General features: G+C 33.4%; 9 protein-coding genes across 11 annotated transcripts; 7 read left to right on the top strand and 2 right to left on the bottom strand.

Annotated features, from left to right (window-relative positions):
* Positions 1–5,544: 5,544 nt before the first annotated feature.
* LOC107932745 (zinc finger CCCH domain-containing protein 18) lies at positions 5,545–21,926 on the bottom strand. Of its 2 annotated transcripts, none has more exons than XM_041110685.1 (8): positions 21,663–21,926; positions 20,770–21,586; positions 20,506–20,673; positions 20,248–20,427; positions 6,400–6,470; positions 6,056–6,223; positions 5,867–5,981; positions 5,545–5,793 (listed from the first exon to the last, which is right to left on the bottom strand). In XM_041110685.1, the coding sequence occupies exons 2-8, from the start codon at positions 21,561–21,563 to the stop codon at positions 5,721–5,723; spliced, it is 1,569 nt and encodes a 522-aa protein (XP_040966619.1). In that variant the 5' UTR covers positions 21,564–21,586; positions 21,663–21,926; the 3' UTR covers positions 5,545–5,720. The 2 variants fall into 2 exon arrangements, with proteins under 2 accessions (XP_040966619.1, XP_040966620.1); XM_041110686.1 differs by having other exon boundaries at positions 5,545–5,788.
* A 14,343-nt stretch (positions 21,927–36,269) lies between these two features.
* LOC107932758 (protein transport protein Sec24-like At3g07100) lies at positions 36,270–43,560 on the top strand. 2 transcript variants are annotated; one of them, XM_041110683.1, is made up of 14 exons: positions 36,270–36,481; positions 37,290–38,397; positions 38,500–38,638; positions 39,139–39,329; positions 39,844–39,951; positions 40,052–40,255; positions 40,373–40,604; positions 40,706–40,855; positions 41,358–41,514; positions 41,643–41,770; positions 41,860–42,182; positions 42,267–42,455; positions 42,728–42,968; positions 43,223–43,560. In XM_041110683.1, the coding sequence occupies exons 2-13, from the start codon at positions 37,342–37,344 to the stop codon at positions 42,959–42,961; spliced, it is 3,111 nt and encodes a 1,036-aa protein (XP_040966617.1). In that variant the 5' UTR covers positions 36,270–36,481; positions 37,290–37,341; the 3' UTR covers positions 42,962–42,968; positions 43,223–43,560. The 2 variants fall into 2 exon arrangements, with proteins under 2 accessions (XP_040966617.1, XP_040966618.1); XM_041110684.1 differs by having other exon boundaries at positions 42,728–42,983.
* A 3,558-nt stretch (positions 43,561–47,118) lies between these two features.
* Positions 47,119–48,590, bottom strand: LOC107932752 (heavy metal-associated isoprenylated plant protein 47). The gene is made up of 3 exons (XM_016864840.2): positions 48,508–48,590; positions 47,816–47,894; positions 47,119–47,718 (listed from the first exon to the last, which is right to left on the bottom strand). Exons 1-3 carry the CDS (start codon positions 48,511–48,513, stop codon positions 47,435–47,437), a joined length of 369 nt encoding a protein of 122 aa, XP_016720329.1. The 5' UTR covers positions 48,514–48,590; the 3' UTR covers positions 47,119–47,434.
* A 17,404-nt stretch (positions 48,591–65,994) lies between these two features.
* On the top strand, positions 65,995–67,154 carry LOC121227989 (serine carboxypeptidase-like 44). The gene is made up of 3 exons (XM_041111010.1): positions 65,995–66,163; positions 66,679–66,783; positions 67,030–67,154. The coding sequence occupies exons 1-3, from the start codon at positions 65,995–65,997 to the stop codon at positions 67,152–67,154; spliced, it is 399 nt and encodes a 132-aa protein (XP_040966944.1).
* A 52-nt stretch (positions 67,155–67,206) lies between these two features.
* Positions 67,207–70,158, top strand: LOC121227838 (serine carboxypeptidase-like 42). Its single transcript, XM_041110682.1, has 6 exons — positions 67,207–67,304; positions 67,738–67,823; positions 68,237–68,539; positions 68,707–69,172; positions 69,329–69,443; positions 69,858–70,158. Exons 1-4 carry the CDS (start codon positions 67,232–67,234, stop codon positions 68,842–68,844), a joined length of 600 nt encoding a protein of 199 aa, XP_040966616.1. The 5' UTR covers positions 67,207–67,231; the 3' UTR covers positions 68,845–69,172; positions 69,329–69,443; positions 69,858–70,158.
* Positions 70,159–74,464: 4,306 nt separating this feature from the next.
* LOC107932746 (serine carboxypeptidase-like 44) lies at positions 74,465–78,748 on the top strand. Its single transcript, XM_041110681.1, has 10 exons — positions 74,465–74,750; positions 75,268–75,372; positions 75,619–75,711; positions 75,801–75,893; positions 76,326–76,411; positions 76,825–77,127; positions 77,295–77,428; positions 77,665–77,760; positions 77,914–78,028; positions 78,448–78,748. Exons 1-10 carry the CDS (start codon positions 74,510–74,512, stop codon positions 78,583–78,585), a joined length of 1,404 nt encoding a protein of 467 aa, XP_040966615.1. The 5' UTR covers positions 74,465–74,509; the 3' UTR covers positions 78,586–78,748.
* A 6,170-nt stretch (positions 78,749–84,918) lies between these two features.
* On the top strand, positions 84,919–86,353 carry LOC121227837 (serine carboxypeptidase-like 42). The gene is made up of 4 exons (XM_041110680.1): positions 84,919–85,031; positions 85,268–85,363; positions 85,520–85,634; positions 86,053–86,353. The coding sequence occupies exons 1-4, from the start codon at positions 84,925–84,927 to the stop codon at positions 86,188–86,190; spliced, it is 456 nt and encodes a 151-aa protein (XP_040966614.1). The 5' UTR covers positions 84,919–84,924; the 3' UTR covers positions 86,191–86,353.
* Positions 86,354–90,727: 4,374 nt separating this feature from the next.
* On the top strand, positions 90,728–91,949 carry LOC121227988 (serine carboxypeptidase-like 44). The gene is made up of 3 exons (XM_041111009.1): positions 90,728–90,960; positions 91,476–91,580; positions 91,825–91,949. Exons 1-3 carry the CDS (start codon positions 90,792–90,794, stop codon positions 91,947–91,949), a joined length of 399 nt encoding a protein of 132 aa, XP_040966943.1. The 5' UTR covers positions 90,728–90,791.
* A 68-nt stretch (positions 91,950–92,017) lies between these two features.
* Positions 92,018–94,970, top strand: LOC107932755 (serine carboxypeptidase-like 42). Its single transcript, XM_041110679.1, has 7 exons — positions 92,018–92,098; positions 92,530–92,615; positions 93,028–93,330; positions 93,497–93,630; positions 93,867–93,962; positions 94,116–94,230; positions 94,650–94,970. The coding sequence occupies exons 1-7, from the start codon at positions 92,026–92,028 to the stop codon at positions 94,785–94,787; spliced, it is 945 nt and encodes a 314-aa protein (XP_040966613.1). The 5' UTR covers positions 92,018–92,025; the 3' UTR covers positions 94,788–94,970.
* The last annotated feature ends 10,540 nt before the right edge of the window (positions 94,971–105,510 follow it).

The raw sequence follows: 105,510 nt of genomic DNA, 5'->3' as shown, positions 1-105,510 counted from the left end.
AAGAAGAAGAACTGGGAGGTTCCTCTCCTCCTTTTTCCAATTTAAAATTTGCCCAAGTGGGCCAAAGGCCCAAACCTAAAGTCCAAGTTCATGGGTTTTTTTTTATGATGGTGGCCTACTTTTAATATCTATGATCCAAAGGTTTTAAAATTTATATCATATATTAAATATATTATCCAAATAATATTTTTACTATAAGATTTTCGAGAAATGACCAAAATGCCCTGTATGACCAAATTATTATTTTGTCCCTTTTGAGTCTTTCCACAATTTCCTCACTACAATAAGCACTTATCAAATTCAAATCTCACAAATTTATATTTATCCCATAATATAGACCAACGGGTAGAGATAATTACACCATGAAGATCTAGTGCTCTTAGTCTAGTATTTTTGTCTATGTATACTTATTTTTTTCAAACAAATTAGTTTAATTAAAATATCCATTAATTATATTAATATCCTTTGTATATTGTTTTCAGTGATTTTTGCACACAAAGCAAAATGAAAGCGAATATTGACTAATTGATTATCTAATGTTTAACTAATATTAAGCGATATTACCTGTTCGGATCATAATATGGAAAAACAACTTATATTAGTAGATAATCTAAACATATTCTTAGTTTAATCTAAAACGAGAAAATTAATTGAAAAACTAATATGTTGTCTATGAAGTCCTATAAGGGAGATACCTTGTCTTGGGTATAGGAGCGGATGACTCCTAGAAGATAAAGACGTAGATGTGACTACCTGGATTGAAGTAAATCGGATAGGACCTAAGTAGCATAAATCTTAGACCTATTTATGGATTTATTCACTTGTTTCGTTCATAGTGTGATATACCTTAATCCTGAGTGGATGATGAACTATGTATGCGTGACTCGTACCCGTTGTTGTAAATGAAAGCTTGAGTTCAAATAGATAAGAATCCGAAAGCTGGTATGTTAGGTATACAACTTCTGCAGTATGTAGCATCATTCCACAATAATGGAATTCATAGTCCCTTGCATGTAAGCTTTTTAGTTGATAATGGTTTAGTTTGAAGCTCGATATTGAAATAAGACTATTTTGTAAAGTGATTTTGTATAGTTTTTAAATTTAAGGACTAAATTGAAAATATGTTAAATTTGGTATGGTTTCTTGTAAAAATTTAGTATCAAAGGGTCTGATTATAGATTCTTAAGAATTTGGAAATATAGGTTTATAATTTAATTATGAAAATAAGTTAACTTCAGTGTTAAGGACTAAATTGAATAAATATAAAAGTTTTGGGTAATTATGAAAAATTCCAATAAAACATTCATAAGCATTAAATGACTTGTTGAAAAGTATTTGGCACTGATAATTGAAATAAAATTTCTTTATAGATTAAGAATCGATAGATAATCGAGGAAAAAGAAAAAAATTATTGATTAGTCCCTGATATTACTATCCCTGCAGTTTAGCTCAAGTAAGTTCACATAGTATAGTTACATTTAAATTATTTTATATTTGATTTGTACACAAATTGATACAACGAGTGAGTTATAAATTAAAATTGTAACATCCCATACCCAGTGTAAGGCCCTAAAAATAGGTATAGTAGTTTTGGGTAAGTTTATTAGGTTCCGAGTGAAAATTAGGAGTTAATCGGGTTTATTAGTATTTTTTAAAATTTAGTTAGCTTAATTTCATTTAAAAATCAATAAATAATATTCCGGAAAATAAAAATATTTTTAGAAAAAATAATTTTATGGTTTTAAATAAGTTTTTGGTAAAATAAATATTTTGGGTCTAATTAGAATTGAAAAATAAATTAAAAATGGAGGTTTAATTTAGAGAATTTAAAATATTAACTAAATAGGACCATTTTGCAAAACAAGGGAAATGTAAGAGTGGTTTTATAGAAAATTATCCTTATTTTCGAAAATTTGGAGGGAATTGAGTATTTTGTAAAACAAGGGGAATGTGAGAGTGGCCTGATAGCAATTTCCCCAGTTTTTGAAAATCAGGTGGGAGTTTTCAGTTTTAAAAACACTGCAACTACCTCACTTCACACACCATTTTCACCTAAATTAAGAGCTTTTTCTCTCGTTGTTTTTGCTCAATTTCATAGACCACATATCAGAGAATAGATCTAAACTTTTACTCTCTCAAAATTCTCTCCAAAATCTCCATAATAGTTTTCCAAAGTTGAGCAAAAGTCATCCGAAATTTCTTCAAGGATCTTGATTCAATCTTCTAAATTGATGATTTGAGATCAATTGAAGGTAATTCTTGACTCTAAATTCATTTTTATGTTGTTTTCAATAATTATTTGCTATTTAAATGGATTAAAATAGATTTTCAAGTTTTGATTTCTTCTTTCTTGAATATAGAACTTAATGTTATAGGCCAATTTTGTCCGGGCCTAAACATAAAATAAACAAAAAAAATAAAGTTCAAATTAAAAAAAAAAAGACAGTCCATTTACAAATAGGGCCTGATATATTACAAGCCTAAATGACCCAAATTAAAAAACCCCAATGGCCCAAATTATAAGGGGAATTTTTTTTTGAACACAGAGAAATATAGAGATAAAAAGGCAATAAAAAATAAAAAAGAAAAAGTTAAAAGGTAATTTTTCGATTTATTTTATTTTATTTTTCGCCATAAATAAGATTAAAAATAAAAAAAGTGATATTTCTTACTTGTTTTCGGTCACTGGAGGGAAGAGAAGCCGAAAGATTTTGTGACCGTCTGCCTAATTTCTCTAGTGTTTCGACCTTGTTTTATATATATAAACGGGGGTTTTTAAGAAAATGGGGTTTAAAAAAAAGGGAAAAAATAACTTTTTTCATTTTTTCAGTCTCCGGGGACGGCGGTCGCTGTCGTAGGACAACACAGTGGCCTTGGCAGATCAGTGGTGGTTCCCTTGGCCGGGCATGGGCTGTTATTTTAGAGAAAAAGGGAGAGAGGAAAGGTTTTTTTTTTTAAGGCATGGAGGAAATGATTTTTTTGCCTAAAATTTTTAGTTTTTATAGGCTACCAAATGACGTCATTTTGGGAGTGATCTCAGAAGCCCAAAATGACGTCGTTTTGAGGTCAACCCGACCACCTGACCCGGATCCCCCTAGGATCCGTGTGTTTTTGAGGGGAGGGTCTAATTGCCTCTTCAGTCCTTCCGCTTTTTAATTATTTTTCAATCCAGTCCTATTTCGTTTTTTTATTTTTTAAAATTTACCATTTAATTTTGGTTTTGTTTCATTTTAGTCCCCCATAGAACGGTGTGTTTGCAGGTCTGAGAATAATTTCCTAGTTGGTCCCTCCTTTTTTCTGCGCTTTACAATTTAGTCCGTTATTTTTATTTTGTCCCGATTTGCCCCCAAAATTCCACTTAAGTTTCGATTTAGTTCTTCTTATATTTATGCATTTATTTTATTGTAATTTAGGCTCTTAATTTCATTTCAATTTCAATTTAATCCTTATTTATTTAATTTTGACCCTGTATAGATTTTTCTATATTTTATTTTATTTATTTATTTATTATTCATTTACTTTTTAATATTTAAAATTGGTTTTTTGTGTTTCCTTTTTATTGTGCAGTTTTTATTATTTTTCTTTTGTCTTTACTATCGTTATTATTATTCCATTATTTATTTATTACCTTTTTTATACTTTCAAAAATTATATTATTTACGTGCTTTTACTTGCACATTTATTGTTCTTGTTGTTATTATTATTATTATTACTACTTACTTTTCTTCGATTATTTCTATTATTATTAGAATAATAATTATAATACAATAATTGCCATCTTCATTACAAATTGGTGTGTCATCACTATCGTAGTTACATTATTGACATTCACTAGCACGATATTTTTTATTTTTCGTATATCCTTGATCCATTTTTATACACTACCATTTCATTTTATTTCTTTATAATCACGTCATGAATCGTGTTTAGATATATTTATCCATTGTTGTATATTATACAAAATAAGATAAATACACATTATTTTAAATGTTACATTTGTCATTACTCAAAAAAGAAATTTTAAAAATTAAGGCAATATTCTGCATTTAGAGATTTGAGAAGTCGTGCCCTAACTTATGGGGTTCGACTTTCTCTTTGAACCTAGATAACCGAACGTTCCTTTTAATACATGAGATTTAATTAAATAATCGAATAATGAGCAAGCTTATTTTTGAGGATTCCAGATGTCGTGTCCTAACTTACGGGATGTGACCTTTTTGTTTATCTCGAGATAAGAAGGCCTTTTACATCTATTTTAATTTACTTAAGTGATTTTAATTAAAAATATCATTATGCAAAAAAGGGATCATGTTTTAAACTCTCTTCAAATTTCAATTCTCGATACTAAGACATCAAGTAATAAACTAGGTATCAACTTTGGGCGTCATGAGGGTGCTAATCCTTCCTCGTGCGTAACTGACTCCCGAACCCATTTTATGAATTTTGTAGACAAAAAATCGTTGTTTTAGTAAATTAAACATTTTATTAAAACGATTAAATTACGAGGTGATCCGATTACACCTCATAAAAAGGATTGGTGGCGACTTCATTTTTATTTTTTTAAATAAAAAGTCGATTTAAAAAAAAAAAGGTTTCGACACTCAACAATGGTGAATCCATGATTTAAAAAGTTTTAAAGGATGTCTAAGCTCAAAATATGTTTATTAAGAGGTTTTTAATAATAAAATAAGAGATCAAACTCATTTAATTGATCAATTATGATAAATTCATTTTTAATTAAGAAATAAAATTATCACCAGTCTTTTTGGATTTGACTCTACTCATTGCTATCTACAAACTTATATTTTGAGTAGGAATTTATTTTTGGCGATCTCGACAGCCCTACATAGATCTTCCAGTGAGTGTTGAAGCATTTGGTTAATCATCTTTCTCACTTAACGCTTATGTTTTTCATACGCTTTTTAAACTCCATTCATATCTTATCTTTGAATTGAGCTATACTTGTTAGTTGATGCCTCTAAACGTTCAAATTCTTGTTGGAGATACCCAACTTCCATTTGCAACCATATAGAAATCTCATCCCTTATTTCCCAAAATAAAGCTCTGATACCATAATGACATCACTTGAATTTGTGGATGATAATTCTAAAAAAAACGATAAATGTGAAAATAGGAAAATAATTAACAAAGGATTGATAGGGTAGAAAAGAAAGAGAAATTAGAGAGATAATTGTTGCAACCATCTCCTCACCGGAAAGAAAACATGTCATGTATATTACCAGACCATCACTTAGTACAACATCATACAGGTCTTATTTAATTTTAATATTTTTGTCTATAGAACTAATATTCTCATTGTGAAGGGCATCGTTCTTTCCATAACCATTCTAAGGCGCCTTTTTGTTGAATTGTTTAACTTATTAAAATAATCGAACTATCTACTTTGTTTATAAAACTATAACAGAAACCTTTGCCTGTTTATTTTTTGAGTAATACAGTAATTAAAAATGATTTTTTTAAATATTTTTTTCGAAAAACTAAGTCAACAAAGCAAAATAAACTAAATATTTTAGATAAATTGTGTTGAGAATGTATATTTTAGCATTCTTAATTGAGTTTAAACATAAAATATTTGTTTAAAAAATATCTCAAAAGTAATCTACATAAAAAACTGGAAACATGATAGTTTGATAATAACGATAAAATGTGCAGGTGTCACTCTGGTATTCTAACTAAATCTAACATGTTTTTCGCTTGGCCTAGATGATTGTTGAAATGCCGCCACTTTCTATAGCAGAAGTGAAAGGGCTATCCGGCAGATTAAGTCCTTCGCTGCAGATACATGAAGTTTTCATTTGGAATAGATCATTAAAACATCAAATATGAAAAGAAAAAACTTTTATACCTTTCTTGGTCATTGTTGTTCTTCTCTACATGTTTGATTTTTCCATCAGATGTGGTGTTGATGTTGAGAGCTTCCAACAAATAATTGAACTCTGCCGACGGGAAGTCGAGTTGATCTGCTTGGTGGAAAAGAAAGCGTTGTAAGGGTGGCCAAGGTAACGAATATACATAAAATGGGAAAGTTCAATACCTCCCGTGACCTTTAACTCATCCATGAAGTAACCAAAGGATTGATCAGTTAGAGGCTTTTGTGACAAATGCATCTCTGACGAGTTCCTTCTTTGAAATTTAAAGATTTGATCTTGATCTTCGATAAATTGCTTACGGAACAACCTCGACGTCGCATATCCTTTTGGAACTGAGAAAATCATACATTAGATACTCGACAGTAAAAATTGCCTAATGCTTAAAACTATACAATATGAATTAACATCGTATTCAACAGAGCTAAATCGAGTAATAGCCCCAAAAATGGCGAGTGTTTATGTAGCTATGGACCATAATTTGGATAAACGATGAAATGGAGGTGCTTACTTGAGTGAAGCTCAGGTTCCATATAATATGAAGAATAATACATGGGAGACTCGATTCTCTCGGGGTACTTCCTACACAAAAATCAAATGTAGCCTAATGATATAGAAACCAAAAAAATATTAAAAAAAAGAAAAGAGAAATGATTATCATACCATGCATTCAATTCATGAAATTGGTGTAAAAATGAGAAACACTTATATTTACTTGTAACACCCTAAAATTTTCGATATAGTAGTTGGTACTATTCTGGAAATGCATATAGTAGATTTATGAAGAAAATGAGTTGAGATTTATTTGAATAAAGTATATGGGAGATGAATTAGATATTAGAAGAGAAAGAACGAATGGTGAAATTTTAGTAAGGATTAAATTGAGAATTCGTAAAAGTATAAGGACCTAAAGTGCAAATACACCATAAGATGAAAATGGGTGGTGCAAATAAACATTTTTTTTAAATATGACGTAGAAAAATATATTGATATGTGGAGTTGGAAAATCGAGGTATATATTAAATTGAGTAAAGTGGAAAAGTTTAAAGATTAAAGTATAATTTTACTATTTTGTATCAGGGGACCAATTAGCAATTTTTACCATAATTGGTTGATATTTCAAGACATAATAATGAAAATTTGATGGGATGTGATAGGTTGGTGGAATAAGTGGATTAAAATGAAAGAAAAGAAAAATGTAGAATTGTAATGCTTCGATTTTTGCTGAAGTCATAGAATTCGATTTTTAGTCGATTTATTAAATCGACCCACCCAAAAAGTTAAATTGCTAGGTTTTCGAGAATAGGCTTCGAGACAAATCAGACGAATTCAAATTTATTTAGATGTGTCAATTTTTTAGAATTGAGAATTTAAAATTTAAGGCTTATGGACTAAATTACAAGAATAATAAAATTGTTGGGGTCAAAAGCTAGGAAATATATTAGGGGATGTGAGAGAATTACAAAATAGGATTTTGCAGAGGTAAGGTCCTTAATTGGTAATTGTTCCAACCCCATTTTAGCAAATATTCCAGAATTGACCAAAAATATTCCAGGAGAGTTTTGATTTGTATTAATGTTTTTAAAATTTTAAAAATGAATTTATTTATTTGAGTAAAAATATTTGAAAATTTGAAAATTTGTGAGTAATTCTAACAATAGTTAAATTCTTTTTTAAAATTTTACTCGATAGTTTTTCAAAGTTGTTCATAATTTTATTTCATTTAATACAAGTAGTCCCACTATAAAAAAAAACTTAAATATCAAAATTAATTTTTATTTAATTAAAATATAATTTAAAATTTTATTTTATTAACAATATTTATAATTTTTTTTACAAATCTAATGATATTCATGTTGAATATTTTTATATTATTTATTTCTAATATATTTATTTTTCTTTTATAATTATTTTTGAATTTGTAAAATTCTATTAACCTAAATTTTCCTAAAACAATTATTTATCAAAAAAAAATCTCTAAAATTTAAAAATTCTTCATCCAAACACACTCTTAAAAGATTTTAGATTGGTGAGTTTATTTTTTTATTAAATCCTTTTATAAAACAAGATTTTGATTAAAATTAGATTAAAGTTTGGAGCTTATTCTTGTAAGATGCCATTATTAAAGCTAGAGAGAGAAAGTGAGTTTAGCTAGATTCTTGAGTTTTAAGAGTTAGAAAAGTTGGTGATTAAGTTGGAAACCAGCAAAGGAAACTTTAGATCACAAGTTTTGAGAGTTTAGAATAAGAATAAGATAAGTGATCTTAAGGTAGTGTAAGGAAGATAACTTGAGCATCTCATCATTAGATTTTGTAGGTTTTAATGTTTAACTATGTTTTCTTTCTAACCTTAGTTCATTTTTTCATTAGGGTTTGTGGCAAAGGAAGTGGTCAAATCATCTAAGGCCAAAGGAAAGAAGAAGATCGAGGAGGTTTAACGGTTTTTGGTTTGTGCTTGTTTAATTCAGTTTCGTGGTATAAACTTGATTGAGTAATTTAGCTTAGGAAATCTTGTTGATTTTATATTGTCGGTGATATGTTTTGGCAAAGACTTGATTTTTTCATATATGAAACCTATGCTTGATATGTTAATTGCGATGAAACAATGTAAATGAATATTACTGTCTCAAGTAAGATTTGTTGTGAAGAATATGGAATTGATTCTTGAGATACATGATGATGTTTAGGGACCATGATTTTATATGTTTTTGACTTGTTTTGGCATTTCAAATATGTTTTCTATTGTTTGGTTGCATGTTGCTTATGTTTAGGGACCTTTAGAGACACAATTGTATGGCTTGTATTGCCTGTTTTATGCTTTTTGGGCATGCGCCTCAAGATCACAAGAACATTTTCATGTGATTTATGCATTTTCAAATGCAGGCCTTGATACATAGACATCAAAGTCTTTATATATGGTTGCATTACTTGAGACATAAAACATTGAAGCTAAAATACAAAAAATTCAGTCCAAAGTCTTGAGACATTGTGCATTGTCTCAAGACAAAAAACTTCAAAGTTAAGATCTGAAAATAAGAGAAGTATGTCTCAAGACATAGAGTCTTGCATTTTTCTTGTTTGACTTACGATTCGTAACCTAGCTCCATGTTTAACTTTTTTTGGCCTTGGTTTATTGTATGTAGGTCTACTTGAGTATGTTTAACACTTTATATCTTCTTTTAATTGTTCATGCCATGCTTTAGTTGTTTTAGTTGAATTTTTTAGCTTCAATAATCGTTTTAATGTTTTTTTTAGTTGCTTCGATAACGAATTTGATATCTTGCATCTGATCGTCTTCTAGGTCTTGTGTAGGGTGTTATATTAGTTGGTATTAGAATGGGTTTGGGTTTAGCTGGTTCTAGGCCCAAAATGCATAATTTTTCCTGATTTTGTCTAGGGTACATGCCATTAGGTGAACCAACCAAGTTTTATTGATAGTTAAGACTTGTATGTCGAATTTTTCTCTAGTTGTTATATGTTTGTATAAATTCAATATGTTTGTCGAATCTCATAATGCATTAGATGAGGAGGTCGAGTTAGACCCCTCAAATTCTCCCCTTACCTTAAGCTACTCAAGCTGATGTGGGAGACAAGAATTATCCTCAGGAACTTGATGTTGGTGCACAAACTATAGTTGGTGATCGAAATGCTAAAAATGATGATGCTCTATTGTGTACTATCGCAGATGCACTCCGTAGATTTTAGGGGGACAACACCACAAGTTTGAATTGTTATGAGAGTTTGTAGGGTTGCTACTAGGAAGCTAAAAAAATACGAAATAGTGGACTTCAAGGGGTTGAAAGGTGTTGATCCTTTCGCAGCAGAATCTGAGCCTGCAATGAATCAACTAGAGTGTGTTCAAGTTGAGTGAGTTCAGTGCATAATTCCCTTGTTAAAGGAAGAAGCTTACCAATGGTGGTTAACAATGAGTCAGTCTATTCCAATTGAAAGTATAAATTGGGGTTTTCCAAGCGAAGTTCAAAAAGACGTATGCCGGAAAGTTGTATTTGGAGGATTAGAAATAAGAGTTTATTATGCTAATAAGGCAACTTGTTTGTGGCGAACTAGAAGCAAGAGTTTCTCTGATTTAGTTGGTATGCTCCTAAGATGGTACCAGTGAAAGTTGAGAGTTGCATCTAATTTCTTAGAGGATTGTGGAATGAGATATATGTACAACTAGTGGCCACCGAGTGAGAGTTTTCTGACAAAATTAAGAGAGCCAAGATGGTTGAGCAAGTTTTAGGGTTAGACAAGAAAGCCGATGATAACCAAACTCAAGGGAAGAGAGTTGGTGGTTCTAGTTCGTAGCCTGTTCCGAAGTGAGATAGAGATTTCAGAGGTTTTAAGTGATTTGTGCCTTCTAGGTTCCATTTTGAGGGAAGACGATCGCAGCAATATTTTGTTTCTATTGCTAGTTCAGGTGGATCTGTTTTGGTCTCTAGTACTTCGAAGTGTGACTACTATGGCCATAGACATGTGTGGGGAGTTTTGAAAGAAGATTGGTGCATGTGCCTTGTTGTTGTGGTACGACTACAGGGGGAGAGAGTGTTGTTTGGTGAGGCTAGAGGAGGTGTTAACATTAATGGAAGACAATTAATAATGGTTGCCATTAACATTAATGGGAGACAATCAATAATGACAACCACCAACTTTGGAAAAGTGGCAAGGGATAATTTTTTTTGGTCATTGAGATAATGGGCTATTTATTGTTTGGTCCTTGAACCTCAACTATAAATAGGCCTTCTCATTTCTCATTTCTATTCATCCCAACCAATCTTTCTCTCTTAGTTTTCTCTTTTCTCCCATTTGAGAATTCTTAAGGAATTCTATTTGTTTGTAATACTTTGGAGATAGTAAAGTTATCATCTGGTGTTAGTACCCGAGGACGTAGGTATAATTTACCGAACCTCGTTAAATCTCTTGTGTTCTTTCTTGTCCTATTTTTCTTTCAATATTTGAGGGTATAATAGTAGTATTTAATTGTGCTATTAAATTACTATAGAAGGGATATTCTGTCTAAGGAAAGACTTGGTATTTAAGAGATCCATGTGATCCACCTCTCTTCCTTGGGAATTGAACTTTGTGTGATTTCTTAGTACAATAATTTACACGCTTCCGACCCTATTGGAACAACAAGTGGTATCAGAGCCGAAGGTTAATCGTAGTATGCTCTGTGGTTGCAGTTTAAACTGATCTTCCACATCAGAAAAGATTTCCTTAGGTATATTGAAAGATTATGGAGAAAACGGTCGGTGTAGGAGCTTCAACATCGTCCATATGGACAAGACCGACAATTGCAAATGCAAGACTGGTCGTGGAGATCTTTGATGGCACGAGCCATTTTGGTATGTGGCAAAGTGAGGTTCTAAATGCCCTTTTTCAGCAGGGTCTAGACATTGCCATTGATGAAGAGAAACCAGATGATGTACAGGAGAAAGATTGGAAGGCGATCAATCGGTTGGCATGTGGCACAATTCGATCATGCCTTTCTCGAGAGCAGAGGTATGCTTTTTCAAAGGAGACTTCTGCAAATAAGTTGTGGGTGGCACTTGAAGAAATTTTTTTTGAAGAAAAACAGTCAAAATAAGCTCCACTTGAAGAAAAGATTGTTTCGCTTCACATACGTCCCAAGTACCACAATGAATGATCACATCACCAAATTTAATCAGTTAGTCACTGATTTGCTGAATATGGATGAGACATTCAAAGATGAAGATTTGGTTTTGATGCTGTCACTTCCTGAGGAGTTTGAGTTCCTAGAAACTGCTCTACTTCATGGCAGGAGTGATATATCTCTGAGCGAAGTCTGTGCGGCCTTATACAGTTATGAACAGAGAAAGAAGGACAAACAGAAAAACTCAATCAGAGATACAGAAGCTTTAGCAGTCCGAGGTCGTTCATACACTCCGAAGAAAACTCAAAAGGGGAGATCAAAGTCAAAGTCCAGACTCGGGAAAGATGAATGTGTTTTTTGTCATGAGAAAGGCCACTGGAAGAAAAATTGTCCAAAGCTGAAGAATAAAGGAAAAACTGCTGTAGATGCTTGTGTTGCAAAGCATGATACCAGTGACTCTGAACTATCACTGGTTGCATCATCATCGTCGTTCCATTCAGATGAGTGGATATTGGATTCGGGTTGTACCTATCATATGTCCCCTAACCGGGAGTGGTTCTCTGATTTAGTAGAACTAAATGGAGGAGTTGTTTATATGGGCAATGACAATGCCTGTAAAACTGTTGGGATAGGTTCAATCCAATTAAAGAATAAAGATGGATCAACCAGAGTTCTGACTGATGTTCGGTACGTGCCCAGTTTGAAGAAAAATCTAATCTCATTGGGAGCCTTGGAATCCAATGGTTCAGTTGTTACTATGAGAGATGGGGTTTTGAAAGTGACATCTGGCGCACTTGTGATATTGAAGGGCATCAGGAAAAATAACTTGTATTACTACCAAGGTAGTACAGTTATTGGAGCAGTCGCTGCAGCTTCTGGCAACAAAGAATTGGACTCAATACAGTTGTGGCATATGAAGTTGGGACATGCCAGCGAAAAATCCTTGCAACTTCTGGCAAAGCAAGGATTGTTGAAAGGTGCAAAGGCTTGCAAATTAAAATTTTGCGAGCATTGTGTTCTGGGAAAGCAAAAGAGAGTGAAATTCGGTACTGCTATCCATAATACAAAAGGTATTTTGGAATATGTTCACTCAGATGTGTGGGGGCCTTCCAAGACACCTTCATTGGGAGGAAAACACTACTTTGTTACTTTTGTTGATGACTTTTCCAGAAGAGTTTGGGTGTATACCATGAGAACTAAGGATGAAGTGCTTAGAGTTTTTCTTAAATGGAAAACTATGATCGAAAACCAGACTGGCAAGAAAATCAAGCGGCTTAGGACGGACAATGGAGGGGAATATAAAAGTGATCCGTTCTTCGATGTGTGCCAAGAGTATGGTATTGTTCGACACTTCACAGTTAGGGATACACCACAGCAGAATGGATTGGCAGAGCGTATGAATCAAACATTGCTGGAGAAATTTCGATGTATGTTGTCCAATGCTGGGTTGGGCAAGCAATTTTGGGCTGAGGCTGTGACATACGCTGGCCATCTTGTTAATCGTTTGCCATCATCTGCATTAGAAAGAAAAACTCCTATGGAGGTATGGTCTGGAAAACTAGCTACAGATTATGATTCCTTACATGTGTTTGGAACCACTGCATATTACCATGTGAAGGAGTCAAAGTTAGATCCGAGGGCAAAGAAAGCTCTCTTTATGGGAATCACTTCTGGAGTGAAGGGATTTCGTCTTTGGTGCTTAAGCACAAAGAAAATTATCTATAGCAGAGATGTTACCTTTGATGAATCTGCCACATTGAAAAAGGTAGCAGATAAAGATATTCAGACGAGCAATACTCCACAGCAGGTGGAGTGTACTCCAAAACAGGTGGAGTTTGAGCAGATGGGGATTTGCCCAGTTAATAAGTCTAATTCTCCAGCCACAATGGAGGAATTAGAGGTTGAAGAGGTTCTGACCCAAGAACCACTAAGTACACCAGAACCAGTTGCAGTTGCAAGGCCACGGAGAGAAATTCGTAAACCTGCTCGATTTACTGATATGGTGGCCTACGCCCTTCCCGTTGTTGATGATATTCCTATCACTTATCAAGAAGCAATGCAAAGCTTAGAAAGTGATAAATGGAAAAGTGCCATGGATGAAGAAATGCAGTCTCTCCGGAAGAACAGTACTTGGGAGTTGGCGCAATTACCGAAAGGTAAAAGGGCAATCGGATGCAAGTGGGTATTCGCAAAGAAAGATGGATCTCCTAGCAAGAAGGATATTCGCTACAAGGCAAGATTGGTAGCTAAAGGCTACGCTCAGAAGGAGTGAATTGACTACAATGATGTATTTTCCCCTGTTGTGAAGCATTCCTCCATTAGAATTTTGTTGGCCTTGGTAGCACAGTTGAATTTGGAGCTAGCTCAACTTGATGTTAAGACAGCTTTCTTGCATAGTGAGTTAGAAGAGGAGATCTATATGACTCAGCCCGAAGGATACACAGATGCTGGTGGTAGAAATTGGGTTTGTAAGCTAAACAAATCGCTATATGGATTGAAGCAATCCCCGAGGCAGTGGTACAAGCGATTTGATAGCTTTATGAGAAGGCAGAAGTACACAAGAAGCAAATATGACAATTATGTATATTTGCAGAAGCTGCATGACGGATCTTTCATTTATCTACTCTTGTATGTTGATGATATGTTAATCGCTTCGAAGAGCCAAAATGAGATAGATAAGCTGAAGGCTCAGTTGAATCAAGAGTTCGAGATGAAAGATCTAGGTGAGGCCAAGAAAATTCTCGGCATGAAGATAAGTAGAGATAGACCGAGAGGCAAGCTCTGTTTAAATCAGAAGCAATATCTGAAAAAGGTAGTACAATGTTTTGGTGTAAATGAAAACACAAAACATGTAAGTACCCCACTTGCTTCTCATTTGAAACTTAGTGCTCAATTATCTCTGAAGACTGAAGATGAAAGAGAATATATGGCGAAAGTCCCATATGCTAATGCAGTTGGGAGTTTGATGTATGCGATGGTGTGTACGAGGCCTGACATTTCACAAGCTGTTGGAGTTGTGAGCAGGTATGTGCATGATCCTGGAAAAGGACATTGGCAAGCTGTGAAATGTATTCTACGGTATCTTCGAAAAACCGTAGATGTTGGTTTAATTTTTGAACAGGATGAAGCACTTGGTCAGTTTGTAGTTGGATATGTTGATTCTGACTTTACTGGTGATTTAGATAAACGTCGTTCAACTACGGGGTATCTGTTTACTCTTGCGAAAGCCCCAGTGAGTTGGAAGTCTACCTTACAGTCTACAGTAGCTGTGTCTACTACAGAGGCAGAATATATGGCAAGTTACAGAAGCTGTTAAGGAGGCTATTTGGCTTAATGGATTGTTGAAAGACTTAGGAGTTGTTCAAAGTCACATAAGTTTATATTGTGACAGTCAGAGCGCTATTCATTTAGCGAAAAATCAAGTCTATCATTCAAGAACCAAGCATATCGACGTAAGATATCACTTTGTGCGGGAAGTCTTTGAAAAAGGAAAAATTCTACTTCAGAAGATTCCGACAGCAGATAATCCTGCAGATATGATGACCAAGGTGGTAACAACAATCAAGTTTAATCATTGTTTGAACTTGATTAACATCCTGAGAATTTGAGCACCTTCAGGTGTATGGCGCTCGAGAGCGCATTTGTAGGCACTACAAAAGATAGCTTTATCGAATTTGGGGAGTTGAAGGAAGTGTGTGAAGATGTGATTATCCTAATCAAATCTTCAAGGTGGAGATTGTTAACATTAATGGGAGACAATTAATAATGGTTGCCATTAACATTAATGGGAGACAATCAATAATGACAACCACCAACTTTGGAAAAGTGGCAAGGGATAATTTTTTTTGGTCATTGAGATAATGGGCTATTTATTGTTTGGTCCTTGAACCTCAACTATAAATAGGCCTTCTCATTTCTCATTTCTATTCATCCCAACCAATCTTTCTCTCTTAGTTTTCTCTCTTCTCCCATTTGAGAATTCTTAAGGAATTCTATTTGTTTGTAATACTTTGGAGATAGTAAAGTTATCATCTGGTGTTAGTGCCCGAGGACGTAGGTATAATTTACCGAACCTCGTTAAATCTCTTGTGTTCTTTCTTGTCCTATTTTTCTTTCAATATTTGAGGGTATAATAGTAGTATTTAATTGTGCTATTAAATTACTATAGAAGGGATATTCTGTCTAAGGAAAGACTTGGTATTTAAGAGATCCATGTGATCCACCTCTCTTCCTTGGGAATTGAACTTTGTGTGATTTCTTAGTACAATAATTTACACGCTTCCGACCCTATTGGAACAACAGGAGGACTATAGATATTACTGCTACTATTAGATTTGAGGCTAGAGCTTTGGCTTTGGCTTAAGTTGTTTGTGCTCGTTATGATGTGGACGCTATTGTTATGGTCTAAGGTATATATTTCTTTTTTTCCTATTCCAGTTGATGCATTGATTGATCCTTCTACACATTTTGATATATATAGTAGTGTGATCTGTGGGTGAAATGTTCCTATGGAATTGTCAGATATAAGGATTTCAATGTCTAGTCTCTTAGGGTAGGGTGTGATTGTTGATAAGGTTTGCAATCATTTTCATTCGATGATTTAGGGAATTATGTTCTTAGCAGATTTAATGGTGATGTCATTTTTTGAGTTAGATGTGATTTTGGGAATGTACTGGCTATCAAGCATAATGTTATATTGGATTGTTAGAAGAGGTTTGTTATTCAGTGTTTGGATGGTAGTGTGCTGGAAGTTGTTGGTATGAAGTTTGGATGCTTTACTAAAGTGATTTCTGTGGTGAAGGTTTGGAAAATGTTGAATAAGGGTTATAAGGTTTATTTAGCGTATATATTAGACTTGAAGGCTACATATCCTAAACTTGAGGAAACCCAAACTATTCAAGACTTTACGAATGTTTTTTTTTCCCTAAAAGTTAACAAGTTTATCTCTACCTCGTGAAGTCGAGTTCGATATTGAACTGTTACATGAAGTATCATCAGTTTCCATTTCTCCCAATCCCATGACACCTACAGAGTTGAAAGAATTGAAGATACATTTACAAGAAATTTTGGATCAAGGTTTATATGACCTAGTATATATCACCTTTGGGAGAACCGATATTGTTCATGAGAAAGACGACGGACAATACTTGGCAATTGTGTTCCAATTATCTTCAGTTGAGCCAGTTTTAAGAAGTTTAGCTAGATTCTTGAGTATGAAATTTTTTAAAAGGTGGTGATTAAATTAGAAACAAATAAAGGAAACTTTAACTTACAAGTTTTGATCAGGGTTTATAATAAGAATGAGATAAATGAACTTAAGGCAGTGTAAGGAAGTTTAGTTGAACTCTTGCTATATCAATTTTCATGTCATCATTAATTTAGGAGGTTTTAATTCTTAATTATGTTTCCTAAGCCTATTTTATTATTTTGATTATGGTTTGTAGCAAAGGAAATGGTCGAATCATCTAAGGCTAAAGGAAAAGAGAAGATCGCAAAGGGGTAATGGTTTTTAGTTTGCACTTGCTTAAATCAATTTCGTAGTATGAAATTGATTAAGTAATTTAGCTTAAGAAATCTTGTTGATGTTATATTTTTGAAAATTTGTGTTGGTGAATACTTGATCTTTACATATATGAAGCATATGCTTGATATGTAAATTGCAATGAAACTATGTAACTGAATATTTGATTTGTTATGAAAAATGTGGTATTGATTCTTGTGATACATGATGATAATTAATATTGCTTGATTCTAAGACATATATATTGATACACACCCTATTAAACGATGTTGGAAATGATTCGAGTATAGTTGACATGCCATAAGATTTATTTGTGACAAAGAGAATATTTAGCACTTGTGTGCATTATTGGTATCTTAGGGGAAGTCAAGTTTTCACACACATTGGTGCATTTTTCTCATGCATCCCTTGTGTGCAACTTTTGAGGTATGCTAAGGGTTTGATTCTTATATCCATTTATTGTTCCACAATTGGTTATTTGGGGAAAAACTTTAATTATAATTTAATATGGTAGTGATGGATATGAATTGAAAATGTTGTCGGTCGTGACACTTGGGAATATGATACGCAACGATTTGAGGCAAATGCTCAAGTATGGTTTGGATATATATCGAGCAACTTGAATTTTGTTATTGGAAATGTGTTGAACGAGGCTAATTAGATAACACATTGGATATATGAAACATGTATATTTGATACTCCCTTGATGTGTTAGCATGTTTTGATGCTTAATGGTTTTATATTATCAACTTGGTTGTGTTAGCACCCTTGAGCTTCGAGAAGCTCAGCGTGTAGATTGTTAGTTCCAATTGCAAGTAGCAAAAATGCGTACAAAGTTTTGATTTGGTTCTCCTAGCATCCAAGGCTTCAAATCTAAGCTCTATCTTTCAACTTTATAATGTTTCTTTTTGGACTTAGCGTTTTGGTCATGAACATAGGCCACTAGGTGAATTTTCATGTTTTATCAGTAGTTTTAAAACATTTGGAATATTTGGTATGTTTTGGTTCATTTTGAAACTTTTGAATACTTTTGGATTTAATTTGTGATGCAACTTTCTATGGTTTATGCATGCATTATAAGTGTTACAATTTAGTTACCTAATTAATTTTTTATCTATTGTGTTAATGATGATCATCTTATATGTTTTAGACTTGTTTTAGCATGTCAAAAATGTTTGCTATGGTTTGGTTTCATGTTGCCAGGGACATTTAGAGACACAATTGCATGACTTGGAATGCTTTTTTTTCTGGTTGCATTTCTAGGCATGTGTCTTGAGACATCAAGAACATGTCTTGAGACCAAAAGAACATTTTTCATGTGATTTAAGCATTTCCAAGTGCGCATGTCTCGAGACATAACATACCTATCTCAAGACATAGACACCAAAGTCTCGAGATATGGTTGCATTGTCTTGAAATATAAACATCAATGCCAAAATGTCAAAATGTCAAAAATTTAATCCAACGTCTCGAGATATGTTTCCATTTTAATGATAACTTAACATTTTTAACTTGGCTTCGTGTTTATCTTTGACCTCGATTTATTTTATGTGATCCCAATTTAGTATGTTTAACACTTATATCATCTTTTAATTGTTTGTGCCACTCTTGACTCATTTGGCTCATTTTAGTTTAAATTTTTAGCTTTGGTTATCATTTTAATGTTTGTTTTGTGTTGCTTTAGCAACATATGAGAAACTAAATTTGGTTTCAAGATAGTTTTTGAGATTGGCCATTTTATTCTTGATATCCATCATCTTTTTTATCGAGTTATTGAGTTGAAAAGGAGAAGGAGAAGAAGGTGACGAGAAAGCTTGTTTAGGTGTTGAGAAGTTAAAAGGAACAAGGTAAGGATTTCATGAAAGCATATTTGAATAAGTTGGAATCATGTGTCAGTTTTTTTGAATATTTAATATTGATTATGTTTATTGTATGAATAAATGAAGAGATAGAAGAAAAAGTGAAGCCAAAAAAGGACAGAGGAAAGCTTTGGGTTGAGGGAGAAAGTATACTGCTCAAATGGTGAAGTTTGTAAGTGCTCTCTCGGATTCTATTATTTACCATGAAAAAAAATAAAAAATAAACGTTTTTATGAAATAAGTTAATTAAATTAAGTATATTTGATATTTAAATCAGAAAAATAAAATAAAGAAGTTTTTAATATGAATATAAGATTAGTAAGTTGATTTATGAAAATATGAAAGTGAATTAATGGAAAAGTTAAATGAGATATTAGTATGGCCGAATGAGTTTTAGTTCGACTGACATTAGTATAGTTGTTAGTGCATTGAAGTGCATTATCCTCCTATTAAAGAGTTGGGGAGGAGCTATAAGTAGTTTTAGACATTGTATAAAAAAGGCAGATATGATAAGAACTTATAATGAGGTTAATGTTAAAAAAAAGTTATGAATACGAAATTTAAAATATTAATGACTATGTAAAATTAAAATATATGGATTAATGGTGTAATTAATTAATGTTATAAAAGATAAGAAATAATTTGAAATGAATAAGTTTTAAATATGACATAATTTGAAATAAAGAATTTATGTACAAGTGTTGAAATATGTATGTGATATGAAGAATATCTGTTTAGGATCTGAATGGTCATGTATATGATATGCTATGATTCAATAACTTGTTTTATTTATGTTAATGAAAATATGATCAAGGTGAAGATATTATATGTTTAATGTTTTAAATGAAAAATGTTGATTGAGTTTTAGCTTGATTGGTATAATCATTGTTGTCAATGCATGAGAATATGGGTTCGAGTGCGGTGAAGCGCATTCTTATTTATGGGTTGGGGAGGGGTTAGTAGTAGTACTAAGCATTATGTAAAAAAGAATAGATATGATTAAAACCTATATTTGAATTGGATTCTTAAAACTTAACCATTGATAGTAAAAATGTAATTTCACAATTTTAATAGTGTATATCTTTATAATTTTTTAAAAGATTAAATAAAAAATTTATCATTTTTAGAGGGCCAAAGTGTAATTTTACTATTACTAATTTAAAAAGTAAAAATTTTCATTTTAGGAGGTTTGTCAAAATGGTTTAAGAATCCGTAGCTAAATTACTATAGTAAAAAGATAAGGTATCGATACATGTTGTCTTGAAGGTTAAAATTCGAGTTTTTATGCCTTATTTTGGGCACGACTTGAGCCATAACATGAGTTTTAAACATCGATTATGAGATTAGATAAGAGGTGTTCTAGTACCTGTCAACCAGCTTGGATTTTTCCCTATAAGGTTTGACGAGAACACGAGCCCCACAAACGTAATGCGGATTTCCTTTGGCCAAAATCATCTTCACAGTATCGGAACTAACAAAGGTTACGAACCCAAACATTCGTTTTTGTTGGCTAGGAATCCGTACATCTTCAACTTGTCCATAATTGCTACACAAGTAAGAGAACTCTTTTAAGACAATGAATATGCAAATAAGCCTATAAAATGGATTTAAAACATCATGTAACCTGAAATAATTGGAGACATCATCTTCACTAAAACTACTCTCGGCCGGGAAGGTAAGGTATATCTGCCTCGATCCGTTAACGATCGGACCTGGATCGTTTCGATCATTTCGATTTTCCATATATTTGGGTACATCTTCAGCTAAAATGACTGCATGTTGTCCATGAGGCCTGTTATTCAATCCACATAAGATTTCATTTTCATTGGTTTTAAGTTCCAATCGAAAGGAAGAAACGTAAATGAACTAGATTCTTAATTTTCTGTACCTGTCGATCACTCGAATAGCATTTTTCAATCTTGCGAGAAGCTTAGTTAAACTATAGCCTGCTTTTCCATGTCTTTGGCTTTCAGTAAGATAACCATCTGCTTGTAGAACTTTGCCATACTTCTCGTAATATAACAACGGTAACGACGCGATCGAGACCGGATCGCCTCGTTTCGTTCTCAATAACTCGACTAATTCAACCTCTAATTTCTCTAGTGACATAACATGATCTTTATAACCAGTAGCACCATCCAAATGAACAAACATTTGAGGGAGATGATCCGAGACTTCACCATGAAAGTACCTACAATTACTCCCATGTTTGCAATACCCTTTGTTGAAATAATGACAAGTCTTAACCGGAAAATCGGGTACGTTGTTTTGATTCCGACGTAGTCCCGGTCTTACTCCGAAATTACAGTAACAATAATCATTGGAAAAACTATTATCACTTCTTAAGTTTAAAGATCCCATTTGATCATCTAAAGTGCTTGATGAGACTGGTGGTGTGAAAGAACTGAACTGTGAAGGTATTTCGGAATTGAGAGTCGTCGCCGAGTTCATCGACGGTGATATCGGAGGTGACCCGGATTTAAGAGCGAGTTGTTGGAGCTCAAGTTTGATTTTATAGATTACTTCTAGAATGACCTTATCAGGGCACAGTGCTAATTGAGCAGTTTCTTGCTCACCATGGTCTTGTAATAGAATGTATCCTATGATTTTCAATACATTTTCGGGCTCAAATTTCTTGATTTTGTTGAATAAAATTTGTGTATAGTCGGAAAATTCCATCATGCATTTAGTTGATCAACTTAAATCTGCAAATGACAAAAATATTAGGTCATAAATACAAAAAAAAAACCCAGAATTTTTTTTAAAAAAACAGGAACTTACCAAGGAGAAAATTTGTTGGAAATGTAAAAGCTGGTTGCTGGTAGCAGCAAGTAGAGTTGTTGTTGTTCTATGAAGATATTAAATTCTCTTTTATGCTTCACTTTTCAACTTTTCATGTGATTTTTTATGGTTTTTTCTTCAACTATATGGATAAAAAAAAAGAATTTTTAAAGATTGGGTTTTTAAAGTAAAAACAAAAACTTTGTTTACTTAGTGTTGGTAAATTTATACAGAAAAAAAATTCACATTAAATAGTTTTTTTTAAAAAATTATAAATGAATAAATTTATAATTTTTAGTGAGCTTAAAAAAAGAAATTAAAGCTTTAAAGCTAGATATTATATAAAAAAAAAAGAGTTAGAGAGAATTAAGGCGATATAATTTCTTACTTTTTCTTATTACTATACTCAAAAATCCTCCCCAAAATGTTATTTATTTTTTCCTATAGAAAAATGAGTTATTAAAATATTATTTTTAAAAAAAAAATCCCAATGTGCTAAATTTAGATTTGATTATGAATGATAATTTAATAATTTTGCGGTTTATTTAATTTTCATTTTATACAAAAAATAATAATGGGAAATTATCAAAATGATTAAATGTGAGGATAAAAATGGTAATTAGAGGAAATTATTTATGAAAGTGAAGACCAATTCTACAGCTGGATAAGTGGGGTGATAGGTAAAAATAAGAATAAATTATTAGAAAAAAATATATTATAGTTTTTGGAAAATAATAAATAAGTAATTTTAGATTAATTAAAAAGAAAGAAATTTTTGGAGAGCTAAAAAGGAAAAAAAAATTGATTAGGGAGAATGGGGCTTTTCTGTTCTAATTATAGATATTATATGGATCTATTTCCTTATGGTTTTTGACTTTGTCATTTAAAGTTTTTTAAATACAGGCTTATGTATATAAAAAGAGCATTAAAATTAATTAATTTCTGTAATAAATTTGTATTTAATTTTAAGTTTTTTTTCAATAATTAAAATAATTAATTAAGCTTCTTTGTTTATAATTTTCGTCATTGATCATTTATATTCTTAAGATAAATTAACAGATCAATCACACAGTAACATGTGGCAGTTTATTATTTAATCTAATATTTTTCTCACAAAAATTGTAACCTCTCCAGCTCCTCCAATTCGGGAGATTAAATTAGTCATTGAGATGACCTAGTACGATCGAGGTTTATAAAACAATCAGTTTAAAATATTTATTTATTTTAGAAGAACATTTAGTTTATTTTTAGAAAAGCTGACGAGTTATAAATAAACGTTTTAGTTAAACTTTTTTAAGTAACGGTGACTTCTTTAAAAAAAACTTAAGTTAATTTTCTATTTTTTTTATTATTCACATTTTTCAATTTTAATCTGGCAGGGGAAAAGTGATTTTTACTTGGATTTAATAAAACTATATTTCATGCCTTCATTAAATAAAAATCATATTTTAAAATTAAGTTAAATGTTATGCATGCTAAATAAATCCTAAATACAAGTCTCATGTCACAAAATAAAACAGTACAGTTCCAAAATAACAAAAAATTATAAAAATAAGTCTAATAATACTTTCATAAAAATAAAACATTTTCGAGCCCTCCGTATGTCGCGTCTGCATTCTAACCTGATGGGTTATCTATAAAGATGGAAATAAAAGGGGGAGTGCCATCACAAGAAAACCATGCAACAATAGACAAAACATTCAGAAAATTAACTTATAGGATAAATGACAATTAATTAGAAATACAGAATATCAATAATTCAGAACAATTAATCAACATAATATTTCAATGTTCATAGCCATTTAATTGCTTATGAATGCAATGTAAGTTTGGTTTAACAGTAGAAAGGTCCTACCCCACCGCTACACACCACAGTAGGAGTTCCTCAAAACTCCTTTACCTTTACATCACACTGTGGATAAACCACTGATCATTGCAAATGACCTGCTAATGATAAAATATATTGGTGGATGAACCATCTGTTTGTGCAGATAAAAGCTGTTAATACATTGTGGATGAACCACTAGTCGAGCAAATGACTGCTGACTAAAATATTTCATGGATAAACCACTAATCAAACAGATGGTTGCTGACTAAAATTAATTGTGGATAAACCACTGGTCAAGCAGAAAAACTGTTGACTACTTCATTCGTTCAAAACGTCCCACCCCATGCAATATGCAATATAACATGGCAATACATACACATTTGTCAATAATAGTTTATCCGGTACTTTATCATGCTTATCAAGTAATTCGGTAAAACAGTTCGGTTGTGTGCTTTGCATACATTTGGTTAACGGTATCAGTGGCATGTTCACTTGCTTTTGGAATGCTTACGATCATGCATAATCAACTTAATATTACATAATACAATTCTAATCATAGCATGTCTCATATGCACATCATAGTATACCTACCAGTCAATCACGATATAAACCAACCATAATAATGTTAGAACATATAACAATTTTGCATATTGTGATCTCAAATCAAGCATATCATCACTAAAGAGTTTACTCATCAAGTTTCATGCAAACAAGCACAAAACACATAGACTTAGTTTAGATTCCACATAGGCTCGTAGATAAGGTTGGCATGAATGTTCACATTGAAGGTTCACATGAGTGTTCAGAATGAGGGTTCGTATGAATGTTTGCAGTACATTATACATAAGGGTTCGCATAACAGTTTTACAAAAGGGTTCACATAATAGTTAAAAGGATCAAATATCAGCTTTAAAAGGAATCACATAACAATTCATTAAAAGGTTTGCCTAACATTCATTAAGGGGTTTGTTGGGATATGTACCCATGTTCTAGTAAACATGTAATTATGTTCTATGTATTTGAACAATGAATAAATTAATTTCACAATTCACAATTATATCTTTTGTATTTTTGTCTTTCATATTTTGCATGCATATTGAAATTTTGACAAGTAAATATTAGCTTATTAGTTGTCTAAGTTCAAACTGATGATAAGTGGCATTGTAAGAACATTTACATTTTGAGAAAGACAACTTACTTCAGTAGATAATCTAAATGAGTCTGTAATCTTATAAAAGAATCAAAGTGAGCATTTGATTCAAATACTAAGAAGGATTATTATGTTATCTATAATTCCAATTAAGGAAATGACTAGTCTTAACTATCAGAGCAATTGACTTCACATGTAGAGATATAGATGTATTCATTGACAGTATGATACATTGAACTGGACCCAAGATAAATTAATTTTGAATCTGTTTGTGAATTAATTAACTTGTGACATTTATGGTGTGATTTACCTAAATCCTAAGTTAGTAACTGACCATGCGTATGTAACTCGTATGCTTTGATATAAGTGGAGGCTTATGCTCTAAAGATGATCGAGCTGATAGCCGGTATGTTGGGTACATGACTTGTATATGGCATGACTTTACAAGCAATAGTGGAATTCAAAGCTCAATTAAAGAGTTAACGATATCCTCTAATTGGCATTGTGTGGATTGATAAATATGGAATGTGACCACGACTTGTTTGTTCTCGAATGAGCAATTTATCACAGTCATTTGTTGGCAGTGATTATATTAATCATTAAGATGACACAATGGCAACAATGAGATAAAATAGGATTGTATTGAGTGCATGGATTTAACTCAAAGGAATCAAAGATATCATATGAGGGTAACACACACAAGACAAGGTCATTGGACAAAGTAGTTGGATGAATTACTTTCGTAAATATATACAATAAGGAGTTTTCAATCATGGTACTTCTTGTGAGCTAACTTCATGATTAAGTAATTTTGAATTATTGGAATGATGCTTTTGGATATAATTTCAATTACTAGAGCCTAATTGTATATGTCTAATAGGTCTCTCCGCTAACTCAACAAAAGCTCGATCGGACTGCTTTTGAATTAGTAAAAAACTTTGGAAATATTTAATTGAGTCAATTTATTTGATGTGGAATTAAATTGGGTGATCGTACGAATTGTTAAACTAGAAAATTTTATTAAAGAATTTTCTTGAAAAATTAATTGAAAAATCTAAATGATTTTTGGCAAAATTAATTTTGATCAAGTAAAATTAAATTAATCAAATTAATTAAAATTAAAATGATATTTTTAGAAATTAATTTTCAAGCCAGAAAATTGGCCCAATGGGTAATTGAACTTGAAAATTGGACCTAAGATCGTAAATTGGGCCTGGGAGCCCAAAATCGAGACCAAGACCCCAAAACTGGTTGAATTGAGTATGGTATATGAAATTGGACCGACAATCCAATCGGTGGCTGGACAAGACCGATCGGGTCATCATTGACTCGGACCAAACCGGCAAAAATCTGACCAGCTTGGGGTGTCGCAGCTATGGTGGCAGCATTCCATTGGCTGGAAAATGGTCGACGACGGTGAGTCTTCGATGGTTGAGCATTGGAAAAATTACACTCCTATTGGGACTCTACTAGAGAATTTGATTTCAGATTAACTATTCCAAAAATGATATTATTTTAATAAATTTAATATTAAATTAAATTTAATACTTATCTTAATAGTATTTATTAATTTAATATTAAAATGATTATCTTAATATTAAATTTAATTTAAATACATAAATATTTTATTAATTTAATAGGATTTAATATTAAATTTAATCTAATATTGTTCTTGATAATTATTATATTAATTTAATATTAAAGTGATTAAGTTTAATCATAGTTGAAATATTTAAACTCTCTCTATATAAAGAGAGCCTTGGTAATTATTTTTCACACACTTGAATTCAAGAGAAAGTTGTATAGATCAAATTTTCTGAAATAATCAAATTTTCTGAAGAAATTATTTTAGAAAATTTCTAAAGATATTTTTCTTATTACAGCTTGGCCCAAAAGTTTAGAAAATTGCGATATTACTTGACTGGTAATTTTTATGAAAGTTTTTCTGATTTGAAGCGAGTCCACACTCGGCAAACGTGAGCTTGAGGATAGCAGAGAAGAGTACTTGATTGAAGCGTTCATCTTAAACGAATTGAAAATGTACAATTTTGATTAAATGTTTATTACTTTAGATATCACAACTAAGTTCTTATTTTGAAAATCTTTTTTAAAACTCTGGTTGTTCTTTAAATTTATTTTTCGCTGCGTTTTTCAAACCTGATTTTCCAACAAGATTTGCATAACATTCATCAAGGGGTTCACATAATATTTACTAAGGGGTTCGCATAACATTCACTGAAGGGTTCACATAACATTCACTAAGATGTTCGCATAACATTTAGTAAGGGGTTCGCACAACATTCATTAAGGGGTTCGCATAACATTCACTAAGGGGTTTGCATAACATTTATTAAAGGGGTCGTGCGGTACACATGGGTGACCCACACCCCATGTGGTAGGCTATGTAGTCTGGGCTAGGTTCAATTTTGCCTCGATTTTCTTATAAAAGAACACATACATGACTTTCAAGGTTTCGAACGATGATCCTCACGTCTAAGTTTGGGTCGGGATACCTACAACGAGTCTTACGATCGAAAAATACATAAGAGTTAATGTCGGATGGCTCACTTTTGGCCTTGCAGACTAGAGGAATGGGTGGATTGGTAAGAAAATGGAAATTTGTGTTAATTTCGCAATTCGATTTTGATGGGTGCAAACTGAGATGTGCGAAGCTCTAGGCCATGCAGAGGGGACACAGTAGTGCCCGAGCATTAAGGTTAGATGTGAGATGGAATGATATCGACTGGCTTACTAGAATAGAACCATGACGACAGTTATCAACTGGTTCTTCGGGACGACACCGTGACGATGATTTATAGGTTCCATAGAACAACATTGTGACGACTGTAACACCCCCTTAACCCCAAACCGTCGTCGGAATAGGGTTACGAGGCATTACTAGACATATCAGACAACTTACAAAATAATTCACAAATAAATAATAATATTCATAGTATAATATAATAGTTAAGTCCTAATAATAGACGCTCGAAGCCAAAACATAAATTTAAAAGTGAAACGGAACTTGTTCAAATTCTCCAAATTTTTTTAAAAAAATTTCGACAGCATTTCTACTTATTTTTACATAAAACCCCCTGCAAACTTTAAACCCAAAAACAAACCAATATCAATACTCCAACTGATGATTAAGTATACTAAATTACATTCAATTTATATCAAAATAATAATTTAATACCTTAGTTTAAACAATATAACATGTTAGTATATATGTATAATTAATAATATTTATTTCATTTCAATTATTTAATACCAAATCTACCATTTCATAACTTTATATCATATTCATAATCCAAAACATTATAATCATTTATATACAACCAAAATCATTTAACTTAATGTATACACATAATTTATATGCAACTACCTAGTACATGCCACTTAACAAAGGAAGAAATACATCACCAAAATCTTTTTGTTGGAGTCGGGTTTGTTTTGGATGCTAGACCGGATCCGAAACTCTAATGACCTGCGCACGGAAACAACCGTACGCTGAGTATTTCAAACTCAGTGGTATTACTATAAATCAAGACTATTTAACATTAATAAATTACAAACATCAACCATAAATTTATTATTTATTTAAACTAATTATATATATAATTATATTACTTCATAAATCTTAAATTCATAATTCATTTTTTTTCATACCAACTCAATTCATAATTTAGTTCATACATTCTTTCTCATACTTTTCAATAGTACCAAAACAAATAATCTCATTTTCAAAATTTCATTTCAATTATTTGCCCTATTAACAAGGCTCGGACTTTGACAGATACGCGGATTCCACCCAAACACACCAGAATATCTAACCCAAACACACCCGGAATATTATAAATCCTCCATAACACACCAGTAAGGCATGCCATTTGTATCAAATCACAAATCTCCTTATCACATCACAAATCTAATGGCATGCCATTTGTATCAAATCTAGTCCGGCAAGTTAATAGGGTATTATTTTCCTTTTCTAATTTCAATTTCATTTACACTAAAATTTTCAATACTCAATCAATTCAAATATCTATTATCTTAATTCATATACAATTTAATTTTCACACATACTTATATTTAAATTTAAATATAATACTTACCTTATCTTAATTATTCCATATCTATAAATTCAATATACATTTAATAAATAGTTTGAGTTATAGTAATACAAACCCGGAATACGAGTTTACTCCTCAACGATCTTTTCTTTTCCTTTGGATGCCGATACCTCGTTTTCCTTGTTAGCTACGAAAAAAATAATAATAACAATTTACATTATTAATTACAGCATTAATTTAATAATTAATTAAATTTTTATTCAATTTATTCCCTAATTCTCATTTAATCCTAATTAACTCTTTTATTTGTTTAACTTAATTTATACTTCATTTCTACTCAATTTCCTTCCATGTTCACCTTAACAATCTAATGTTCATTATAAAACCCTAATTTAAAATTTCTTTCAATTTAATTTCCTAAAACACAAAACTTATAGCTTCTTTTATAATTTAATCCCTTTTTCAATTTCTAACTTAAAATTCATTCAGTTAAATCCCTAATTCTTCTTTTTCTTCAACATGAACTTTGTTTAGAAGCTTTTAAACTTCCAAACTATCAAATTAATTTCATCAAAACCTTGTTTTAAGACTTCTAAAACATCAAAATTAAATAGAAAGGACTTAAATGACTTACCAATCAAAGCTTTAAACCTTAGACTCGTAGTTTTTCCTTTTTCTTTTCTTTCCCCTTTTCTTCCTGCTCTGTTTGGAATGTCTCTGTTCTTTCTTTTCTTCGTTTCTTTTTATTTCATTCTTTTATTCTTTTATTTACTTAATTTGTAATACCCCTACCCGTATTCATTGCCGGAATAGGGTACGAGGCATTACCGAAGTTTACGAATTAAATTTTTTTATATTCAATATAGCCCCTTTATAAATATCTAACCTTCCCTGCAATATTACATCGAGACCAATCCACATCAACCAAATCAATTCAACATATTTTCAAGATAAATTCATGCATATTTATAAGATAACGTCATCACATATCTAAAACCAGGTTTGTTAACCATACTAATGGCTAACTTTACATTCATTTCACGTTAACATTTACTTTGTTAGCTTATACATGCCATTGATTTCCAAAATAAAGTTTCTTTATATACCGAAATCCTGAGGTTGACAGTGTGATGTGTCTCCGACCAAATCCGACCTCCGAGCTCTTAACACTACAAAACAGGGAAAAAGGAAATGGGGTAAGCACTTTGTGCTTAGTAAGCTCATGTAACAAGAATTATACTTACCTAATATTTTCAATACAATATAATAAACATTCATATATCCATTCAATGCATTATTACCCTAACATGCACAAACTCAACATTCAAATTAGTACAATAATTTCCATGTATCAATAATATATATACCATGATTGATGAGCTCGTCAATACCATGATTTCCATTTCCTTGTTATTTTTCCAAATTTATCCCGTTGAATTTATCGGAATTTCGATGGATTTTCAGAGGTACACTTTTAGTGTACAATTCCGGGTCTGTCAATTCATATTCATGTGCGCACATTTCCGTTTCAGAGAGCACACTCCCGCGAACCTCAACCTTGCAGCGGGATTACCAGTCCAAGCTAAATCCCCTGCAATATAAACTCATAGAGTATTGTCGGAATTACCAGTCCAGGCTAAATCCCCTGCAACGACAATTACTCTAATGAGCTTGGATCTGAATTACCAGTCTAGGCTAAATTCAGACCCTAATTCGGATTACCCATCCGGGCTAAATCTATTTTACACATATTCTTCGGGAGGGCTATATCAGGATAGGATCACCCGTCCGGGTTAAATCCTTTTTACCGTCAATTCCTTTTCAGAGATCCATCGAATTTTCCTTTCATTCAAACGAGATTTCTTCCCATTTTATCAAATATATCAATGTTTCATAAATTTTCATACAATGAACATTCAAATCATTTTCACATAAATAACATACAATCTCAAGCATTTAAGAATATAATTCAAGTTACATGAACTTACCTTGATACTTGTTTGTAAACAATAAAAATCTACTAATACCGAACTTTTTCCTTTCCTCGATCTAGCTTCGTATTTGAATCTTCCGGATCTAAATAAATAAATTTAATTATCAATTTAATACATTTCATGTTCATATGCAACATTCTCTATAATTCAACTATTATTTATAGTTCATTCAAAGTTGTCTACTTGAGTCATAGTCACTAAATTATTTATAACTTGAGCTACGGAACTCAAAATTAAGATCCGTTAATTTTCCATAAAACTAGACTCATATATATTTTTACCATAAAATTTTCAGAATTTTTGGTTTAGCCAATAAGTACAATTTATTCTTTAAAGTCACCCCTGTTCTGCTATCGACAGTTCTGACCCTTATTCACTAAAAATTAATTATCTCTTCATACAGAATTCAAATAATGTTCTCGTTTGTTTCTCTTAAAAATAGACTCATTAAGGATTCTAGATATATAAATTTAAGCCCATAATTGTTTTTCTTAAATTTTTTTATGATTTTTCAAAGTCAGAACAGGGGAACCCGAATTCATTCTGACCTTGTGTCACAAAATTCATTATATCTCAAAATTTATAAATCCATTGCTTACACTATTTCTTCTATGAGAAACTAGACTCAATAAGCTTTAATTTCATATTTTTTTCATCTTCTAATTCGATTTATACAATTTATGGTGATTTTTCAAAGTTAGTCTACTGCTGCTGTCCAAACTGTTTTTGTGCAAGCTGTTTATTACCATTTTTCCCCTAAGCTTTTAATAAATGATAGTTTCATCCCTACTCAATTAGCCTCTCAATTGAGCTGATTTTTCTCAATTAACATTTTATTCTATCACCTTAAACTAGTTTACAACCTTTAGGAATCAAAATTTTAGCAATAGACTTTAATTCCAAGCATTTTTACAATTAGGTCCTAAAAAATCAATTTCTATTGAAATTACCTAATAAAATCATCTCATAAACAAATTAAAGATTTAATTTCATTCTATTTCATCATAATCTTACAACACTCAACCATGGTGACCTTCAATTTCATCCATGAAATCAAAAACTAATGAATTTAATAGTAGGACCTAGTTTAAAAGTCTTAGAAACACAAAAATTACAAGAAAAAGGCAAGGATTAACTCAATTGGTGTAAAAAGTATGGAATACCAGATTAGAGAACCCTCCTATGGCATTTTTAGCTGCTGGAATTGAAGAGAAATGAAGAGAAATCTAGATATTTCCTATTTAGTCCTAGCTTTATTTAGTTAATTTTGTAATATTCCAAATTTACCCTTAATTTATCAATTTTTCTGCTGATTTCATACCCTTGCAGTCCAGCCCAAATAACTTTTGGGTCTAATTCCTTTTAAATCCTTTCTCATTAGACTCTTAAGCTATTTAATCATTCTAGCAACTTTTACACCTATTACAATTTAGTCCTTTTCATTTAATTGACTACCCAAACATTAAAATTTCCTAACGAAATTTTAATACCACATTAATAACATTTCATAAATATTTATAAAATTATTTTTGACTCTGTTTTATGAGATAGAGGTCTCGATACCTTGTTTTTACCCAATTTCTTCAATAATTTTTTTTCTATCTAATCACTAAATTGGTAAAATTTTTCTATCAATATTTTCATACGATTTTCCTATCATATCAATTTTCAAGAAAAAATATTGAAATAAATTTCTCTTTAAATCGGATCTATGGTTACGAAACTATTGTTCCGATAACCTTGAATTTAGGCCATTACATAATTAACATATATTATAATATATTTATTTTAAATATCTATTAAGCATTTAATTATATACAAACAAGTGTACACCATCAATACCATACATTTGTCACCATTTATTTATTATTATTATTTTTTCACACAAGTATTTAATAATTTAATTATTTAATTAACAAATATCTTTTACTTTAATATTAAGTAACTTAATTATTTTATTACAAGTGTACATGTATCTATTTATTACAAATGTACCAATATTTTTATTACAATTGTCATTATTCAATTTGTTTGTCAAATAAAAATCTCATAAATTAATTGTTTAATTAATAAATATCTTTAACTTAATATTATAATAATAATAATAATAATAATAATAATTTAATATAAAACCATACTAATAATTAATAATAATAAAATCTTAGATTTTTTTTAATCGCTCCTAATCTTTTATAAATGGTTTAATTACCATTTAATCCTTTTATTTTCTATTACTTTAGAATTAAACTTTTACCTCTTATTCAATTTAGTTCTTTTTACTAATTTCTCTAAATTAAGCTAAATTCACTTAATTAAAGCCTAATTAGACACGCTACTAAACTCATAAATATTTCTAATAAGTATTTTTGAACTTATTTCACTAAGACGGAAGCCCTATAACTCACTTTTCCGGTGCCCGTGAATTTTGGGTCATTACAACGACGGTCTGCAGGCTCTATGAAACGACACCGCAATAGTGGTAAGGTCTTTAAGGGTGACACCTCAAAAGTAGTTTAAAGGTGTATAACCATAGCTCGGCTATGGCAACCAATAGAGTCCACTGGAACAATAAAAATGCGGTAGTTCACCAGGACAATAAATATGGGGTAGTCTGTCAGGACAATAAAAATGGGGTAGTCCACTTGGACAATAAACACAGGGTAGTCCGCCGGGACAATAAACATTAAGTAATCCGCTAAGACGTTAAACATGAGGTTACATGTATTAGACCATAGCTCGACTATGTCAGCATGTGCTGTCCAGAGATCAGTAAACCGAAAAACTCGCCAAAGTATAAAGAAGAAGTTGCATTGTGACTTGAGCAACCAGTCATCAGACATAATAGGCCTGGCGCATTTAGGGACACATGCTAATGGACAACTAGTGGGATTTGTCAAAGGCAATGAGGATTAGAACCTAAGAAGCGTATTAACTTAGTTATGCAAAAAAGAGGGAAAGATTCCTTAAACAAGATGGTAAATGTAATGTTTGCCTAGGAAAGTCCGCCCAAAAAGTCACGGATTCTATAATGTTTAAGCAGATATAGGCTTAAATTCGAATCAACAAAAGGTAGCTAAATGAGTAGGCACCAAGAGTATTCATGGGAGGAAATGCCAACTCAAGGCTGAATGACTAATAAAGTTTGCTAGAAAATAGTAAGAAGCACTAGAAAGATTTTGAAGGTTTACCTGTGGTGGAAATTGTCAAAAAGATACCTGGGTAAGAGATAGTTCGTTGGGAACTGCTAGTCAATTGAAGTATCTAAAAGTAATAGACTGAAAGAACAGGTACCATGGGGTTACATTGAGGTCTTGAGTCCACTAAAGAAAAGTGGGTATCAAGAAGAGACATTATTTAGGATAAAGGTTTAGGCTAAAGAACTGCGGTCAGGGCGATTATTTGTATAACCATAATTAGGGCGAGATTTAGTCCCTAAACACGGTTGTTATATGTACATTAGATTTTACGGAGGTCAGGGCCATTTAAGTTCACAGAATTTCCTCATGAATCCTAGGGAGTTTTACTTTACGCACAAAATCTCTTAGAATTTTAAAAAATCTTTTTAAAGTTGAATGAACAGGCTCACTAGGTTTCTTTGAACTTATAAAAATTCCTACTAACATGGTAGGAAAACCTCCCAGCTAGGCGAGCTTTCTCTAACAAAGTTACTATTTCTGGGGTCGAAAAGCTTGACGCTTCAAATAATTCAGACACTTTAAACATTTCTTCAACACGTTTAGAATATGTTTCAGTGCTCTTTGAAGGTTTTCCTTAGCAAACAGACCCTTCTATGTGGCTATAAAATGGGTCTCACATGCCAAGCTTCATCATTCCTCACTCATATAATTTCTATCCAATCATTTCTATTTCTCTACTTTAAACTATTTTTCGGTCTTAAAAATTTTGATCGCTAAAAATATTTGGTTTACATTCGAGGTATTCTTGAGTCGTCGGTGATGCGATATCGCTCAGAGTCGCACATATTTCATATATCATGCCGAGAAAGGATCATTGCTTCTAAATCCTATCCTAGAGAAGTCGATTATTAGGTGATTTTGCTTTCTACGGTCAAGGGTGGAAGTCGACGTGGAGGCCTCAATCGATGACCGCTATGCGGTAATGGATCAAGATATAATGGGGGAGCAAGCTGACGGTTGTTACGCGGCCACGAGCACAATCTTTTCGAATGCCCGAAAATGATGCCCTATAAATACCATACATAAGTTTGAGGGCATATTCATACAGAAAAACTCTGGGGCTTCCAGCTATAATCGGTGTAAATTTTTTCTCCATTTCCAAGCAACCGATATCTTTAACCTTCTTTCTTATTCGAAGGCCGGCACCTTCGTGGACGCAAGTGGACTCTTAGATGGGGAGCAATTGTTGCGGTGTAGTAAAAGTGATGCTCCTTTCTGAGCGACGACAGTTGTCGTTATTACACAACCCATTAATAACTACAACTGCTGCTGTGCTGACTTAAGTTTGACCTCTATTGTGCCGGAATATCTGCTCTCCTCTTGAAAGCCCTTTTGTGTCCACATCGGTGTCAATCTTCAGACAAGAATGAACAGTTAAAGATACCGGCTGCTTGGAAATAGAAAAAAATTATGTTGATTACATCGAAAGTTCTTAGAGTTATTTTGTATGGTTATGACCTCAATATTATGTATGGTATATATAAGGCATTGTTTGCGAGTATCCAAAAAAGCTTGAACTCTTGATCGTGTAACAACTGTTACCTGGCCCCCCGATTATTCTCGAACCCATGACCACATCACGGCCACCAGTTGGGACCTTCACATTGACTTTGACCCCTAATTGTATCAAGCATTATTACCCCGAAACCGGATTTCCCCACGATGGGTTTCTAAAGTCATGGTCCTATCTTGCCATGGCATATGAAATGTATACGTGCTGAGGCACGTTATCACATCCTCGACCCTTCAAAATTACCTAAGAACTTCTTTCATTTCAGTTGAAAACCTAAAACACTTTCAAAATACCCTAAACCCTAACCTTAAAATAAAAACTCTAACTCTAAAATAAGTCCTAACCTTATAGAGGAAAAGGGAAAATGCATCCAATTAGGTGCACTATTTTGACACCTGCATAGAAAGCTCGCCCAACTGGACACGTTTTCTATTGAAATTAGTTTTTTTCCTAATTAATTTTAAAACTAACCTAAAACCCTAATTAATTAAAAAAACGACCTATTGACCTTATTGACAATTTGATATAATTTCATTTGTTTCTATTAAGCTACTTATGAATTGGTCCAAATTCAAATTAGTTCCAACAATGTAACAATTTGACCCAAATTCAGTTGTAGTTGGTTTTAAATTTTACCTTTGTCTAGCCCTAATTAAATTCTAATTATTTATTTTTTAGAAAAAATGCAAAAATAGAAGAAACTCCTGCCCCAGCAGGCCAGCCAAGCCATGACAAAAAAAAAAATAAAAAATAAAATAAATACAAAAAAGGAAACTCCAGATCTTCCAAAACGACTTCATACAAGCAAGAAAAACGAATAAAACGACGTACGTTTACGTTCCTTTTTGTTTATTTATTTATTTTTAACCTTCCTTTTCCTTTCATCGATCTGCAATTTCTTAAGCAAGTTTTCTTTTTTTCTTTCTCTCTTTAGATCTCCCTTTCCACAAATTCCTTTTACAACGCCGTCGTTTTTCTATTTGATCTACAGTTTCTTGAAAAATCATTGTGTGGATCCTTCCATGGCCTGTCACTGAAGCTGTTCGCCGCTGAATACGACACCGGTTAGTCGTTCTTTTTTAAGCTTTTGATTGTTTTGGCGAAGATAGTTTTTTGGGTTTTGAAAAAAGTAATTTTTTTACTCAAAACTCAAGTTAAGTTAGTGTAAAGGGAAATTGAATTTTGGATTAGTTTATTGGAATTTCAGTTTTATGAATGATTTGTAAAATTTGAATCTCAACTGTTTTTGTTTGAATTTAGATTAGTATTGAATTAAAGGAACTGGATTTTAGGGAAATTAATTGGAATTGAGTTGAATTTTGATCGTTTTAGAGTGTTCTGGAAGTTTCTTTTGATTGTTAAACTGTTTATTATAGTTAAGATGCAAATTTTAAGTGCTTAAAACTGAATAAATTTTTATTTAAATAAAGAAATCAAACACTTTTCGAGTTCAATTATGTTTATATGTGTTCTTCAAATAATCATATTTTAACTATTTGGAAGTTAATTTATCAACTCAAGATTATGCTTTTATATAAGACTTTTGCCTTAGATTCATGGATGTGGTTGATTGTGGCTGGCATGGAAGTTAGCATTTGGGTGGGGAGGAGTTGGGGGGGTGGAGGGGAGGTTGAATCAGTAATATTTCCTTTCAGTTGTGGGATGCATGGAATTATTGAGCATGATAATTTTGAAGGAAAGGTGAAATTTTGAAATATTTAGTTTTTCTTGGTGCATTTGGTGCTGCATGATTCTTGGTGATGTCTGTGGAAAATTTTTGCCTTTTGTGGGTGATTTGGCTCTGAAGTTTACTGGTGTTTCATTTATTACCTTTGTGAATGCTCACTATTGTGATATTACTTCTCCTGGCAGGGTTAGTTGCGAGAGATTGCCTATTCATAACATAGTCATAATATTGAACACCATGGGGACTGAAAATCCTGGTCGTCCGAATTTCCCCATGCGACCTTCTGCTACCCCTTTTGCTTCTGCTCCGCCAACTGTGAGACCTTTTTCATCATCTGGTCCTGTGGTGGGATCAGAAAGCGGCAATGTTAGACCTGCTCCACCAGGTGCACCCCCGACTATGACGCCTTTCTCGTCAAGTGGACCTAGACCACCTGCTCGTTTTAGTGATCCATCAGTTCCATCTCCGCCCTTAACATCTGTTCCACCTTCTGGGGGACCTTATCAGCGATTTCCAACTCCACCATTTCCTTCAGCTGTTCAAATACCCCCTGCTCGTGCCCCACCTGTGGGGCAGCCACCATTTCAACCTCCTGGGAGTCAAGTATCAGTGCCTCCACCTTCTTTCCGACCACAGACACAAGTTCCGCCAGTGCCAATGGGATCTCCACCACAACATGTAAATTTTCCTCCATCCAGTGCGAATGTTCCTCAACCTCCATCTGATTCATCGTTTTCAGGGCCCAGATCCAATTTTCAGATGGCTTCCCCCCTTGCAGATCATTCTGCTACCAAGTCCAGCTTCCAGCCACCTTTTCCTGGATATCCAGGCAAGCAGCCTGCAGTTTCACAAGCACCGTCACCTTTTCCTGCTGAGCAAGGAAGTTTTATGCCTCCTCCTGCACCGCCTTCTCCTTTTGCTAGTCAGCAAGGAAGTTATGCTCCTCCTCCACCAGTAGCACCTAACTTGGGCTACCAATCAAGGGACCAAATGCAGCATCCTGGCTCTGCACCTCCTACTGGCAGCATCCAAAGCTTGACAGAAGATTTTAGTTCACTCTCCATTTCATCTATGCCTGGATCAATTGAGCCAGGACTTGATTATAGAACACTTCCTAGGCCATTGGATGGTGATTTGGAGCCAAGTTCTTTTCTTGAGATGTATCCTATGAATTGTGATCCTAGATACCTACGGCTTACTACAAGTGCTATACCAAATTCTCAGTCTTTAGTTTCAAGATGGCATTTGCCTCTTGGAGCAGTTGTTTGTCCTCTTGCAGAGGCTCCTGAAGGGGTAAGTGCCTCAAGAATCATAATATTTCTTTTAGTTGTTTAATAACTGTATTTTCATGAAGGCTTAAGTTTTTCCTGTCAATTACTGTTGCTTCATGTTCAGGAAGAAGTGCCTGTAATTAATTTCGCTTCGACTGGTATCATTCGTTGCAGAAGATGTCGCACATATGTGAATCCCTATGTCACATTTACTGATGCTGGAAGAAAGTGGCGTTGCAACATCTGTTCTTTACTAAATGATGGTAAACTCAACCTAGGAAGCAAAGATATAATTCAATGTTGCAAGTGCAATGAGTCACATCAAGTTTTCTAGTTGTGACTGATGTTTATGGCATCATATTTGATGCCATACATTCTTTTATATTTTATCTGCATTTTTTTCTTTGGAATATCAAATATTATTGGAGGGCAATGAGCTCATTACTCACATAGACTTGCAATAAAATATAACAGTTTTCTCCAAGGTTGCTTGTCATGGGCATCTTGCCTAACTTTTAACTATCTCAATACACTGGTAAACTGCAAACTGCAAAATGTAATTTTCAATTTACTAATAGGTGCAGTATGGAGTATCACATAACATGTCAACTAACTTCTCTTTATTGGCAATGTAATTTTTTTTATTTTTCTGTTGTATCCAATTGTTTATACTGTGTGGCAGACTGGCTTTCTGTCCTGGGTAGATCTCTTTAATAGTTATTACAAAGCATATATGCTTATTTGATTCAACTTCCATGTTCAGTTCCTGGTGAGTATTTTGCGAACTTGGATGCCACTGGAAGAAGAATTGATTTGGACCAGCGGCCTGAGCTTCTAAAAGGCAGTGTGGAATTTGTTGCACCAACTGAATACATGGTGCGGCCTCCAATGCCGCCACTATATTTCTTTCTCATTGATGTTTCAATATCTGCAGTAAGAAGTGGTATGATTGAGGTAAGCACTTCCTTTAAGGCAGTTGATTATTTACTAGAGTGTGTTTAATAAAGGATCGTGTTATTCTAATAGGGATTTATAAAGGTGGAGTTTTCTAATTGTAATGTGAATTAAGAACACGTGAATTACAGTTGAGGATGCTGGCTTGGGTTATCTAGTGTTTGTCTGATGTACTATTTGAAAGTGATATATGGGCTGGCTTTGCCACAATTTGGTCTCAAATATGTTTATCAAGTAAGATTTGCGAGACTCTTTTCCCTTGCCATGGAATCTGTTGGGAGAACAGAAATATGGGTTAGCCTGGCTGCAATTATTACAGTGTTTGTTTAGCATAGTAGAATTTGTTTAGCTGATTGTTCATCCAGGTTGTTATAGGCATTGTCCGGTCATACTTGATTAAACTATGGCCGTAATGTGTACCTTTATAAGTCTTGCTGCTCTTCTCTCCATTTTTTTTCTCCTTATATTGCTTATGCATGTAATAGTTTCTGCTAACTTGCAACATATTTCTTAGGTTGTTGCTCAAACTATTAGTTCATGTTTGGATGAGCTGCCTGGTTTCCCCAGGACACAGATTGGCTTCATTACTTTTGATAGCACCATTCATTTTTACAATATGAAGGTAAGTGACATCTGGGATCAGTGGAAAAGTTTTCTGAGATGCCTCGATTTTCTCCATTCCAGTGAAGTACTTAATAACTATGCGGTTTTTGTCTTTGCAGTCATCTCTTACACAGCCTCAAATGATGGTAGTTTCAGATCTGGATGATGTATTTGTGCCATTGCCTGATGATCTCCTTGTCAACTTGTCTGAATCTAGAAATGTGGTTGAGACATTCCTGGATAGTTTGCCCTCTATGTTTCAGGATAATGTGAATGTGGAATCTGCTTTTGGTCCTGCACTTAAGGCTGCATTCATGGTTATGGTATGTTATTTTCTCCACCATTTCTTCCGTGAGCCTTCATCAATGATAAGATTCCTTCTAGTTTCTTGCTGATGTTTGCGTTATATATTTGGTTGTTTGGCAACCTGTTTATTGCAGAGTCAACTTGGGGGAAAGTTGCTAATTTTCCAGAACACATTGCCTTCCCTAGGATATGGACGCTTGAAGTTGCGCGGAGATGATCTTCGTGTGTATGGAACTGATAAGGAACATACATTGAGATTGCCCGAAGATCCTTTCTACAAGCAAATGGCTGCTGATCTTACAAAGTACCAGATAGGGGTTAATATTTATGCCTTTAGTGACAAATACACTGACATAGCTTCCTTAGGTACAAAGATCAGTGCCCTTTTTTTCATGTTAAAAATGATTTAGATTTTTACAAGAGCTTTTAATGATACTTGATGTCTCTTTTATGAATTTTCAATGTAGGAACCCTGGCAAAATATACTGGGGGTCAAGTGTATTATTATCCAAGCTTCCAATCAAACATTCATGGAGAGAAGCTGAGGCGTGAGTTAGCCAGAGATCTTACTAGGGAAACAGCCTGGGAAGCAGTTATGCGTATAAGATGTGGAAAAGGTATGTAAATTCTTTTTTATTTATTGTTGTAGCTATTTGTAACTTATGCTAAGTTTGGTTAGAGAATTATTTTTTCCACATGTTTTAGTCATTGGTTAACTATAAACTAATAATCACAATTGGTAATTTTTAGCCACTCACATGACTTGTTTGTAGCAAAGAGAAGGAAATTTTTTCGCTTATTTTAAAGAAGTCTTAATTTTTACTAGAGTTTTTACTCATCTTTCTAGTTGCATGTTTAAATTTGTGTTAACTATTCTTTATTTTATATCTAACTATTTTAAAGCATGTGTTAAATATGCTTTTTACTCATGTTATTACACTGGTAACCAAATGTTGCATTAATGCCACGTAGCCATAATTCCAATGTAGTTGGGTTAGCTAGATTTTTTCCCCTTCCATCTGTATGCTGGCATGGGGTAATGCTCATAAAATGCTATTACGCCCCATGTTTTTTTGATAACAAAGCAACTTATTCATGTTATCTGTTACTTTGCACCAGGGATTCGATTTACATCTTACCACGGCAACTTTATGCTGAGGTCCACAGATTTACTAGCACTTCCAGCTGTAGACTGTGATAAAGCATATGCAATGCAGTTATCCCTTGAGGAGACACTTCTTTCAACTCCAACAGTATATTTCCAAGTTGCTTTACTGTATCCTTCAAATGGCTTGCTTATTATATCAGTTTTAATTTATTCGATTATTCCCTTGTCAGCTGAAACTGATTGTTTTATAAGTGGAAAACGATATGGATTACTGATGTTCTTTTAACAGTTTAAAGATATACTGCATCTTGTGGAGAGAGGCGTATCAGAGTACATACCGCAGCTGCCCCTGTTGTTACAGATTTGGGGGAGATGTACCGCCAGGCTGACACTGGTGCCATTGTTTCTTTGTTTTGTAGATTAGGTGAAGTTAATCAAAAGTCCCTCTGCAAGATTGCTATTTGTTTTGGTTGTTGTTATTCTTATGTTTTCTAATTGACTTATGTTTTGCAGCAATCGAGAAAACATTGACCAGTAAACTTGAAGAAGCTAGAAATTCTTTGCAACAAAGGATTGTAAAAGCGCTCAGAGAATACCGCAATCTTTATGCTGTGCAGCATCGGTTGGGAGCTAGGATGATCTATCCGGAGTCTCTAAAGTTCTTGTGTTTGTACGGATTAGCACTCTCTAAATCAGTACCTCTAAAAGGAGGATATGCAGACGCTCAGCTTGATGAACGCTGCGCAGCAGGTTTCACCATGATGGCATTACCCGTTAAAAAGTTGTTGAAGCTTTTATATCCTAGCTTGATTCGAATCGATGAATATCTTTTGAAGGTGAAATATTTGAAACCTTTAAATATATTTCAATAAAGATGTAGATTTTGCAAACTGAACATAACTTATGTTTCATATTTGCAGCCATCCGCTCAAGCCGATGATTTCAAAAACATCATGAAGAGATTGCCTTTGCTCGCAGAAAGCCTAGATTCAAGAGGCCTTTATTTGTATGATGATGGCTTACGCTTTGTTATTTGGTTCGGTAGAATGCTTTCACCCGATATAGCAAGGAATTTACTTGGACCAGAGTTTGCAGCAGAATTATCGAGGGTATGATCTCTTGTTGATGAAACTATTCTTATATGTTTAATCTGTTTTAGTGACCATTTTATGGATTAATGAAATTGATATCATTGTCGGTAAATATATAAGATTTGCTTCAAATGCTAGCCTTTATTGTTATATGAACTCGTCTTTAATAGACCGCTGGATTGTAATCTTGCTCGTATTTTTCTGCAGGATAATGTTAGTATTTTGAAGTTGAATGCCTCGTTATGAGGTTTGTACTTAACTGGTTCTTCATGTTGTCTCTTTAATATCAGGTTACGCTTACCGAGCATGATAATGAAATGTCAAGAAGGCTGATGAAGATGTTAAAGAGACTAAGAGAGAGTGACCCTTCGTATTATCAACTTCCTTATCTTGTAAGACAAGGTGAACAGCCTAGGGAAGGTTTCCTGCTGCTTGTAAATCTTCTTGAGGACCAGATGGGCGGTACTGTTGGTTACGTGGATTGGATAATGCAAATACATCGACAAGTCCAACAAAATGCATGATATACGGGTAATTGTTCAAGAGGTTGCTAAACTTTCATAGTCTTCTTGAACTTAAGAACAACTATTGTTCCTTCATTTGGGATAACTTCTAGTCTAGTTTTCGGTAGAGACAAGCAAGTTTTTCTAGTCAAGTTCTTTAGTCAGTCTTAGTCTCGGAGTTAATGGTGTTTGAGTTAGGGGCTTCTTTTTATGGAATTACATTGTAATGAATCATCATTTGCTTTTGATTCTGATTACTTCAAATTACTTCAAATTCCACAGGAGTTCATCATCTTACGTCATAAAACTCATCTGTATTGTCCGGTTTCCTCTGGAGCTTGTGTGTTGAACCGATGGAACCGATCGGTCTGAAGATTTGCAGGAAAGAATTTTTTGTTCATTACGAAATTCAATAACTAGGAAAAGAGAGAAAACAGCTGTGCTTCTAGCTATTCGTTATTGCAGTGCTTGAGAATTTAAGTTGAAAACAAATGATTGTATGTGACATTTAAATTATTGCCTTGCAATTTTTTGGGTTTAGAAAAAAGGAGGTATGAACATTTGCCAAAACGCTGTCATGTTTTCGCATGCTTTAGAAATTGGAGTCCTAAATTTTGTGTCATTTTCTCACTTCCCGAAGACATAATCACGATAAACGTCTTTGTTACTGTAATTCCTATCCCTGCCTACTAACCCATAAATACCATAAATACTAAATACTAAAGACAACTCGAGAACTCTTTAGTTTAAGATATTTAAGGTTTTGAAATGTAGTCCAACAGGCACTTCAAGTTGAACCATACTAGTATGATGTATACTTCATAACTTTATTCATACATGGAACTGTGATGAGCCATATTTTGAAGAACACATATAAGAAGGGAATCTTAATCATCTTAATGACATAGATTCGGATGATGATGAATTCGATCAAGGACAAATAGATGATGATAAAGAGTATATGTTAAATTTTAAAGAGGGAATAACCCAATAAATCTAAAATACTAGAATAATTAGATAAAATCACATATGATATTTATTTTTCTTATTATTTTTATTAGCATCGTATTACTTAGTTTTTAATACTAAAATAATACATATGATCATTTGATTTTAATTTTTTTTACCTGTTTAAATTTTTTATTACAATAATAATTTTCTATAGTAAATAGTATTTTTTAAAAATATAAATCATGTAACTATGTAATTACAATCTGTACTATTAAATATGATATAGAAAATTATGATGTAATTACACTTTGTCAGTCAAATACGTCTATAGAATTACAATTTTTTGTAACTATAAGAGAATGCAATTATTACCCTAATAATTACACTTTCATTCAATTATTTCGTAATGTCCAACAGACCCTAAAGAATAATTTTCATAATTATAAATTTCAACTAAAATATAATTAAAAAAATCTCAAAGAAAAAAAAATTAATAAGATTTAATTATTAAAAAAATGGGTAAGATTACAAATTTACCTTAATATATTTATCTTTTAATTTTGAATCATGTTATTAAATGATACAAGAATTTCTTTTAAAAATTTTTAAAAATAAGTAAACATAATTTAATTAATACATACAATTAATTTGTCTATCGCATGCATGGATACGAAAATTAGCTTATTAATAAGTGACATTACATAATTAAATAATAGATAATTATTTAATATAATAATAGTGAAAATTTTTAATTCCACAAATAAAATTAAGGTTTGATCATGTATTTTAAAAAAATAAAATATATAATAAAATCTCAACCCACTTATAAAATTAAAAATCTCCACTATTTAGACACCAAATAATTACCCATAATATTTTAGATATAAAGGAATAATTAAAAAGAATGGTGCTGGAACATGCATATATTACCTTCCCATAATACTATCATAATAAGTTGACTATGGTGCTGGAACATGTATATTTTACCTTCCCATAATACTATTATAATAAGTTGACTTCCTTAACCATACATATATTTTATAAGTAAATTTCTGGATTCGATTAATCGGTAAATATAAATATAGGGAGAGTTAGGGTGAGCAAAACTCGATTCGATTCAAAAAAATTAAAAAAAAATTAAATTTCGAGTTAATCAAATTGAATTATTCAAGTTATTTGAGTCCACTTAAATAAGTAATTCGAGTTTCGATTTCGAGTTGAGTTGAATTTTATAATTCAAATAACTCGACTAATTTGAATAATAGATTGGTGTACATACCCCTTTGGTCCTTGTCAATTTTGAAAATGAACAAATTGAACAAAAAATAGAAAAAATTCCAAATATTTTTCAAAAATTCAAAATATTTATAAAAATTCCAAAATTTATATTTTAAATAATTATATATTTTTTTAAAAAATAATTCTAAAGAATATATAAATAAAGTTAAAATTTTAAAAAATTTTCTAAAACAATAACTTTGTGCGACCTAAATAAATTAATTAATGATTCAAGTTTACCATACTAAAGTATATTATTATTATTATTTAAATATATATGATTTCAAATATATGTATTCTAACATGAGATTAGTTATACTATAATAATATTTTAATTTAACATGTTTAATTTTTTAATTTAAACAATTTCACTCAAATCAACCTTCACAAACTGCTTTTCTTGACACAATGCTTAGAATTATCAATAGTCCCTCCCCAATCCATAGATAGGGAGATAATGCGATTCAAACACACTTGACCTCACGTCTTCTTGTATTGACAACAATGTCCATGTAATCGAGTTAAGACTCAATCGGCAACATTAATGAGTTTTTTTTATTTACTATTCATATATGGGTGATTATTTGGTACATTGACAATATATTTTTTTATTCTACAAACAATATTAAAAAATTAACATGTATCTTCTCACTAATTTTTTTGACAAGTGTCTCTTTTTTTAAAATATTTATTTTTTAAAATATTTTATTATACTATTATAGGACACTTGTCAACCCCTTGACTGTGTTTGTAGAGTCTAAAAACTTCAAATGACAGTGTATGAAATAATTTCTCTTTATATATTTTAAAATTTATCAAAATATACTTCAAGTTTTTGTATTTTTTATGTTGAAATTTAGTCTTGTTTTTAATTTAATACTTTTAAATTTTTTTATTAAATTCAGATTTATTATTTCTTTGTTTTGGTTACAAAATTACCAACTGAATATTTTTATTATAAAATATTATAGCAATAAATTAAAAAAATTTATTAATTAAATCGGAATTTGAAAATTGAAAAGATAAAAAGAAATTAAAATATTGAAAATAAAAGTACTAAATTTGAAATATAAAACTTGGAGCGTGGTGGTGAGCTGGACAATGCATACGTGTCCATTATACCCCCCTTACTATTATATTACTTTTGACTTTCTTAACGGTGAAAGTTTTTGTTGAGTTGGATTGGATACATTAATAATTTTATTATTAAATATATTAATTTAAATTTTATATTATTAATAAAATAAAATAAAATAAAATAGAAATAATGTTAATATTTATTGTTAAAAAATTGATATAGAAATATCCATATCATGGAGGAAAGGTTATCGATAGTTGGAAGTAGAATGTAATAGTGCTCTCTTAGTTGAATTGATTTTAGTTTGCGGAGCTGTAGATAGTCATTTGACTGAAATGCGTATTATCTATAATTTATTTAGTCGAAATTGGAAGGTCTTTGTTCATCATATTCCGAGGTTGCAAAATATAGCTGATCATATGGTCAAGAGTATGGTGACTAATTCCACATCAATTCATTGGTTTGAAGAACTCCGCAATCAGTTAGAAGTTTAATTGAGACGAATTATGTTATTGTTTTGAGTCACTAGTGTAATTTTTTGAGTTTTTCACTTTAAACTGTCCTTTTTTTTACCAAAAAGAAAATAAAAATTGATATTGAAATTCTTTTTTCACAATCTAACTTTAAATAAAATTTCATTTATAGAATTATAAAAAGCTTTTAAAATATTTATTTTGATTAACCGTAAATGTTATTTTTTAAGCCATAAATATTTACTCTGTTGTAATTTAAATTTATTTAAAATTTTTAATAATATAAAAATAAAATTAATGTATTTAATAATAGAAAAATTAATATATATATATATTCTTATCTCCAATTTCCACTTGCTGTGCGCTGAATTAAACTAATGAAATTAAACAAAAAAAACTAAAGATTGAATGAATCATCAATGATTCACATGCACATGCACATGCACTTGCACTTCCTTATAGTCTGGAAATATTGTATACATATAGAGGAATTTCATCTCTTCAACATTATACTAAACACATAACATATATGAGTATAGACATATAATTTTTTTTGAAAAAAATTGAATTTACTCAAACCCACACAATACATAGAGACAAACCCATTGGTAACATAAAACAGAGCTAAGAATAAGGGAAAAAAACCAGGCCTATAATTGGAGTTACATTGCTAATCAACATGACCTTATTGCTGATAGTAGTGTGCTTTTAGTTTCACATAATAGTACAAGGAGCTGGAGTAGGATCAGGAACCACTCTATAATATTCAAACGGCTGTGGTTGACAGATTATAATTTGAGGAGACTTGGGCTTTGGTGGATCTTCTTTTTTGGGTTTATCTTCTGTTTTGGGTGTATCTTTCACTTCTTCAACTATTTCAATGCTTGCATGACAAAGCTTCTTCCTTAATGCCTCGGTCAAACATGCTGCATCCATCCCTTCACCTAATATCATTAGCTTGTCCTTTTCTGGTCCATGTAATGCCACCGATGTCACCCCTGCCAATCCATTACATGAACTTAGAAAAACAAATCAATGGTTTCATTAATTATGTTTTTATTTGGTTGAGTCAATAGATTCATTGTTAAAACATACCATATGCAACAGCAGCTACTTTTAAAGCTTTTTTTCGGCATTTGCTGCAATGCATTGACACTTTAAGAATTATCTTTTGCTGCACATTTGAAACACAACTTAAACATCACAATTTTGAAGACCCTAAAATGTTATTTTTCATTTGAAGAAAGTTTAATGTATATAAAAATGTTGATATAGAGGAATTGGAGAGGAGTTGGCGGAGCAAAAAGACTGTTCACCCTAAGAGGAATTGAAGAAGGGTGGTTAGGGAGATGGATAGAGAGAAAAAGTGTCCTCTCTTCCTTTCTAATGAGGCGAGAGGGTTTTTCTACGAGTTGTCTAGGATTGGTTCACATCCTTGTCTCATAGTGGTGGCGGGGGTATAACCTCTTGGTGATGTGACAATTTAGAGTGGTTTCACTTCAGCCATGTAGTCCAAGTGATACTATGGCTGTAAGTAAGAGTGTTATAAGCCTGGTGGTTTTACTCACACGTAACTACCTTATATTCGAGTCTTGCAGGTTCACTAATTGAAGCACTTTCGACTCTATAAATTTAATTTTTCAGAAAGTATATTAACTCTCTCAACAGGAGAAATAATTTCTACCAAAAAATCAACCGACTATTAGATAGACATCACTTCGAAAATTTCTTCACATGTAATCATCTCCATCAACAAAGAACATAAATTGCTATGTACTATACTATACCTTCATATTCTCGAGCACCGAAAAGAATGCAGCTTCTAGATAATTAAGCTTTTCCAGTAGCTGATCACTTGAAAATTAAAGTAGCCATTGGTAGCTCTTTATACAAGGTCATGACATCTAAGGTTTAAACTCATACATAATATATTATATATATAAAATATAATTTAATGAAAGTTTAAGAATTAAGTTAGTAGATGATCCACAATTTATGGGTTCAACGCCAAGAGCTAACATATTCAAAAAAAAAAAATCTTTTGTAGTGTTAACTCAATCTTGAGTTAAACACATTACTTAATTAAATATGTTTACAAAAGTCAACTATTATTGTAGTGATTAGTTGTTAACAATGTGAAACGAATATTTTTTAAGAGTTATAAAGGACGTGATTGAAGCAATATTGGAATTCAAATTAGAAAGTCAAATAGTTTAAAAATTATTTGGAATTTAGTCCCTTTGGTTTTTCAAATTTTAAAAATCTAAGTCTAATTGTTGACGTTGTTAAAAATGTTCTATTAAATTCAAGTTTATTACAATGTCATTTTTTTGTTACGTGGCTATTAAGTGAGTATTTTTTTATTTTAAAATATCACACCATCAAATTTAACGAAAGAATTTTAATAGTATTAACAATTCGCCCTGAATTTTTAAATGTGAAAAGTAGATGAATAGAGGGACTAAGTTCCAACTGTTGGAAGAGTATAGGAACTTGTATCATATTTTAACCAAAATTTCTCAACATATAAGTAGAGGATTAAATTTTTTAAGGTTGGCTTTGACGTATTGATCTTAAGTGATGGCTGATCTAATCAAAGATCCAACTTTTCCTACATCTTTGCAATCATGAAAAAGGGTTCCAAGTATCATGAATAATAATATAAACAAGTTAAATGCACATAATGCTTCCATGTTTAGGATATTTTATGCATGCTTAGGAATTTTTTAAAGTAGGATTAAGGTATTCTTAATATCATTCTACAATGAATCTGATTCATTGTGTCATAAATTAGTAATATCATGATTCAAGACCATTAAGTGTACACATGATCAGATTATCTATAATTATCCCCATAAAAATTACAATCCCCAATTTGAAAAAAAGGAAACATGGTGAGTTAATTTATTTATATATATATATAGTAAAAATACAGCTAGTTTTACACACTTTTGTAATTATTTATATAATTAATATTTTAATGCTTTAACTATTATATTTCATGGTTTATTTATGTAGATTATGTAAGTCAAATTTGATCTAACTTTAAAATTTTTAACCATTTATTTTATGTAAAAAATTCAACTGTTAAATATATAATATATAGAGTATTTTAGATGGAGATGATAGAGATATTAGATTGAATCTAAAATTTACATGCATGATAAGTAAAATTATATATATAAATTCAACAGTTGGATCATTAAAATATTAATCATATAAATAGTTATGAAACTATGTAAAACAATCTTTAGGTTTTACGTTTTTACACTAAGTGGATTTGATGTGAGTCTCAAATGTGATGGGCTTACACTACCTCAAGGTCCAATAATGAGGTCAAATGCCAAACAAATCAAACTAAGATTTGATCAAAGACAATATGTGAGGATGAATCTTTTCAAGGAAAGGGGGAAATGATATATGCACGAAATGAGTGAAATTTATTGAAGTTGTAACACCCCAAAACCCAGCCTAGGAGTTTGGACCGAATCTTGGAGGTTTCATTGATCACCGAAGTGATCGTAGGAAAATTTTAGTTGCGTAAAAATTCTCAGTTATCAAATTCTTGTTATTGCTAAAAATTCTATCCAAATAACGTTTATGTGTGTAAAACCCAAAATTTATACCACAGTGTTTAAAACAGAACTTACAGTCCAAAACCGTTTATTAAGAATTCAAATTTATAGAAAACACCTTAATAGCCTGTTTAAAAAAAAAGTGATGCTTCCGAGACCTCCGCATGCTATGTCCAGCTATAGAAAAACGAGCGTACCTGAAAAGGGAAAAAACTAAGGGGTGAGCTACACGAGCTCAGTGTGAGTCTTGTAATGCTCCAAAATTCATATTTCTGATTTTGTGAGAATGTGACAATTGTGTATCAGTGGTTAAGTGTTTTGGGTGTGTGTGAGAGGTCCCAAGTTCAAGCCTTGACTTGGGCAGATTTTGGTATCTTTATGATTAAAGCTCTATCTCTTTTCAGTAGGTTTTTATTTGATTGATTGTAAAAACATACTGGAATAGGCCTACTGGTCTGGTGGTTAAGTTGAGTGTGGGTGTGATGGAGGTTCTATGTTCGAATCCCTGCTTGGGCATTATTTTTTCGCGATCGTCAGGTAAGAGTTTGAGTTTTGATAAGACTTTGAGTAGTGGGTGGTTAGGATGTGGATTAGTGGGGAGTTAGCAGAATCTAGCAAAACTGTTGTTCCCATCCAGAGGGAAAGAATTTGACGTCAGTTTCTTTGTGTCTCCTCTCTGCCAAAAAAATCCTTTTTCCTTCCTTCACTTTTTCGAAAACCTGCTCCCTTCCCTTGCCGAAATCTCCTTGAATTTTTTCCTCCCCTTTGGTTTCTTCTTTTATTTCGTATTCTTTTCGGTACAAGGTTGGATTGTGCGCGCTTGGTAAGTTTTCGTTTTAGTAAACTTTAATGTTACTCTGGCTAAGTGTTTAATATGGGTTTTACTTGTAGTTTAGAAGTTAATCGATAGGTTAGAGATCGCCCATTGACATTTTAAGGGGGTGTTTTCGATCGAAGGTAAGAGTTCGAAGGCTTGGGGTTGAATATCTCGTTATTATATCGATTGAGTTCAGTTAATATTACTGAAATTGGGTGTTGGAATGTCGATTTTTAGGTTTTGGAGTGCACGAGAGTTGTTTTAGCTTTAATTGAAACCAGATGTGTACCCGAAAATACAGAAAACGAGGCTTCGGTGAAAGTTGAAAACCATTCTGTAGATGCCACACGGCCATATGGTAGGCTGTGTGGTAGGTCGTGTGCCATAACACGGGTGTGTGATCGACGAGGCCAGGCCGTATGTACTAGACGCAGCCGTGTGAGGGCCAAGTAGGCCGTGTGTGACACACGAGTGGTCCACATGAGCATGTGGGATTCTGGGCCGAGCCGTGTGATCCACATGGCCAAGGCCAATTTGGGCCGTGTGGGCCACACGGGCATGTGGGTCCAAACGGGCAGGTCACATGGGTGTGTGAGCTCATTTTTTCGAAAAGTTCTCTAAGGTTGCATGAGTTACCCAAGTCAACTGTGGACCTACTGTAGGGTCGGTAAGCATTACTTAGACCCTTATACGTGTAATCTGTCTGTCTGATTTTTTTACTGAGCATGAGTATTGATTTGAATGTATGGACTGTTAATTGCATAATTGCATGACATTTGTTGCATGTTGTATTGCATCGGGGTGGGTTGATGATATTTGGAGGAAGTGTTCAGAAAGGCTCTTAAGCCTGTTATCTGGCAGCTCAGCTGTAATATTCTGATTATGTGCTGCATTTCGATACAGCATGGTGTCTAGGGATGGTGGGTGTTTTTAAACCCCACATGGTGTGTAGGGATGGACGAAGATGGTGTGTAGAGGCTGGTGGGTAGGATTTTGATTTCTGTTACTGCATACTGTATTTGAGATGGGCCAAGGCCCTAAATTATATCTGAAACTGTATCTGATTGGGCTAAGGCCCAAGCTGAATACTCAGGCTCAGATTGTATTGGATTGTATTCTGATGTATATCTGTATGCATGTTTTCTGTGGGGATTACACACTGAGTTTGCAAAAACTCACCCTTTTTCTTCTGTTAATCTGTGCAGGTAATCCCCAGTCTTAGATGAACCGATGCAGTGGAGGACACGATAGTGACCGCCACTGTTTCATACTGCTCTGATTGAGTTTGAATTTGCATTATTTTGGTTTTTTGTTGTGTAATTTTGGGACTTTGGATTGTTTGGTTTTGAATTTTGGATTTTTAACTGCTTTACGGTTTTAGTCTGACTAGACGGTAAAAACTCAATTTTTGCTAAAAATAAATGGTTTTCCAAAAATAAACGTTTTCAAAGCTTCTGATAAAAAGATACGCTTTTAGACATAACAAAGAACACTCGTTTTACTTCGAATTAAGATAAGAGCTAATTAACTGGAACTATTTTAACTTGAACAAACTCATTTTCGAATCCCATTCCATGTGACATCGCTAGATTCGGTCATAATGTCTAGGCAAGGTTTGGGGTGTTACAAGTCTAACCGAAGAAAAAAAAGGAATTAAAGATCCAATCTATATACGGTCAGATATATACACATGAATCATACCTCAGATTATATAGACCGCACTTACTAAATTTCAAGCACATAAAATACTTAACCACAAAAATAGAGTAATATTGCTAATACCCAACAGTACTAGAACCTCCAACAATTAGACAAACAATATGTACACAGATTCAAATGATATGTCACATGTCAGAAAACAATCCCACCCATCCAGCCAAACACCTCTTCGTCCCCGGTTCTGTAACACCCCTAACATGTCTCCGTCTCTAGATTAGGGTTACGAGGTATTACCGATTGAATCACAACACAAACCATACATTTCTCACACATAAATCCATTATCACATAAACGTCAATCAAACATAATCACATTCTCCCTTATAAGGCTCTACGAGACCTTAAAACATGTTTTAAAGAGGTTCAGGACTAAACCGATAACATTTGAAAAATTAGGGAAACTTATAAAATTTTCATGCATATAGAGATCGCATGCTCATGTGAAAAAAATTATATAGATATCAGATGGAGGTGATAGAGATATCATATTGAATCTAAAATTTACATGTATGATAAGTAAAATTATATAGATAAATTCAACAGTTAGATCATTAAAATATTAATCATATAAATAGTTATGAAAGTATGTAAAACAATCTTTAGGTTTTACTTTTTTTACACTAAGTGGATTTGATGCGAGTCTCAAGGCCTAATTTCAGGCCCATGGATGTGATGGGCTTACACTACCTCAAGGCCCAATAATAAGGTCAAATGCTAAACAAATCAAACCACGATTTGATCAAAGACAATATGTGAGGATAAATCTTTTCGAGGAAAGGGAGAAATGATACATGCACGAAATAAGTGAAATTTATTGAAGTCAATTCAACCAAATTGTCAATTTTCAAGCTAAAAAGATTAGTCAACTTGCAATGAATTTTTGGATGTGATCTAGGCATTTATGGGCTTAGATTTTGAATAGCGGTTCAAGAACTATCTCTTATCTTCGAAACACATTTTGAATCAGTCGATTTTGAGTTCAGGAACTCAAGTTATGATTATTTTAGTGAAGATTGCACGAACAAAGTATTTGGACGAGGATATTATGGAAAATACGAGTTTTGGACTTTTTATTCGAGTTTAAATCATATTGGGTTCGAATTTTAAGCTTAATTTTTATTATACATGAGCCCAATATTGTATTTATTTAGTTTTATTATTTATTGATTCCAAATTTTGAATAAATTTTAAGTATTTTTAGTTATTTAGGAGTTTTAATAAGAAACTTTAGTTTAAAATTACTTCTTGTTTAGGTTAAGTGAGTCTTAATAGAATAAACAGTAGTCTTGCATATATTCAAACAATCACAATAGAGCACATAGTCAACAATAACAATGTCTATATTAGATCATGGCAGTTCAGTAAAGAGTATATATGCATGGGCATGTTCGAATGTAAAACAGTAAGAGCTAAAGCTCGATGTGGATAAACCATCAGTAACAGTATGCAGTTAAACTACCAGTAGTTTGCAGACAAGCTACGAGTAAGTTGAGATAAATTGCCGGTACTTCAACAATACTCCAGGGCGCAAATATAGTGCTAAACAATAATGTGGATAAACTGTCAGTACTCATGGAACTCCTCCGTCACCCATCAAATCCTAAAATCCATGTAATGCAATATGACATCTAACAATGTAGCACATCATGCTTTATCAAACAATTTCAGTATGATGGCATTCTTTACATGCATTCAGTGAAACAGTGACAGTGGTATGCTTGCATACATCCAATAAACAGTATCGGCAACATGCTTTTGATACATCCAATGAAAATAGTAACATTTAATGGCATGCGTACATGCACTCAATATACATTTCAGTGGACATATGTACATGTAGTCAATATCAATGACATATAGCATACTTAACGACACTAGTCACAAAACGGCATGCATTTAGCCAACCAATTTCTCAAAAACACATTCAGCCTATATGTAAAGTAATTACAAAATCTGTTACCTCATTTTAAAGCCCTTTAACATTTGGCCAATTGGCAAACAATCAAACAACTTACAATAAACACCACATCAAACAAACAATAGTTAGGACCCACACTTGATTTTTGCAAATCCAGTACACTGACGTAAACCCGCAACTTCTACGACTTCAATTTAGACTACAATCAATTAGATCTAAACACAAAACACACAATCATGATTTAGAATCGGTCTTTGACACCCCTATAGGGTTGGGCCAAAATAGAGAGCGATCAGCTTTATAGATATGGAGTCTGAAGTTCAATACTTACTCTATTTTAGCTTAAGATATTGCGAACAATTTATGGTACTATTGCTGATCCGAATGATTTGGATCTGAACTTCAATCAACAAACACACATAAAAGAAAGGAACATGAGAGATTCGACCATGACACAAGCATTAATCAACCATTACAGAAAATAGAAGAGAAGAAAAATGACATAGATTTGATTAAGAAAAATTGCACTTACACTACCCAATTATATCTATAACAAAAGAAGTGCAAAACTGGAAGCAAAAAAAAAAAAGGAAAGAAAAGAAGGGCGACAGAGGAGTTTCAAAGAGCAGCAATGGTGAGAAAAAAAATGGCAAACCACAAAATGAAAGGAAGAAAACAGAGGAAGTGATGGCAAGAGAGGAATGAAGAGGAAGGAATAGTAGAAACAATTTTTCTTATCAGCCCAAAGTTCACAGAAAACAAAAGAAAGAGGGAAGATTGTGACGGTTTACAGAAAAAAAAGAAAGAAAAAAGAATGTGGAGAAAGTGGGAAACATTGGATGGCAAAAATGGGGAGTATTTTTAGGGATATTTCCCTTATTTAAAAAAACAAATAAAATAATATTCTAACCAAATCCCCTTAATATCCAATTTGTTATTCACTTATATGATCATTAAAAATTTGAATTTTACCCACTTGCTATTGTTTTGGGCAGATAAGTTGAAGCCTTACGATTGAACCAACAAGTTCATTCTTACTACATCTGAATAGCCAATTGAAGGAACAAAAATTAACAACACTCAAGAGAAGAGAATCAAATACAAGACCTCAAGCACACAACCAAGGCACTTAACCACAAAATCAAATCAAATTTCTTGACATAGCCTACATAGAAAATTTGTAGCTATGCATGCTGCTAGAATAGGTATAACGGGTATACCGCTAGAATTGCAGTAAAACTGCTAGAGCACACTTCCTCCATCACATATCATATCCCACCCCAATGCACAAAAACATACCAACATCTCATGCTACATATGATCATAGTGAAATGGATTTATGACATGCGTGCAATAGATTTATGAGATGCTTACACAAGTTTCATTAAAATAGATTATGTCACATAGCCTACATAGAGTTTTACTAATCAAAGTTATGCTTAACTAACATGCAAACGTTTAGATTACGTATTTTGCAATCTTACTAGATTACTAAATATCTACCTACTTGATTTCAAAAATCTCACTTTTAGCCCAAACGGGGCCAACAAATTGCCAACCGGGGCCAACAAATTGCCCAAAATGGGCCCACACACCTGTGTGGCCCACACACCTTACTTGACCAGGCTGTGTGGCCACACGATCTACCACATGGCCTACCACACGCCGTGTGACCTATACTATTTCCCACAGGGCTTACCACACGGCTGTGTGACCTACATGGTCTGCCACAAGGCTTAACACATAGTCGTGTGACCTACGCGGTCTGCCACAAGGCCTACCATACGACCGTGTGATGTACATAGTCTACCACACGATCAACTACACGACCGTGTGACGTAGTCTACCAGCCTCAAAATTTTAATGAAATTCCAAACTTTTCGTGATTGTTTTTAGTGTTTTTGGGTTAGAAAGACACACTGAACACTTCTAATATGTTGTCTCAATAGCAACAATTTTGGAATCTACACACAAAATCCAAATTGAACCAATTAACTAATACACATACTAATACGACCTAAATAATCGATTCCTCTAAACTAAATGAAACCAACCTGTAGTTTGAACATTCAAACACTTACCCTTGGAGAAGAACAACAACCTTTAGCAACACTTAACTCGCTAGAGGATCATTGTGCGTCTTACGATATTCCCTTATCAATACATGAATGTTTAAACTTAGCATTAAAACCAATTAAAAGTCCACTTAACTTTATGTGAACTGAAGAAGAAAACTACGTTACTATAACAGAATAATAACTAACACTTGCCAAGAGACGACCTAAAGGCTGACAAAGCAGAAATATGGCAAACCACAAACCAAAAGGAAGAAAACAGAAGAAGTGGTGGCAAGAGAGGAATGAAGAGGAAGGAACAGTAGAAGCAATTACAAGGGAATCAAACACAAGACCTCTAGCACACAACCAACACTTAACAATTGAACCAAATCAAATTTCTTGACATAATTAAAACCATAAATTAAAAAATTTTAGGCGTTACAACTCTTGATTCACTAACCCAATTTCTACTAACCCAATTTTGGGGTGTGACAGTATTTATTTCCCTAAAAGAAATTATAAGCACAAAAAAAAGGGAATATAAAATGAAAAAAGTCCTAATAAAATAAATACACCTCTCTGACGGCCGTGTGGATTTGGGAACTAAAGGTTCCGGCCAATTTTGGATGTTACACGGCCTGCGCACACGGCTGTGTGATTGATTTGGGAAATTAGGGCTTCCACAAGGGTGTGTGTTACGGGACACACGGCTGTGACTGATGGCCACACGGGCATGCGACACCTTTACACGGTCGTGTCTGCCCTGTACCTAATATAAGTGAAATGGAATAGTGAGTTACACGGCCAGCTCACACGGCCATGTCTCTACTTCACACGGGTGTGTGCCCCCATCACACGGCCGTGTGCTACCCTATACATGGGCGTTTAGACCCCCACACGGCCTGGAGTGTCCCACACGGCTGGAGCATACAGTCGTGTGTCCCTATCTCGCTAAAAATTATTTTTAGGTCAAAGTTACTTGTAATTGCTGCTCTGTATGATCTAACCCTTGTTTAAGCTCTAGTGAAGGCATTTACGACTCTGATATGAGTTTGAATAATATGTAATTTGTGACTAGGTATGTGACGTGTTTGATTCTAAACCAGATTAACTGTGTAGCGCCCCAAACCCAGCCCAGACGTTATGGCCGGATCCGACATGCCACATCGAAGCGTTAAAAACATTTTATATTGTTGATCCAGAAAAACCTACTTAGTGTTTTAAAAGATAATTTCATTATAGGTTAAAGTGAATGGAAGCTGTGCACCAGGTAGGAAACCAGAAAAGAGGAGGTGAGTCTATCGGACTACTTAAGTACCAAGCTCCCTTTGGATCCAATCCTAGACATGCACACCGCCATTGCCACACCTTAACGTCATGTATATTTCTAGGAAACCGATTTGATTAAGTCATTTTTAGGAAAAGTGATTAATTTTGGAAAATACTTTCATTGCGGAAGCTTTGCTTGTTGTCGTGTTATTTTGAAATCAATTGTTGTTTTTTTTTTGAAAACGCGCCCTAAAGCTATCCAATTTCAACAGTTAAAATAAGTAATACCTATCTTAGTAATACAAATTAAAACCATCAAAAATAATTAAGCGGCCTTATTACATTTAAAAACCCAAACCTCAACGTAAATAATAGGATGTCCAGTTCACCAGAAGAAAACCAAACTTTCAGAACGGGTGGCCACTCCGAATTCCCTCACAGCTTCACGCCCACTATGGTTGGGGATTTCCTGCGTGGATGAAAATAAAAGGGGTGAGTTTGGGGAAACTAAGTGTGTAAGGAAAACCCATTCAAAGCCCAAGTCAGCTCAAGCCTATTGGGCCTAAGCCCGTTCAGGTAACAGTGGTACTGGACCAGAGCCCTTTTCAGATTACAATAAACTAGGCCTTAGCCCCTTATTCAGTTAACAGTATGGCCCATAGGCCCATTTCAAAATACATGCAACATCAATAACATATGCAAGCCCATTTGGGGAGACTACTCAACCCACCAACCACTACACTCCACCCGTACCAGCCCTACACTCCATGTGGGGAATAGCTCAACCCACCCAGCCCAACACTCCATAGTTGCAGCCTTGCTGCTCAGTTAACAGTAAATTGAGGCAAAGCCTCCAGTACGTGGACAAGCCACTTTCAGTACTTCCTCCCTCAATATCCCAATCCCATGCATCAGATAATAACAACATGGCATGCAGTAAATAACAACAAGCAAACATGCATTTAGGTCAATTTAACCCTAGGGGTATTTCGGTAATTTATCTAATAGGGGTAAAACTATAAATTTTTCACTTTTAAAGGTATTTTAGTAATTTATCTATTTTAGGGTTTTTCATGCATATTCCTACTTTCCACGTACTAACAGAATCACGTACCGAGGGTTCTTACCGAATTGGGCCCGTTGGCCCATCATTCCAATTTTGGCCCATTAAGCCCAAAAATATCAAGGGCACAGAAATCATGCACTTTGCAGTCCAAATTTTGCAGCTTACCAAAAACATTAATCGATTTACCTCACGAGCATTCGCACACTCGCAAATCTACAAAATACCGGTTTTCGGCATTTCGGCTTTTTGACTTTTGCCAATCCAGACTAAGAAAGAGGGTGTTAGTTACACACCTGTTTGCGACGATATGCTGACGAGATCCACACACGAACCGCCTACAATTGGATTACTAACACGTTAATCTAACTATTCAAATACAAACTACGTATTAACCCCTTACAATATTTGGCCAACCACACCTACAGATCATAGTAAGCTTATAAGAAATCAATAAGCAACTCATTAACAAATTTTTGTCAATGTTTACCACATAATCATAATCTCACTGCAAGCTGTCTTCCTGAACAACAGTCACTAAATCATTTATAACTGGAGCTACGAAACTCCAAATCAAGTGCCGTTAATTTTACTTGAAAATAGACTCATATATCTTCTATCCATAAAATTTTCAGAATTTTTGGTTTCGCCAACCAATACCAGATTTTTCTTAAAGTTTCCCATGTTTCACTGTTTGACTAATCTGACCACTCTTCATTACGAATCAAATTTCTCATTGTACAGAATTCAAAATATGTTCTCATTTATTTCATTTGAAAATAGACTCATTAAGCTTTAATTAAATAATTTACTCAGCTTCTAACTCACCTCCCACAATTTATGGTGATTTTCCAAATTCACATTACTGCTGCTGTCCCAAGCAGATTTATTACCAAATCACTCTTTCACACATAACTTGCATGCATGTTTTTTTTAAACATGTATATCACCAATCAATCATCACATATCTATGATTTTATTTAAGTATAATCTCCATTTCATCATTTTAAAGCACAACATATTAGCCGATTTTCCCCCTTAGCATCTAAGCACATGCATGCTCATTTGTTTGGCTCAACTTCACATATCTTCCATTTTTCATCAAAAGAACATGAAACAACAACCATTTCCTTCATTTTAATTCATGACCAAATGATCACAACACAACCAAAAACCAAAATATGCTTCAAGAGTTAAGGTAGAATCAAGAAGAACTCATGAATATCAAGATAGAAGCAAACTACCATGAACTTACCTTCAATTTTCTTCCCCAAGTGACCGAACATTCAAGAGCTTTCTCCTCTCCTTTCTCTTCTCTAACTTTAGGCTATGATGAACAAAGATGGACAAAACTTTGTTCTTTTCACCCCTTTTTCTTTTAATAAAATTTCATATTTCATCCATTTAATTCTTTAATACAAAAGACATGAAATGCCCGTCATGGAACATTTACCTAAACCATTATCATGGAACATTTACCTAACCCATTATCATGGAATATTTACCTAATCCATTATCATGGAACATTTACCTAACCCATTATCAATTTGTACCATGAATTATGGATATTAAGTGCTCATATTGTCTACAACAACATGATGGCTGGCCACTTCATGTAAAATGGGAGGTTTGTCATGCAAATCCTCCTATTTTGCACTCCTATTTATTTGGCCACTTCAATTTAGCCTACAGCATTTTCAAACATTTTCACATAGGTTCTATTTCATAATTTCACCCCCGTTTTCTTATGGAAAAAATTAACTAAAATTGTCGGGTTCTATCTTAAGCTTGGGCCTTCTAGAGGCCCACTAACATAATTAAACCTATGCCAACATTTACAGAATTCCCGAAAATTGGGGCGATACAAACTGGGTGACTGTGTGTGTGCAACTGGTTCTGTCTGATTGGTTGGATGTGAATGTCTGCTTCGGATTAATTATGTGAGACTGGTATTCTGGTTGTGTACATCTAACTGCACACATACATACATATGCATAAACTATTTTGGGCGAGATTGTGAAGAGAAGGGAGTCTGATCTGATCTGGCAGCTGTTCTACTGGTTATTACTGATAGCCCCTATTACTCAGAGGGTTATGGGCGGTCCCAATACCCTGAGGGTCGTGGACATTACTAATAATGGCACAGCGGATTACCGCCTTGCACTGTACCGCATGTCTGATCTGGCAGTTTATACTACACGTCTGTACCGCGGTTTACCGCATTGCACAGTACAGCTTATACGTTAGCTTTGCCACGTAATATATCTGATCTGGCAGTTCATACTGCATGTCTGTACCGCGATCTTCTGTATGGCATTGTACAGCTTACTGATAGCCCCTAATACCCAGAGGGTCATGGGCAGTCCCAATTCCTTGAGGGTCGAGGACAATGTTGATGTCCATCGTTGCCGGGCAACCCGGGATGACATCATACGGAGTGTAGGGTTGGATGGATGGGTTGATTATATCACCACTTGGAGTGATTGGTTGGAAGAGCTTACAGCTCTATTGAGGTGCGATGGGGGACAGAGGTGGTGTGTTGGCTAGATGGGTGGGTTATTTTATAACTCATTTCCACTCATATGCATCTGATTGTATCTGTGTGACAAAATGTGACTGTACGGCTCGATAAAGATGTGCGAATGACATGATTGACTGAACGTGATACTGTATTTAGATGTGATTGACTTATTGGCTGTAAGGCACCGTGCCTAAAAGGATTCTGTAGATAAGATTGCTATTGTCCAATTGGATAGTTACTGAGGGGGACTAAGGCCCCAACTGAAAACTGATTCTTATTCTGGAAATGGGCTTATGCCCAGTTTGTGACTATTAAGAATTACCGTTATTGTGTAAAATCGATTGGTTTTGTAAAAAAATTTCCCACAATCACTTCGGTGAATAATGTAGCGTTTCAAATTCGGTCTAAACTCTTAGGTTGGGTTTCAGGGTGTCAGAAGTATCATACTAGTGGATACAAAGTTATTGTTTTACTTAAAGGAAACAACCTAAGGATAAGCTGAAGCCTTACCATTGAACCAACAGACTCGTTCTTGTCAACAAGGTAACAAGAATAAAATATAACCTGTAGTCAAGAAATACGATCAGGTAATAAGTTTTTGTTCGATTGTAGTGTCTCCCTTGTGTTTTAAATTTTAGTTTTGCTTTAGCCCTTGGGTTGTAGTCAAGAAATACGATCAGGTTACATGCAAGAGAAAGGCTTGTGAATGCATAATGACTTGATGCACCAATTCTCTCGAATTACTTTCCTCCATGCTTTCAATAAATTAGCAAAGGAAAACCTAGTCTTTGCAGGCCTTATTCCAAGAGTTATTTTGTTCCATTTTTGATGCATTCTAGCTCCTTTTTATATCACTCTGTATTGTCAAATGCTTATGCAACAACTTTTACTTTAATGAAAGTTTCTTTTCGTTTGTTAAAATTACACAATTTCCCAACCCATGTACTTAAACGAATATAAAAATATGTCAATAACTTCATTTCTCCAATCAATTACGCTCTCTTCTTTTGTCCTCATTTTTCAGTATTGTAACGCCCTGAATTTTGGGCCTAAATGTTTTGGATTTTGAGAATAAGGACAGTGAGAAGGTTACACTTAAGTGATTAGTTGTGCAATTTAGTGTCAGAATGGGTCTGCTGGTCTGGTGGTAAATTGTATGTTAGTGTACCTTGAGGTTCTGAGTTGGAACATTCTTGTGGGCATTTTGTGAAACTGTTTTTAATTTTGTTAATTGATAATTTAGTTTAAGTTTTTAATTGATGTGAATTTATACTTTCTCATTTATTTTTATTTTGATGCTTATTCTTTATTTTTGGGTTTTTCACGATTTCTTTCTCTCCTCTTTTCTCTCCCCATTATTTTTAAACTGTTTATTTTTTTTAAAAAGTGATTCGAAAAGAACGTGTTGTCTTCGATTGCTGGAAGTACACTCCTCTGTCATCTTCTTTCTCATCGAAAAAGGTGTGGGTTCCCAACCTTTTTCCTTTCTAGTTGTGAATTCCAATCCAACTTTGTGAATAGTCAATTGAGGATGGAATATCATTGTTTTAAGCTTGATTTGTGTGGGATTTTGTATATTTTTGATCTAATGTGATTTGGGAGGTGTTTTGGGGCTGAAAACAATGGTTTCGAGATTGTTTCAGAGAGTAATCGTGACTTCTCTGACGGTCGTATAGATTTGGGAACTAAAGGTTCCGGCCAATTTTGGATGTCACACGGCCTGCGCACACGGCTGTGTGATTGATTTGGGAAATTAGGGCTTCCACACGGGCGTGTGTTGTGGGACACACGGCTGTGACTGATAGCCACACGGGCATGTGACACCTTTACACGGTCGTGTCTGCCCTACACCTAATATAATTGAAATGGAATAGTGAGTTACACGACCAGCTCACACGGCCATGTCTCTACTTCACACGGGTGTGTGCCCCCGTCACACGGCCGTATGCTACCCTATACACGGGTGTTTGGACCCCCACATGACCTGGAGTGTCCCACACGGCCGGAGCACACGGTCGTGTGTCCCTATCTCGCCAAAAATTATTTTTAGGTCAAAGTTACTTGTAATTGCTGCTCTGTATGATCTAACCCTTGGTTAAGCTCTAGTGAGGGCATTTACGACTCTGATATGAGTTTTAATAATATGTAATTTGTGATTGGGTATGTGACATGTTTGATTCTGAACCAGATTAACTGGGTGACTGTGTGTGTGCAACTGGTTCTGTCTGATTGGTTGGATGTGAATGTCTACTTCGAATTAATTATGTGAGACTGGTATTCTGGTTGTGTACATCTAACTGCACACATACATACATATGCATAAACTATTTTGGGCGAGATTGTGAAGAGAAGGGAGTTTGATCTGATCTGGCAGCTGTACTGCTGGTTATTACTGATAGCCCCTAGTACTCAGAGGGTTATGGGCGGTCCCAATACCCTGAGGGTCGTGGAAATTACTAATAACGGTATAGCGGATTACCGCCTTGCACTGTACCGCATGTCTGATCTGACAGTTTATACTACACGTCTGTACCTCGGTTTACCGCATTGCACAGTACAGCCTATATGCTAGCTTTGCCACGTAATATATCTGATCTGGCAGTTCATACTGCATGTCTGTACCGCGATTTTCTGCATGGCACTATACAGCTTACTGATAGCCCCTAATACCCAGAGGGTCGTGGGCAGTCCCAATTCCCTGAGGGTCGAGGACAATGTTGATGTCCATCGTTGCCGGGCAACCCGGGATAACATCATACGGAGTGTAGGGTTGGATGAATGGGTGTATTATATCCCCACTTGGACTGATTGGTTGGAAGAGCTTATAGCTCTATTGAGGTGCGATGGGGGACAGAGATGGTGTGTTGGCTAGATGGGTGGGTTATTTTATAACTCATTTCCACTCATATGCATCTGATTGTATCTGTGTGACTGAATGTGACTGTACGGCTCGATAAAGATATCCGATTGACATGATTGACTGAACGTGATACTATATTTAGGCGTGATTGACTTATTGGCTGTAAAGCACCGTGCCTAAGAGGATTCTGTAGATAAGATTGCTATTGTCCGACTGGATAGTTACTGAGAGGGACTAAGGCCCCAACTGAAAACTGATTCTTATTTTGGAAATGGGCTTATGCCCAGTTTGTGACTACAAGGAATTACCGTTATTGTGTAAAATCGATTGGTTTTGTAAAAAATTTCCCACAATCACTTCGGTGATTAATGTAGCGTTTCAAATTCGGTCTAAACTCTTAGGTTAGGTTTCAGGGTGTCAGAAGTATCATACTAGTGGATGCAAAGTTTTTGTTTTACTTAAAGGAAACAACCTAAGGATAAGCTGAAGCCTTACCATTGAACCAACAGGCTCGTTCTTGTCAACAAGGTAACAAGAATAAAATATAACCTGTATGTGACCAACGAATTGAAGGAGCAAATATCAACAAAAGTCAAGGGAAGGGAATCAAACATAGGACCTCTAGCTCACAACCAAGACACTTAACCAGTAAACCAATTCAAATTTCTTGACATACTTAGACCCAAAAATTATAAAATTTTTGGCGTTACAACTCTCGGTTCACTAACCAAATTTCTACTAACCCGATTTTTACGACGTGACAATATTTATTTCCCTAAAAAAATATAAGCACAATAAAAAAAGGGAATAAAAATAGAGAAGAGTCCAAATCAAATAAATACACCTCCATATATATGTTATCTTTTCCAAAGGGAAAGCACAATAGGTACAACAAGAAACTCTCTTAACCCAACCTTTCTGTGGATAACAAAAGCATTTTCTATTAATATACGCGGGCATCGTCATTACTAAAAAACTCTTACCCTATTAAAATCAAAATTCAAAATATACTTGAAATATGAAGTTTAAAAAATGGGAAAGAAATTTACATATCATTTCATTAGTTACCTGGAATCATGTTTGTCCATGAAATTAATGAATATGTTGACGCTATATTCTATAATATATTTATATCAAGTAAACCTATAATTCATAAAGGTTATTCATCACAAAAAAAATTATTACGCAAACTAACAAAACAAAATAATGCCCAAAAACAATGACAACTTGAAACCTATGTTTCACGGTATCAAGATGTTAGCTATTGAAACAACATATTTACTTTAAAATAGCGAAAAAACACAGTATATAAGGTAGCTCTCTCCATTAATTTTAAGCATTAGAAAGTGAAGAATTCAATAAACATTTGTTACCCTTATTTCTATAATATTAGAATAATTTCAAATGGAATTTCGGGGAGTAATCTTTATTGGTTTTCTTATTTTTCAACTTGGAGTTAACTCCAATGCCTTCCCAATGAATGATTTGATAAGCAAATTGCCAGGACAACCAGATGTTAATTTCAGGCAATTTGCTAGATATATTGATGTGGATGAAAATGTCGTTGGTCGAAGTCTTTTTTACTATTTTGTTGAAGCTGAAAAAGATCCCCTAACTCAACCCCTCACTGTCTGGTTAACTGGAGGTTAACCTCTTTGAAATTTTTTTATTGTATTTTCTAATGTTATAAGGATTTCCTAGTAGGAATCCTATATGAGTAAGTTAGATAAAATTTACAACGTGCAAGTTAAAGCCAAGGGGAAGCTAGGGCTTCGGCCCTATTGGTTAAATGTTACAATTGCATTTTTAGCCTTTCCCAAAAATTTATAATTCAATTTAATCCTCTTTCCCCGTTCAAATGGAAGCATTATCACTTTTTTCGCTCCTTAGAAAGTAATAATTCAATTTAGGCTATTTCCATGCAAAGATTTTAGCTTTATCTCTATCCCTAACACAAATTTTATAGCCTTGCTCTGTCTCTGATTTTTTCCCTCATTTGGAAAGCCATACGTCTAAACATATACTAAATCCTTATCGAACTAGACTAATCATTACGTTAGATCGAACCATTACTCTATTTTTTTAGCTTTACTTAAGTCTAGCCGATAAGTTTGTTTGATTATTCACATATAATAAAATCTTTTGTGTAATACTATTCAGGACCAGGGTGTTCTTCCGTTGGAGATGCCTTTGGAAGTGTTGGACCTTTTATTGTTACGAAAGATGCTCATGGTCTCCAAACAAATTTATTTTCTTGGAACAAAGGTTGTCTAATTTCCTACGCTTATCTTTTATTGATATTTTTTGTGTGTGTGTATATATATATATATCATGTTTCATAGTAATTTTTTTCATATCGATATAAATTTATCAAAAAATATTAAATGTTTTAGAACTATAAAATGTTACAGTACATCTAGTTTTCATTGTATTTAAACGAATTGCATTGTCTTTCTTATATTTTTTTGTATTTCTATATCTATATAAAATTCTGTGTAATATATGTTTCAGTATCAAATCTATTGTTTATCGACTCCCCTATTGGATCTGGATGGTCATATTCAAACACAAGTAGCGATTATAATAATGGAGATGATATCACTAGTAAGATCGTAGTATATATTCTTCATTATTAATTAAAATAGTTTGGATTTTATATATATTGATAGTTTTCAATTGTTTGTTTCATACAGATAAAATATTGCTTACATTTATGCAAAAATGGTATGAAAAATATCCGGTCTTCAAGTCGAAAGATCTATATCTAGCTGGGTCAAGTTTTGCAGGTGAACAATTTCTTTTCTCTTATATGGTCATATATCAACATATTTTTAATACACCAAAATATACTTGATGAGTAACTAAACAAAATAAAATGCGATCTCTAGCATATAGTTTTTTCTCTCTATATATTGTACTTTATTATTTACATATCAAGCTTGCAACACTATTATTTTTTAGATTCAAACTCAAATAATTAATCAAATTTCATATTAAATTAATAATTTTGTAAAAATAATTCAAAAAATATAAATATTTTCATCATTATTATTTTTTGTAACATACTTCTTGAATCGAATATGTCAAACTAATTATTTAATAGAAATATAACAATCAAATGATCTTGTCTTAATACAAGTTATGGATAAGTCTCCATGCAACAATACAAACAATATAACATGTTCATTACTATAATTAAATTTCCGGATTTTATTTCAGGGCATTTCGTACCAAATCTTGCTAATGCTTTACTCGACGACAACAAGCAATCCAAGCAATCCAAATTTAACCTCAAAGGATTGGTTGTAAGTAAAATTGTATCAAATTAATCAAACTTAATTTCCACTTTAATATATATTTTCAGAAAAGGATTAGTTAGAAATGTTCATGCTTGAGTAACTTGCCTAATTCGAGAAGGCTTAGCTTTATTATATTGAATTAGGATACGGACTTCTACGTTTTGGATAAAAACATTATGACTTTGATTATTGTTCATTGGCATATATCATAGACAATAAATTTTGATTTAAATCAAGCATCAACACTAGCATAAAAAATTAAAATTATAATAAAATATTTTAAGAATTTTATCGGGCTTAAATAAAACAAAAATAACATGTGTTGTAGCTCAAATCTCCAGTAAAAATGGTTAGGTTCAATCCAATGTTAATTTAAATATTTTATTGTGAATTTTTTTAATTGTAACTATTTTGAACAGCTGGGAAACCCAATGCTTCGTAAAAAGCTAGACGATATTGCAAAAATTGATTTCTTTTTCTCTCGGGAGATGATAAACAGCTCGTTGTATAACGAAATCAAGAAAGAATGCAATGCCATTGATGAAAATAATTACCTTTCTAGCATCAAAACTACTTGGAGTGCAAAATGCAAAAACCTTGTGTTTGAGGCCGATTTGGCTGCTTTCAAGACCGATGCTCATAATTACTCCCCACAGAAGCTATTTGATGTCTTCCGTCCTCCTTGTGCTAAAACTGAGCAAGATTTGAACTTAGGAAAACAGGTTTTCATTTATTTCTTTACATTCCTCTTACTTTACTTCAATTCGAAACTACAAATAACATAAGTCTGTATAGAATCGAATTAATTGATCAACTCAGTAGAACTAATTTGTGTTATTTTTCTTTTATTGGTCATATCAAATGCGTAACATTTTATTTTTTGGTCCAGGTTCCTATAGTTAGCACAGAAGTAGACATGTGCCATCCATTAAGGGTGCAATTTTACTTTAATCTCCCGGAAGTTCAAAAAGCTTTCCATGGGAATCAGACAAACTTGTCATATAGATGGAAGGGTTGTTTCATGTAAGTTCTCCCTTAAAATTTGAAAATAATTGATTTTTATTCTTGATATGTTGATATAATTAATTTTTAGAAATTAATTTAAATTCAAGTTTTAAGACTCGCGGTCAATTTTTCTATCTCCATATTGTCACCTCTTGTTTAGGTAAAATAAATAAATTACTTATTAATTGAGGGGAATGTTGTGTAAAATTTGCTAACCTTAAAATTTCCATTATATGTCACTCTTATTTATTTAGAGCTAATTTTAAATACAACGAAGCTGATAAGGACCTTGACATGCTTCCTGCACTTAAAAACCTTCTTCAACAATCGATTCCCATTAAAATATTCAGGTTGGTATTGTATTTGTATGCCGTACTTTTTTCCAATACTTTCTTGAAATAAGTTAAATAAATATGAAGAATCAAAGTGAACGATTTTGAAAAGAAATTATCAAGCCGTTTGACTGATTGTTATTTTATTTTATTAATATGATTACAATGTTATAGTGGAGATCAAGATGGTATAATACCGATAGAGGGAACCTTACAACATTTGGAAAAGTTGGCCGAGGAGTTAAACATCAAGTTAACAAAAGAGGAAACATGGAATTCTGGAACCAAGGTTTTATGTTTACTCATTTAATTATATATATTAGCTTTTTTTATATTATGATTAGATATATTTAAGCATATTATCCGTCCGATATGATTACCAATTTGGATCTAAACTTGAACAAGAAATTTTAAGTGTTGACTTGATGTGCTTGATTAGCACATTCAAGGCAAGCTCACAATATTTACCTAGTTCAATGGGCTTGACCAATACGTGATAGGCCGTGAACAAGATTTTTCACAAATTTTGGACAACTCGTCCTGAATTTTTATTTAAATATGAAAATATTAATGTAAACATATTTTATATTTACTAAATAGTTAGTCGAGCCAATAGGTGAACAATGAAATGGGTTTTCTTTTTACTATTTATATTTATAAATTTCTTTTTAATACAATAAAATTAATTATAAATATTTAACAGGAAGGAGGAGTGAAGTATGAATTCGGGGACTTACTAAAATTCTTGACGGTGAAGGGAGGTAATCATCATGTTACATCTTCTCGACCATCACAAGCTTTTTCTATTTTCTCCAATTTCACAATTAATTGGATGCATTGAGGATTGGTGATGAAACTTATGGAGGAGACGATCATGATTCGTGTTGAATCCATCATTCACCATAATAAGACTTGTCGTTGTAATAAATTATTGTGATGATATGTATTATTTTATGATGCATGGACATCATAAATTTTTATATTATGCAATAATATATTTAGTTAAATCATTTGATATCTAACAAATAATAATTATTTTAATAAAATGATGCGTCAATTTTAATTTTCAATTATCATACATGAAATTAACAAATAAAGAGAACTCAACCCAATATGCGTAACAATTTTTTATTAAATATTTTTTTTCGAATGTCAAATAAATTGATTAATTCTTGAACCTTTTCAAACACCTTTTATAATTTTGTTATAGGCATTTTGTATATTTGAATATATTAGATACACACTCTAAAACAATGTGTATAGTTTTTCTTGATCATAAGTGTATTACATAAATAATTAAGAAAAAAGATGGAGTAATACATTTGCATAGTGCTTATTATAAAAGACGATCACAATATGTACACAAAACACTTTTTCCTTAAACTCTCCTACAAAAGAAAACTTAACCTTAGATTTGCATTATTGTGTGATTGGCCACCACCTTCTCCCTTTTATTACTTCCCTCTTTTTTTTTACCTTTTTCCATTTCCTTCATTACCCATTGTCGGGGTGGTTTTGGAGCAAAAATTTCGGGAAGCAACACGATTGAGCTTGTTTCAAAGCCGCAGTCTGCTCTCCTGCATTACGGTGCTTGTTTTCATTACAAATTTGGCCATCTCGTGGAGACATCACAGAACAAGATGAGTGTGTTTTTATGGCACATTGGGGTGGACAACAAATGGCTTTCAAGTTTGTTGTGTCTTGGCCTTTCTTTGTCCTAGATCTTTTGTTCGATTGTAGTGTCTCCCTTGTGTTTTAAATTTTAGTTTTACTTTAGCCCTTGGGTTGTAGTCAAGAAATACGATCAGGTTACATGCAAGAGAAAGGCTTGTTAATGCATAATGACTTGATGCTCCAATTCTCTCAAATTACTTTCCTCCATGCTTTCAATAAATTAGCAAAGGAAAACCTAGTCTTTGCAGGCCTTATTCCAAGAGTTATTTTGTTCCATTTTTGATGCATTCTAGCTCCTTTTTATATCACTCTATATTGTCAAATGCTTATGCAACAACTTTTACTTTAATGAAAGTTTCTTTTCGTTTGTTAAAATTACACAATTTCCCAATCCATGTACTTAAACGAATATAAAAATATGTCAATAACTTCATTTCTCCAATCAATTACGCTCTCTTCTTTTGTCCTCATTTTTCAGTATTGTAACGCCCCGAATTTTGGGCCTAAATGTTTTGGATTTTGAGAATAGGGACAGTGAGAAGGTTGCACTTAAGTGATTAGTTGTGCAATTTAGTGTCAGAATGGGTCTGCTGGTCTGGTGGTAAATTGTATGTTAGTGTACCTTGAGGTTCTGAGTTGGAACATTCTTGTGGGCATTTTGTGGAACTATTTTTAATTTTGTTAATTGATAATTTAGTTTAAGTTTTTAATTGATGTGAATTTATACTTTCTCATTTATTTTTATTTTGATGCTTATTCTTTATTTTTGGGTTTTTCACGATTTCTTTCTCTCCTCTTTTCTCCCCCCATTATTTTTCAACTGTTTGTTTTTTTAAAAAGTGATTCGAAAAGAACGTGTTGTCTTCGATTGCTGGAAGTACACTCCTCTGTCATCTTCTTCGTCGTCGAAAAAGGTGTGGGTTCCCAACCTTTTTCCTTTCTAGTTGTGAATCCCAATCCGACTTTGTGAATAGTCAATTGAGGATGGAATATCATTGTTTTAAGCTTGATTTGTGTGGGATTTTGTATATTTTTGATCTAATGTGATTTGGGAGGTGTTTTGGGGCTGAAAATGGTGTTTTCGAGATTGTTTCAGAGAGTAATCGTGACTTCTCTGACGGCCGTGTGGATTTGGGAACTAAAGGTTCCGGCCAATTTTGGATGTCACACGGCTGTGTGATTGATTTGGGAAATTAGGGCTTCCACACGGGCCTGACTGATGGCCACACGGGCATGTGACACCTTTACACGGCCGTGTCTGCCCTACACCTAATATAAGTGAAATGGAATAGTGAGTTACACGGCCAGCTCACACGGCCATGTCTCTACTTCACACGGGTGTGTGCCCCCGTCACACGGCCGTATGCTACCCTATACACGGGCGTTTGGACCCCCACACGGCCTGGAGTGTCCCACACGGCCGGAGCACACGGTCGTGTGTCCCTATCTCGCCAAAAATTATTTTTAGGTCAAAGTTACTTGTAATTGCTGCTCTGTATGATCTAACCCTTGGTTAAGCTCTAGTGAGGGCGTTTACGACTCTGATATGAGTTTTAATAATATGTAATTTGTGATTGGGTATGTGACATGTTTGATTCTGAACTAGATTAACTGGGTGACTGTGTGTGTGCAACTGGTTCTGTCTGATTGGTTGGATGTGAATGTCTGCTCCGGATTAATTATGTGAGACTGGTATTCTGGTTGTGTACATCTAACTGCACACATACATACATATGCATAAACTATTTTGGGCGAGATTGTGAAGAGAAGGGAGTTTGATCTGATCTGGCAGCTATTCTGCTGGTTATTACTGATAGCCCCTAGTACTCAGAGGGTTATGGACGGTCCCAATACCCTGAGGGTCGTGGAAATTACTAATAACGGTATAGCGAATTACCGCCTTGCACTGTACCGCATGTCTGATCTGACAGTTTATACTACACGTCTGTACCTCGGTTTACCGCATTGCACAGTACAACCTATATGCTAGCTTTGCCACGTAATATATCTAATCTGGCAGTTCATACTGCATGTCTGTACCGCGATCTTCTGCATGGCACTATACAGCTTACTGATAGCCCCTAATACCCAGAGGGTCGTGGGCAGTCCCAATTCCCTGAGGGTCGAGGACAATGTTGATGTCCATCGTTGCCGGGCAACCTGGGATAACGTCATACGGAGTGTAGGGTTGGATGGATGGGTTGATTATATCCCCACTTGGAGTGATTGGTTGGAAGAGCTTACAGCTCTATTGAGGTGCGATGGGGGACAGAGATGGTGTGTTTGCTAGATGGGTGGGTTATTTTATAACTCATTTGCACTCATATGCATCTGATTGTATCTGTGTGACTGAATGTGACTGTACGGCTCGATAAAGATGTCCGAATGACATGATTGACTGAACGTGATACTGTATTTACGCGTGATTGACTTATTGACTGTAAGGCACCGTGCCTAAGAGGATTCTGTAGATAAGATTGCTATTGTCCGACTGGATAGTTACGGAGAGGGACTAAGGCCCCAACTGAAAACTGATTCTTATTCTGGAAATGGGCTTATGCCCAGTTTGTGACTACTAGGAATTACCATTATTGTGTAAAATCGATTGGTTTTGTAAAAAAATTTCCCACATTCACTTCGGTGATTAATGTAGTGTTTCAAATTCGGTCTAAACTCTTAGGTTGGGTTTCAGGGTGTCAGAAGTATCATACTAGTGGATACAAAGTTTTTGTTTTACTTAAAGGAAATAACCTAAGGATAAGCTTAAGCCTTACCATTGAACCAACAGACTCATTCTTGTAAACAAGGTAACAAGAATAAAATATAACCTGTATGTGAACAACCAATTGAAGGAGCAAATATCAACAAAAGTCAAGGGAAGGGAATCAAACATAGGACCTCTAGCTCACAACCAAGACACTTAACCAGTAAACCAATTCAAATTTCTTGACATACTTAGACCCAAAAATTATAAAATTTTTGGCGTTACAACTCTCGGTTCACTAACCCAATTTCTACTTACCCGATTTTTAGGACGTGACAATATTTATTTCCCTAAAAAAATATAAGCACAATAAAAAAGGGAATAAAAATAGAAAAGAGTCCAAATCAAATAAATACATCTCCATATATATGTTATCTTTTCCAAAGGGAAAGCACAATAGGTACAACAAGAAACTCTCTTAACCCTACCTTTCCGTGGATATCAAAAGCATTTTCTATTAATATACGCGGGCATTGTCATTACTAAAAAAATCTTACCCTATTAAAATCAAAATTCAAAATATACTTGAAATATGAAGTTTAAAAAATGGGAAAGAAATTTACATATCATTTCATTAGTTACCTGGAATCATGTTTGTCCATGAAATTAATGAATATGTTGATGCTATATCCTATAATATATTTATATCAAGTAAACCTATAATTCATAAAGGTTATTTATCACAAAAAAAATTATTAGGCAAACTAACAAAACAAAATAATGCCCAAAAACAATGACAACTTGAAACCTATGTTTCACGGTTTCAAAATGTTAGCTATTAAAACAACATATTTACTTTAAAATAGAGAAAAACACAATATATAAGGTAGCTCTCTCCATTAATTTTAAGCATTAGAAAGTAAAGAATTCAATAAACATTTGTTACCCTTATTTCTTTAATATTAGAATAATTTCAAATGGAATTTCAGGGAGTAATCTTTATTGGTTTTCTTATTTTTCAACTTGGAGTTAAATCCAACGCCTTCCCAATGAATGATTTGATAAGCAAATTGCCAGGACAACTAGATGTTAATTTTAGGCAATTTTCTGGATATATTGATGTGGATGAAAATGTCGTTGGTCGAAGTCTTTTTTACTATTTTGTTGAAGCTGAAAAAGATCCCCTAACTCAACCCCTCACTGTCTGGTTAACTGGAGGTGAACCTCTTTGAAATTTTTTTATTGTATTTTCTAATGTTATAAGGATTTCCGAGTAGGAATCCTATATGAGTAAGTTAGATAAAATTTACTACGTGCAAGTTAAAGCGAAGGGGAAGCTAGGGCTTCGGCCCTATTGGTTAAATGTTACCATTGCATTTTTAGCCTTTCCCAAAAATTTATAATTCAATTTAATCCCCTTTCCCCCTTCAGATGGAAGCATTATCACTTTTTTTCCCTCCTTAGAAAGTAATAATTCAATTTAGGCTATTTCCATGCAAAGATTTTAGCTTTATCTCTATCCCTAACACAAATTTTATAGCCTTGCTCTGTTTATGATTTTTTCCCTCATTTGGAAAGCCATACGTCTAAACCTATACTAAATCCTTATCGAACTAGACTAATCATTACGTTAGATCGAACCATTACTCTATTTTTTTTAGCTTTACTTAAGTCTAGCCGATAAGTTTGTTTGATTATTCACATATAATAAAATCTTTTGTGTAATACTATTCAGGACCAGGGTGTTCTTCCGTTGGAGATGCCTTTGGAAGTGTTGGACCTTTTATTGTTACGAAAGATGCTCATGGTCTCCAAACAAATTTATTTTCTTGGAACAAAGGTTGTCTAATTTCCTACGCTTATCTTTTATTGATATTTTTTGTCTGTGTATATATATATATATCATGTTTCATAGTTATTTTTTTCATATCGATATAAATTTATCAAAAAATATTAAATGTTTTAGAACTATAAAATGTTACGGTACATCTAGTTTTCATTGTATTTAAACGAATTGAATTGTCTTTCTTATATTTTTTTTTGTATTTCTATATCTATATAAAATTCTGTCTAATATATGTTTCAGTATCAAATCTATTGTTTATCGACTCCCCTATTGGATCTGGATGGTCATATTCAAACACAAGTAGCGATTATAATAACGGAGATGATATCACTAGTAAGATCGTAGTATATATTCTTCATTATTAATTAAAATAGTTTGGATTTTATATATATTGATAGTTTTCAATTGTTTGTTTCATACAGATAAAATATTGCTTACATTTATGCAAAAATGGTATGAAAAATATCCGGTCTTCAAGTCGAAAGATCTATATCTAGCTGGGTCAAGTTTTGCAGGTGAACAATTTCTTTTCTCTTATCTGGTCATATATCAACATATTTTTAATACACCAAAATATAACAGATGAGTAACTAAATAAAATAAAATGCGATCTCTAGCATATAGTTTTTTCTCTCTATATATTGTACTTTATTATTTACATATCAAGCTTGCAACACTATTATTTTTTAGATTCAAACTCAAATAATTAATCAAATTTCATATTAAATTAATAATTTGTAAAAATAATTCAAAAAATATAAATATTTTCATCATTATTATTTTTTGTAACATACTTCTTGAATCGAATATGTCAAACTAATTATTTAATAGAAATATAACAATCAAATGATCTTGTCTTAATACAAGTTATGGAGAAGTCTCCATGCAACAATACAAACAATATAACATGTTCATTACTAAAATTAAATTTCCGGATTTTATTTCAGGGCATTTCGTACCAAATCTTGCTAATGCTTTACTCGACGACAACAAGCAATCCAAGCAATCCAAATTTAACCTCAAAGGATTGGTTGTAAGTAAAATTGTATCAAATTAATCAAACTTAATTTCCACTTTAATATATATTTTCAGAAAAGGATTAGTGAGAAATGTTCATGCTTGAGTAACTTGCCTAATTCGAGAAGGCTTAGCTTTATTATATTGAATTAGGATACGGACTTCTACGTTTTGGATAAAAACATTATGACTTTGATTATTGTTCATTGGCATATATCATAGACAATAAATTTTGATTTAAATCAAGCATCAACACTAGCATAAAAAATTAAAATTATAATAAAATATTTTAAGAATTTTATCGGGCTTAAATAAAACAAAAATAACATGTGTTGCAGCTCAAATCTCCAGTAAAAATGGTTAGGTTCAATCCAATGTTAATTTAAATATTTTATTGTGATTTTTTTTAATTGTAACTATTTTGAACAGCTGGGAAACCCAATGCTTCGTAAAAAGCTAGACGATATTGCAAAAATTGATTTCTTTTTCTCTCGGGAGATGATAAACAGCTCGTTGTATAACGAAATCAAGAAAGAATGCAATGCCATTGATGAAAAGAATTACTTTTCTAGCATCAAAACTACTTGGAGTGCAAAATGCAAAAACCTTGTGTTTGAGGCCGATTTGGCTGCTTTCAAGACCGATGCTCATAATTACTCCCCACAAAAGCTATTTGATGTCTTCCGTCCTCCTTGTGCTAAAACTGAGCAAGATTTGAACTTAGGAAAACAGGTTTTCATTTATTTCTTTACATTCCTCTTACTTTACTTCAATTCGAAACTACAAATAACATAAGTCTGTATAGAATCGAATTAATTGATCAACTCAGTAGAACTAATTTGTGTTATTTTTCTTTTATTGGTCATATCAAATGCGTAACATTTTATTTTTTGTTCCAGGTTCCTATAGTTAGCACAGAAGTAGACATGTGCCATCCATTAAGGGTGCAATTTTACTTTAATCTCCCGGAAGTTCAAAAAGCTTTCCATGGGAATCAGACAAACTTGTCATATAGATGGAAGGGTTGTTTCACGTAAGTTCTCCCTTAAAATTTGAAAATAATTGATTTTTATTCTTGATATGTTGATATAATTAATTTTTAGAAATTAATTTAAATTCAAGTTTTAAGACTCGCGGTCAATTTTTCTATCTCCATATTGTCACCTCTTGTTTAGGTAAAATAAATAAATTACTTATTAATTGAGGTGAATGTTGTGTAAAATTTGCTAACCTTAAAATTTCCATTATATGTCACTCTTATTTATTTAGAGCTAATTTTAAATACAACGAAGCTGATAAGGACCTTGACATGCTTCCTGCGCTTAAAAACCTTCTTCAACAATCGATTCCCATTACAATATTCAGGTTGGTATTGTATTTGTATGCCGTACTTTTTTCCAATATCTTGAAATAAGTTAAATAAATATGAAGAATCAAAGTGAACGATTTGGAAAAGAAATTATCAAGCCGTTTGATTGATTTTTATTTTATTTTATTAATTTGATTACAATGTTACAGTGGAGATCAAGATGGTATAATACCGATAGAGGGAACCTTACAACATTTGGAAAAGTTGGCCGAGGAGTTAAACATCAAGTTAACAAAAGAGGAAACATGGAATTCTGGAACCAAGGTTTTATGTTTACTCATTTAATTATATATATTAGCTTTTTTTATATTATGATTAGATATATTTAAGTATCAAATTATCTGTCCGATATGATTACCAACTTGGATCTAAGCTTGAACAAGAAATTTTAAGTGTTGACTTGATTGGCTTGATTAGCACATTCAAGGCAAGCTCACAATATTTACCTAGTTCAATGGGCTTGACCAATACGTGCTAGGCCGTGAACAAGATTTTTCACAAATTTTGGACAACTCGTCCTGAATTTTTATCTAAATATGAAAATATTAATGTAAACATATTTTATATTTACTAAATAGTTAGTCGAGCCAATAGGTGAACAATGAAATGGGTTTTCTTTTTTACTATTTATATTTATAAATTTCTTTTTTAATACAATAAAATTAATTATAAATATTTAACAGGAAGGAGGAGTGAAGTATGAATTTGGGGACTTACTAAAATTCTTGACGGTGAAGGGAGGTAATCATCATGTTACATCTTCTCGACCATCACAAGCTTTTTCTATTTTCTCCAATTTCACAATTAATTGGATGCATTGAGGATTGGTGATGAAACTTATGGAGGAGACGATCATGATTCGTGTTGAATCCATCATTCACCATAATAAGACTTGTCGTTGTAATAAATTATTGTGATGATATGTATTATTTTATGATGCATGGACATCATAAATTTTTATATTATGCAATAATATATTTAGTTAAATCATTTGATATCTAACAAATAATAATTATTTTAATAAAATGATGCGTCAATTTTAATTTTCAATTATCATACATGAAATTAACAAATAAAGAGAACTCAACCCAATATGCGTAACAATTTTTTATTAAAGATTTTGTTTTCGAATGTCAAATAAATTGATTAATTCTTGAACCTTTTCAAACACCTTTTATAATTTTGTTATAGGCATTTTGTATATTTGAATATATTAGATACATAATCTAAAACAATGTGTATAGTTTTTCTTGATCATAAGTGTATTACATAAATAATTAAGAAAAAAGATGGAGTAATACATTTGCATAGTGCTTATTATAAAAGACGCTCACAATATGTACACAAAACCCTTTTTCCTTAAACTCTCTTACAAAAGAAAACTTAACCTTAGATTTGCATTACTGTGTGATTGGCCACCACCTTCTCCCTTTTATTACTTCCCTCTTTATTTTACCTTTTTCCATTTCCTTCATTACCCATTGTCGGGGTGGTTTTGGGGCAACAATTTCGGGAAGCAACACGATTGAGCTTGTTTCAAAGCCGCAGTCTGCTCTCCTGCATTACGGTGCTTGTTTTCATTACAAATTTGGCCATATCGTGGAGACATCACAGAACAAGATGAGTGTGTTTTTATGGCACATTGGGGTGGACAACAAATGGCTTTCAAGTTTGTTGTGCCTTGGCCTTTCTTTGTCCTAGATCTTTTGTTCGATTGTAGTGTCTCCCTTGTGTTTTAAATTTTAGTTTTGCTTTAGCCCTTGGGTTGTAGTCAAGAAATACGATCAGGTTACATGCAAGAGAAAGGCTTGTGAATGCATAATGACTTGATGCACCAATTCTCTCGAATTACTTTCCTCCATGCTTTCAATAAATTAGCAAAGGAAAACCTAGTCTTTGCAGGCCTTATTCCAAGAGTTATTTTGTTCCATTTTTGATGCATTCTAGCTCCTTTTTATATCACTCTGTATTGTCAAATGCTTATGCAACAACTTTTACTTTAATGAAAGTTTCTTTTCGTTTGTTAAAATTACACAATTTCCCAATCCATGTACTTAAACGAATATAAAAATATGTCAATAACTTCATTTCTCCAATCAATTACGCTCTCTTCTTTTGTCCTCGTTTTTCAGTATTGTAACGCCCCGAATTTTGGGCCTAAATGTTTTGGATTTTGATAATAGGGACAACGAGAAGGTTGCACTTAAGTGATTAGTTGTGCAATTTAGTGTCAGAATGGGTCTGCTGGTCTGGTGGTAAATTGTATGTTAGTGTACCTTGAGGTTCTGAGTTGGAACATTCTTGTGGGCATTTTGTGGAACTGTTTTTAATTTTGTTAATTGAAAATTTAGTGTAAGTTTTTAATTGATGTGAATTTATACTTTCTCATTTATTTTTATTTTGATGCTTATTCCTTATTTTTGGGTTTTTCACGATTTCTTTCTCTCCTCTTTTCTCTCCCCATTATTTTTCGACTGTTTGTTTTTTTAAAAAGTGATTCGAAAAGAACGTGTTGTCTTCGATTGCTGGAAGTACACTCCTCTGTCATCTTCTTCGTCGTCGAAAAAGGTGTGGGTTCCCAACCTTTTTCCTTTCTAGTTGTGAATCCCAATCCAACTTTGTGAATAGTCAATTGAGGATGGAATATCATTGTTTTAAGCTTGATTTGTGTGGGATTTTGTATATTTTTGATCAAATGTGATTTGGGAGGTGTTTTGGGGCTGAAAACGGTGTTTTCGAGATTGTTTCAGAGAGTAATCGTGACTTCTCTGACTGCCGTGTGGATTTGGGAACTAAAGGTTCTGGCCAATTTTGGATGTCACACGGCCTGCGCACACGGCTGTGTGATTGATTTGGGAAATTAAGGCTTCCACGCGGGCGTGTGTTGTGGGACACACGGCTGTGACTGATGGCCACACGGGCATGTGACACCTTTACACGGCCGTGTCTGCCCTACACCTAATATAAGTGAAATGGAATAGTGAGTTACACGACCAGCTCACACGACCATGTCTCTACTTCACATAGGTGTGTGCCCCCGTCACACGGCCGTATGCTACCCTATACACGGGTGTTTGGACCCCCACACGGCCTGGAGTGTCCCACACGGCCGGAGCACACGGTTGTGTGTCCCTATCTCGCCAAAAATTATTTTTAGGTCAAAGTTACTTGTAATTGCTGCTCTGTATGATCTAACCCTTGGTTAAGCTCTAGTGAGGGCGTTTACGACTCTGATATGAGTTTTAATAATATGTAATTTGTGATTGGGTATGTGACGTGTTTGATTCTGAACCAGATTAACTGGGTGACTGTGTGTGTGCAATTGGTTTTGTCTGATTGGTTGGATGTGAATGTCTGCTTCGGATTAATTATGTGAGACTGGTATTCTGGTTGTGTACATCTAACTGCACACATACATACATATGCATAAACTATTTTGGGCGAGATTGTGAAGAGAAGGGAGTTTGATCTGATCCGGCAGCTGTTCTGCTGGTTATTACTGATAGCCCCTAGTAATCAGAGGGTTATGGGCGGTCCCAATACCCTGAGGGTCGTGGACATTACTAATAAAGGTATAGCGGATTACCGCCTTGCACTGTACCGTATGTCTGATCTGGCAGTTTATACTACACGTCTGTATCGCGGTTTACCGTATTGCACAGACAGCTTATACGCTAGCTTTGCCACGTAATATATCTGATCTGGCAGTTCATACTGCATGTCTGTACCGCGATCTTCCGCATGGCACTGTACAGCTTACTGATAGCCCCTAATACTTAGAGGGTCGTGGGCAGTCCCAATTCCCTGAGGGTCGAGGACAATGTAGATGTCCATCGTTGCCGGGCAACCCGAGATAACATCATACGGAGTGTAGGGTTGGATGGATGGGTTGATTATATCCCCACTTGGAGTGATTGGTTGGAAGAGCTTACAGCTCTATTGAGGTGCGATGGGGGACAGAGATGGTGTGTTGGCTAGATGGGTGGGTTATTTTATAACTCATTTGCACTCATATGTATCTAATTGTATCTGTGTGACTGAATGTGACTGTACTGCTTGATAAAGATGTCCGAATGACATGATTGACTGAACGTGATACTGTATTTAGACGTGATTGACTTATTGACTGTAAGGCACCGTGCCTAAGAGGATTCTGTAGATAAGATTGCTTTTGTCCGACTGGATAGTTACTGAGAGGGACTAAGGCCCCAACTGAAAACTGATTCTTATTCTAGAAATGGGCTTATGCCCAGTTAGTGACTACTGGGAATTACCGTTATTGTGTAAAATCAATTGGTTTTGTAAAAAAATATCCCACAATCACTTCGGTGATTAATGTAGCATTTCGAATTCGGTCTAAACTCTTATGTTGGGTTTCAGGGTGTCAGAAGTATCATACTAGTGGATGCAAAGTTTTTGTTTTACTTAAAGGAAACAATCTAAAGATAAGCTAAAGCCTTACCATTGAACCAACAGACTCGTTCTTGTCAACAAGGTAACAAGAATAAAATATAACCTGTATGTGAACAACCAATTGAAGAAGAAAATATCAACAAAAGTCAAGGGAAGGGAATCAAACATAGGACCTCTAGCTCACAACCAAGACACTTAACCAGTAAACCAATTCAAATTTCTTGACATACTTAGACCAAAAAATTATAAAATTTTTGGCGTTACAACTCTCGGTTCGCTAACCCAATTTCTACTAACCCGATTTTTAGGACGTGACAATATTTATTCCCTAAAAGAAAATATAAGCACAATAAAAAAGGGAATAAAAATAGAAAAGAGTCCAAATCAAATAAATACATCTCCATATATATGTTATCTTTTCCAAAGGGAAAGCACAATAGGTCCAACAAGAAACTCTCTTAACCCAACCTTTCCGTGGATAACAAAAGCATTTTCTATTAATATACGTGGGCATTGTCATTACTAAAAAAGTCTTACCCTATTAAAATCAAAATTCAAAATATACTTGAAATATGAAGTTTAAAAAATGGGAAAGAATTTACATATCATTTCATTAGTTACCTGGAATCATGTTTGTCCGTGAAATTAATGAATATGTTGATGCTATATCCTATAATATATTTATATCAAGTAAACTTATAATTCATAAAGGTTATTCATCACAAAAAAAAATTATTAGGCAAACTAACAAAACAAAATAATGCCCAAAAACAATGACAACCTGAAACCTATGTTTCACGGTTTCAAAATGTTAGCTATTAAAACAACATATTTACTTTAAAATAGAGAAAAACACAATATATAAGGTAGCTCTCTCCATTAATTTTAAGCATTAGAAAGTAAAGAATTCAATAAACTTTTGTCACCCTTATTTCTTTAATATTAGAATAATTTCAAATGGAATTTCAGGGAGTAATCTTTATTGGTTTTCTTATTTTTCAACTTGGAGTTAAATCCAGCGCCTTCCCAATGAATGATTTGATAAGCAAATTGCCAGGACAACTAGATGTTAATTTTAGGCAATTTGCTGGATATATTGATGTGGATGAAAATGTTGTTGGTCGAAGTCTTTTTTACTATTTTGTTGAAGCTGAAAAAGATCCCCTAACTCAACCCCTCACTGTCTGGTTAACTGGAGGTGAACCTCTTTGAAATTTTTTTATTGTATTTTCTATTGTTATAAGGATTTCCCAGTAGGAATCCTATATGAGTAAGTTAGATAAAATTTACTACGTACAAGTTAAAGCCAAGGGGAAGCTAGGGCTTCGGCCCTATTGGTTAAATGTTACAATTGCATTTTTAGCCTTTCCCAAAAATTTATCATTCAATTTAATCCTCTTTCCCCGTTCAAATGGAAGCATTATAGTTTTTTCTCTCTATATATTGTACTTTATTATTTACATATCAAGCTTGCAACACTATTATTTTTTAGATTCAAACTCAAATAATTAATCAAATTTCATATTAAATTAATAATTTTGTAAAAATAATTCAAAAAATATAAATATTTTCATCATTATTATTTTTTGTAACATACTTCTTGAATCGAATATGTCAAACTAATTATTTAATAGAAATATAACAATCAAATGATCTTGTCTTAATACAAGTTATGGATAAGTCTTCATGCAACAATACAAACAATATAACATGTTCATTACTATAATTAAATTTCCGGATTTTATTTCAGGGCATTTCGTACCAAATCTTGCTAATGCTTTACTCGACGACAACAAGCAATCCAAGCAATCCAAATTTATCCTCAAAGGATTGGTTGTAAGTAAAACTGTATCAAATTAATCAAATTTAATTTCCAGTTTAATATATATTTTCAGAAAAGGATTAGTTAGAAATGTTCATGCTTGAGTAACTTGCCTAATTCGAGAAGGCTTAGCTTTATTATATTGAATTAGGATACGGACTTCTACGTTTTGGATAAAAACATTATCACTTTGATTATTGTTCATTAGCATATATCATAGACAATAAATTTTGATTTAAATCAAGCATCAACACTAGCATAAAAAATTAAAATTATAATAAAATATTTTAAGAATTTTATCGGGCTTAAATAAAACAAAAATAACATGTGTTGCAGCTCAAATCTCCAGTAAACATGGTTAGGTTCAATCCAATGTTAATTTAAATATTTTATTGTGAATTTTTTTTAATTGTAACTATTTTGAACAGCTGGGAAACCCAATGTTTCGTAAAAAGCTAGACGATATTGCAAAAATTGATTTCTTTTTCTCTCGGGAGATGATAAACAGCTCGTTGTATAACGAAATCAAGAAAGAATGCAATGCCATTGATGAAAATAATTACTTTTCTAGCATCAAAACTACTTGGAGTGCAAAATGGAAAAACCTTGTGTTTGAGGCCGATTTGGCTGCTTTCAAGACCGATGCTCATAATTACTCCCCACAGAAGCTATTTGATGTCTTCCGTCCTCCTTGTGCTAAAACTGAGCAAGATTTGAACTTAGGAAAATAGGTTTTCATTTATTTCTTTACATTCCTCTTACTTTACTTCAATTCGAAACTACAAATAACATAAGTCTGTATAGAATCGAATTAATTGATCAACTCAGTAGAACTAATTTGTGTTATTTTTCTTTTATTGGTCATATCAAAAGCGTAACATTTTATTTTTTGGTCCAGGTTCCTATAGTTAGTACAGAAGTAGACATGTGCCATCCATTAAGGGTGCAATTTTACTTTAATCTCCCGGAAGTTCAAAAAGCTTTCCATGGGAATCAGACAAACTTGTCATATAGATGGAAGGGTTGTTTCACGTAAGTTCTCCCTTAAAATTTGAAAATAATTGATTTTTATTCTTGATATGTTGATATAATTAATTTTTAGAAATTAATTTAAATTCAAGTTTTAAGACTCGCGGTCAATTTTTCTATTTCCATATTGTCACCTCTTGTTTAGGTAAAATAAATAAATTACTTATTAATTGAGGCGAATGTTGTGTAAAATTTGCTAACCTTAAATTTTCCATTATATGTCACTCTTATTTATTTAGAGCTAATTTTAAATACAACGAAGCTGATAAGGACCTTGACATGCTTCCTGCACTTAAAAACCTTCTTCAACAATCGATTCCCAATACAATATTCAGGTTGGTATTGTATTTGTATGCCGTACTTTTTTCCAATACTTTCTTGAAATAAGTTAAATAAATATGAAGAATCAAAGTGAACGATTTTGAAAAGAAATTATCAAGCCGTTTGACTGATTGTTATTTTATTTTATTAATATGATTACAATGTTATAGTGGAGATCAAGATGGTATAATACCGATAGAGGGAACCTTACAACATTTGGAAAAGTTGGCCGAGGAGTTAAACATCAAGTTAACAAAAGAGGAAACATGGAATTCTGGAACCAAGGTTTTATGTTTACTCATTTAATTATATATATTAGCTTTTTTATATTATGATTAGATATATTTAAGTATCAAATTATTCGTCCGATATGATTACCAATTTGGATCTAAACTTGAACAAGAAATTTTAAGTGTTGACTTGATGTGCTTGATTAGCACATTCAAGGCAAGCTCACAATATTTACCTAGTTCAATGGGCTTGACCAATACGTGATAGGCCGTGAACAAGATTTTTCACAAATTTTGGACAACTCGTCCTGAATTTTTATTTAAATATGAAAATATTAATGTAAACATATTTTATATTTACTAAATAGTTAGTCGAGCCAATAGGTGAACAATGAAATGGGTTTTCTTTTTTACTATTTATATTTATAAATTTCTTTTTTAATACAATAAAATTAATTATAAATATTTAACAGGAAGGAGGAGTGAAGTATGAATTCGGGGACTTACTAAAATTCTTGACGGTGAAGGGAGGTAATCATCATGTTACATCTTCTCGACCATCACAAGCTTTTTCTATTTTCTCCAATTTCACAATTAATTGGATGCATTGAGGATTGGTGATGAAACTTATGGAGGAGACGATCATGATTCGTGTTGAATCCATCATTCACCATAATAAGACTTGTCGTTGTAATAAATTATTGTGATGATATGTATTATTTTATGATGCATGGACATCATAAATTTTTATATTATGCAATAATATATTTAGTTAAATCATTTGATATCTAACAAATAATAATTATTTTAATAAAATGATGCGTCAATTTTAATTTTCAATTATCATACATGAAATTAACAAATAAAGAGAACTCAACCCAATATGCGTAACAATTTTTTATTAAATATTTTTTTTTCGAATGTCAAATAAATTGATTAATTCTTGAACCTTTTCAAACACCTTTTATAATTTTGTTATAGGCATTTTTTATATTTGAATATATTAGATACACACTCTAAAACAATGTGTATAGTTTTTCTTGATCATAAGTGTATTACATAAATAATTAAGAAAAAAGATGGAGTAATACATTTGCATAGTGCTTATTATAAAAGACGATCACAATATGTACACAAAACACTTTTTCCTTAAACTCTCCTACAAAAGAAAACTTAACCTTAGATTTGCATTACTGTGTGATTGGCCACCACCTTCTCCCTTTTATTACTTCCCTCTTTATTTTACCTTTTTCCATTTCCTTCATTAACCATTGTCGGGGTGGTTTTGGAGCAAAAATTTCGGGAAGCAACACGATTGAGCTTGTTTCAAAGCCGCAGTCTGCTCTCCTGCATTACGGTGCTTGTTTTCATTACAAATTTGGCCATCTCGTGGAGACATCACAGAACAAGATGAGTGTGTTTTTATGGCACATTGGGGTGGACAACAAATGGCTTTCAAGTTTGTTGTGTCTTGGCCTTTCTTTGTCCTAGATCTTTTGTTCGATTGTAGTGTCTCCCTTGTGTTTTAAATTTTAGTTTTGCTTTAGCCCTTGGGTTGTAGTCAAGAAATACGATCAGGTTACATGCAAGAGAAAGGCTTGTTAATGCATAATGACTTGATGCTCCAATTCTCTCAAATTACTTTCCTCCATGCTTTCAATAAATTAGCAAAGGAAAACCTAGTCTTTGCAGGCCTTATTCCAAGAGTTATTTTGTTCCATTTTTGATGCATTCTAGCTCCTTTTTATATCACTCTATATTGTCAAATGCTTATGCAACAACTTTTACTTTAATGAAAGTTTCTTTTCGTTTGTTAAAATTACACAATTTCCCAATCCATGTACTTAAACGAATATAAAAATATGTCAATAACTTCATTTCTCCAATCAATTACGCTCTCTTCTTTTGTCCTCATTTTTCAGTATTGTAACGCCCCGAATTTTGGGCCTAAATGTTTTGGATTTTGAGAATAGGGACAGTGAGAAGGTTGCACTTAAGTGATTAGTTGTGCAATTTAGTGTCAGAATGGGTCTGCTGGTCTGGTGGTAAATTGTATGTTAGTGTACCTTGAGGTTCTGAGTTGGAACATTCTTGTGGGCATTTTGTGGAACTGTTTTTAATTTTGTTAATTGAAAATTTAGTGTAAGTTTTTAATTGATGTGAATTTATACTTTCTCATTTATTTTTATTTTGATGCTTATTCCTTATTTTTGGGTTTTTCACGATTTCTTTCTCTCCTCTTTTCTCTCCCCATTATTTTTCGACTGTTTGTTTTTTTAAAAAGTGATTCGAAAAGAACGTGTTGTCTTCGATTGCTGGAAGTACACTCCTCTGTCATCTTCTTCGTCGTCGAAAAAGGTGTGGGTTCCCAACCTTTTTCCTTTCTAGTTGTGAATCCCAATCCGACTTTGTGAATAGTCAATTGAGGATGGAATATCATTGTTTTAAGCTTGATTTGTGTGGGATTTTGTATATTTTTGATCTAATGTGATTTGGGAGGTGTTTTGGGGCTGAAAATGGTGTTTTCGAGATTGTTTCAGAGAGTAATCGTGACTTCTCTGACGGCCGTGTGGATTTGGGAACTAAAGGTTCCGGCCAATTTTGGATGTCACACGGCCTGCGCACACGGCTGTGTGATTGATTTGGGAAATTAGGGCTTCCACACGGGCCTGACTGATGGCCACACGGGCATTTGACACCTTTACACGGCCGTGTCTGCCCTACACCTAATATAAGTGAAATGGAATAGTGAGTTACACGGCCAGCTCACACGGCCATGTCTCTACTTCACACGGGTGTGTGCCCCCGTCACACGGCCGTATGCTACCCTATACACGGTCGTTTGGACCCCCACACGGCCTGGAGTGTCCCACACGGCCGGAGCACACGATCGTGTGTCCCTATCTCGCCAAAAATTATTTTTAGGTCAAAGTTACTTGTAATTGCTGCTCTGTATGATCTAACCCTTGGTTAAGCTCTAGTGAGGGCGTTTACGACTCTGATATGAGTTTTAATAATATGTAATTTGTGATTGGGTATGTGACATGTTTGATTCTGAACCAGATTAACTGGGTGACTGTGTGTGTGCAACTGGTTCTGTCTGATTGGTTGGATGTGAATGTCTGCTTCGGATTAATTATGTGAGACTGGTATTCTGGTTGTGTACATCTAACTGCACACATACATACATATGCATAAACTATTTTGGGCGAGATTGTGAAGAGAAGGGAGTTTGATCTGATCTGGCAGCTGTTCTGCTGGTTATTACTGATAGCCCCTAGTACTCAGAGGGTTATGGGCGGTCCCAATACCCTGAGGGTCGTGGACATTAATAATAATGGTATAGCGGATTAACGCCTTGCACTGTACCGCATGTCTGATCTAGCAGTTTATAGTACACGTCTGTACCACGGTTTACCGCATTGCACAGTACAGCTTATAAGCTAGCTTTGCCACGTAAGATATCTGATCTGGCAGTTCATACTGGATGTCTGTACCGCGATCTTCTGCATGGCACTATACAGCTTACTGATAGCCCCTAATACCCAGAGGGTCGTGGGCAGTCCCAATTCCCTGAGGGTAGAGGACAATGTTGATGTCCATCGTTGCCGGCCAACCTGGGATAACGTCATACGGAGTGTAGGGTTGGATGGATGGGTTGATTATATCCCCACTTGGAGTGATTGGTTGGAAGAGCTTACAGCTCTATTGAGGTGCGATGGTGGACAAAGATGGTGTGTTTGCTAGATGGGTGGGTTATTTTATAACTCATTTGCACTCATATGCATCTGATTGTATCTGTGTGACTGAATGTGACTATACGGCTCGATAAAGATGTCCGAATGACATGATTGACTGAACGTGATACTGTATTTACGCGTGATTGACTTATTGACTGTAAGGCACCGTGCCTAAGAGGATTCTGTAGATAAGATTGCTATTGTCCGACTGGATAGTTACGGAGAGGGACTAAGGCCCCAACTGAAAACTGATTCTTATTCTGGAAATGGGCTGATGCCCAGTTTGTGACTACTAGGAATTACCGTTATTGTGTAAAATCGATTGGTTTTGTAAAAAAATTTCCCACAATCACTTCGGTGATTAATGTAGTGTTTCAAATTCGGTCTAAACTCTTAGGTTGGGTTTCTGGGTGTCAGAAGTATCATACTAGTGGATACAAAGTTTTTGTTTTACTTAAAGGAAATAACCTAAGGATAAGCTTAAGCCTTACCATTGAACCAACAGACTCATTCTTGTCAACAAGGTAACAAGAATAAAATATAACCTGTATGTGAACAACCAATTGAAGGAGCAAATATCAACAAAAGTCAAGGGAAGGGAATCAAACATAGGATCTCTAGCTCACAACCAAGACACTTAACCAGTAAACCAATTCAAATTTCTTGACATACTTAGACCCAAAAATTATAAAATTTTTGGCGTTACAACTCTCGGTTCACTAACCCAATTTCTACTAACCCGATTTTTAGGACGTGACAATATTTATTTCCCTAAAAGAAAATATAAGCACAATAAAAAAGGGAATAAAAATAGAAAAGAGTCCAAATCAAATAAATACATCTCCATATATATGTTATCTTTTCCAAAGGGAAAGCACAATAGGTACAACAAGAAACTCTCTTAACCCAACCTTTCCGTGGATATCAAAAGCATTTTCTATTAATATACGCGGGCATTGTCATTACTAAAAAAATCTTACCCTATTAAAATCAAAATTCAAAATATACTTGAAATATGAAGTTTAAAAAATGGGAAAGAAATTTACATATCATTTCATTAGTTACCTGGAATCATGTTTGTCCATGAAATTAATGAATATGTTGATGCTATATCCTATAATATATTTATATCAAGTAAACCTATAATTCATAAAGGTTATTTATCACAAAAAAAATTATTAGGCAAACTAACAAAACAAAATAATGCCCAAAAACAATGACAACTTGAAACCTATGTTTCACGGTTTCAAAATGTTAGCTATTAAAACAACATATTTACTTTAAAATATAGAAAAACACAATATATAAGGTAGCTCTCTCCATTAATTTTAAGCATTAGAAAGTAAAGAATTCAATAAACATTTGTTACCCTTATTTCTTTAATATTAGAATAATTTCAAATGGAATTTCGGGGAGTAATCTTTATTGGTTTTCTTATTTTTCAACTTGGAGTTAAATCCAACGCCTTCCCAATGAATGATTTGATAAGCAAATTGCCAGGACAACTAGATGTTAATTTTAGGCAATTTTCTGGATATATTGATGTGGATGAAAATGTCGTTGGTCGAAGTCTTTTTTACTATTTTGTTGAAGCTGAAAAAGATCCCCTAACTCAACCCCTCACTGTCTGGTTAACTGGAGGTGAACCTCTTTGAAATTTTTTTTATTGTATTTTCTAATGTTATAAGGATTTCCCAGTAGGAATTCTATATGAGTAAGTTAGATAAAATTTACTACGTGCAAGTTAAAGCGAAGGGGAAGCTAGGGCTTCGACCCTATTGGTTAAATGTTACCATTGCATTTTTAGCCTTTCCCAAAAATTTATAATTCAATTTAATCCCCTTTCCCCCTTCAGATGGAAGCATTATCACTTTTTTTCCCTCCTTAGAAAGTAATAATTCAATTTAGGCTATTTCCATGCAAAGATTTTAGCTTTATCTCTATCCCTAACACAAATTTTATAGCCTTGCTCTGTCTATGATTGTTTCCCTCATTTGGAAAGCCATACGTCTAAACATATACTAAATCCTTATCGAACTAGACTAATCATTACGTTAGATCGAACTATTACTCTATTTTTTTAGCTTTACTTAAGTCTAGCCGATAAGTTTGTTTGATTATTCACATAATAAAATCTTTTGTGTAATACTATTCAGGACCAGGGTGTTCTTCCGTTGGAGATGCCTTTGGAAGTGTTGGACCTTTTATTGTTACGAAAGATGCTCATGGTCTCCAAACAAATTTATTTTCTTGGAACAAAGGTTGTCTAATTTCCTACGCTTATCTTTTATTGATATTTTTTGTCTGTGTATATATATATATCATGTTTCATAGTTATTTTTTTCATATCGATATAAATTTATCAAAAAATATTAAATGTTTTAGAACTATAAAATGTTACAGTACATCTAGTTTTCATTGTATTTAAACGAATTGCATTGTCTTTCTTATATTTTTTTTTGTATTTCTATATCTATATAAAATTCTGTCTAATATATGTTTCAGTATCAAATCTATTGTTTATCGACTCCCCTATTGGATCTGGATGGTCATATTCAAACACAAGTAGCGATTATAATAACGGAGATGATATCACTAGTAAGATCGTAGTATATATTCTTCATTATTAATTAAAATAGTTTGGATTTTATATATATTGATAGTTTTCAATTGTTTGTTTCATACAGATAAATATTGCTTACATTTATGCAAAAATGGTATGAAAAATATCCGGTCTTCAAGTCGAAAGATCTATATCTAGCTGGGTCAAGTTTTGCAGGTGAACAATTTCTTTTCTCTTATCTGGTCATATATCAACATATTTTTAATACACCAAAATATACTTGATGAGTAACTAAACAAAATAAAATGCGATCTCTAGCATATTGTTTTTTCTCTCTATATATTGTACTTTATTATTTACATATCAAGCTTGCAACACTATTATTTTTTAGATTCAAACTCAAATAATTAATCAAATTTCATATTAAATTAATAATTTTGTAAAATAATTCAAAAAATATAAATATTTTCATCATTATTATTTTTGTAACATACTTCTTGAATCGAATATGTCAAACTAATTATTTAATAGAAATATAACAATCAAATGATCTTGTCTTAATACAAGTTATGGAGAAGTCTCCATGCAACAATACAAACAATATAACATGTTCATTACTATAATTAAATTTTCGGATTTTATTTCAGGGCATTTCGTACCAAATCTTGCTAATGCTTTACTCGACGACAACAAGCAATCCAAGCAATCCAAATTTAACCTCAAAGGATTGGTTGTAAGTAAAATTGTATCAAATTAATCAAACTTAATTTCCACTTTAATATATATTTTCAGAAAAGGATTAGTGAGAAATGTTCATGCTTGAGTAACTTGCCTAATTCGAGAAGGCTTAGCTTTATTATATTGAATTAGGATACGGACTTCTACGTTTTGGATAAAAACATTATGACTTTGATTATTGTTCATTGGCATATATCATAGACAATAAATTTTGATTTAAATCAAGCATCAACACTAGCATAAAAAATTAAAATTATAATAAAATATTTTAAGAATTTTATCGGGCTTAAATAAAACAAAAATAACATGTGTTGCAGCTTAAATCTCCAGTAAAAATGGTTAGGTTCAATCCAATGTTAATTTAAATATTTTATTGTGATTTTTTTAATTGTAACTATTTTGAACAGCTGGGAAACCCAATGCTTCGTAAAAAGCTAGACGATATTGCAAAAATTGATTTCTTTTTCTCTCGGGAGATGATAAACAGCTCGTTGTATAACGAAATCAAGAAAGAATGCAATGCCATTGATGAAAATAATTACTTTTCTAGCATCAAAACTACTTGGAGTGCAAAATGCAAAAACCTTGTGTTTGAGGCCGATTTGGCTGCTTTCAAGACCGATGCTCATAATTACTCCCCACAGAAGCTATTTGATGTCTTCCGTCCTCCTTGTGCTAAAACTGAGCAAGATTTGAACTTAGGAAAACAGGTTTTCATTTATTTCTTTACATTCCTCTTACTTTACTTCAATTCGAAACTACAAATAACATAAGTCTGTATAGAATCGAATTAATTGATCAACTCAGTAGAACTAATTTGTGTTATTTTTCTTTTATTGGTCATATCAAATGCGTAACATTTTATTTTTGGTCCAGGTTCCTATAGTTAGCACAGAAGTAGACATGTGCCATCCATTAAGGGTGCAATTTTACTTTAATCTCCCGGAAGTTCAAAAAGCTTTCCATGGGAATCAGACAAACTTGTCATATAGATGGAAGGGTTGTTTCACGTAAGTTCTCCCTTAAAATTTGAAAATAATTGATTTTTATTCTTGATATGTTGATATAATTAATTTTTAGAAATTAATTTAAATTCAAGTTTTAAGACTCGCGGTCAATTTTTCTATCTCCATATTGTCACCTCTTGTTTAGGTAAAATAAATAAATTACTTATTAATTGAGGTGAATGTTGTGTAAAATTTGCTAACCTTAAAATTTCCATTATATGTCACTCTTATTTATTTAGAGCTAATTTTAAATACAACGAAGCTGATAAGGACCTTGACATGCTTCCTGCGCTTAAAAACCTTCTTCAACAATCGATTCCCATTACAATATTCAGGTTGGTATTGTATTTGTATGCCGTACTTTTTTCCAATATCTTGAAATAAGTTAAATAAATATGAAGAATCAAAGTGAACGATTTTGAAAAGAAATTATCAAGCCGTTTGATTGATTTTTATTTTATTTTATTAATATGATTACAATGTTACAGTGGAGATCAAGATGGTATAATACCGATAGAGGGAACCTTACAACATTTGGAAAAGTTGGCCGAGGAGTTAAACATCAAGTTAACAAAAGAGGAAACATGGAATTCTGGAACCAAGGTTTTATGTTTACTCATTTAATTATATATATTAGCTTTTTTTATATTATGATTAGATATATTTAAGTATCAAATTATCCGTCCGATATGATTACCAATTTGGATCTAAACTTGAACAAGAAATTTTAAGTGTTGACTTGATTGGCTTGATTAGCACATTCAAGGCAAGCTCACAATATTTACCTAGTTCAATGGGCTTGACCAATACGTGCTAGGCCATGAACAAGATTTTTCACAAATTTTGGACAACTCGTCCTGAATTTTTATCTAAATATGAAAATATTAATGTAAACATATTTTATATTTACTAAATAGTTAGTCGAGCCAATAGGTGAACAATGAAATGGGTTTTCTTTTTTACTATTTATATTTATAAATTTCTTTTTTAATACAATAAAATTAATTATAAATATTTAACAGGAAGGAGGAGTGAAGTATGAATTCGGGGACTTACTAAAATTCTTGACGGTGAAGGGAGGTAATCATCATGTTACATCTTCTCGACCATCACAAGCTTTTTCTATTTTCTCCAATTTCACAATTAATTGGATGCATTGAGGATTGGTGATGAAACTTATGGAGGAGACGATCATGATTCGTGTTGAATCCATCATTCACCATAATAAGACTTGTCGTTGTAATAAATTATTGTGATGATATGTATTATTTTATGATGCATGGACATCATAAATTTTTATATTATGCAATAATATATTTAGTTAAATCGTTTGATATCTAACAAATAATAATTATTTTAATAAAATGATGCGTTAATTTTAATTTTCAATTATCATACATGAAATTAACAAATAAAGAGAACTCAACCCAATATGCGTAACAATTTTTTATTAAAGATTTTGTTTTCGAATGTCAAATAAATTGATTAATTCTTGAACCTTTTCAAACACCTTTTATAATTTTGTTATAGGCATTTTGTATATTTGAATATATTAGATACATAATCTAAAACAATGTGTATAGTTTTTCTTGATCATAAGTGTATTACATAAATAATTAAGAAAAAAGATGGAGTAATACATTTGCATAGTGCTTATTATAAAAGACGCTCACAATATGTACACAAAACCCTTTTTCCTTAAACTCTCCTACAAAAGAAAACTTAACCTTAGATTTGCATTACTGTGTGATTGGCCACCACCTTCTCCCTTTTATTACTTCCCTCTTTATTTTACCTTTTTCCATTTCCTTCATTACCCATTGTCGGGGTGGTTTTGGAGCAAAAATTTCGGGAAGCAACACGATTGAGCTTGTTTCAAAGCCGCAGTCTGCTCTCCTGCATTACGGTGCTTGTTTTCATTACAAATTTGGCCATATCGTGGAGACATCACAGAACAAGATGAGTGTGTTTTTATGGCACATTGGGGTGGACAACAAATGGCTTTCAAGTTTGTTGTGTCTTGGCCTTTCTTTGTCCTAGATCTTTTGTTCGATTGTAGTGTCTCCCTTGTGTTTTAAATTTTAGTTTTGCTTTAGCCCTTGGGTTGTAGTCAAGAAATACGATCAGGTTACATGCAAGAGAAAGGCTTGTGAATGCATAATGACTTGATGCACCAATTCTCTCGAATTACTTTCCTCCATGCTTTCAATAAATTAGCAAAGGAAAACCTAGTCTTTGCAGGCCTTATTCCAAGAGTTATTTTGTTCCATTTTTGATGCATTCTAGCTCCTTTTTATATCACTCTGTATTGTCAAATGCTTATGCAACAACTTTTACTTTAATGAAAGTTTCTTTTCGTTTGTTAAAATTTCACAATTTCCCAATCCATGTACTTAAACGAATATAAAAATATGTCAATAACTTCATTTCTCCAATCAATTACGCTCTCTTCTTTTGTCCTCATTTTTCAGTATTGTAACGCCCCGAATTTTGGGCCTAAATGTTTTGGATTTTGAGAATAGGGACAATGAGAAGGTTGCACTTAAGTGATTAGTTGTGCAATTTAGTGTCAGAATGGGTCTGCTGGTCTGGTGGTAAATTGTATGTTAGTGTACCTTGAGGTTCTGAGTTGGAACATTCTTGTGGGCTTTTTGTGGAACTGTTTTTAATTTTGTTAATTGAAAATTTAGTGTAAGTTTTTAATTGATGTGAATTTATACTTTCTCATTTATTTTTATTTTGATGCTTATTCTTTATTTTTGGGTTTTTCACGATTTCTTTCTCTCCTCTTTTCTCTCCCCATTATTTTTCAACTGTTTGTTTTTTTAAAAAGTGATTCGAAAAGAACGTGTTGTCTTCGATTGCTGGAAGTACACTCCTCTGTCATCTTCTTCGTCGTCGAAAAAGGTGTGGGTTCCCAACCTTTTTCCTTTCTAGTTGTGAATCCCAAACCAACTTTGTGAATAGTCAATTGAGGATGGAATATCATTGTTTTAAGCTTGATTTGTGTGGGATTTTGTATATTTTTGATCAAATGTGATTTGGGAGGTGTTTTGGGGCTGAAAACGGTGTTTTCGAGATTGTTTCAGAGAGTAATCGTGACTTCTCTGACGGCCGTGTGGATTTGGGAACTAAAGGTTCTGGCCAATTTTGGATGTCACACGGCCTGCGCACACGGCTGTGTGATTGATTTGGGAAATTAAGGCTTCCACGCGGGCGTGTGTTGTGGGACACACGGCTGTGACTGATGGCCACACGGGCATGTGACACCTTTACACGGCCGTGTCTGCCCTACACCTAATATAAGTGAAATGGAATAGTGAGTTACACGACCAGCTCACACGGCCATGTCTCTACTTCACATGGGTGTGTGCCCCCGTTACACGGCCGTATGCTACCCTATACACGGGTGTTTGGACCCCCACACAGCCTGGAGTGTCCCACACGGCCGGAGCACATGGTTGTGTGTCCCTATCTCGCCAAAAATTATTTTTAGGTCAAAGTTACTTGTAATTGCTGCTCTGTATGATCTAACCCTTGGTTAAGCTCTGGTGAGGGCGTTTACGACTCTGATATGAGTTTTAATAATATGTAATTTGTGATTGGGTATGTGACATGTTTGATTCTGAACCAGATTAACTGGGTGACTGTGTGTGTGCAACTGGTTTTGTCTGATTGGTTGGATGTGAATGTCTGCTTCGGATTAATTATGTGAGACTGGTATTCTGGTTGTGTACATCTAACTGCACACATACATACATATGCATAAACTATTTTGGGCGAGATTGTGAAGAGAAGGGAGTTTGATCTGAGGGTTATGGGCGGTCCCAATACCCTGAGGGTCGTGGACATTACTAATAATGGTATAGCGGATTACCGCCTTGCACTGTACCGTATGTCTGATCTGGCAGTTTATACTACACGTCTGTATCGCGGTTTACCGCATTGCACAGACAGCTTATACGCTAGCTTTGCCACGTAATATATCTGATCTGGCAGTTCATACTGCATGTCTGTACCGCGATCTTCTGCATGGCACTGTACAGCTTACTGATAGCCCCTAATACCTAGAGGGTCGTGGGCAGTCCCAATTCCCTGAGGGTCGAGGACAATGTTGATGTCCATCATTGCCGGGGAACCCGAGATAACATCATACGGAGTGTAGGGTTGGATGGATGGGTTGATTATATCCCCACTTGGAGTGATTGGTTGGAAGAGCTTACAGCTCTATTGAGGTGCGATGGGGGACAGAGATGGTGTGTTTGCTAGATGGGTGGGTTATTTTATAACTCATTTGCACTCATACGCATCCGATTGTATCTGTGTGACTGAATGTGACTGTACTGCTTGATAAAGATGTCCGAATGACATGATTGACTGAACGTGATACTGTATTTAGACGTGATTGACTTATTGACTGTAAGGCACCGTGCCTAAGAGGATTCTGTAGATAAGATTGCTTTTGTCTGACTGGATAGTTACTGAGAGGGACTAAGGCCCCAACTGAAAACTGATTCTTATTCTGGAAATGGGCTTATGCCCAGTTTGTGACTACTGGGAATTACCGTTATTGTGTAAAATCGATTGGTTTTGTAAAAAAATTTTGCACAATCACTTCGGTGATTAATGTAGCGTTTCAAATTTGGTCTAAACTCTTAGGTTGGGTTTCGGGGTGTCAGAAGTATCATTCTAGTGGATGCAAAGTTTTTGTTTTACTTAAAGGAAACAACCTAAGGATAAGCTGAAGCCTTACCATTGAACCAACAGACTCGTTCTTGTCAACAAGGTAAGAAGAATAAAATATAACCTGTATGTGAACAACCAATTGAAGGAGCAAATATCAACAAAAGTCAAGGGAAGGGAATCAAACATAGGACCTCTAGCTCACAACCAAGACACTTAACCAGTAAACCAATTCAAATTTCTTGACATACTTAGACCCAAAAATTATAAAATTTTTGGCGTTACAACTCTCGGTTCACTAACCCAATTTCTACTAACCCGATTTTTAGGACGTGACAATATTTATTTCCCTAAAAGAAAATATAAGCACAATAAAAAAAGGGAATAAAAATAGAAAAGAGTCCAAATCAAATAAATACACCTCCATATATATGTTATCTTTTCCAAAGGGAAAGCACAATAGGTCCAACAAGAAACTCTCTTAACCCAACCTTTCCATGGATAACAAAAGCATTTTCTATTAATATACGCGGGCATTGTCATTACTAAAAAATCTTACCCTATTAAAATCAAAATTCAAAATATACTTGAAATATGAAGTTTAAAAAATGGGAAAGAAATTTACATATCATTTCATTAGTTACCTGGAATCATGTTTGTCCATGAAATTAATGAATATGTTGATGCTATATCCTATAATATATTTATATCAAGTAAACCTATAATTCATAAAGGTTATTCATCACAAAAAAAATTATTAGGCAAACTAACAAAACAAAATAATGCCCAAAAACAATGACAACTTGAAACCTATGTTTCACGGTTTCAAAATGTTAGCTATTAAAACAACATATTTACTACGTGCAAGTCAAAGCCTAGGGGAAGCTAGGACTTCGGCCCTATTGGTTAAATGTTACAATTGCATTTTTAGCCTTTCCCAAAAATTTATAATTCAATTTAATCCCCTTTCCCCCTTCAAATGGAAATATTATCACTGTTTTCCCTCCTTAGAAAGTAAAAATTCAATTTAGGCCATTTCCATGCAAAGATTTTAGCTTTATCTCTATCCCTAACACAAATTTTATAGCCTTGCTCTGTCTATGATTTTTTTCCTCATCTGGAAAGCCATACGTCTAAACCTATACTAAATACTTATCGACCTAGACTAATCATTACGTTAGATCGAACCATTACTCTATTTTTTTAGCTTTACTTAAGCCTAGCCGATAAGTTTGTTTGATTATTCACATATAATAAAATCTTTTGTATAATACTATTCAGGACCAGGGTGTTCTTCCGTTGGAGATGCCTTTGGAAGTGTTGGACCTTTTATTGTTACGAAAGATGCTCATGGTCTCCAAACAAATTTATTTTATTGGAACAAAGGTTGTCTAATTTCCTACGCTTATCTTTTATTGATATTTTTTGTGTGTGTATATATATCTATATATATCATGTTTCATAGTTATTTTTTTCATATTGATATAAATTTATCAAAAAATATTAAATGTTTTAGAACTATAAAATGTTACAATACGTCTAGTTTTCATTGTATTTAAATGAATTGCATTGTCTTTCTTTTATATATATATATGTATATGTATTTCTATATCTATATAAAATTCTGTCTAATATATGTTTCAGTGTCAAATCTATTGTTTATCGACTCCCCTATTAGATCTGGATGGTCATATTCAAACACAAGTAGCGATTATAATAACGGAGATGATATCACTAGTAAGATCGTAGTAGATATTCTTCATTATTAATTAGAATAGTTTGGATTTTATATATATTGATAGTTTTCAATTGTTTGTTTCTTACAGATAAAATATTGCTTACATTTATGCAAAAATGGTATGAAAAATATCCGGTCTTCAAGTCGAAAGATCTATATCTAGCTGGGTCAAGTTTTGCAGGTGAACAATTTCTTTTCTCTTATCTGGTCATATATCAACATATTTTTAATACACCAAAATATACTTGACGAGTAACTAAACAAAATAAAATGCGATCTCTAGCATATAGTTTTTTCTCTCTATATAATTTACTTTATTATTTACATATCAAGCTTGCAACACTATTATTTTTTAGATTCAAACTCAAATAATTAATCAAATTTCTTATTAAATTAATAATTTTGTAAAAATAATTCAAAAATATAAATATTTTCATCGTTATTATATTTTGTAACATACTTCTTGAATTGAATATGTCAAACTAATTATTTAATAGAAATATAACAATCAAATGATCTTGTCTTGATACGAGTTATGGATAAGTCTCCATGCAACAATACAAACAATATAACATTTTCATTACTATAATTAAATTTCTAGATTTTATTTCGGGACATTTCGTACTAAATCTTGCTAATGCTTTACTCGACGACAACAAGCAATCCAAGCAATGCCAATTTAACCTCAACGGATTGGTTGTAAGTAAAATTGTATCAAATTAATCAAATTTAATTTCCACTTTAATATATATTTTCATAAAAGGATTAGTTAGAAATGTTCATGCTTGAGTAACTTGGCTAATTCGAGAAGGCTTAGCTTTATTAGATTGGATTAGGATACCGACTTCTACGTTTTGGATCAAAACATTATGATTTTGATTAGTGTTCATTAGCATATATCATAGATAATAAATTTTGATTAAATCAAGCATCGACACTAACATAAAAAATTATAATTATAATAAAATATTTATGAATTTTATCGGGCCTAATAAAACAAAAATAACATGTGTTGCAGCTCAAATCTCCAGTAAACATGGTTAGGTTCAATCCAATTTTTTTTTTGCTCATTACTGCCTTTACAACTTGTAAAAGCAAATATGGGAAACACAAACAAGATTAACGAATCCTACTTACTGAGGCCACACATCAACAATACAAAACCAACATCCCAAGACCACAGTTAACAAACAACACTACAGAAATGACCACCCAAAAAGTACTACAAAATATGCTGAAAACCACATAGCATACACATGATATCTGACATTATAAATCAACTCACCACCAAGCGTTAAACATACTAGTTCTATTAGCCCCTGCAATAGCTAGAGAATCTGCCATTTCATTTCCATTCGCCACAGCGGCTGGAAAAGATAAGTCTCCCACCCTGCTCCACCTCCTTTCCAGTTCAGCAAATATAACTTGATGCGACCAACGTCTCCTTGTTTTCTCCAGAGTCCAACTAAGAACCTCCCTTGAACCTATTTCAATAATCAAAGAACCAGTCCTCTTCTAGCTGATTTCAATAATAATATCAAGAGCAATGATTATAGCTCCCAATTCAGTTGAATCAGCATCACCTGCATCAATTGGACCTGAAAATAAGGCTCTAACAATTCCATCCTCACCTCTCAACACTCCTCCACCACCTTGAACACCTTCAAAAACAATACCGCTAACGTTAAATTTAAACCAACCATGAGGTGGAAAACACCAACGCCCAGGATCAGACTTAGATAAACAACACTTATACGGACAAAACCACCATAATCTTTCATGAAACCTACACTCATCAAAAGCAGCCCTGCTCCATAATAAAGCCCTCATCTTTGCATGGAAGACCAAGGTATCCATTGTCAACACTTTATTGTCAAACACCATTTCATTTCTCGCAAGCCAAATTGACCAAACAGCAGCAACAATTGCAATCAACCACAGACTTCTACAAGATCCTAGAATTTTCACTTTGAAACAGCATGAATAAAAATCTTCAAAATTATTCACCTTTTTCCATCCGATGTCCCACCAATTAAAAATCCTCTTCCAAAAACCATTAATAAAGATGCAGTTAAAAAACAAATGGTCCGTCTTCTCCCATTCCCTGTTACACCAAGGACATATGTTAAATATGACTCCTATTTTCAGTCAAATTTGAAAAATAGTCTTTCAGTTAAACTCTGTTTACTTGTTTCAATCAAACACTGATTAGTTTAGATTATTTTATTATTATTTGATCTATGAATTTAGCCTATAAATAGGCTCTTTTACAACATTAGAAAATACACCCATTAGAGATAAGAACTCATAACATATTTAGAGAATTTTGTGTTTACGTTTTGTGGGTTCTTTGTTTTCGGGTTTTCAGGGTTTAGTTTTTATCTCCATCTTTTGTACTCTTTGTTCTTTTGCCATTATAGTAAAATTATCTTTGCCCATGGTTTTTTATCCTCTTTGGAGGGGTTTTTCCACGTTAAATTTGTGCGTTCAATTTCTCAATTTATTCTGCTATTTTCTTGTTCGTTACTTAATCGGGTTAAAATCCTAACAAGTGGTATCAGAGCTAGTTCCATTTTCATAGATCAGCCCATTCAGAAATGGCAACAACAAGGTTTGAAATTGAGAAGTTCGATGGTGAGACAAATTTCAATCTGTGGCAAGTTCGGATAATGGCAATTCTAGTTCAATTAGGCTTGAAAAAGGTTGTTATCGGGAAAAAGCCTGAGAATCTAAATAAAACAGAATGGGAAGAGCTTGATGAAAAGGCTTTATCTGCAATCCAGTTATGCCTCATGAATACGGTATTGCAGGAGGTATTGATGGAGAAGACCTCATCTACCTTGTGGAAAAGGTTAGAAACTTTTTATGCGACTAAGTCTCTGGCTAACCGTTTAGTGTTGAAACAACGTCTATTTACGTTTCGCATGAACGAAGGTGAGCCTCTTAGAGATCACATTAGTCAATTCATTACTCTTTTAAATGATTTAAAGAATGTTGAGGTTCATATTGACGATGAAGATTACGCTATGCTATTATTGTGCTCTTTACCCCCTTCATACAAGTCTTTCAGGGAGACCCTGATTTATGGCAGAGACAAACTCTCGTTCGAAGATGTGAAGGGTCATTTGTTGAGTAGAGACAAACTCGACAATGAGCTTCATTTGGATAGCAAGACAGATAGGCAAGCTTTCGTTTTGGTAGCATCAAAGAAACGAGATAAAAGGTGTCGCTATTGTAACAAGTTAGGTCACGTCAAAGCAGATTGTTATAAACTGCGAAATAAAAAAGCTGCTGAGAGTAACGAGGAAGATGTAGCTAGTGCTAATTTGGCCGATGAAAATGGGGATGATTTCTTGTTAGTGTCAACAAGTGATAACACCAAGCTCACGTCCGAGTGGATCCTAGATTCAGGATGTTCTTTCCACATGTGCCCCAATAGAGAATGGTTCTCCACATACAGTTTAATTGAAGGTGGAGTTGTGCGCATAGGAAACGATTCATCTAGTAAGGTAATTGGTATTGGTACTGTTAAAATTAAGATGCACGATGGGACGATTAGGACACTCCCAGATGTCAGATATATACCTGATTTACGTAAGAATCTCATCTCCTTAAGTATTTTAGACGTGAAAGGATACAAAATCAACATCGAGTCGAGCGGTATTAAAGTATCTCGTGGAGCTCTCATTTTGTTAAAAGGTAAAAGAACCAGCAGTCTTTATATTCCGGAAGGTTATACAGTGACCGGTGAAATCGGATGTCCCTCGTCCGTTACGGAGTTGAAGTCAACTTGTTTGGAGCGGAGGCAACTTGGTCATAGGAGGAAAAAAGGTATGACTGTTTCGTTGAAGAGAGGTTCTCTTTTAGATGCAGGTTTTGAAAAGTTAGGGCACTGTGTTCGTGAAAATCAAACCCGGGTTAGTTTTGATTTGGCAGTGTACAAGTCGAAGGCTAGAAGTCTTCTAGTTTCTAAGCACAAATTCGACTCAGTTCATTCCCTGCATAGTTCAAGATAGGCTTGTGGCGGGCTTTGGCAAAGATGGCGTTGTGGAAATATGAGTCAAGGTGGAGATTTGTTAAATATGACTCCTATTTTTAGTCAAATTTGAAAAATAGTCTTTTAGTTAAACTCTGTTTACTTGTTTCAATCAAACACTGATTAGTTTAGATTATTTTATTATTATTTGATCTATGAATTTAGCCTATAAATAGGCTATTTTACAACCTTAGAAATTACACCCATTAGAGATTAGAACTCATAACACATTTAGAGAATTTTGGTTTACATTTTGTGGGTTCTTTGTTTTCGGGTTTTCGGGGTTTAGTTTTTATCTCCATCTTTTGTACTCTTTATTCTTTTGCCATTATAGTAAAATTATCTTTGCCCGTGGTTTTTTATCCTCTTTGGAGGGGTTTTTCCACGTTAAATTTGTGTGTTCAATTTCTCAATTTATTCTGCTATTTTCTTGTTCGTTACTTAATCGGGTTAAAATCCTAACAAGTGGTGTCAGAGCTAGTTCCATTTTCATAGATCAGCCTGTTCAGAAATGGCAACAACAAAGTTTGAAATTGAGAAGTTCGATGGTGAGACAAATTTCAATCTGTGGCAAGTTCGGATGATGGCAATTCTAGTTCAATCAGGCTTGAAAAAGGTTGTTATCGGGAAAAAGCCTGAGAATCTAAATAAAACAGAATGGGAAGAGCTTGATGAAAAGGCTTTATCTGCAATCCAGTTGTGCCTCATGAATACGGTATTGCAGGAGGTATTGATGGAGAAGACCTCATCTACCTTGTGGAAAAGGTTAGAAACTTTTTATGCGACTAAGTCTCTGCTAACCGTTTAGTGTTGAAACAACGTCTATTTACGTTTCGCATGAACGAATGTGAGCCTCTTGGAGATCACATTAGTCAATTCATTACTCTTTAAATGATTTAAAAATGTTGAGGTTCATATTGACGATGAAGATTACGCTATGCTATTATTGTGCTTTTACCCTCTTCATACAAGTCTTTCAGGGAGACCCTGATTTATGGCAGAGACAAACTCTCGTTCGAAGATGTGAAGGGTCATTTGTTGAGTAGAGACAAACTCGACAATGAGCCTCATTTGGATAGCAAGACAGATAGGCAACTTTCGTATTGGTAGCATCAAAGAAACGAGATAAAAGGTGTCGCTATTGTAACAAGTTAGGTCACGTCAAAGCAGATTGTTATAAACTGCGAAATAAAAAGCTGCTGAGAGTAACGAGGAAGATGTAGCTAGTGCTAATTTGGCCGATGAAAATGGGGATGATTTCTTGTTAGTGTCAACAAGTGATAACACCAAGCTTACGTCCGAGTGGATCCTAGATTCAGGATGTTCTTTCCACATGTGCCCCAATAGAGAATGGTTCTCCACATACAGTTCAATTGAAGGTGGAGTTGTGCGCATAGGAAACGATTCATCTAGTAAGGTAATTGGT

Source organism: Gossypium hirsutum, chromosome A04 (assembly GCF_007990345.1).
Source record: "Gossypium hirsutum isolate 1008001.06 chromosome A04, Gossypium_hirsutum_v2.1, whole genome shotgun sequence".
Lineage (NCBI taxonomy): Eukaryota > Viridiplantae > Streptophyta > Magnoliopsida > Malvales > Malvaceae > Gossypium > Gossypium hirsutum.
The sequence above is the reverse complement of the archived record's forward strand: the minus strand, read 5'-3'. Positions and strand labels throughout refer to the sequence as shown.

What these genes read in the sequence shown, in the direction of transcription:
- LOC107932745 (XM_041110685.1), bottom strand. Translation starts at nt 21,563, where the DNA reads ATGATGGAATTTTCCGACTATACACAAATTTTATTCAACAAAATCAAG. An exon ending in GCTATTCGAGTGATCGACAG is followed by an intron (nt 20,674 to 20,769) that starts GTACAGAAAATT and finishes ATTGAATAACAG; the next exon opens with GCCTCATGGACAACATGCAG. An exon ending in AAATCCAAGCTGGTTGACAG is followed by an intron (nt 6,471 to 20,247) that starts GTACTAGAACAC and finishes ATTTTTGTGTAG; the next exon opens with GAAGTACCCCGAGAGAATCG.
- LOC107932758 (XM_041110683.1), top strand. Translation starts at nt 37,342, where the DNA reads ATGGGGACTGAAAATCCTGGTCGTCCGAATTTCCCCATGCGACCTTCT. An exon ending in TATTTCCAAGTTGCTTTACT is followed by an intron (nt 41,515 to 41,642) that starts GTATCCTTCAAA and finishes AACAGTTTAAAG; the next exon opens with ATATACTGCATCTTGTGGAG. An exon ending in TCGATGAATATCTTTTGAAG is followed by an intron (nt 42,183 to 42,266) that starts GTGAAATATTTG and finishes TCATATTTGCAG; the next exon opens with CCATCCGCTCAAGCCGATGA.
- LOC107932752 (XM_016864840.2), bottom strand. An exon ending in AGTAGCTGCTGTTGCATATG is followed by an intron (nt 47,719 to 47,815) that starts GTATGTTTTAAC and finishes ATGGATTGGCAG; the next exon opens with GGGTGACATCGGTGGCATTA.
- LOC121227989 (XM_041111010.1), top strand. Translation starts at nt 65,995, where the DNA reads ATGAATGATTTGATAAGCAAATTGCCAGGACAACCAGATGTTAATTTC. An exon ending in CACTGTCTGGTTAACTGGAG is followed by an intron (nt 66,164 to 66,678) that starts GTTAACCTCTTT and finishes AATACTATTCAG; the next exon opens with GACCAGGGTGTTCTTCCGTT. An exon ending in TTTATTTTCTTGGAACAAAG is followed by an intron (nt 66,784 to 67,029) that starts GTTGTCTAATTT and finishes TATATGTTTCAG; the next exon opens with TATCAAATCTATTGTTTATC.
- LOC121227838 (XM_041110682.1), top strand. Translation starts at nt 67,232, where the DNA reads ATGCAAAAATGGTATGAAAAATATCCGGTCTTCAAGTCGAAAGATCTA. An exon ending in TTAACCTCAAAGGATTGGTT is followed by an intron (nt 67,824 to 68,236) that starts GTAAGTAAAATT and finishes TATTTTGAACAG; the next exon opens with CTGGGAAACCCAATGCTTCG. An exon ending in ATTTGAACTTAGGAAAACAG is followed by an intron (nt 68,540 to 68,706) that starts GTTTTCATTTAT and finishes TTTTTGGTCCAG; the next exon opens with GTTCCTATAGTTAGCACAGA.
- LOC107932746 (XM_041110681.1), top strand. Translation starts at nt 74,510, where the DNA reads ATGGAATTTCAGGGAGTAATCTTTATTGGTTTTCTTATTTTTCAACTT. An exon ending in TTTATTTTCTTGGAACAAAG is followed by an intron (nt 75,373 to 75,618) that starts GTTGTCTAATTT and finishes TATATGTTTCAG; the next exon opens with TATCAAATCTATTGTTTATC. An exon ending in TAACGGAGATGATATCACTA is followed by an intron (nt 75,712 to 75,800) that starts GTAAGATCGTAG and finishes TGTTTCATACAG; the next exon opens with ATAAAATATTGCTTACATTT.
- LOC121227837 (XM_041110680.1), top strand. Translation starts at nt 84,925, where the DNA reads ATGTGCCATCCATTAAGGGTGCAATTTTACTTTAATCTCCCGGAAGTT. An exon ending in ATTCCCAATACAATATTCAG is followed by an intron (nt 85,364 to 85,519) that starts GTTGGTATTGTA and finishes ACAATGTTATAG; the next exon opens with TGGAGATCAAGATGGTATAA. An exon ending in CATGGAATTCTGGAACCAAG is followed by an intron (nt 85,635 to 86,052) that starts GTTTTATGTTTA and finishes AATATTTAACAG; the next exon opens with GAAGGAGGAGTGAAGTATGA.
- LOC121227988 (XM_041111009.1), top strand. Translation starts at nt 90,792, where the DNA reads ATGAATGATTTGATAAGCAAATTGCCAGGACAACTAGATGTTAATTTT. An exon ending in CACTGTCTGGTTAACTGGAG is followed by an intron (nt 90,961 to 91,475) that starts GTGAACCTCTTT and finishes AATACTATTCAG; the next exon opens with GACCAGGGTGTTCTTCCGTT. An exon ending in TTTATTTTCTTGGAACAAAG is followed by an intron (nt 91,581 to 91,824) that starts GTTGTCTAATTT and finishes TATATGTTTCAG; the next exon opens with TATCAAATCTATTGTTTATC.
- LOC107932755 (XM_041110679.1), top strand. Translation starts at nt 92,026, where the DNA reads ATGCAAAAATGGTATGAAAAATATCCGGTCTTCAAGTCGAAAGATCTA. An exon ending in AGATGGAAGGGTTGTTTCAC is followed by an intron (nt 93,631 to 93,866) that starts GTAAGTTCTCCC and finishes TTATTTATTTAG; the next exon opens with AGCTAATTTTAAATACAACG. An exon ending in ATTCCCATTACAATATTCAG is followed by an intron (nt 93,963 to 94,115) that starts GTTGGTATTGTA and finishes ACAATGTTACAG; the next exon opens with TGGAGATCAAGATGGTATAA.